The sequence below is a fragment of the Plutella xylostella genome, chromosome 10 (genome assembly GCF_932276165.1).
Source record: "Plutella xylostella chromosome 10, ilPluXylo3.1, whole genome shotgun sequence".
Taxonomy (NCBI): domain Eukaryota; kingdom Metazoa; phylum Arthropoda; class Insecta; order Lepidoptera; family Plutellidae; genus Plutella; species Plutella xylostella.
The window spans coordinates 11,994,602-12,138,780 of NC_063990.1; the positions used below are offsets into that span (position 1 = coordinate 11,994,602).

At 43.7% G+C, this 144,179-nt stretch overlaps 2 protein-coding genes across 7 annotated transcripts in view; one reads left to right on the forward strand and one right to left on the reverse strand.

The window, feature by feature from the left end:
• Window positions 1-18,217: 18,217 nt before the first annotated feature.
• On the forward strand, window positions 18,218-95,427 carry LOC105384833 (ecdysone-inducible protein E75). 6 transcript variants are annotated; one of them, XM_038118208.2, is made up of 5 exons: window positions 18,218-18,800; window positions 84,665-84,753; window positions 89,940-90,084; window positions 93,225-93,460; window positions 93,566-95,427. In XM_038118208.2, exons 1-5 carry the CDS (start codon window positions 18,533-18,535, stop codon window positions 95,066-95,068), a joined length of 2,241 nt encoding a protein of 746 aa, XP_037974136.2. In that variant the 5' UTR covers window positions 18,218-18,532; the 3' UTR covers window positions 95,069-95,427. The 6 variants fall into 6 exon arrangements, with proteins under 6 accessions (XP_037974136.2, XP_037974137.2, XP_037974139.2 ...); XM_038118209.2 differs by lacking the exon at window positions 18,218-18,800 and adding an exon at window positions 56,390-56,516; XM_038118211.2 differs by lacking the exon at window positions 18,218-18,800 and adding an exon at window positions 62,716-62,826.
• A 48,320-nt stretch (window positions 95,428-143,747) lies between these two features.
• LOC119693756 (pre-rRNA 2'-O-ribose RNA methyltransferase FTSJ3) overlaps window positions 143,748-144,179 on the reverse strand; it is a 10,646-nt gene continuing 10,214 nt past the window's right edge. Inside the window, exon 11 of the mRNA XM_038118206.2 lies at window positions 143,748-144,142. Within this exon, the coding sequence (XP_037974134.2) occupies window positions 143,845-144,142 (298 nt within the window). The 3' untranslated portion in view covers window positions 143,748-143,844. The remainder of the gene's footprint in view (window positions 144,143-144,179) is intronic.

Genomic DNA, 144,179 nt, shown 5'->3' on the forward strand with positions numbered 1-144,179 from the left:
CAATTTATTTTTAATATTTTTTTTATTGTTTTGTGAGTCGTATATAATTTTTTAAGCACTGATGTTTTACAGCAAGAGTTTTTTTATTATTCAAAAAACTCTTGCAGATGTCACACACAGCCATCCGACCCCAAACTAGGCAGGACCTGTGTTAATATGGGTATCGGATTACTGATGTATATTATGTATCATCACAAATACATAGATATTATGTAGATACTTACAAATCATACATATACATAGTTATCAACGATTTCAGTCCTCATATTAGGCCACTGCTGCTGCTGGTTTATCCGATCATAAACTGAGTTTCCACAACTCATTCCTATAAATTCTTACATCACACGAAAATTCACTAGAAAATCATGAAGAAGTAGCAAATCCAATAGCTGTAAGTGATTTCACTCGCACTTGTGCGTTTTTTTTATGCGTGGAACCATGAAACATACGGTGGACTAGAGTGGAGGCTTCTCATGAACTTTATCCTCATCGAGTACTCGTATAATCAAATCACCCCGCGGGGTGAAACCCGCGGGTTTTCAGTTCTTCACATAAAAGCTATGTAGCTGGTTATACAGGGTCCTGGTTTATTTGTGGAAATCCTGTCGGAAGATGAATGTACTCGTCATACTGAATAACTTTAATTATGGGACCAACTCTGAAATCGGGAAAAACAAAACAGCTGTTTCATAGTAAAGTTAAATACCAACTCAATCAGAATTATTCAGAATGTATGGAACAGCTATTTTATTTTTTCCGATTTCAGAGTTGGTCCCATAATGAAAGTTATTTATTACAGTATGATGAGTAAGTACATTCACCTGTCAAAAATAATCACTTACTTTTTCAAAATCAACTTTGGTTCGAGTGAAAATACGCAGACTGCTAGACCGTACAGCTGTATACCTAATCTTCGGTAGACAGAAACTAGGTGGGTATAGCAAAACTGTTGGCTTGCAAACCTTGCAGTACGAGCGTGCAGTGGGGGCGGGGGCGGCTGGGGGGTGAGGCCAGACGGCGAATGAACTGCAAAAAGGGTTAATGCTCGCAACCCCTGCACCGCCGCCGCCGCCGCCGCCGCCGCCCACTGCGGACCAGAGACAAGTCTAGCCAATTATTAGTAGCTAAATAAATATGTACTTAATACTTTTGTAAATAGACTAAATATGTATAAGAACTTATCTAGATTTTAAAATGTTTCCTGAAAATAGTTAGAAGCGTTGCTTCCGTTGCTTGTAAGGTATGGTACTGTACTATAATGACGTTATGTACTATTGTATACATAACTGCAAGTTTCGGTATCGTTCAAGCTTAGTTTCTATTCTATACCTACATAGTTAACAAATCGATATGATACGATATACTATCAAATAGCAAATAGCAATTTTGTTCTGTCAAAATTGGAGCTACCTACTATATAACAATCGGATCCGTAGCACTATTTATTAAAAAAATACATACCTAACTACATTTCCTTTTTTTGAAGTCGGTTACACCCAAAAGCACACCTCAAGCGAGGCCCTACTGTACATACTTAGGAAAATCTGTTGTGCCAGCAAACGTGTTTTGCTATTGGTGCTATTAGTGCCACCTCATGTTTTGCTAATGATAAAGGAACCAAACAACTATGTAATGTGCGAATATATGTGGATACTTAACTAGGTACTGTAGTTTAATGCAAAGCTCGGCTCTCAGCTCAAACTTCTGGAAAATATAGTTAAGTATACAAGTTAAGTTATGTACCTATAGGTAGTCATTTTTACGATATTTGGAAAAGTCGTATGTAAGTAGTTCGAAAGCAGTTTAGAAAGACCCTCTGAGTCACTACCTTCCTTCTTGTACTATAATACCTACCCGTTTTTTAAAACTCTGTAACCTACTTATAGCATATTTTTTAAAAAAAATTCACCTAAAATCTTAAGGTAAGTACAGAACAGCAGAACCGATTTTAATGAAATTTTGGTATAGAGTTAGCTAACACCCTGTATTAACAGATAGGCTACCTTTTATCGCGGAATTCCCATGGGAAAACTTTTTAAGGCGAAGCGAGTCTCGCGGGTACCTACACCTAGTTTATAATAAAACCAACTGAAGCACACTGAACTATGAACTTTTATCTCACTACTTATAAGTACAGTTGTTTCAGAATGTTGAGGCTCGAGGTAGAGCCGAGCTTTTACATCACACGTAGCACGCAGGTACATGTAGTTCCACCGCGATCACCCAGATGGCGCCACCTTCACAAATCCTGGAAAATATTTATTATACTTACCCATTGTAACAGACATAGCTCTTTGTGATAAACTAGCCCTCAAATTTATAGACAGTATTGTAAATTTACAACAAGGTTAAAATTCACTTTGAACCACACGAGTTTCGACTCTATGTCAATCAAAAAGTTGAAATTCGTATATCAATACGTCAATTTTAAGGGATCACCCAAAAATTCCGAAAAACTTTCTACCGAATTTCAAAATACCGAATGTGTAATTGACGAAATATTGCAATACCGATTTTTTAAAATACCGAATTATAAAAATCACGTAAATTATAATTTCGAATATTATAACCACGAAGATTTGTTATTACGATTGTCAAATACACGAACGTTAAAAAATACGATTACTTAGGTATACGAAAAATAAAATGCCGATTTGTTATACGAATCATGAATAATCACGAAAAATTCTAATCCCGATCGAAAATTTGATAATTCGTGATTTTGACAAAAAAAAACCATAATCGTCTTAAAAACCTTAGAACCAAAACCTAAAGATAGCGGAGCGGAGCAGAGCCGTTCAAGTATAGAGTAAAACAATTGCTCTGATTTTTATGGTGTTTAACCTTAAAAACCTTAACGTCAATGGCGAATATATCTCTCATCTACGATTTGCTGATGACATAGTTATTATGGCGGAAACGCTGGAGGAGTTAGGCGAAATGCTCACAGACCTCAATGATGCCTCTAAACAAGTTGGGCTGAAAATGAACATGGACAAGACAAAGGTCATGTCGAACGAACATGTTTCATCATCGCCCGTAACTGTAGGAGGTGTCACCATCGAAGTTGTCGATCAGTATCCCTACCTAGGACAAGTGATCCGATTAGGTAAATCCAACTTCGATAAAGAGGTAGCTCGTAGAATCCAACTCGGATGGGCAGCGTTCGGGAAATTACGACACATCTTCACTGAAAACATACCTCAGTGTCTGAAAACAAAAGTTTTCAATCAGTGCGTGTTGCCAGTGATGACTTACGGAGCCGAGACGTGGTGCTTCACCAAAGGGCTTATCCACAAGCTCAGAGTTGCTCAGCGTGCTATGGAAAGGGCTATGTTAGGCGTGTCCCTGCGAGATAGGATTCGTAATGAAGAAATCCGCAGGAGAACTAAAGTTACCGACATAGCCAAAAGGATTAGCACGCTGAAGTGGCAATGGGCTGGCCACGTAGCCGGCAGAGCCGACGACCGCTGGAGTAGAAAGGTTCTGGAGTGGAGACCCCGTGTCGGCAAACGGCGTGTCGGTCGCCCCCCAACCCGTTGGTCTGATGATCTGCGGAAGGTAGCGGGAAGCCGCTGGATGCAGATGGCGGGTGACCGTTTGGGGTGGCGATCGTTAGGAGAGGCCTATGTCCAACAGTGGACTACAGAAGGCTGAGAGAGAGAACCTTAAAAACCTTAGGACCTAAACCTAAAGATGCACATACTTAGATATCGAAAAACAAAGCGGAGCGTTTCACATAATATAGCTCATAAAATATTGTTAAATTGTATACTAATTAGGCTGTTAATAAACACACTATTTCTAATAGATAACTATTTCTTGTTAACTAAGATACATTCGGGAATTTGTATTTTCAGAATATTAAAACTTCGGGATTCGTAATTCAATTCGATAAAATAAAAAATCGTACTTTTGAAACATCGAAATAATAATTTTCGGAAAATTGTCTTTCGTCATTTTAACAAATCGGTTGTTTGAAATTTCGTTTATACTATTCGTGATTTTCGTTATTCGGAACTATAAAATACGTAATTTTAAAAATCGTTATTTTCATATTCGTAAAAAAGTAATTCGGATTTATGTAGTGTACCCACGTACTACAATAAACTTAATGTCCTCCTAGCCGAATTTCGACCACGGCGGCCAATCTCAATTGAGATCAGCCATCTACGCAGGAGTAGATTATAGTGCCCAAGTGTGTGCGCAGTACACAGGAGCACTCTCTGTTCCATCACTGTCATAGCCCAATGGGACGGATTGACCGACACGACTGGAGAGAGCTAGGCGCAGGACCGACTGCTTTACATGCCCATCCAACAGCATGGATCGTTTCACTGTTTCGGACATCAGGTGATCAGCCTTCCAATCCTAACCAAACTTAGAACCACAATTTAGAAACACAAATTGATGGTCTCACCCGGGAATCGAACCCGGGACCTCTGGGTCATGAAGCGAAGCTTCTACCACTAGACCACAGAGGCAGTACTACAATACCTAGTTACATAAAGTACCTAAATATAATTACTATGTATATAAAATAAGCACGGAGCTTTTCGTGGAACGGCACTCTTCTTCCGTCGAAGTGCGCGATACGATATTCACGATGATAGGCATTGTCGAAAAGTTCACTGATACAACACCAACCTGTATCTGATACAATACAAAGTCACATCTGATACAATACCATCCTGTACCAGCCTATAAATGCCCACCTCAAATATACAGAAAAATATGCAGCAGGTACTTACAATTTAATCTGAAGTGTACCTATACAAGGTACCTATATCCGTCCTGAAAATTACACGTGTTCGCAATAACCATTGGGAGTACGAAATTGTTATTTTCCTAACATCATCGTTAGCCCTGAAAGCTTAAATAAAGAACAAAGTAAATAAAAGCTATATGTAAGTATCTCTAGGTACCTTCTGAAACTTAATAAAAGCTAAAGTTGTTGCCCCCAAGATCCCGGAACTCGTGTTTTCCTATTTGCTGGTGAGAGCGGGGTGGCCATGGCGTCCCGGCGCAGGGAGACTGTGTAGGTTGTACCTGTGGCTACCACGTAGAAACCTGGCGACCCTAGGGCCTCCTCTGATGCTTATAAGACTAACGGCAGTGAGTTAAGTTCATAAGTGTATTTACACGTAACTACACTCACGTGCAAAGAAAAAGTTTTACCATCCATTGACTTTCTATGTCACTGGAACTTTTTAATTGCTCGTGATTGTATTATAAAGATGTAGGCGCCCCGTGAGGTATTTATTTATATTTATTTTTGTAACGACTTCACTGAACAGACTAGCTCCCTTATTCATAAAAAAGTTACTGGACGGATTAGCTATTGAACTGTTTTGTCACTCTCTGTCAAAGAACAAATTGTTCTCTGTCAGAGAGGGACAGAACAGTTTAATAGTTAATCCGTTCAGTAACTTTTTTTATGAATAAGGGGGTAGCTTTATAAATATTGAATGAATCACACACAGATAATTTATCAATACGAAGATATGGTTATGGAATAAAAATTACGTTGAACTTTGCTGAAAACTGTTTCTAAACTCCTGAAGGTTTCATTAAGAAAGTAGTAGGGTTGTTAGGGTAGAAGAGCTTTCACAAACGACAAAGGATTACCATTTCAAGGACCGTCCCGAAATTGAAGTAAACAAGATGGTGACCCTGTAGGCGTATATTTATTTGGTTATAGCGCGAAGACGCTTTGGTATCAGGGTCAGGGTACTGGGTGAGCGGGCCGGCGCAGGCGCGCGGAGGTCAAGGTCAGCCCTGCGGAAGGTTCCTCGAGGTGTCATTGACCAGCTGAAGGTACTGAGCATCGATCCTAGCGGCACGTGTAGGCTCCTGGCGACGCCGCCCTACGCCGCCCTACGCCAGGGCGGGGCTGCGAGCTGGGAGCCTCCAGGCTCATTATTCCAGCTCTCGGGACTCTCGGGAGGTTCAGTCAGACCCTGAATATCCTTTACTTTGCTAAGTATTAATTTTGTGTCAGTTAAAGGAGGTGACAGATAAATTTTGGGTCACAAGTCACATAAAAAGTATCTTAGAATAAGCTATAGTTGCAGGTGCAGAGGTCACGTGTGGCTTCAGGTAGGTGAATATGCCTGATCAGCGGATCTAGATTAGGTCTAGGTTTAAATGTAGAAATCTGTTAATTTCAGTGAGAGCTTTTGAGACTCAATACCTTCATAGAAATAAGATGAATAAATAATGCAACGGTACATTAGATTAGGCACTGCGAAGTAGCGGAGCTTTTTTCCCCATTCTCATTCTTACATTGTAAGCGTGGTGTATATAAAGTAGGTCTGTCATTATAACAACGTTTATGAAATATAATTCGATAGCTAATAACCAATCAATATGTAGGTACAGTTCAAGGGTAATAGGAATACCTAATACATTACACGTGAATCCAATAACTCCCTTGTGATTGACCGGTGACCGGTGACCCCCTCCGGTTAATGAGAGCTATTCAGTGAAAATTACTATATTACCTACGTGTTCCTTAATGCTTACCTATTATAATTAGATATTAATTTAGTGTACGTACCACCTGAATTTTATATTACCTATACGTTGTATACCGTACTGTACATAATTATTTGGTAAAAAAGACGACCTTCTTTTACCGGTTGGCTACGAGTACCTATCTTAATACGTAATGGTAGCTATTTTGGGCTTGTGTCGCCCTGGCCAGCCCTGTAAATGGTTGGAGGCAGGTAATCCCGTGACATTAGTCAATTAGAGAGAGCCGCGGCCGAGGTCGCGGCCGTGACCGCAGCCTCCGACGCCCCGCACCCCCGCCCCCGCTTCCATTACTTCCATAACACCTTGGAAAAAATAGGTTTTTTGGTGGTTGAAAGATGTGAGGACAAAATATTGCCAAGATGGAAAATAAATTTGGTAAGTAAATACTTTAATTACATTAAATCTTAAATATTGTATTTATTGAACCGAAGGAAAAGGAAAAAGGAAAATAAAAACTCCCGAGGGTGACGACGACGAAAAACAAATTTTCACTCTCAATCAACAAAGTTAATCTGCTTTGCTGATGTAGCTACAGCTGGGTACTAACCAAAGGTTACGAGGTGTAATGTAACATGTTCGCTGAAAAGATTTTATAACACCGTTGCGTAACATGCTCGCATGGAATGTCACAATACAGTCTGTAAATTTGGTCAGTACCCACCTTAAAACGATTGTATTTACTATAACATTCAAAACACAAGCAAAAATGCGCACAACGCGGCATGACTAGCTTTTTTAGAAAGTCGTCGAACTAAACTAGTTCAGAATTACCCCCTGCACCACCCACCCTCTTGGCTTACTTATAGGCTTGCCTGTACCATTTTAACACCCTGTACAACATAGCTAGTTACCTGTAAGAATTTCGTTGGCTCATCGAAATATACTCATCTAAGTGTTCGTGTAATGGCCTAGCCATGCAGATAACCACTGATTAATTACACTCACGGGCAATGAATCAGTTCCACTTGCAAAATTTCAACACCAAAAAACCAATTTTTTTAAAACTTTTAATTTAAAAATTAACAAAATATTATTGTTTTTAGTTGGTAATATCCAAATGCTCTGTTAAATGTACTTCAATGTAGCAGAAGCGTCACGATTTCCGTTTACGAGTAATTTGGTGCTTTTCTCAGTGGAACCTTTTCATTGCCCGTGAGTGCATTATAGATCATTTGCAAGGACTTTCCTTATTATGATGAATCTAGCCTGGTGATTGATATCACATACAATAATTCGCGGCTGACTTTAGACTCAACATCGCACAGAGGCTAACGGATTTGCCAAAATTAGAATGCTGTTGAAAACTGAACCTTTAATGTTACTAAAGAAATACATACTTTTGATTTGAAAAATAGAGCTTTACTAAATTGTAAGATTATCGCTGGCGAGCTTTCCATCTGAAACATAGTAAAAAACGTTATTATTCCAGTGTAGTGCAGAGTTGTGTTGTAGACCTTACTTAATCATTATTGCTAATTAAAAAAAATAAAAAATCGACTTCAAAAATTACTAAAAAGTAAGAAATAATAATAATAGCAGGAATTGTTCTTTTTTATGTCGGTGCGGTGACAAAGGAATCTGAAGAAATATGACACCAACTTCAAAAAAGAACAGTTCCTGCTATTATTATGAAATAAATTATTATTTATTTATTCTACTTCAATATGTGTAAAAGTACTTATACTAAACTATCTATATATTTTACAAATAAAAAAGATAATAATATAAAATACTTATAATAACATCCTGGCCTGGAAATATTCTACCCTTAATAAACAGGAGTTATTATTATTATTTCTTACTTTTTAGTAATTTTTGAAGTCGGTTTTTTATTTTTTTAAATTATTATTTTATTTTATTGTTTTTAGTTATTTGCAATTATAAATTGTCACTCAAAAGTAAGATGCAAATGATACCATTACGTCCTACTAGTCAATACAAATCATTCAAGCCTAAGCACGAGGTAGTTGCTATATACTGTTGAGGAGTTCCCTTGACTTGACTGCCTTCCGTTTCCATCATCAGATCAGGTCAAGGTCACCATCATATTTTTTAATTATAAGAACTATATTTACGTTCTAAATTTCATTAGAATCGGTTAATAGATGCCCAAAATGGAAATTCATACCCTGTTTTTACCCCTTTACCCACCCTTGGGGGTGAAAGAAAATTCTAAAAAAAATGGGACCATCTGGGAGCTCAACCCAATACATCAAAAAAAGAATTTTCAAAATCGGTCCATAAACGGCGGAGTAATCGGTGAACATACATAAAAAATATATTAAAAAAAAACCGGCCAAGTGCGAGTCGGGCTCGCGCACAAAGGGTTCCGTAGCAGCAAATATAATAAACTTATTATGTCACCTATCTCAAAAACTATAAGAGATACTTTGATCAAACCAAAAATCGTTGAAAGAGTTAATTAGCATGCATCACCTCAATTTTTTTTAGAATTTTATACCCCGTAGTTATAAAAATAGAGGGGGGGGGACATACTTTTTACGACTTTGAGAGCTGATATCTCAAAAACCGTTCACTTTAAGAAAAATGTTTTTTAGAAAACTTTATATCATTTTAAAAGACCTTTCCATTGATACCCCACACGGGTATGTACATCGAAAAAAAAAATTTCATCCCTCAGTTACATGTATGGGGGGCCCCACCCCCAATTCTTTTTTTTACTATTTAGTGTCATATTTTTGTAGCGGTTCATACAACACATATTCCCATCAAATTTCATCACTGTAGTACTTATAGTTTCCGAGTAAATCGGCTGTGACAGACGGACAGACGGACAGACGGACAGACGGACATGACGAAACTATAAGGGTTCCGTTTTTGCCATTTTGGCTACGGAACCCTAAAAAGATCCCGACGAATTGAGAACCTCCTCCTTTTTTTGAAGTCGGTTAAAAGCAACCGAAGTAAATAAAGAGTATCATTGTAGTGTAGATACAAATATACACTCACGATCACGAGCAATGAAAAACTTCCAGTGACATAAGCTCCAAATTACTCCAAACAGTATCAGCGCTTCAGAATATTACGAACTAAAAACGTAAAGTAGGTAAGTACTCATATTTCCAATTTTAAATAAATTTTTAAATTAGAAAGAAACACTTTATTTAACACAGACAGCAACTTAAACTAAGTATAGGTAACTTAAAACGATATAAAATTGTATAAGTACCTATAATAAAAGTTGCTGTAGTCGTCAAAAAAGGGTCCACTCAGCTAATGCAGCGCCTTTGGCTAGCTCAAAAGACACTACGCTGGTTTTTCAGTGGAAGCCTTTTTAATGAGGCACTACGTGTAGGTAGTTATGAAAATCACATTAAAAACCAACAAAGTAACTGTGGAGACAAAGTGATTAAAATTGGAACTTTTTTGTGGAGACAAAGTATTTCAAGATCAAAACAAAATGATTTTTGGAAACATACTTACACAAATTCCTACAGACGAATTGAGAACCTTAAAAAAGTTGATGCTTCTTTTTTTGAAGTGGATTAAAAATAATAATGAAATAATAATATATTTTGATTTGTTTCGCTGTCGATACCTCAGTTAGTTAGTATAGTAGCAAGGTAAATGGTGAAAATAGCATTCTTCATTCACCATTTTTCATTTTATACAGCTAAGTAGAAGTTAGAAGAGATAAGTTTAGCCGAAGCTAGTAAACCTCCCAACATTAACATTGCATGGCACTGGTGGCACCACATGGCATTCACCAACACAATAACTGCAATACCCAGTCGCACACATTATTTCCCCACCACTCTATGAAGGAGCGGAAAAATATCCATGCGACTTTGACTCCACCTCGAGTGTGTGTCGGTTTCAGTTTAACTTGAGAGCTTTGTGAGAATTAGGCGTTGCGACGGCGGCGGCGGCGGCGGCGGCGGTGGAGGATGGCAAAAACATAGAAGTGTAGTGCAGTGGTGTGTGCGCTCCGGATTAGGGCATGCAATACCGGAACTATTTTCAATACCGGTATTGAGTTCCGGTATTGCAACTCAATACCGGGATCCCGGTATTAATACCGGTATTAGATTTCCTTGTAATAAATGGCATATATTGTGATTAAAGGTTGTATTCGTCAAAATAAAACGAGAAAAAGCAATGAAATACAGTTTTTTGTAATAGATTTTTACGAGAATTGAGTATTAAAGTTTAAATTTTACAAAAAAATATTATTTTTACATCCAGTGTCCGTTTACGCATGGTCAACAGTAGATATCAAACGGCTTAAAACTGCATCAAACGGTTGGAAACAAGTGCGCTTTCACAGTACTTAGGAATACTATATCTTAATCGCTTTATTATAGCCTAAAAAAGTCCGATTCCGGTATTACTTCAATACCGGTATTAACTTTCAATACCGGTATTGAAAAAAGCGTGAATTTTGTCCCTAATACCGGTATTACGAATACCGGTATTGCGGTATTGCATGCCCTACTCCGGATACAGGGGCGCGGGGGGGCACGGGGGGGGCAGGGACGTTGACTGTCTGGCTCGGGCGCGGTGCCCGCGTTATCTGCAGTTGCCCCGGCGTCCGATGCACCGTGACCCCCGCCCCCCCCCCCTGCCACCCCCACGCCGGCTTCCCGCCGCTACAACCCCCTTCCAGACTTTCAGAAATAAGCTGGAATTTCTGTTGACCTGAAATCTGATATTAACAAGCTTACTGAGAGCGATGAACTTTTCAAATTTCAATCATCACAGCAGACATCAATTTAGAGAAGTACCATTAATATGAGCTTTTTAGTTCTGAATGTTCTATGGATTCCGTTCTGTTTATTTAAGCTATAGCATATAACATAGACTATGCAGATGGACAACGTACAGCACAATTTGGGGGACCAGTCGCGTTGGGAAGGCCACTAAGCAATCTAAGCATGCGCCATCAGTTCCTGATCCATCGTCAGCGAGGGTGTTTCATCCGATGTCGAAGGCGCTCGCCAGTCGCAATTGATTCCATATTCCCGTTCAACGTCTCAAATGAAATCGATGAACAGGGGATATCACATGTACCCTATCTCAGGTCCTGTTTTGTGTTCTTGTTAGTCATAGAGTCATACTGTCGTACTCAGAGTCATTAAAAAAATAAAATAACACCTCTGTAAAATAAAGCCAATCAGTAATTTTTTATTCATATCTAAACGTCTCTGAGTACATACGACAGAGAGTCAAAGGAACATTACTAAGTACTTTTGACCAGCCGATTCGTATTGACAGCAGAACCCATAAGAACTGATTCACGTATGGGCCTACACGTTCTTTAGGTGGGTTTCAGCATCATTATTGAAGAAAAATACCACAACTAATTTTGTTATTATTAATTATGTAATAACTTACTATTAATAATTATTCGTTTTAATACGGTAGTTATTTTCCTGCGGACGTGTGGTGGTGATACCGTCGGCGCGCATCCTTGAACCTGCCTGCGTCCGCGCAGCCCGACTGTTGCATTGTCACAATAATGCACTTATTGATCGCCGATCACAACACGAGTGGCCATCGCTAGCTCGATGTTATCTGTATCAACTGTAATTTATTGGCTTTTATTGCCTTTATCATTTAAGTTTCCATGAAAGCTCAGACAAAGAAGTTATATTACTGTCTATATTTATTTACGTAAGTTTCTCGATCATCATCATCCAGCAATGCCTTGCTAGACATAGATCTCGAAAAACTAGATGCTTTTGTTTAACCAACGTTGATCAACTGATCATCTGATCTGATGATGAGAACAGAGGAACTCCACAGTTACCACTGCAACAACATACTTAATTATAGTTCGAGCTTTATTGTAATTAAGTATGTATGGTATTAAAAATAATGCAAAGGGAAAAGTTCAATCGTTAATAGTTTAGTTTCGGGCTAAGTAGGTACATAAAACCTTTTATTTATGAATCCTCTTGAATGTAACCTCGAGTAACTGTTTTAGTTAATTGCCAAGTATCTTCTATAACAGGCCCTATAAACTCAATTGTGTCGTAAAATGCCTATAACATGTTGGATTCACGGAAGGGCCCGAAGGCCGCAGTTTGCCCTTTGGGCTCCAAGGATGGAGCTTGACCTTGGGCGCTCGTCCTCGCGGTGTCAACGCCTCAAGGCCTACCTCCCCGCGCCCCTCGCACGCCCCGCGCCCGCCCTGCCAGCCACCACCTCGTATGATACTTTTCTAATTTAAAATAAGTACGTTTGGCGTGGATTATGTAGGTATTATTTCTTTGAGTTATCAAGGTCCATTGTTAAAAAAAGGCTCTATTTTTACATAAGTACTCAAAGCTATGATTTATGGAAAAAGCTCCCTGACTTACATATTTCCGTCTCTGTCTCATTGGTAAGAACAGAGTCTTGCTGAGGGAGAAATATTACCTTACCTATACTATATCTCATTAGTATACAAATACAAATACACGTATAAAATGACGAGTTGTGTTGTCCCATTTGGATTTCAATGTAATTTTAGCCACACTCTGAGTATTAACTGAACGCTTTGTCTGAAAACCTCATTAGTGCCCTAATGATTCCATGAAAGTGTTTCATGTTCATGGAAACTGAAATCTATGAGGTCGTGTGAACGCGAGCTAGCGGCCGCAGAATTGAGCTTTGTTTATTTACATTGCAGCTATTCTAGGGCTTGAATGTATGAACTGTATGTAACAATGAGGCGAGGAGGGCGCGGGCGCGGCGGGGGCGGGGGCGGGGGCGGGGGCGGGGGCGGGGGCGACGACTGGCACCTGAAGGCCGACATTCAAATACCCTTGCAAGGGCATTCACTGCAGCCTTCACCGCGCAGGGTTGGGAAACTCCGCCTAAATTCCTGGCCCGAGGCGGGACTTTCAATTCTCAAATTACAAACGCTTATGAATTTTAATAACTTTGAAACAAAGCTCAAGTTTCAAGAATTCGTTGTAGGTATATATTTCTATTTTGTTTTTTTTAATAATTAAGTGAATCTAATGAAAATACTTACACAGTGTTAGAAATGAAGCAGAAAATCAAGCAGAGCTTTTAGGAACAAAAGCTCTGATCACCACCACCGTAGTGGTTATTAAAACGGTGATTTATAACAAATAGGAGTTACAAAACCTATCAGCTACAATTCAAATTTATTGATTCCTGTAAGTACATAAAGTTTAGAATAGAATTTGTAAAAGGACATAACTGGAATTGGTCTTCAATTATTCAGAACAGAAAGGACGCGCACATTCGGTATACATCGATCGAGGCTTCGAGACGGAACGATTGTACTGTCCCGAGTACAGTCGGCGCACAGTATGTGAGCAAGCTTCTTACCGCGTCACCTGGGCCAGCTCCAGGATTTGTCACCGTGGTGAAAGGATTATGCAGTCAGAATAGCGTCAGTCACCTGACTGATCAGGGTGCACCGGACGCATTAAATGTTGATAAGTCACTAAGGTGGCTCATTCATTTCGTGCACCTCACATAGCAGTAATTTTAATTTCAGTTTCAGTTTACAGTAGTCAGGAAACTATCCGTAAGCGTCAGCACTTGTTCGATGACAAGAGCTTTTCCCTTTCTTTGGAAATTCTAGGACACAAAATATAGCATGGAGGGCATGGAGTCTACTGGAGTCTACTGACTTGCGACGTGAAAAAAACAAAGAACATTATCGAAAACATATATTATAATAATCGACCAATGACCATGCACATTACACAGCCAGTAGCGAGCATTTGAGCAAAGAATTATGGTTAGTTGTGGGAATGCACTGTCCTCCCCCACTGTGCATTGGGCTACTGTGTCGGGAGGATATGGCTGTAGTGTAGCTGCATATCGATCGTGTCTGGAACCGAGACGCACTGTGTTGCCATGTGCAATACTAAATTTTAATTAAAAGATATTACTTGATGCGCTTTTTAAACTATTACCCGAAATAATGCGTTTTAGTTGTTTGAGCTTGATCAGCAATGTAACATTCTTAAAAATATGCGCCAATTTTGTCATCAGGCCTTCAACTCATCAGTCATCCATTACATGACTCATCTTCGCGTCACTTATCCTCCTTAAAATATGAATTTTACGTTTCTTTGTTATTAGATTTGAACTTGACGCTGAATTTCTTATAGAAGCAACCAACCAAGCCGGAGGGCATATATACCATCTGTAACCTGCGATTACAGATGGATATTAGGTAGGCTTCCGTCAGTGAACAGTCATGGTGATCTGCATCGCAGGATTCTATTACTCATATCAAAAATGAACTTTCATACATTATTTATTGTTTTTTTTTATGAGCATGGAAGTGCATCTGGCAGCATTGCATCAAGCACAGCGGGCGCAGGCGCGGCGGCCGTGCCCCGGTGCCCTCAGACTTTCACTCGCCGCGGAGTGCTCGCCATTCCCGCGCCCCCCGCGCCCCCCGAGCCCCCCGCGGCGGGGGCGCTCCCGGGGGGCACTGCTTCCTGCCTCCCTGTCTGGACTCCGAGAGTTACTCTATACTGACGAATAACTAACGAAGGAGAGCTGTCGTGCAATCGGCACGTGTAATACAAAGAGATAGAGTCGTGGCTCGCGCAGCAGCGCACCGAAACTTAGTTTTTGGTTATATAGAGTGACCCCCCTGGACATGCCGCATGCCACGAAGAGACTTGACTATGAGTATTACTTATGACTTGAGGTGGGGTTTTATGTAGCTGTACTGCAAATTTGAAATTATACGTATTTGATAAAGAACGAAAAGGAAAAAAGGATTTTTCCTCTTCAAATAAATTATTAACGTAAACATCAATAGTTAATTACACATGCAAGGTGCATAGTTTGCCTTGCCAGCAATATATTTAATTGAAAATGAGATAGGTAAAATACATTAGTAATAGTAACTAACGAATTAACGATAGCTAATTAATTAATCTTATAAACGCTTTGATTTTATCGTAATTATAAATCAAATATTGTAAAGCTTAATTCCAGTTAATAAGTAATGAAAAGATCTGAAAAGCGAATTATTTCTACTTATACCGAGAAAGATTAGAAGCTTATTCCTTTCTTAGTCAGTATTAATTTCTATCTAATATCGCAACGTGTTGTCTGGGGATTATTGACGCAGTTCGCACGGAGCTGTGTAGTTATATGTGTAGTGCAGCGATCCCCTTTGAACTTGTCGGCGGCGGCGGGGCCGGGGGCGCGGGGGACGGGGCGGTGGCAGTGACCTCGAGCCCCCCCCCGCGCCGGCTGCACCTCCCGCACCCCCGCGCGCGCCCACGCACACCCCCACACCCCTGCAACTGTCTCAAAAATACGCCAACTCTAACAATATGTTAAAGTATGCAAGTCTGAGTGTGTGCCAGCAACATGAGCTCCAGGTCTGGAAGAAGTTGCCACTACCGCCAGCAGTGCCGTCTAGAGTACGAGTAAACAAACATTTTTCATGCACCTTTTATAAAGTTTTACTCTAATACTTTCTTAAGTATTCACCTACCTAGCTTTTGTCCTGAAATTTCAGAGAGCAGTGTGTATTCGTCCTTAGTATAGTTTTCCAGAAACACTATAGCTATGGCACATGGCCATATGGAAGGGCAGAAGATATCCTGGTTGACTATCTGAAGGATATCATTTAACAATTATCATCATATATGGTGGGTATTTCGTAATTAAATAATCTGCTAGCTGAAATGGCGGCCCCGTGTGCCGAAGTACCAAACACATGGGTCATAGACCTAATATTGTGAAGGTATACAGGATGTTGCAATGCAAAGATCCTGTACCTCGAGATCGCGTGGAGACATCGAGTTGAAATTTTAAACGTAATATGGTATTCAAGTCTATGGTAATTTGGCAATAAGTTGAAAAACCAACCCGTAAATAGAAATTACTTATTAGATATACATACATACAAATATTGATAAAAACAATAAATGTAATTTGCAGATAATGGTACGGAAACGGAACCCTTTGTATGCAAGTAAAATCCACACTTGTCGTTCCAAAAGTCGTAGTACAAAATATTTTTCGAATGAGACCCTGAGTCACGCCCCGGTCTGTCAACTTACTATATTTTGTATATCACTTCTCAACATTCTGTATTGTAAAATTGTTTTAGTTTTCATAGAAAAATCAACATAGATTTTCCGCTTTTTCCTTTTATATTATAAAATTTGTTACTGTTAAATACATACAACTTTATTAAAATAGGATTAAGGCAAGATATGTTAGTTAACTAGATTAGATTTAACTTAAGGCTGTTATACGTATTAATTAGGTATCATGGGGCTGACATGTTCTCTAAAATAAATAAAGAGTAAAAAAAAACAAGTCTATATCCGCTGCATGATGGGAAATTCTGCTACGACAGTGCGTAGCGAGAGCCGCTACGAAAACGCGGCGTAGCGCAGAGCGCCGACTGTGAGCCGCACCCGCGTGCTCTATCGGCCGCTGTCGCAGTCGCTCGCAGGCAAAATGCCACTCCACAGAATCCTAATCTAAGTATTAGATGGTTATCGAGAACATCACACACGGTCACTCGCGTCCGTGCCGCCGCATCGATCCAGTTCACGCGCTATCAGTGTACATCTCGCGGAAGAGATAACAGAGCCATGTTATTGAATAGCGATGTTATGTGGCGTGCTCTAACTGTACATAATCAGTTGACCGAGTTAAATGGTGTTACTTGTTATTTGTTAAGGGAAATTACTTACAGCCCGTTCACACTAGTCGTAACGTAAGTCGCATATGACTAAAAGTAGAATGCTCTGGTCACCACACACTTTCGAAAAAATCGCGTCTCATCCAATGTGAACAGCTCCATATAAAGTTTATGGTGACCAGAGCATTCGACTTTTAGTCTTATGCGACTTACGACTAGTGTGAACGGGGGGTTACTAGTGGATGAGGAGTATTAGAAGAATCAATGCAGTAGTGGCAGTTGGCAGTGCCTTTATAGAGCCAGAAGACCTGCTTTGTTTATTTATTTATTTATTTATTCATCATCACACTACATAGCATTACAGTTTAAAAGAAAAACCTTAGCGCTACATAGAGGCACAATAATAATAATACTTAGTTAATAATAATATTCTAATAATAATAATACTTAGTTAATAATATTTATCCATCAGACTCACAAAAACTTATGATATTTGATGTGAAGAGTTTGTAGAATTTGTTGCAGATGCAGGTAGATGTGTTTACACACACGCGTTGAACTTTGATATTGTTCCATCGGGTTTCTTTCTGAGTACCTATTTATAACAATGTGTATATTTATAAGACGGAAGCGCTCACTGTGTGAAGGTCAACAGTATCGTATTATAAATAACATCAATGGGTGAAGGAGCCAAAATGATGAATATGCAACTCAAGTCACGCCAACTTGTGTTTACCTGCAAATAAATAAAAAAGTAAGTGGGTATGTTACAAGAATTTTACCGTTGACAAATATTAAACTTGTGCATGAATTTGGGTAGTTGGAACTTTATAAGATTTCGGTTTCGCCAGTTGATTATAATGAATATTTAGGATCAATAAATAGGAAAGGTGAATGGTCTAACGAGGTGTATCGTCCCAAAGTGCAGTGCACTTGCCGAAAGGTCAGAGTTAAGGTTAGAGTTGGTGTCTCGGCGGCGGGGCAGGGCGGGCGGGGCGCGGTGCACCTGGGCGGGCGGCACCCTCGCTCGCTGCAGATTCACTTTCGTCGCGCGAGCCCGAGCCGCGCCGCGGCCGCCTCAGTGAGAGAAAGTCCCCCGCCCCGTGCGGACCTGCCGCGCACGCGACCGCGCCGAGCGAGCGACATGTGCAAGTTCGCGCAAACATTCCCCACTGTTTAATAAATAAAACCTGGAGATTATTGCGTATGAAGTGCTGGATTTTTTAAGTAACAGTGGAAAAATATTCTGAACAATAATAAATAATTTTATAGTGCCGATCGTACTTTGTTTGTTGTGTTTTGTAAACTGTTTGAAACTTTTGGTGAACTCTGACCGGTGGACGGACTAAGTGAGCAGCCCTGGAGCACTCGGTGATCTCGATGCAGTGCTACCGGGTGTCGCCCAAGCTGGAGCCGCCGGAGAGCCCGGGGGTCGCGGGGGGCGGCGCGGGGGGCGCGGGAGCGCGGCGCCTGGAGCTGCCGGCGCCCCCGGGCCGCGAGTACCGCGCGCCGCTGCCGCAGCCCGGCCTGTCCGTGATCCAGTGCATGCGCCCCCCGCCCCCGCCCCCGCCGCCGCCCCCGCACCTGCAGCACCGCCACCTGAAGCCCCCCGTGTTCGAGGAGCCCTCCAGCTCCATCCCCGACCTCGGTGAGTCCTCCGCTAGAGACACAATGCCATATAGGTTAAATAACAATGTAAAATGCTAATTAATACAGTGACGTGATCCTTGTTTACATTTCCTTGACTTTAGGTTCTATTTTCTTGCAATTCTAGGAGTAGGATTTTTCGTTGTTTATGTAACAGTAGGTATCTGCTAATGTTATTGTAAGCGTGGTGTGACCGTGGCCATGCGTCGGTGTTGATCATAAACTGTTGGGCGGGAGCTCGCGGCAGATCGAGGGTATCTCTCATGTATAGATGACTGGAAACTACACTTGCACTTTCAGTGGATACACGAGACGACTCCTCGGGAGAGCCCACGATAATCTCACCAATGATTGATTATTTATTAAGTCAACAAGAATTACATGAAAACTCGTAAAATCTATCAAATTCAAGATCATCTATTGATCTATCTCCTAAACCCATTTTTCTGTGGCTGTAAATACAACGTTGAAATTCCATATAAGTAAGTAATATGTAGTTGCGAACTAATAATGCTCTATACATGGAAGTAGAACATCCATGTCTCTATAGCTTATTTTTTTAAACTAGAAAACGGCTTTTTTGTAGGTGAAAGGGCTTTTCCTCGTTTCTGAATGAATCCGAAGTTACCAAAGTAATTATCGCGTTTTAGGATAATGTCTACAATATATAGATCTATTCGGCAACATATTTCATTCTGGTACTTATAAAAATCGCGGTAGAATTGAATTTGAAAGTACCTAACTTAAAACTCTCATTACTTACCTTATTTATACGTAAAAAATAAAAATAAAGAAAATGACGTAGCCTATAATAAACATATATTTTAAAAGATAGTGTCAGATCTGCTCATGTTTTGTTAAGTGCACGTGCACTCAACATCATTTGCCACAGAGCAGTCCACACAACAAGTAGGCACAAGTAGGTAAGTTGACTGTAATGAGTATGAACACAGCGATCCACTCAAACAACCATATCACGAGCACATAATGATTGCGTATAATTTTACTTTACCTTGACTGTGGATTTATTTATATTTCCTGCTTCGGAAAATTGTTACAAGCGTTTACTCGAGAGCGCTTCCGGGTCGCCAAGGCCGGGTTTATTAATCTAGCACTTTGTAGCATCAATTAGAAATACATACTTATAGTATCAGTACACAAGTACACATACTTACATCTTACAGTATTTTATAACCCCTATCCTCCTTTTATGAAAAGTACGGTAAACTGAAACGCAATTTTCTTTCTTCGGTTACTTATACACTGTTTTAATAATTAGACAAAATCTGAAGTTTTCAGCTTAAAAAAATACTGATAAAAAATGCTTATTACATTTTCTGTCCATTGTATTTAAGTACATGAAAAATTCATAAATCATGAGGATATTAAAACCTATGAGTTTTCTCCAATGCAATTTTTTGTTATAAGTACCCTTTCAGGTTCATAATATGGTTGGCAACTCAGAGCCTCATAGTGAGGAGATACACCCTGGGACCGGGAGCGCCTCGCCAGTGGGCTGCGCCGGCACCTCCCGGCTCCTTATCCTACATTATCATAATAACACAACAATGTCACAGCGCAATTTGGAAGCGTCCTACAAGTGGACTGATAAGCGATCTATCGCTCGACCTCTTCCTCGAGCACACACACACACACACACACACACAGGCGGCTGATTTTTGCAAACATTGTGATTACTGATTAGATAAACACGGCAAGGTCACTGTCGGTGTCGTCATGAGTCAGCAAGGTCAGCGCGACATTGCCGATAGCTCCCTAAATAATAGTGGTATCTTATCTGACAATGTCAGTGGCGCGGGCGCAGGTGAGCGCGACCCCTGATGCACCCTTTGTTTGTCACCATTATCGCGTGTCCCTCAAGTTTATTCTGTACTTCAAAGATTTGTTTTTTGTTTTGGGTGTAAACTTGAAAAGATAGGACGCGAGATTATTTACATTGCTTAATTGCTTACGTAATACCTATTTTTTTTAAATAGCTATAAATACTTTTACGTGAGAGTAACTCTACGAGTATCATTGACTGAGCTTTCCTCAGTTCAGATTCACAAATTGACCTATATCTTCCATCCGAGTTATATCAGATGGCCATATTGTGCGCGCGGGCTAGTAGCGCCCGTACAGAGGTACTCTCGGAGCGAATTACGCGTTATCACTGACCTTCTGCCGAGCAAATTACTTCCTGATCATACCCGCGACATCTACAGCCACACATACTACACACGTCATGTTTGCGCTGATAACACCGCGCTAATAATATGCTAAAACATTTGGGACTATCAGTTATTTTTGACATTGAAACCCCAATGGAATTTAGATAGATATGGAGGAAAACCGTAATTAAGTATAAATAGAATAATACTAATGTTGTTACACATGAATATTAAAATAATTACGAGTATGATGAAATATGCATTTGTTGACCATCATTTTGCGTCTGTAATGCAAGTTGTTATATGGGTAATTGATGTCCTGGCTATATGCAGTCACCCCGGAAGAGTGGCGTCCACTGGCCTGCACACTGGTCACACTGCACACATGTGCACAGTTGCACACTGCGTCAGTGTGAGCGCAGGGAAGAGCCTTGACGAGGCCGCGTCACTCCGCTCATACACTACTCATACTCGACATTATAAATTGTTTCATAACATTATCACGAGCCTGCTGCGGTCGTGTGGCGGGTCCTCGTCAAGGTTAATTTGTATGGAGCTGCTCATGTCAATCTAAAGTCCAATTCCTTGCATGAGGTACTTTTTAACGACCGATGAGAACCAGAATTTTATTGTCAACAATGTTTTTGTAACGTAAGTTTACCCAGTCATCGTGAATTCATACAAATCAGTTTCAAGCATTAGTAGGATTTTTTGTAGCGTATTTTGAATAATTTTGATGCTTACGTAAGCTTTGTAGGCAAGTACTCGTACATACGTACATAGTATGTATATACGGAAAACAATAACAAGTAGGTTCTATTCAGAAATTCTATGTTTTGTTTGCTAATATTACGAAACTGAATTACTTTTGTAGCACTGAAACTTCATTCGTTTAGTAACTGAAATAGCGGGAATAAAACAGCCTTTTCAGGATCAGAACTGGCTTGGGAACAAGTGAACGATCTATTTATTGGCTGAAAGCTGAAAGGCGCCCCCCCCCCCCCGCCTCACCCCGCCTGTGACCGCGCACAGGGTCACGGCCAGGGCTAATAGCTTAGGAATTATATTATAGGTTATTTCACTAAGTATTTTGGTAACACGAGCACGCAAACGAAGTTCATTTACGAAAAACATAATTGCTTTTTCGACCATAATTATTAAGTTCCTAACAAAGATCGTTTTTTTCATCAAGTTACTAATATTACTTACGAGTATATTTTCGATGTTTATATTTGGATGAGGTAACGTTAAATTAAAACAAATAGAATCAATCCCATGAAATCAGAATACTTAATAATCAGATTTTATGTCACGAAAATCATCTCTCCGACAGACATGGACTTATTATATGGAATACTTACCGGAATTATATGAAAATTCCGATTAAAAAAAAGAACGTATGGAAAAACTAACATTGAAAAGATAAATTGAGAAAATAGAAGCCTGATTCATCCACGTGCGCTGATTGCGAGAGCGCTATCTGAAGGCCGCTGATAAGAAACTAATACATTTCAAACTAGGTTTACAACTGTGTGGACTGAGGATTACGTCCTTCACACCACTTTACTAAAATTGCAAACCATAAAACTTTTGGACAGTAAAAAAGTGCCTATCTTAGTGCAGATTTCAATTAAAAATAGTAAATTCAGTTATAGGAATTAAATAAGTATTGATATAAGTAGCCATAGCAGGTAGCATGACTAGAGCTTGGCAGCAATCTGACTAGGCTGCAGATAGTTTATGATGATGAGTCAGGCGACCGAATTACCCTTGTAAAAAAAATCTCAGATACATGCACTAGCGTTTTCCATATTGTTAAGTTCTCTTCTCCCGGCCCCACTTGTAAACAGACCAAGTTCCTAAAAGCCTTAATAAGGTGTTGTTATGCAAATGCAACGCGACATGCGTAGAAGATGCGTCCTTGCAGCGTCCCGCCCGCCCACGGTCAGGGGCGATCGATGCAGCCTCCCCGCCCGCCCCAGTGCCGCCGCTGCTAACTCACTTTACTCCGAACTGGGATCTAATCTTGTTGCAACTGAGTATCTGTATCTGTGCGGGCGACGGTTGCCAGTCGCGCTGTTCCGTCGTTTCCTACTTTGAAATGTAAATGCATACAGTGTAGACTTTACACTAGATTTTCACCGTCTGTAATTCCGGAAAGGGTAGGTAGAGGGAAATTTTCGGAGTACATCGTGTGTACATGTGATATATATAGATCGCAAGCTGTATTGATATTTTTGAATGAGAACAATCCACTTTGTGGATCTAAAATCTAGACGTGCAGGCTTCCTATAGAGGTTTGACTTCACCGTAGGAGTATTGGAATCATATTAATTGAAATGTTGGATTTCATTTCATAACCCAATAAGAGGAATCTATTTAAAGATGTCCACAGATTCTATCTCACAGTAAAAGTTTTTAAATGTAATGAAATCTCCCCAATTCCGGACCCGGGCACCGGTCCCGCTTCCGGGTAAACACGAGGTGGAGTGTCCTTGCCCTTGCACTCGGCGATCGATGCGCGCACCTCGCGCACGCCGCCGACTGTACCCGGCCCCGCTGGCGAGGCACGGCGCCGACTGTACCGCAGCTGGTGATGGTGATACACGGTAGTTGAAGCTAGGACATTGTAACACATGTTATCTGACACTGCCACGTCGTCATACCTTACGAACCTTAAGAACATAGCAAGGAATGAATGGTTTATGTCCAGCAGTGGACAACTGGACGTTTGCTGATTATGAGGATGATAAAAGCATAGGGGAAGTGGTCCGTATTTTACAACAAAGGAGCGTTGTAAAACTTATAAATGATGGTTTTATCTCGAAGTAGCGGAAAATATGTCAGTTGCAGCAGCTCGAGTTTATCTCTATCTGCATATCTTAACATAGTGTAATAATGCAGATATGTATATTGCGTGTGCATAGCTGATATGGCACGGAGTGGTGTAGATGTGACAGCCACGGCCAGGGTCGATCGACCCCCCCGCGGATCACCGCCGCCCTGGTCGGCGCTCTGGGAGCAGGAGTAGCCATCCCGGAAAATCACTAGCTGTCACTCATTCATATTTCATAACTAAATTCTCTAAAGTGCTATTTTGGACTTTAGATTATATTAGATTAGAATGGCAAAATCTTTCCTGACGAAATTCATCACTGATTCTGTTAATACGGGTTCATGGTAACAATATACGTATATGTAGCATAGGTAATAAGAGAGTTAGTTATACCATTTAGTGTATTGTAGTGGTGTATTATAAGGCTAGCACACGCCTGGCCCGGGCGGGGGCGGCGCTGGTCACGGCCAAGGCCGCAGTCTCTCGGCGCTCGGGCTGACATTGCCATGGCCACTGACATCTACTTTATATTGAGCTGTTTTCAGGCTTCAGTTATCTAGTCCGTCGCTTGTATTGTACATTATTTATTAAATTTAGCCAACCATAAGTTTGACACATTTAAAGGACCGACCGAGTCTTAAATTATGAGCCAGTATATCAATAAAAGATAGGTGTTATCCGAGTTACAGGCTCTTACAGCCGCAGTAAAAGTCATAGCTGCTCGTTATATTACGTAATTTCGTAATGTTATGGGCTCGAAGGCCGTGAAATAAGAATGACACTTTGAGCTTTGGTAGTGGTTTACCACTACTTATACTTTTTATATTTATCTTGTTTCGCTATTTCCAAAATTTCAGGATTGTTACAGGTGATGTTTCGTAATATACAGAATTCCTTCAGCGTAATATTTTGTGCAGGGTTCATAATTTCAGTTCCGCAGCTATTCTTCAGCTGTTATGATAATTGAGTTCCCAACGAGTGAAATAGGCCGTCTTCAGACTTCCCTCATCTTGAAAATCCAGCATAAGTACTTATTTAAAGTCATGCTTGGAAGTCTTGAAAATTTCGGGAATATAAACCGTAGTAGGAGCTCCCGGGCTAAATTGACTCAGCATTAATTAAATATGTGGGGACACTACAATGGTTTTAGATTATATAAAGTCTTACTGAGATTGAAAAGCCAATCAATTTGAGCATGTCGATCAGTATTGCTCGCTCTTAAGCCTCGGCGAATTCCCAGAAGCACTCAGTACCTCCGCCTGTCTGGTCCAGCGGAGCCCATTAGCACCTGGAGTTGTGCAACCAGCGGGCGCTGCCGGTGCCCGTGACCCTGCTGTCCGTGCGACCCCCCCGTGCCCCGTGTGACCCCCCCGGGCCCATGTGCCCCGCGTTGCCATGGTCACGGCCGATCGATCCGCCGTGGCCTACAGATGCACTTGAAACGCTAACTCTGTTCTAGACATATAACTCTACATTATGTACAAGGTTCAAGGAGATTTTATTGAAGGTATGGTTGAGACTGTAGCTACACTTAATTCCTCATGGAAGTAGGATACCATGATTTATAAATAGTTCGTTATAGGCATACGTCAACATCCTAGACCCCTGAAATACCGAAAAAGCCAAGTCGGTGCGTTTAGAGCTATAAATTATTACATAATTCAGCGGAAAATCATTTTTCAAAGTACAAATGCTTTTCGTCCAAAGCTGCTTATTTAGGTCAGCTTCCACTACGTAAGACTTCACAAGTTGCTTGTAGTTTGAATAGCGAGTGAGTTAGTTGACTAGCCTACAGTAAAGCCGTGAGACGGGGTCATTGCCCTTCGTTCAAAAATAAGTTCTCCCCTAATTGCTCAGAGTCGGGTGAGTCGCCGCGTGATGAGACTGGTGGAGCCACCTGGAGGCGACGGGGGCCGCCGGCCGGGGGCTGCAGTCTAGACATCATCGCTATCGATCCAGCTACATGTCTGCAATAGTCTGCATCACACACAGATTTTAGATTTATGCTTACTTAGCTTGTTAAAAGTGCGTTGTTATAGTAAAGTCTCAATAGTTGAGCGATCAAAATATGAGTTTACTACCGCCAATTAATTCAAGAAACAATCATTAAGTACTTAGTTCAAAAATACTCTAGCAACTTATAAAATCAACAAAAACTTATGTAAGAAAAAATACAAATGAATCATTTTACAATAAATTAACATGCTAATTATTATTATGAGTTGAGACAAATACGAGTAAATCGATTTATAGTGTTGATCTTGATCAATATTGTTTTTTATTATTTTTATGATTGTGTTTATTGGTTTAAATATTTAACAAAAAACAGTTTAAAGTATTATTTAGTTACTTAACGTCTATTCTATCATATTTTAACATAATTTGTTGGTGTGGTCCATAAACATAGAACGATTTAAAAAGAATTTCAAATGAATGTTTTAATGTGAGACCCTTTAACAAATTAAAAAAACAGCTAATAAAAGCAGTTTACTTTGATCTCTTTTTTCTTTGGGAATCTTTGTTGTCATAAAAAACGACAACTTGAAACAAATTGACCGTGAACTCTGCTGTTTATACGCGAACAAGACGCAACATAATCACGCAGCCAGCGCGCTGCAAATTAAAAACATGGCTGTTTTATGTAGCAAGTCTTGTTTTGTACGCTTCTCAGCCAGTCTCACTGCACTCGTCATTTGCAAACAATGAGCCTTTTTTTAAAAGGGACTTTTTTAAGTTGGAGCCGTTTTAGTTAAAGGGTTGAGTGGGAAGCGAACCTTCGTGACCAGGAGCGCAGCGGTAGCGAGGAGGTTCGCACGACCGGCCGAGCGATGTCCTTGCTGCGTGCGTCAGAAGTCACACTCGACGACCGCCGCCGCCGCCGCCGCCTGCACTCGCTGCAATCATCGCACGACGCAGTACCGCGGCCATGGAGCCTGCACCTACCTGCCACCTCTATCTGCCTCTACGCTTCAATGCATTTGTTTATCGCCATACGTCATTCAATGCGTCTATAGAGCTAGAAACTGGGTTCACTTTGTGTGTTGATGTTGCGTGACGCAAGTGAAAACAGTTTTCAATTATAAATAGAAATATCTCTTCTCTACTGAAAACTGAAATAATTAAGATCAATATAAATTGCCGCCAGCCAATTTACAATTCAGACTCCCATAACTTTTTTTGGATGGTAACATGCGTGTTTTATGTGTTATTCTGAAATGTTGATAGAAAACACAAGACAGTTTTCTGAAAATTTCAAGTCCGAATAGACTGTCTGACCGATCAGTCCGGCTGCAGCTTATAATAAATAGCGTCCCATGAGACTCTTTGAGTACGGAACCCTTAAATAAGTCTTAAATTATTAAATGTATTCCTTTGCCAAAGGAATACTTGTGAAACACACACTTGCAGTCTCGCCAATACCTACGTGCAATCGCAAATACATGCATAAAGTATTACCTGTCTCTTTCCCACTCGCTTGCAAATATAGCTCCTTTCAACTGCATTCAAATGCATCACGATATTTTCTTGGCGCGAGCAATCTTCTTGGTAAGTCTGGTGCCCTGGTGAAATGTAGTGAAACTAACAGTTCATGACTCCATTGCATTAGTTCAAGTACATCGGCTCTGTACTTTGCGTCGGAAACATTGCATTCATTGCATTGGAGCAAAACAGGATTTGCTTGGATCGCTCCAACATCACCAGTCATGTTGATTTTAGTTCGTTTTATGATACCTACACCCGCAGATAGCGATCAAACAAAGCAAATTAGGGGGTCACCTTGCGGGTGACATTCTTTTTGTGATATTAGATAATGAAATAAAAGTAAAAACGTGTTGTGTTGTTGGTTATGTCCGAGCTGTGTGCATTGTGCAGCGATGAGTCGGCGCGTGAATGCAGCGGCGAGTGCGGCGAGGTACCAGGGCCGCAGCGCCGCGCGGAGCTGGCCATGCACTTTCATGTAAACGCTTGCATATCGCATGTGCACGCAATACACACAGTATCGCGCATGTCAACGACTCGCTCTGCTCTAATGACCAATATTTATAGTAGCTGTTATTTAAGCTTACGCTTACACGTGTTACGTTTAACTGCAATTTGCAAGGCATTATTTATATTTGAGATAACAATTTATTATATATTCTAACATTATTTACTGTCGCTATTTGTTATTTCTGGCTCTGTAGCACTGGTCGCTATTAAGACGTGACAAGAGTTCTCCGTCGCGCTCGCTCTTGGGGCTGCGCGATGTGAGTGAGCGCGATGCAAAACTCTTGTCACGTCTTAAATGCGCCCCGTACTAGCCCTTCTGAAGCACCCCACCGTCTCACCGTCATCAAATTAACTGAATCACCTTATTCACAATCATTGCTCAAAATCCTCTGTTGCACTAAATCGATGAACAATACAAACCAAAATAAATACTCTGTTCAAATATTATGTCCAATTGTTACCCATTCATTACCTGCACTCTGCAGCACACAAAAATGTAGCATAATATATCACATCACATGTACTCATTGACATCGTAGATCTATGCGGCTGCGGCGTGGGAGTACTTTCGCTCACAATAGCCAAGATTTCTGTTTATGGAATGTATAATACTAATACATCATATAACTCTTCATATAGTGGCTGACGGGGTAGGCAGAGTGGGAATGCTATACAGCTGGCTTTATTCTCACCCCTTTGAGAAGTAAATCGATTGGAGGTAATAAAATAATTTTCGTAAAACGTCCTATTCTATGATCGTCCTCTACATGCAATTTTCATCCTTTAATTCTTTGTGAAATAAATAGTTTTTAAGTACGTTACTACTTTACTATACAAATACAATACAGAACACAATATTACGTTTTACACCAAATCAAAAATTGCATTGCAAAACAAAGTACTCACCCGACTCAATGTTAAAGATAAAGATATTCCTATGATGTTATTCATTAATTCCAAACCTGAAAATTTAATTCAAGGGTTTTAATTAAATCTACTACTTCATCAACATCATAGGAAAAGTTATGAAATGTGCAATGTAATATTCCGTGCAGAAAGTAAATTGCTTGGGCTCAGCGGGCGCGGCGGCGGCGGCGGCGGCGGCAGACGTTGACTTTCTATGTGAAGGTGAACCGAGTGCAGCCAGGTTCAAGTGCAGCTCCACTGTGCCGCAGGACTGTGGCCCTTAGCGACCCCCGCGAGCTGCGAGCTGTCTCCCGGACCAGGAGCTCAGAGCATGGGGCTGGTGGCTCCGCAGCAGCGAGGGTCCGGGGGCTGCACGTCGGGGTACAGGGCCCGCGTGCAGCGCCGCTAATTGTCGGGAGCGATGGCCGCGCCGGGGCAGCGACCGCGGCAGCTGCGCCGGGAAATAGATCCGCCGCCTATTTCAGACGCGGGCCCGCTCCGCGCCGCCGCCGCCGCCGCTTGTATGGGATAACGACACGGGGAACGACTCTAGTTACAGACATATGTTTGCAACAAAACCGGTAATAGGTGCTCTCATAAACTATGATAAGTTATGAAATCGCCGGGATGACTCCTGGCTGTTACAATGTTGCTAAGCTTGACAGAGCTTTGCAAAAGCTTTCCGTCATGGGTAGGATGAGTACAACACAAATCTATACAAAACTGCAAAAGTGTTGAGTGACATTGATAGGGCGGCGATTCGGTGATCGGGTGAGTGTCGGCAGTATATAGCGCGAAGTTCAGCGGGTCATTGTCCTGTGCGCGGGCGCAGCGCGCTGCAGTCGTCACTCGTATCCCATTCACCGAGTCGCCCCACTCGGCCACGCTGAATGGACGTGACGGGTCGGATTTTGGGCGCCTCCTCGATCCTAGCGCGCTGGGGAAAGGCTGACGGAGCATCGCAGTGCGGTAGGTCAGGAACAGAGGGCGTGGCTTGTTTACTTACCATTATCATTACGTTTCATGAGCTCTTTCATTTTACGAGTAATGAAATATCCATTCATATAAGTAATGTAGAATTTTTATTTTAAACTTTAAATTAGATTGATAAGTTTACGTTGGATAACTAGACCATTGTTGATTTGTTGCCTATAAACATAGTTTATTTCAGTTTTCACTTTCAATTTAGTTAAGTGCTAAATAGGTATACATGCTGTTATGCCTGGGTATGTGTATTATAATGTTATTCTAGATCTAAAAGTCACGCAGGCAGATAATTGATCAAACGCCATTAGAAAATAGCTCAGCGATCGTTGTTTCCAAGAAAAACACCTCCAGCATTACAAAACAAAAAGCGAGCAAAAACGCCTCACACAATTATCTATTTGCAGCCAGTCAGCAACATCTAACGCCGAGCGCGACCAGTGCCCCCAGCTCGCCTATAGCTAGCCTAGGTATACGTATAAAAAACAGGTCTAACGCTAAGCGAAGAATGCTGGTTAGAAAAAAAAGCGCATAAGAGTTAGAATCTAAGTGAGCCGGGTGCAGCGGCCTCATGCCAGTGACCTGGAGCAGCGACCACGCCGCCGCCGCCGCCGCCGCCGCACGGCATCGCTTGCACGACACTACAAGTTTAGTTGTGGGGTAGGTTAGTATTTTATATTGTGTTTAAAAGTTTGAAGTTTTTCTCGGTAAAAGAGGAAAGCGTGGCTAACTTCTTGAGCCTGAAATAGTTTACAAAGAAACAAAACTTAAGTGACTAGGTTTTGCGAGCTTTTATCGCGCTTATTTTGTTTACGACACGGTAGCTTGGGGTGGCTTGGGTTAGAACGGCTTCTAGTATTTAATAAATTGGTTGCCATAAATGTCAAATTCCGAATTAAATAATTCCGGCAAAAAAGGATGAAAATTATAGTAAACGTTACAGTGGAAAATTGTGTAGGTAGAAGCTTACATGAAAAGTTTCATACAATAGCACAGACATTCGGGCGCCTTTTGGTGTGTCATCTTGTTTCCCCGCGCCCCCCCGCCCAGCCCCCTCGTTGTTCGAGGGTCGATAGCGCCGGGAAGTCCATGTGCACCCTCCGTGACTCACACTAAGGACCTGTGTGTTTCACTCATTGGGAAAAGCGATTTTCTTACTGTGAGTCACATCGCTGATGGAATTAGGTAGCTAGAGGATTTGAGTTGTCTCTGTATTTAGATCATGAGATCATCCGGTAACACAGAAGTACACAATATATTTACTTAGTTATTATATACCAACCAAAGTTTTTCTGTTATTGGATAGTGTCAAAAAACGCATGTCCTAAATGATAAGTGTCTGCACAAAGATGCCCTTCGCACTGAATAATTCAGTACCTCCGTCCATGTGATGACCTGCGATCGTTGACTCTGAGCGGCCAAGTGCATTCAGGAATAGTGCAGGCGTACCCTGCGGCGGCGGCGGCGGCGGCGGAGAGCGTTTCTAAGTTCACTGCTCGATGGAAAGTGCGAGTGAAACGCGCAGTGAAACTGCAGCGTGCGCCGGCGCAGCGCGCCACGCTCACTGACCACCGGTAACCCTGCATTAGCCAAACACCCCACATTACTGCTCCACCTTCGTGGAACTGGCCATGACAGGAGGAAGTCGAGACACTAGTTGCTTGATCTGCTAATTGCTCGGTGGTTAAATGGTACCGCTTATTTATGACTTGAGATTTTATAATGTGTAGTATTATGATAAGTATAACCTATAGGTTGTGTACTTAGGCAAGTACTACGATCACGTTATGATTGTGTCTGAGTTGAGTACCGGTTGCACAGCGCAGCGGATAACTTACCTATCCGAATGATCCCAAAACTACAGTTTTCCATTCACAATTTCCAACATTTTATTTACATTTAATGAATTCACAATCTATAGCTTCTTGCCTGTTCGCAAGTAGCTATATACTTTTGTCACTAGCAGCTAGTAACAAAGACGAGTAGCATGTTGGCTGAAGCATCTGTCTGATGAACGTTATGCCCTCGTCGGCCATCGATCTAGCAAAGAAATCGTCTAAATGCTCGCCACAGCCAACCTGCAAACTGCAAGGCCTGTGTCACGGCTGCAAGCTGCGGGCGACGACCCCGCGCGGGGCGAGGCGGGTGCAGGTCTCACAACACTTATTTAGGTTACGTGATGATTAGTTTGGCAAAAATCATTTGCCTATAAATTTTCATATTTATATGAGTGAAAATTTTCATAATGCTGAGAGCGGCGGACGAAGCCTCGTCGCCTTCTGATTATTCCCCTGGCATGCAAATCAAGGCACAAAAGATGACACCACAAGAGATTTTTATCGTGAAATTTTCCGGAAAATTTTCAGTCCTTTTGTAGAGAACTTCTTGCATAAAGTTCATTGTCACACACAGAGCCGATAGTGCGCTCCAATGAGAGCTATTATTCAATATATTTATAACATGTCGATGCTGAGTGCAGCGGGGGCGGGGGCGCGGGGGGCGGGCGGGGGGCAGGGACCGCGGTCAGGGACGCGCTATCTCCGCGCGCCTGTTGCCCGCCTCATCGCACTGTGCAGAGATGCCGAGTCACAACAGTAGGGTTACTCTGACTTTACGACCACGAATCGGAAGATCGCTGCTGTGCTTTCCACAGCTCTGTTTTAGCTTTAATCGTAGCGATGGCATTGCAGTTCTTTAAAATATCGTAGTCGTAAAGCCAGAGTGCCCCTCCAGGGCGCGCCACGGCGGCGGTACATGCGTGCCTAGTTCACTGCACGTACATACAGGACTCTACATTGTGGACCAGGAACAATTGCTCCTCACATCACACAGTTATCTCGTCAATTGCAACTGCAGTCGAGATGCTCTTGGATTTGATTGAGAGTATTTGCCGCCTGGAATAACACCGTAGATAATAGACATGTTGTCTTATATCCCTACAGCCAGTCCTACCTACACTAGATACCAGTTATTCTCATGATATCATTGGAGGCGTATATTATGAAGCTTTCGGGCTAAGATGATTTTGCAAGTCCGATACCTAATATGGACGTTATACTCTTCTTACTTAAACTACATCACTTATGTTATGTCCTTTTATGTTGATGTAGAAGTGGACTGACAACCCTCAAGGCATCAATAATGTATACGATAGGTATTATGTACTAACCTACACCCAACGTACATTATTTAAAGGATTGTTTTTGGGGCATTGCTTATAATAATACCTACAGTGTTGGTTAGAAGTGTAATATATCTATACGTCTTCATATTTAACTCATAGTTTTCTATATCACAGTCGACAAAGCATTATGTAGACTTGTAAAAATGCTTGCATTCACACGACAAGCAGTGCAACATTTCCTGCAGGAATCCACCCCACTTACAGCGTTGCTGGCTTATTTCAATAAAACAATACGCAGTACTTCCCGCGCCGGAACGAGCCTTTGAAACATTCAGCGGCGACTGTAAGTTACAGCGTGCAGTGGTGTGGGTGCGTCTGCAGCGCGCCCCCGTCTGCCCCCGCCCCCGCCAGTGGGGCGAGTGGGGTAGACGGGGCTACCCCACTCGCCCCCCGTGCAGTTTACTCTCACTAACCCACTGCAGCGGAGTCGATCATGCACATCGCCCAATCTACCTAATTCCCGCTGTCTGCCGCTGCGCCCTGCACCCCACAGGTTGTCAGATATGATTTACCTGCGTGCAGATAGCGTGCATAGCTTATTGCTTGGGGAACGCATTTTAAAGCGTGCTAGGAAGCTATTTCTCCACCCTTCTCATTGTCGTGGCTGCAATCTACGGGATTGTGTTTGGGGTAGTGCAATCAATAGTTCCGGGAAGTACTTAAATATACTCGTAGCAGTAGTATTTCGTCGTATTTCTTTACATACATCCGTTATGATAAATCCACATTTTCATCTATTAGGGAGTCTCCTGGCCGGCTATTGTATTCTGAATAGTAGGTGGAATGTTTTCCGTTTAGTTAAAAGAATGTCCTGTGTGTATACCTACCCGGTGCAGACGTCGTACCCCCGCAGACCTCGGTCGTCTGCTCTTAAAAATGAAACCTGAGAGCTCCCCTTCATCTCAAAGGCACTCACATCAGTGTACACTATGAAAAGAGCTCTTAATTTTCAGTCTCCGTTTCCCCTTTTTTGTTTTCATGTCTTACACCGACGACGCCGCACTCGACGCGTCGCGACGCTCACAATGCAGCCCCATGCGGGGGTGCGGGGGGCGCGGGGGGCGGGGACGGGGGCCCCCCTGTCTAGACTGGGTCGGTAGTTTTCCGGGATTCAGCGGCTTTGCCTGCAGTCGGTTATTTGCCACATGTATGTAGCTATCGCTATAGCGCGCGCCGTCTGAGGACCCTCCTCAATACACTTTTTTTGTATTTTCCTCGCAAGTAGGTGCTGTGTCTGCGGCGGAGCGGAGCGGGGCGGCGGCGGCGGCGGCGGCGGCGGTGGTGTTGTGTCAGTGGGGAAGTTGTTATATTAGTTCCGAGATCGATACTGGTACGCATCGCGGTATCTATATTGTTTTGTACATGGCCCTGACTTTATTTGATAGATTCAGGGCTATTTGTAATGATAGCGTATCAATGTCAGTTATGATTATGATTACGATTATAGGTATACTATAGGAGTCTAGGGTAAACATAATTATTCAATGTTTAAGTGATTGGATTCTACTAACCTGAATAGAATGACATTGTTTGAGGCTTCTATGAATTGATGGAACTCGACACCATCCGGTCGAGACCCATAGATTGCCTCGCCTAGCCTAGTGCCTAGTACCTAGGCTCCAGTTCCGAGCATCAGTGCTAAGTAATAATGACAATAGACAGTTTTCTAACTAACTAGCCATTGTGTCGCGCACATACAGGCGTAGAGAAAACACATCACGTACCTAAAGTGATATTTAAAAATTCATTTAAATTTTAATATCTGGTTCACCGTAAATAGTATTTTCATGTATTATGTAGTCGAAACAAGTTTCACGTAGATACGTGGATGAGAACCTGATCTTTTTTAGATTTAGATTTTGTACCACAACAAAGTGAAATAAACTAGTTGGGTTAGTATTTTTAACATCGCTACGTACCTACATAGATAAACTGAAAATAAACTATACCGGAAGATAAAATTAGATCACCGTAACACCATTAAGTATGGCATGCGATTAAAAAGGGAATGGTACAAACGGGGCTAGTCGAATAGTTAAATTAGTTGTAACCGCGGGGCGGGCGACGCGAGGGCGGGCGGGGGGCGCGGGGCGCGGGCGGGCGGCGCAGGGCGATGACCGTGAACAGGGCGGCATCGATCGACCATGCCCTCGCGCAACGGAAATGCGCCTCTACTGCACTCACACTACGGCAGCACTATTATTGCCCAATTGGGGTAATTAAACGGTTCATGAAATATTTCGTACTTTATGAATCTTGGTTCCATGGAAGTTTGGTTTATTTTTATTTGTTGGTGCTATTTTTATCCCAGGTATTGAAATACTATATTTTTACAGGGTTTATCAGTAATCACCCTAGTATTTATTATGTTGTTGTTCCTATGGCACCCCAGAGGTGCAGAGGGTCTCCACTAACGTCCGCCACTTCCGCCTATCTTCGGCTGTACTTTTGGCCTCGCTCCAGCTTAGTCCAGCGGCTCGCAGCTCGTTTTCGACGCTTCGGCGCCATGTCTGGACAGGGCGTCCACGGGAGCGCTTGCCATTTGGTGGCCTCCAGTCAAAAGCTACGTTTGCGGCATTCGTAGCTCCTCTTCGTACAGTGTGCCCAATCCATCTCCACTTTCGCTTCGCAATTTCCTTGCCGATGGGAGATTGTCGGCACAGCTTCCACAGATCTTCGTTACGTATTTATTATACTTAACTAAAATTTTAAGTAGAAGAAGCATCCCACATGTACATTTATACATACGTCTAGATTCACTATTCTGCTTACCTACTGCAAAAGCCAGCAGTCTCTTCGTATACCAATCTCAGGGCATAAAGCAAAATAAAACCTGCATCCTTTTGATTTTCTTTTCCTAACATCCAAAAGGCACCCAAAAAGTATCGATTTAATACAACACGCATACCGACACAGTGCGTCGGGCGAGGAGCTTGCAACATTAATAACATCTTAAGGAGCGAGGGTCGAGGGTTGTTGGGGTAGGCCCGCGCCCTCAGCACCCTCCGCGCGGGCGACAGACAGCTACGGGTTTGGACGGAATATTACTTCGTATGATTAGGATTGGGTTTTTGTTCAAGAAATCACAAATATTAAAGCAGTGTGCGTAAGAGCTGTTAAAATGTAATGGGGATAAAATCGACGCGAAAATGTATTGCCGGTGATTAAATTTCATATTTCAGTTTTGGTTTATGTCTTCAAATTCAATATCATTGAATACCTATAAGTAATATCGTTTGGGAACCGGTGAATCAAATTAATATTTAACTACTTAATTATAATAATTTATTATTATAGCTACTTATTATCTCTTAAATGGAATAACATCAACATCCTTTAGAAATACATAATTATGATGAGAATATGCAACTCTACAAATCCATCTTTGCCTTAGAATGGTGTATAGAGAAATGATCCTGGCTCCTGGCCCTGCCAACACGGCTTGTATTTCAGCCTCAATTCTGCGGGAAAGCTATAAAAGGAACAACATTTTCTTCCCTTATCCCAGTTATTGACATGTAGATAGATATATACATATAGATAGGTGTAGCTACGTAGGAGTGAGGGAGCGGCCCTTCTTACCCTTATTCTGCCCTTATTCTAATAAAAGAATAAAGTTAGTAGGGTAGGGTCGAATCAAACTACTTTATACATCCCCAAGATTATAGTGGAATACGATGTTAGATTAAGAATTCTCATTGGTATTTCTTCATTCATGGAAATATTCATATTATAATCTAGGCTAGTACATCTATATGAAAATAGCCTAGATCTAGGTTCATAGATATTATGATAATGAGCCTAATTATTTGACCCACAATTTCACTGATATCTTATATGAGTATATAGTACATACGTAGATAGCTAGGTAGGCACAAATTTCAGTCAATAATATGTAATTTTTCCGATGATAACGTATACCAACTTCATTTCAAATATGCAAGCTCGCTCTAGGGTTGTAAGGACTCACGATTTTACCCGATCGAGCAAAGTATATTAAAATCAACGGCCGTACAACTAAAATAAATACGATCTAAACTTATATAAAATAGCTGATGCTGGTAATACAGCAAGAGACTTGACTGTGGCTGTCTACGCGTGTACTTTTGCTCTAACTTGTACCGACAAAGCCATATCAACGCAAAGCTTTGTAAGCTTCACATCTCCGACTGCTCTTCACAAGCACATTGTGAATTCCTGAAGTGAAGTGTGGCTGGAGTGGCGGTTGCACAATGCGGCGGCGGCGGCGGCGGTGCAGCGAATATCGGGCAAGGGCGGCTGAGTCACGGCCACCCCGCACCCCCGCCGCCGCCCCCGCCCCCCGGATCGATACTGCAGCAGGAAGCGCGTGCCCCCGCAGGATAACGCTACAAATATAGGTCTGTCGGAGGAGCTGTGTCTGTGTGCCGCGTCTAGACTGCCCGTAATGAAATTTTCCAGTTGGTCGCCCGTTTACGTCGATTACCTTTAATTTGAGTCTGAGCGCTTTAAATATGTTACCTGTAACATGTGTTTTTCGGGAATTGTTCCGATGAAACTACCTAAGTAATTCGGATTTTACCGCTTTTTAGTAACAATTAATTAATAATCATTGGTGTTTACATCTTTATAATATAGTGAAATCATTATCAATAATCGTAGGTATATTGATATGCAAAATAATGTTAGATCAAATCAAAATATTTATCGAATAGATAAACAATAATTGAATTTAATTGCAGACATAAAGCTCCATTGACCACCTTATTACGATGAACTGAAGAGGCAATGACAGAATAGAGAGATGCTAAAATTGTAGCCACTTTTCCCCTCCCAATGGGTTTGGTTTAGTGACATTATTTTATGCACTTGGACTTGTCTCCCTGCAGATAGTTTCAGGATAGTGAAAAAAAAACCCTAAAATTTCTTACTGTAACACGGGCATAGCACCACAACTTTAAACAAATATTTCTTTGTGTAGAGGTATCTAAATATCTAGAGGTAGATGGTGGATAGCAATCATAATAGTAAATGTTGGCCCGGTGCCACGACGGGGTTTATTGCCAAAAATTAAAACGTTGCTGGCGTAATTTATCAAAACCGATAAACTTAGCGCAACACCACAGGCTGTGCCTCATCCATCACTTTACTTATACATAGATATAAAAATATCGAATTAATATAGAAGACATACAAATATTTCATCTATAATGAGACGGTGTAGGCAAAGGTGCATAGGTGTTGAACTCAGACAAAACTTTACTTCGACATTTTTATAATTATTACTATAATAATAATTAATTAATTTTATAATAATAATTTTTATAAGCCTATTACACTGTCAATGGTGGTGTTTGTTAAGATAAATAAATGAATAAATATTTGAGCACGCTTAAAAACCGGTTATGTATGTAGTGTAGGTATCACATAATTATAAAATCAGTCGAAACCCGTTACTCAATCGTAACTATAGTATAGCTCCTACAGTATCATAATCCAAAACAAAAATCCATTCAAGAATCGGTAAGAAAATTATCATGCATTTATACTGTGGGTTCACCATAATATCTATACTTATGCATGTAAATCTGTGGTCATAGATTAATGATGTATGTACATATCTGCTGGAGTATGTAAATACCGTCGACCTTCAGACGCAATGACGGACGGCAGTGAGGCAGGTCGCGTCCGTGGCAATAACACACTGCATTGTGGAAAAATACTCTCATTGTATGTACAATGCACATACACAGATAGTGCTGAATACACTTGTTAACTCGTCACTGTGCTGTGTCCAGAGGCCAACTAAGGTTGGAAGGAAAAAAATACTGTTGGATTAATAAATAATATAAGACTTTTTGTGAAAATTTATTCAGAGTTTTAATATTCATTTTCCAATTCAGGACGAGTATAGATAGTATAGATCCCTGAAGCATCATTATTATTACTTAAGAGTCGGCAACTCGTCATTCGTCACTCGTCATCCAGGGTGTAAATGCTGAGCGTCCCTGATACCCAGTGCCAGTGTGTAGACCTGCATTGTGCCTGCACATATCGTTGGGTACTAGCTGGTGCACCGCGGAGTCACCTCGCTGGTGCAGCCCGGAGTCCCCTCGCCGGTGCAGCGCGGCGGCACGTGACCGAGAGCCGCTGAAATCATAATCTGGTGTATTTAGCGCGCGCGCACTGTGTCATCGCACGTTCGGAAAGTCCGCGATAACCTTCCTGCCGTCCCGACAGCGGCGTCCTTCCAGTTAGACCCGCTGAATCACTCAAAAACAACCAAAACTCGAATTAACATTACTTACATAATTGTTCTTGATGGGAATAAATTGTATTGTATTGTTTTGTATATTATATTTATAATTAATGATGACGCTGATGCGGTACATCAGCTAATGCAAGGGCGAAAAGTCCTGTCACCGAGGTAAAGGATTAGCACGTCAGATTAGCGCCTAACGAGTAGCGTTGACTTCCCAGCAGGGTGTGTCGAACGTACGGTCAATATCACTTGGGGACGCTCCTTTCGAGCACACCATTAGTTATAAAATAAGTATCTGTTATCATCATCGCAGTTCACGTAGTGAAGTCTAGTCAGCTAAACAGATAACAGCCTATAAATACGGAAGTCAGTATCTAAAACTACGTAACTACTGAAGTTAGCCAAAATATCTGTTCGGCGAGTCTCGTATCGTGATCCTGTTGACATAACCTTGTCGCTTTGTCTCAGTGAACTCAAACATTATGTTTAAATGGCTGCATTCCAAGAAAATAACTCGTTGAGCAGATTTTCCGCCATCACTGCCCACCGCCGTGCGCTTACGTATGCGAGTGGCATTGAGCACTAATAATAGGTGAACTTGACATTGAGAGCGGAGGCTCGTCATCCTATCAGCGCGCTGCGTCCCGCTCGGCGCGGTGCGGGCCGCGGGTGCGACAGGGACGGAGCGACGCGGCGCGCGCGATCGTTTGTAGGTCAGTCGTGATATTCCGGACGACAGTCAGAAAGTCGGCTGGAGGTTACATTACGTAGTTGGGTTCGCATCCAGCTGGAACTCACCAAACCTTCACAATTCATGAACATAACCACGGAACCCGCGTCCCGCACCCGGGCGCGCGGGACGGATGAGCTGCGCCAATATTTGCCGATCACGACTCACGTCGCTAAAGCCAATTAGTTTTTCAGCCACTCTGTAAACTCAAGCAGTTCAGTGTGTGTTCACCTGCTGCCTCTTGTTACCATCTCAAGCTGTTTATTATGTTTGCTCAAACTTAACACTATCGCAGAGAGTAAACATGCAAAAACTGTAAAATTATGAATAGTTCTGATATTAAAATAATTATGAATATATAAGTTATGCATAATGCATAATATAGAGAGTGATAGATAACTGCAGTTTTCTCTACACATGTGAATACGTCTTTTCAGATATTCTCTTAATAAAGGTCTGATAACAACTATCATTAAATAACTATATGTACCTATAAAGGTAAATTCATACATATTATTTTATCCATTTTATAATAACATGATATTTTCAGGGAAAACCATGTCAGCGATATCTAGTAGCAGGTTGTCGACTTTCTTACAGCGAATGTCGGTGTTCGCCTGCTGCTAGTTGAGGAAAACTCCGTAAGATGGCACTCACTACCTTCAGTTTAATTTCAGCCGTTCTCTCATAGGTGGCGCTAGCAGTTCTGCAAGTTTCACAAGACTTTTCAGTCGCTACCCTGTAGAACCTTCTAAAGATTATAGTGAGAGAAAACATATAATTTAGTTTTAAAGTTGTAACTTGGTAATAATTTAAGGGTATCAAAATAATTATAATAATATCATCCTATTGTGACGTACATCATAAAATCAAGAAACATACCTAACTATAATTAAACATTATAAAATTTACATTGCAATTATGTTTCTGTGTTGTTATAATTATTAATTGAGTAATCGGTCAACGGCAGATAAAATATGTCCTAATTTGTGATGTTTCCTGCTGAGCACATGGCAGTTAAGATTCGATTAGTCCAGTAACTCAGTAACACATTTCAGAGAGAAGCGTGTGGTTGATGCGAGCGTGACGCGCGCGGTCACTGTTCCCTTTACCGAAATACATCACTGACATGCCTCTGACTCATTTTGTTTATTCGACGCATCGATGCATTGTATTTTTACACAGCGAGCGCTGGCATTTGCGTCATCCAATTATAAATACATAAGTAGAAGCTTTTATCTTATTTATTAATTTAACAGTTATTTAAAATATTAAGTACATAGAATCGTTCTACTCTACATGAAATAATAAAATACACCTCTACATCCACATTCATAATTCGGGCCATCACGCTACGACTCTACATTTTCGTAGTAACTTCGTAGCAAGTTTAGTTTCGCTACTCGGCAACAGATGGCGCTAGCTGTTCCACTGAAAAATAAATCTACTTTGTTACGTGGTGGGCATCAACAAAACGTGATTTATTCAGATACTATGTATATGCAACTATTCATTCACCAAAAAAAATACTACAAAAAGTACTGAACTCCTGTAAATAGGTATGTTTAGCGACGTTATCGGGATTATCATGTGAATGTTACCAAATGATTCGGGCGGAGTGACCTGATTGGGATCGACCCAGATACAGTCTGGAGAGTGGAGTGGTGCTGCGACACCCGGCGACACTCGCCGACACCCGGCGACACTCAGCGACACTCAGCGACAGTATCTGTGGTTATTTACTGGCTATTTGCATACACTGGACACTTCACGCGCTCCTGGTCCGGACAGTTCGCTGGTTCGCTTCAACAACTGGTCCCTTAGTTGAATTCCTAGTTTGTGATCCCTCAGATTTTTCAAACAAATAGAAAAGACAAATAAATGATTATGATTAATTCGTCGAGTATGCGTTCGTGCGTGTAGTTCTTCAATTGGGGTAGGTCTTGGTAGATAGTGCAACATTCTGCTTAATTAAACTAACAAAACCTTCCTTTCAATTCTTACAAATAGTAACGGTATTATAAAACATATCATTTTTGCATTTCGATCACAGTTATTGGTAAACAGTTGATAACTATATCTTTGTAATCCAACAGAAGAACAATAAAAATGTCAGTTGAATGATCATCGGCCGCGTGATTAGTTTCAGGGAGGTCGTAACACATTTATCTCATTTAACATTCCAATACTTATAAAGCGAGTGCTAAAACGAAGGGTGTCCGTACACTCCGCACTACACTAGAGAAGGGCGATGGAAACGTCCTACACGAGCGGTGATGCACTTCAGAGGAACCTTATGCCTGTACTGAGAAGTGTTATTTTCGCGTGGCTGAGATGTATCAAAGTGTGTAGTCAGCGGTCCGATAGCAAAGTCGGTCGCGGGGCAACCTTGCAGAGTTTGTTGCCCGCGCGGGGGGGCGGCGGGGCGCGGGGCGCGGGCGGTAACCTCCAGTGACACGATCTAGCTTATACTCGCTGCGAGTCTCGAAGCCCTGTCCTCATTTGCAAACTGGCCCCGTCTTTGTGGAACGCATTCGTAATCGGTTTTGAAAAATGTGACGCAACTCGATTTCGTAAGCAGATAGCCAGGTTCATTGGCCTTCTTGATGATTTTTCTGTGCAGGCTGCGTTAGCCTTCAGATGCAAATTGATTTAAGCCACTTAACTGCTAATATACCGATACATATTCTACAATGTTATATGTTTGCACAGGATATAGAGAACTATCTGTTTCATGTGTCTGTAGTTCAATTTTAAACAGAACCAAAGTAAAATAGAAATTTAGAAAGGTATATTTTTAGTTGGCGCCGAGCGCATGTAGTCAGCTTCACTCACATTATCATCATCATCATCGGTATTTCTCTCAATATTCGCCATCAGTATGGTCCCTCCCCCAGCCCAGGGGGGGGAGTATGAGGCGAATGAGGGCAAGTCTAGAATATTCCAGTGTGTAACAATACGCGGCCAGCTCGTAGGTTTCAGCGACAGAGGACGCCGGGTCATGGGTTTATTCCGTTCCCTTCGCGGCGGCGTGTTGTTTACGAGCGCCCGTTCGACCTATATACGATACAACAATTATTCATAAACCCAGATTATACTTACTATCTCGAACGTACCTACATCATTCTTATTCAACAAGCTTTTAATAATACATTTACAGACCATTTTACCTTACTTTGCTATTAAAAAATAATTAAGGTGTAAATACGATTTAAATAGAAGTTAGCTTAATAGTTAGCTAACGCGATAGATGTGGCCTTTGTTTTAATTAAATCTGAGTGAAGCGAGAGTCCTCCGGAGGGTATTGCTCTGGCCCGGATCCGCGGGTCACACACTGAGTGCTGCTCCGGCGGCGGCGGCGGCGGCGGCGGCGGTGGTGCTGAAGGTCGCAGCTGGATCGGCGTCATACAGTTCTCCTCAACACGATATTAATAGTAAGGTGCTTCGTGTAACGATATACCTACACTGAGCTCGAGTGCGCGCGAAAATGAGTCGTGGCGCGGTGGAGCGAAGGAGGGATTTAGATTGTACGGCGCAACGGTCGGTGGCCTTACCTCGTTTGAGTTCATGCACCCGCCGCGAAACTGGGCCACGTACCTCCCGCCCCGCGCCGCGCCGCCCCTCCCCCTCCGCCTCCCGTTACTAGCTTTTGAATATAATGTTTTCACCATTTCAGTAATTCGACACTCGGGAGCTTGGCCTATGAAACCATTGAGTGCCGTTAGCAAACAAGGTCAAACGAAATATCAATTAATTGACACTAATTAACTCATTAAGATTGTCTTTGTTTACATGAATGGTTACGTTGCTAAGCCAACTGCCGTACTTGTTAACTTTATAATTGTAGCTGTATTAAATTATTGGTAGGTGGTTGTAGCAAGTACCTTATAATTTTAACTGTATAAGTGTTTACCAAGGTACATAACATTTCATGGGTGTTATTAAGTAAACAACGGCTAATCACAGCAAGGGACCGTCAATAAAGTCATAATAGAGACTGTCTCAATTAAAATGTTTGTTTACAAGCAGTTTTATGTAAGAGTGGTATCTATTTGGCTACAGTAGGTGTGTGCGTGAGGAGAAAGGCTGTCTCCGCGGGGTCGCTGCGCTGGTTGCGCAAGCGCACGAGAAAGTGCGAGTAAAAGTTGACGCAACGACGTCACCGCCGCCGCCGCCTGCAGGCCGGGCTACAGTACTCCACCATAACAACAAGTGACATACATTGTGTCATCATCATCACGACCCATCACGTCCCCATTTCTGCGGAGCGGGTCTCCTTCCAATGAAGGAAGGGTTTAGGCCTAGTCCACCACGCTGGCCGAGTGCATTAATGTATACATTGTGTACAAAACAGTAACTTCTAATAGGTACATCATTTATGTATAAGTCGATTAAACATAAAATCGTTATTGATTCAAAAACATCGACGACATCTTTGTTAACCAAACAGATTACTTTACCAGCAAGTATTATTAAACTGAACGAATTCAAATATGGTTAGCCTAGCTTACTTATTTAAATCTATGTCGACCTACCTAGCTGGGTATCTAGGTGTACAAAAAGACATGACTTATCCATTTTCGCAAATTAATTCACAATACATTGCGTATCGGCGCCTGACGCAAGACATACATTACGCATATGTTTTTTGTATAATCAGAATAACATTTGAATGTTAGAGACACATACACCGAGTGTTTACCAATAACAAGTCTCAAGTCACTAACAGTAACTAACAAACATACCTTTGTATGGAAGCTAAATTAAATGAAAGCAATTTGCTTTTCTTCTTTACTTGAAATGATTGATTCAAAGTAGAGAAGCATAAGTGCAGCGTATTACTAATTACCTTGGTTAGCTAGATACTGTATTTGTAACAAAGATACTTATTTTGAAATTATAACATTAAAGTACGTCCTACATTTTTATGTTCCTATGACAAGATTGCGAATACGAAACAAAGGAGATTGCTTTTGAATACTTAAGTAAGTTTCTGTTTGCAAAATAACAAATATTCTATCTCATAGATATGAAGGCCATTTTGATACCGACTATTACCGACTTAACATTTTGCAAATAATAATACCATGTGCTATGTCCAATGAATGAAATATACATCATTATAGAGCCAAAATCGCTAATTTTATTAATTTTGCCATTCAACAATATACACCTAAAACAATTTTGAAAACATGAAGATTGAAATTGCAGGAATATGAATTATAAACCTGAAAAAGGCGTTACAGACGTAAAACCGTGGTTTTTTATTTAATAGTCGCGTGCGGCGGTGGATATTCGGCAGAAATAGGTCGGCTGGAGGACGTCCCCCCCTGCCCCCCGAGCCCCCCACGCCCCCCGGGCCCCCCGTGCGGGCCGCCGACCTGCAGCCTGCACCAGCCCTGCTCATTACGGGCCCGCCTAATTACACTCCAGACCTGAAGGGGTTCGTTGAGTTGAGAGTTCTTGTTGACGGTGAAAAAATTAGAGTTAGGTTGATGCTGGTAGATTTGGTTTTCTACAGCGTTGGATGCAGGCATCGATAGTAGATGCTCGGCGCGGCCATTTGTAATCAACATGGTTGATTTTGATTTTAGAATTGAAAACTAATTTTATAATTTGAATAAGCGTGTGTGCATAATCAAGAACCATGAATCAGATCCACGTTTAAAACATTTTTTAATATTTTTCCTGTTACTGCACCGCACGCCACCTGGCGCCGCGCGGTGGCACTAGCCCCCCCGCCCGCGCCCGCCGCCGCCGCGATAAGGGCACGAGTTCGTCGCCCTCGCGCTGGCTGACCTCAAAAACGAGGACACTGCAAAATTAGGACGATGACAACGTAACGACTCGAGCGCCTTCGTGCTGCGACCGATATTGTGCTCTACACGCTACGATACAAGACTTATTTTGACATGCTATTCCCCCGTGAACTATATTTGATCAATTAGGTAAATACACCAACTCGGCTAGCGAGCGGCGGAGTGTTCGCTCTCTGATAGCGAGATATATTCTACAAACATGCTCTCTGAGGATTTTATACTAATATTTGTTTATCCCTTTACAGTCAAACATGTTTAGCATGCTTACAATGTTACCTAAGCTATAGCGAATGTGTCAACAAGAAACTCATATGAAATCTTTTGTTTTCAGGTAAGTTTCAAAATCGTGCTGAAAATGTAGAGTTTTACAGTGGGTAAGTCACAGCAGGCATCTTGAGCCACGTAAGTTGTACTTTTTACACGAGCTTTTACTAAGCTGGCCGTCTGGCCTCATCCCGCCTCGTCTCGCCTCACCCCGCCTCGGTCCGCCGCCGCCGCCGGCAGTGCAGAGTCCTGTCGTGATGAATGCACTGCGAGTAGGTGCCGCGGCAGGTAGGTCCCGCCCGGGAGGCCCGATATAGCGCGGTCACCAACCCCCAACTAGGTCGCTCCCGGCCGCACACACACACACACACACGCACACACACACAATACGCAGCTACAGTCATTGTGTAGCGCAGATGAAAAAACCGTTTATGCAATTATTTAATGCAAGTCTTGCTGCAAATTGGTTTAGATTGAGAGCTAGGTGTGGGTACTTTGCACTAGCACTGTCGGGTTGAGTTGAGCCTTGTGGATTATTTGTTCTCGTTGGATTAGTTCGGAGCTTTCGACGCCAATCCGCAAGTACCTCCGTCACATTACATAACACCACCTGAATTAATGGTGTTTTTATCCTCATGTGATCCATATGTACGTAACGTATATTACTTATGTAATTTATTACGTGTCAGTAAACAGAAGATAAATAACATTTAATATATCCTTTAGATAGAGAAAACATACTTAATTTATGTAACATTCTTTAAACTTTTTATTATACATAATAAACTACAAATATAAACTGACGAAATTGTAAAAAAAAAATTATTTAATAAAGAAAAAAACCCATACACATAAAAAATACACTAAAAGCATGAAATATTTTCATTACTTAAATCGCAATAGTTTCATGAAAGTTCTGAACTGTACATAAAGTGTGCAGTATTACGGCGCGAGTCGGCGGCAGCTTTCAGCGATAACATTTGCATCGCGACCCACTTACACTCCGCAGTCTCCGCACTGATCAACCGTACCAGTAATAATAATACATACACAACTATAGTATTGATACATGGACATGGATACAAAATACGAGGTCTTATTTATATGTACAATAACGCTGACGTTAAAAGTCAAGAATAAACAGATTGTACTACTCCCAAGGCGGTCAGCAACTAACGCTAATCTGACCGGCATATCCTTCTACCACGGTGACAGACCCTGGTGTGACACAAGAGTGTTTGTCACCGAAGATACGATACAATGAGAAGAATAAGTAGACCCTCCGCTGTCCTGAGCCTGGCTCGCTCCCGGGACGCCGCGGCCATAGAGCCAAGAGCGATGCACTCATAAAGATAATTATGTACTATTTATTAACTAATTACTTGAGAAATAATATTATACACGTTTGCTAGTTGTTTTATTATGTAGTTACTGCAAGTGGAGAGGTTATCGCGAGGGTGTTTAATTATTAGAAATTTAACCAGAAAATCTATAGTTTATTGCTAACTGAGTATAAAGAGATTCTCATTGAATTTTATTGGTCATAATTTAATGACTAATAGTAAAACAGCGCCATGATCCTCAACGTCATATTGTACAGCCAAAAATAATAATTTACGGTTATAATTTACAGTTTACATTCTCATAAAATAGGATCAACTCTTCTTAAACCACCCGAAATTCGTTGCCCCTAAAACGTTATAGCTTTACGCGTCGGTGCAATAAAATAGAATAGTTTAAGTGCTAGTACATATCACATATTATGTCTGTACATAGCGGTACAGGCATGTCATTTAGTAACGTAATGGGATGATGTGGTTCCCCGGGGCAGGCTGTGGGGCGCGGGGCGCGGGGCGGGGCGGGAGGGGCGCGGGGCGCGGGCGGTGGCGCAAGCCGGGGCACGGCCGGGCGTCGGCCCCGCCGCGACCCTGACTCACTTATCTCGCGACGTGCTCGGCAAATTCGCATTCTAATGTTGGCGGAGCGAGCAACTTGCAGCGCCGCGCCACGCCACGCCACGCACGCACGCATGCCACGCCACGCCACGCATCGCTGTCACAACCACCACACTACTTGCTTTACCAGTATATGCGATACTGTTTGCATGTTCTACAGTTTATTGCCTCCTATCTAACAAGGCTGACTAGATTATTATGTAGAAAGGGACTATTACTTGGGCACTTTATGACTGGCTTGTAAAAGCTGATGTGAGAGTCTACCTGCCATAAAGATTATCATTTACTTGCACTTTACGTATAAGTGCAGTCATGCAACTGCATTGTACCTACTGTATTTATGATAGGTTGGTAATGGTAGGTATATAGCTAGGCAGTGGAGCTGATTGTTTCACCTTGATGTCTCGTGGCACTAGGCGGCATGCAGTAAGAGGCAGCGACTCCGGGCAGGGAGCGGCCTGTAGACCCGCCGCCGCGCCGAGCGACTGTACCCCCTATCACACAGGAATAAGAGCGGGGTTCCCTGCAGGTACCTTCTGCTCCGAGTAGTACGGTCTGTAGTGGGTCCCGGCGGTCGTCGCCCCGCCGCCGCCGCGGCCGCCGAGGACGCCCGACCAGCGCCGGATATTGCCGATTAACAATTGGTGCGGAAAATAAATGAGGATCCCTGTTAGGAAACGCAGTGAAAAATTATAAATTAGAGCAAATACGATGATACGCCATTAAAATCTTGCACTTTATACACGATTTTACGTATCATTATTGACAACAAAATTCATAATGTTCTACGGATTTAGCTTACATACTTTAAAAAATATAATAAGTACTTATATGTTTATAACATCAATAAAAACAGTACCAATACGTATGATATGCGTAATTATTATAGCTCGTAGGCTGTCGTAGCAGGGCTACGGGCTACTGCTACGAGCTACGGAGCTACGAGCGTAGCGGTGTAGCATTTCGTAGCATCGCGTAGCAAACTTGTAATGTGGAGGAAAGCTGCGGGCGGTTACGCAAGCGCCGCGTCACACGCTCATCAGTATGAGCCGCGTCTCCACTTTCACTCTCGCCGCTACGAGTGTTGCGCAAGCGCCACTCTCTACCCGCCGCACCACTATCTCCTACTATATAGTTACTAGTTCAACTAGCGAGACCAAGTTAGCAAATACATTAGAAAGACGTTTAAGAACTGTTTGAGAAAACAGTTTTGTAGCGAGGTGATGAAACGGATGCATCATCGAGCTTAAGCGAGGCGCTCGCAAAAATGAAAGTGAAATAATGTTTCGGTGAGGGCAGAGTGGGTCAGCGGAGCAGGGCGCGGGGTCGCTGGCCGCGCAGCCTCGCGGGAGAGTGCGCGCGCGCCGCCCCGCCCCCCGCGCCGCCCGCGGCCCCCGCGCCGCCCGCGGCCCCCGCGCGCCCCCCGCGCGCCCCGCGTGGCGCAACCTGGCCATGGAACCTATAACGATCAATGCGAAATAGCTCTCAACTGCAAATGTAACTGTGCATGGCCTCTAGCCGCCGCCGCCGCCGCCGCCGCCGCCGCCGCCGCCGCCACCGCTGCCGCTCGCGGTAGCCAGCTGTGAGCTGCGAGTCGCTGTTGGCGTAGGTTATGGAATGCAACGCTCAATTGCACCGCTAATTGCGTTCGCATGTAAACTTAGGTATAAAGTTGTAATAAGCTAAATTAAATATAGGTACGGAATTGCACGCGCTACATAAGTACCTCGATATCTTCTCTATGTCCCCAATTGCCTCATACATTCTTATACATAGGTACCTGGATAACTCAGTGTACTTAAGTATATAAAAATTATCAGTTGGTACGTTGGTTTATGTAACTGGTGTTTGTATTCAGTCATGACTGAATCACTGCTTCGATACTGTTACATAAAGCTGCCTCGCGAACAATACCGTACCGCAGCCAGCAGCCGTGGCCAGATACTTTACTTACCTTACCTACCTAAAATACCGTATTTGATAAAATTTCACACAAGTTTAACAGATAATAAAAAGTTACAATAATAATACTTACGTCAAAATCGTATTAAAATAAGTGTGTTTGCAGTAATGTTTGCTATAAATAATTATTGAAAAAAATTATAGTACATCTTATCAATTACAGTTATTGATTGACAGTTTTAATTATACCTAATAAAATAATGATCATCATTTAAAAAATAAAGCACTTAAAAACTAATATTCTTACAACATGTTAATAACTACGTTATAAAAGTATTTCAATGCCAGCAGTTAGAGCAAGATTAACTTACAAACTGTTATTTACAAGTAAACAACTTACTGAAAGTATATTTAAAATTTTACAGTTGCTAAAAGTATGTACAAAGCCGTAAGGGGGTGACTGTAGAAGTCATTCGGAACTACTTTTGTTCAGCGACTTTCAGAAATTCGCACCCCTTTTCGGCTTAGTATAAGCTTTTGCAACACTTTGTAAAGTATTGAAGTTGTACGTATACAATAAAATAAAATAAAACTGAATTTAATTTCGAATAGACTGAGTTTCAAATGGCATGATCATAGAGAAACTAAATGAACATCAGCGGGTTTATGGTGTTATACACTTTACAGTGTTCTGAGGCGCAAGCATAGGATTCGATACTATTTTCGAATCTACACGAAGGGTCGCTTTTACCAAACGCGAAACGTATTTAAATCAAATTTTAAATACATTTTGTACCAACTGACAGACGTATGACGGGCTACTAAATACGTTTAGCGTTTGGTGAAATTCCACCTAACATGGAAAAAACAAATGCCACTTTTGGAACTAACAAATTTGCCTTACATTTTGACAGTGACATTTGACGATACGCAACGAAAACGGAGGTTTCGAATCCTGTGCTCGGGCAACTGCTCATATTATAGACACTGTATTCATGTGAAGGCCAATCAAGCTCTTAGACCGAGGATGTTCCATTTACAAAAAACTGTTGATCCACTTTCTCGAGCAATGGTACAGTGATGTGCCGCGAGTGGAATAATGGAGTGTGTTGCGACACCGCGGGGAACAAAGAAAGCCCCTCGCGCGCTGGCGGGGCGGGCGCGGGCGGGCGGGGGGCGCGGGGCGGCGGCGGCGGCGGCGGCGGCGGCGGCCTTGCGGAGTTCGTCGGCCGAGTTCTGCGGGTCGCAAGGTTTCGCCAATCGAGCTTCTCGCTCCACTCCAGGATATTGCCAATCCCGCGATCAAGGCTGAGCCGAGCCAGAGCCTCTTACTTTTGTACTGTTTTCATAACGCGACCACGACGTGAGCGGCGATACCGCCTCATTGTCATGATATGGTGGTGTCGCTAAGCGCTTTATTTTTACTACAACTCTATCATTATATGTTTATATTTGATAGTATTTATTGCCTAGACAAAGACAATAAAACAATTTGTAAAAATATCGTGTCTAATTGCAGTTTAAAATGCCAACGAATGAACTATGTGGTGTTGGAAAGTAGTAATAAACCACTTGCACTTTCTCCACGGCGCTCTCGGTGGAGACTCGTAACATTTTATTGACCTCATCGAATGCTCAGTTTTTTTGCTTCCAGTTCGAAGAATTCCGTCTGCAGGCTGGAGCCGCTCCATTGTATTCAATTAATATGCGTCTGTTTGTCCTGATTACATAGATACGTAGCCTCTATGTGTACGGAACAATGTGTGTGTGGGCGTAGTATGTAATTGAACCACTAAACTATGTACAGATGTAAAAGTTATTGAGTACATAATATGTACATGAGTACAGCGCGTATTGCTGCGAGACCACATCCTGGACACACGGCCATTCGACACGAAGGGAGATATCGTCATTCCTCATTTAAATATCGATCATTGCATTTGAGTAGAGCTGCCAATAATAGATTTAAATATAGACACAACTATATTATTATGACGATACTACATTAAAATGCAATAAGTAATTACTTCGTTATAGCATGATCTTAATTATAGATTTGATTACTTTGCCTTTGTTTCTATGCGAGTGTTCAATACATCTATTATGAAGAGTTACGAGTTCTATTTCTGAAACTGAAGCGCATCACACGCCGCCCGGCGTGACGCGCATCGCCTTCGAACTGACATCAATAACGTTTTACGACGAACCATGAAAATATAGTTGTTCTGACCCTGACTGCAGCCAGCGCTGCTGAGCGACTGAACTATATCTTTCAGTTTGAAGTTGTTTCCTCTGACACAGAAACCTCGTTGCATATGCAGAAGGGAAGGCATTACCGTAGCACTAAACATGTAGACCCGCTGACCCGTGCCTGGAGCCGGGCTCGTGGACACTCGGCTGTATGCAGATGAGCTACTGCTCGTGTTACGACAGCTGACCGCTGAACCCGCAGTTACTTTACAATTTCATTCATTAGGTTTCGACAAAACGCATTCATGTCACTTAATTTGATACAGTTTATTCAACTTCATTACAAATACTTAGGTGCATTTGGTCTGTGTGGGCCTGAGTTTCACAAACATGGGTCTTGAGCTGAAACTTTAATCAATAACGTAGTTTTCATAACAATTCTGCCTTTGTGGTGCTTTCCCAAAGAAAAGTGAAGTGGTAATAAAAAAGAAATATTTGCTGATGCCAAGTTTCGTAACATTTCACGTAATAGAATAGTTTTAAATGTTCATCACCTTTTGTTTAAAGATGGCGGGTTCGTGTTTTAATAAATAATGAATGAAAGTTACGTAACAGGTAGACACGTGGCTGCGCCCGCGCAGCCCCGCGCACGCCCCTGCGCCGCCCCGCGATATATCCGCCGCCCTGTTCCCGTTGCCTTAATTGTTTTATAATGAATTGACAATAAGTCACTGACCTCAGACCAGTTTCATAACAACTAATTTAATCAAAAATATACGCTAATCGATTGTATCATTGTGCACACATCGGAGGCAATTGACAAACGTAATAATAATGGAGCTATCATTTGAACCCAATATGCATCCTCAATTAAAAACACGTTTAAGGCAACTCTGATCTACAGAATCTCTCAGGTGTTGAAAAGAAAGTCGATGAATAACGACAAGAGTGCACGAAGTAGATCAGTGTCGAGGCACATAATGAATGATCTGCAGAATTAATAGCGTGGAAAGTGAGAGCGTGGCGCACTGATCGCGCAGCACTGTGCCAGCAGCGCGGATCTGTGCCGCGATCACAATAACATTAGAAAGTGAATTGAAGAACCGAGTGACACGCTCGTCAGCTGCGGCCTGAAGAAAGTGCGTCCGATGTAAGAAAGTCACTCCGGGGGCGCGGGGGGCGCGCGGGGGACGGAGGGGGGGCGGTGCGCGCACGCAGCCACAAAAGTGGTACACTTTCGATCTCGACGCGCGGTGAGAGTTGCGCGAAAATGAAAGTGGTGTTGCCATTTGGTCTACTTTCCTCGCGAGGGTCAAGCACCTCCCGCAGCCGGAGGTAATGAGCAGCGGAACTGGTCGCGAGCAGCTGCAGGACAGGCCTCGCTTGCAGTCGGTGCAGGGGACAACAGCCAGCCACCTCACTATGTATAGTGGTCTCATTGCGAGTGCCGTGTGTCACTGTGGGCCGGTGATGAGGGCACCAGCACTGCGCATAACAAACATCACCTACTGACATACAACCGCACACATGACTCACTACATTACTCATTTGCAAAGAGGATGTATCTTGAATCTGTGTGTCTTGAAAATATTTGCTTATCTCTCTTTGTGTCTGAAACCTGAAGATGTTATTCATTCAGCAGCCCTGAAGCGAATTTTACTGATTCATACAGCGAGATGTACCTATACAATATTGAATCATTGTTTCCACAATAGAACGTAGTTTTTTTTCAATTCCACCGTCACCGCTATAAGTGAGTTAGAATGTTATTAAAAACTCTCTCATCTGCAGCCGGCTTGAGACATGAAAACAATTACTTAGCGCTTTCGCCGCGGAAAGTTCTAGATTGCACTACGTATAGGTACATACCTCTGCACTGAGTTGGCTGCACATGCATGCACAATGAGGGGTGGTTGGGGTGCGGGGTGCGGGGAGGGTCGTCGGCCGCTGACGTCAGCGCGGCCCGGCGGCTCCTGACCTGCACACTGGACCCTGCATGCGGATCCCTGCACCCCGCATCTCACCCCCGCAATTAACATATCAATTATTGCAAACTCTCAGGCATTCCCGTTATTAAAATCGAACAGCTTCTAATGAGAAAATCTGCATGAGATGCGCCCTAAGTGGTGGGTGGTGGGCCATGGTATAGCCACTTCAATCTACATAATTATCATCTCTATATTTAGTTTAACTCAAATTACTTATAATAAAATACAAATAATAGTCAAAGGAAAGCCAACGAGCCTATTCTAGACTAAATTAAGAGTAGAGTTAGAAATTCCGCTAATGGTTTTGCTCGCTGGGATGGAAAGTGGGCGACATCATGATGTGAGTGCGGCCGCGGCTCGCTATCATTACCACATTTGAGACAAATAAATTACATGCTTCTGGAATTACGAACAAATTGTGGCAATGTTAACTGTTCATTGCTATTAAGGTATCGCACCTTAGATGGGACGTGCGACAGCCGAAATGAAAATATTAATAGTTTTTTTTCAGTTTTTACTACTTTTATAAATAAATATTACAATTAAATTGGTAGAGTTCATAGTTTGAAATGTCTACAATATACTATAGTAGTCCCAGTGAGGGTGGTCTGATACTGAATAAAAGCGATATAAAACGGATCAGACGATGCCGGGAGCAGGTGCTGCAGTCAAATTCGGATGATCACATCACAATCTAATCGACTAACCTTTATCCATCAGTATGTTTTATCTGTTACATGGTCAGATGAGTATTAAAAACTGTTCATGGTAGCACATCAATGACAAATCATTTCCGCTATGCGTTAAAAATACTCGGCGTCTACACAGCAACACAAGTAGTGCAAACGATAACAAAATTAAGTCAAGGGCGAACAAATTGATTTAATCTCAAAAATACTTGAAGCTGATGGACTTTATGGAGCTGCTGGAGAAACACACAAACACACACACACGCACACACATACACACACACTCTGGAGGCACATAGAGGCATGATTGCTCGCCTTGGCCTAAAAACGAATTGTGCTCGCTCAGTCAGTTACTAATTTGCCAATTTCAGATTTAGGTTTTCAGTTCAGTGGGTTGTGCTTCGCTCGGCTAGCGCTCAGCTTAGGTAACCTAGGTGGAGAGCTAGAGCCGTGGAAGTAGCACAGCGAGGTATACAGCGTACATCTGTATCGGCGGCGCTGACGTCACGACTCGCGGCAACAAAGAAGCGGGAAAACATTCAGGCGGCTTCAGGAAATATTGTAGCGCGAGAAAATTCCGTAAACTTAATGGAAGCCGACATAGAAAACAAATCACTCATAACTATTTCAATAAAATATTTTTGACTTCTAGGATTTTATATTTTCTTTCAGTAAAGTACTAATGCTCGTAATAAATAAATAATAAATAAAATAAATAAATAGTCATTTATTTCGGGTGTATAAAGCCCATATCAGATGGCAAATTAGTAATGTCTTGAATGCATCTTTTTTATCATTTTTGGCTGGATGCACATGCACAATTGTACAGATTCATGTGAGCGAGCTCTATGTAGTGAGTAGCGTGTGCCGCGGCTGCCAGGCTGCCACGGCTCGCCTCGGATGATCACGTCATTTGATGGTAAAGGCCGAGCTAAATAAATTTGTTTTAAGCCAACATTAACTTAGACATATTGTTCAGGTAGTAGGTCAAGTTTATTTCGTTATAGTAAACGGTGGTAATAATTTTTATGATATTATTATTGTGAAAATGAGCGGTGACATCATGTTTAAATCATTGACTACCTATACAAGTGAACCGATTTTGAGCAGCGTTATTGTCGCGACAGATATAGGTATCTGAAATCTGATGAATCTTAGTTATTACTAATAAAAAGTTAATAAATAAGCATATTCTCAGGATATGCTTTTCTTATGGAGTTTGATAAGACAACGACTACAGGGCAAATTATAAATTTAAACTTTGCTTGGGCGTTTAGATTGTTTTTATGAGATACAATAATGATTTGTTGAGAAAATTTATTCAGACTCATAATGTAACAATTTCTGTATTATAGCTTCCTTGTACCAATGATCTCGGCAATCCGCCATGTATTAAAACATTAGACTCTCTAGGGAATGGTAGGTGAGGGTATAGAATGCATACAGTACATCGCACACCTTAAAAAAATCCTATTCTAACCCTAATTTCCATAAGTTAAGCTCTAGTTTTTTTATCTAGTAAGTAAACGTAATTACACTCTTGTAGCCATAAAAGTCTGCGCTACTGCTAAGTTTATCCAAAGAAGGTCCCATAACATTTCAAAGGAGTCCAAAAGAAGGATCGCGCCCAAAGTGAGTTAGCGGGAAACAAACAGGTTGAGCCTATGAGGCCTCGAGTAGCGCGCGCGTGTTGTGGCGGCGCGGCGGCGGCGGCGGCGGCATTCGCGCCCATGCCGCCGCCGGCCGCACGCGCCCCATGCGAGCCCCGCTGCCCGGCATGACGGTCACCGAGCCCGCGCCCCCCGCGCCCCCGGCGCCCCCCGCCGCCCCCGCCGACAGCGACCAGCTCCTCGGCAGAGTCCTCGCCGGTAAGCCCCGCTGTTCCTGCACCGTGCTGTGTGTGATGATGACGAGTGCCTGGCGAGAGCGTCTGCTCATCATTAGCTTGTGTGACTGTGTTTTTTGACAGACCTGCATTTTTTTTTGCTCCATTCTTTATTTTTTATAACCTTGTTAACTTTGGTTATACCTTATAAGTTGTGTCACAAACTTAGGGTACCTAATTCATAATTTTGTCACCCATCAGCATAATAACTTAATAACAATAAACGTGTTTTGTAAACAAAATACAGTCATCTACTCATCGATATTCGATTCTTGTAACTTTTTTGTATAATTTGTTGAATAATAGCTAGCATCGAAAAGTTCCTTTTCACTTTCTTGTTTTTTGCGAGTGCGGGCGAGTGAGGGGGCGGCGCGCGGTGCGCGGGGAGGGGCGCGGATCTGGGTCAAGCAGAGTTCGTTGCCCCCGGCCTTCCCGGCTATATTCGACGCCGCTAATCACCGCGCCGCCCGCGCCCCGCGCCGCCCCCGCGCTCGCCCGCCGCTAGCAGGGACGGACTAATGAGAGGACATCTTCCTTCGCATGCATTCATTTATATCAGCTTCACTTGCTCCCTTTGTCTTTGTAATTTGATCTCACCGATTATCAATTGGCAATCAAATGCTATCAGAACAATATGGCAATTAATCAGACAATTGCGATAAGTACCTTCTTAAACGAGTATCAAAAAATATGAGGCCAATCAAATACCATGTAGGTACATAGTTTCACTTTCAAAGTAATTTATGAAAGGGCATAGGTACGTTTTTTACAATACATAAATATGGAATATTGATATTACTCCTATCCTAGTAGTAATAGTATGATGGCATTATCCCCCCGGTCCGGGGTGCTGGCTGGCTGTGGCTGGCTCACCAGCTAGCTCTCTAGCTGGCTAATGCTGCTGGCGGGAGCGCCACGGCCGCGTGTCGCAAGTGGAGCCCATCGCAGTTCGCTGAATGCCATTTGTTTGGAGGCCGCGCGAGCGCGAGGGCCCGCGGTCATCGGCCCCAACAGATATCTAGGTCGCCTCAGAATAACCTAGCGCCGATACTCTAATAATAATCCGTACGAAACCTTGCAACATACTGTCATCTCACTCTTACTCGCACAACTGTGACACCGCTCCTTTTGCAATGTACCGATTGCGCCGTCTCTTTTGCTCTCGCAGAGCAGACTACGGCGGAGAGAGCGTGCAACAGAAGTTTCTAGACTTCAACTTAGGTTCATTGTATGTACCACTGTCTATACATATAGGTTTACATAACACCTGACTTTGTAAATTTACCATTTGGACCATAAACATTTCTGAAACTATGCCAAGTATACAGAGACACTACCATTACTTATACTTACATTTAGGACAAAGAGGTTTTATTATTTAACTAGGATTAAGGAATAATATTCCATAAGTATAGGTAAGTAGTTATAAAATTAATTAAATCTTCAATTATTTACTACATTCAGGCAAAATATACAGTTCTTCAAACTTAATAACGAAATCCTTAGATGAGAGATAGGTACTTATAATTAATAGTACTTACCCAAATACACAAATACATTGTTCCAAATCTACATAAAACTTATCCGTATTACCCAATCACGTGCATCACAAAGAAGCTCCTCGTTATAAAACGTTCAATTAATCCCGTACGCGCGACGTTTTTCAATAATCGTAAAACAATGTACGTCGGGTGTGACGTAAGCGGGCGCGGCGGGCGCGGGCGCGGGGCGCGGGCGGGGGGGCGCAGTATTGCGATCAAGGCCCCGCGGTCGTTCACCGCCCCACAATTGGGTCACGCGGCGCACTCCGGCCCTGGCGCTGCCGCACATCTCCTAGCTTATGTTACTAGATACCTACTATTTTACAATGATTCTGACGAAAACAAGTTATGGTTGCAGATTACAAGTTCATTTCTTAACGATATATATCCATTATTACAAACACCTATATAATAACCTAGCTCTACTTCGATGCCTAGCTGTATGTTTTTTGTGCATTACAGACTTATTACAGATTTAATTTTAAACAGTTGAGTGTGCATAGGGAGTAATCATGTCTCGTGTTACCCACTGTCGCAAACGTCATCAAAGATAACATAACTTGTTATTCAAAACAAGTTGCTGTGACATGGGTTAATATTAATAATTACTTTAGGTGCATAGCATACATCAACGCAGTTTAATCACGAACCACTATGTTGTCCTTCATAATATTTATTCAGACTTTTAAATTTACTTTTACATAGCATATAATTATATACTTACCTGTAGTATCGAAGAATACCTACTACTCCATGTACTGAAGTTATACAGTCTATTTAGTTGCAAAAAGAACAAGATGATACGTAACGCAGTCATAGACAACGTAACTCGTAGAACAATAGCTGGAGGAAGGGGGGCATCGCATGTCATCCGGAGCGACTAACGACGATACTTTCATCTGTTGAACAATTCAACTAGTGCTTTAATATGGCATAAAACGGTCGACGACATCAGCAGCGAAAGTTGTGAGGAAAAATATTCGAATAGGTAACCAGTGGTAGAGCTGGTGGGGGGGCGGAGCGGTGGAGGGGCCCCGGGTCGACGGCCGCGCCGCCCTGACCCCAATGCGCCGGCGCGCGCCGCACACTCAGCGGAAAATACCCATTGCACACCAAAAACACAGTTTCAACACTATTTTGATTTCAGAAATTTCATTGTTACAGAAATATTGTAGACATAGACATATGGGGCACTAAAGTAGAGCAGGCTGTAAACATGGTCTTGTTCTGCCTATACAGCTAGTCTGATCGTTTAAAGTCTAGTTTTGGTACAAGAATCATATAGATCAAAACTGTAAACTTGGCCAGTTGGCCATCCCTCGAGTCCTCGACTCAGCCTCGCACAACAGCCTGGCTGTGACGTTCCGTGCCCCGCTGGCCCGCGCTGACCCGCCGACAACTGAACACGCTGTACTCTGTACTCATTACCTCATTTTTTACACAAATTGGAGGAAGTATGTCGGTGATCGACTCAGTTTTGGCTCTCTGTGTCACAATCTCTATCTACCAATATTTATTTCTTGTTGGTTTACGCATATTCCAGGTCACTTGCAAATTGTGTTTCGGTGCCAATATACCCACTTTATTTCATACGATCTATATTTACTTTGGTACCTAACTTATATTGTAGGTAATATATTTTAACTGTACTTAATTGGAAACCTTTCTTGGTTGAAAGCTACTAGCCCAATAACCGTGATTCGAAATTAGACATCAATTCACTATGGGGCGGCGCAGGTACTAGACAGCGGGTACACAAACTGTACAAACAATTGGTTCATTGTAACGATTATTTGCAGTAATTAGTTGATTGTTTGTATTAAGTAAGCCACGGCTCTTCATCATCGGTTATATAACCCGCGCTGAAAGATAGAAAGAAAGAAAGATAAAACCGCTGCATGCCGAAACAACCAACCACCCCAATGTATAATTTTACTTGTAAGTAGGTACCTACCTAAACAAACCGTAATGCTTTCGTTCCAAAAAAATATCATCAAAACAAACAAGTCACGTTTTTATTTTATTTACAAATGCGTGATGTTCGCGAAAAATGGGGAAATGTAACATCAGCAAAGACATCGCGTTTTTTCCATTCATAAAAATGTCGAATGCAGCGACTCAAATTTCAATGCATTTCGTGGTAGGCAAACACAATTTGCAAACATATTTGGCCGACTTTGTGAAAAGTGAACCGGATGAGTGAAAAGTAAACAATGTGTAATAGTAGCAGGTACGTAACGATTACGTTATCCGTGCGAGTATCGAGTGTTGATTAGGGCATGCAATACCGGAACTATTTTCAATACCGGTATTGAGTTCCGGTATTGCAACTCAATACCGGGATCCCGGTATTAATACCGGTATTAGATTTCCTTGTAATAAATGGCATATATTGTGATTAAAGGTCGTATACGTCAAAATAAAACGAGAAAAAGCAATGAAATTCAGTTTTTTGTAATAGATTTTTACGAGAATTGAGTATTAGAGTTTAAATTTTACAAAAAAATATTATTTTTACATCCAGTGGCCGTTTACGCATGGTCAACAGTAGATATCAAACGACCGAAAACTGCACCAAACGGTTGGAAACAAGTGCGCTTTCACAGTATTATAACCTAAAAAATTATTATAGCCTAAAAAAGTCCGATTCCGGTATTACTTCAATACCGGTATTAACTTTCAATACCGGTATTGAAAAAGCGTGAATTTTGTCCCTAATACCGGTATTACGAATACCGGTATTGCGGTATTGCATGCCCTAGTGTTGATGATGGCCGTGTTGCCTGCGCCCCTTGCCGCCCCCCGCGCGTCCCTTGCCGCCCCCATCGGCCCGACGAGGACTCCGACCTGCTCCAAATACGCACTAGGTTAGGGAGAGAGGTGAACGACCTCAGCTCGACCTACCCCGAACAGGTCGACGGAATTCTGATATTGCTAGCCCAATTAAATTAACATTTCAGCTCTAAAGTTAAAATGGCAATCGTTTTATATGAACAAATTATTTTGTAGGCTGTACTTTATTAAACCTTTTGTAGCTTTACAGAATCATTAGTAAATTTCAAATAAAATACTTAGGTAGGTAATTAATATTATGGAAAATATTTGTCATTTTACACAAAAATCATACTTGAATATATATTGTTATAGTCTTTCCCCCTTATTCATAGAGAAGTTACAAAACGTTTTAACTAATAAACTGTTTTGTCCCTCTCCGACAAAGAACAATTTGTTCTTTGACAGAGAGGGACAAAACAGTTTATTAGTTAAAACGTTTTGTAACTTTTCTATGAATAAGGGGGTTAATCTGTTGTAAAAGAACAACGGATGAAACTAAAATACTTTGAATAGAACTTACTCGCTCTCTGCTGCCATCTAGCGCCGAGTAGCTGTGGAGCGCAACGCTCAACAGATGGCGCTGCAGGTTTCTGTGAACTGTATAAATCGAGTGTTATCATATCAGTTATATAATATATGGCATTGTTTGGTATAATCACTTTTTTATATAAAATATTATGCTTTCGATATAAATTTTATTAAGAACAGAATAATCATTATAAAGTACTCTTCATAATATTCTTATTAGTAATCATAACGCCGTAATGGAGCGCTAGTATCGACCTCACTGAAAACAACAATAACAATATAGGTATATCGAAACTGTAAAAGATCATATAAAAACATATTATCATATATATCATCTTTGATCGTAGCATTCTAACAAATATGAATAATCCAGTTACAAACCCTTGAAAATAATTTGTATCTGTGCAAAATAAGACTGCGAACTAAAAAATAACAACAATAAGACCACTGCAAAAATTACATTGAGTACATTATTTTGTCATAGATTTCAAGCGTAGCGTAGAAACTAATGAAACTAACAAGAATAATCTAGTAAGCACTGAAAATAATTAGAATCTGTGCAATTAATGGACTGCGAACTGGGGACTATAAATAGTGACATAACGAGCGGACGTTGCCGGCGGGTGGCGCGGTGACCGTGAACTGCGGCGACCCCGCGCCCCCGCCCCCCGCCCGCCCAGCGCCCCCCGCCCCCCGCCCGCCCAGCGCCTCCGACACCCCTCGCCCACGCAGGGGGAAGTCTTCCACGAACTCCATGATCTTTTAAGGAGATACATACATTTATGAATCTCTTTAGGATTGATCTGATTTCATAATCGTTATATGAATTGTGTTTATGTAATAGAATAGTGTTGATTTCATTCCCACTGAGAACAGAATCCATATTTGTTTTTCCAATCCCAGGGAATCATCTTAATCTTATGGTATATAATAAATGGATAGATAGAAAAAAAAACTTCGAAACGGAGTTCTTAGATAATGCTTTTACATTCACAAATGAGACCACTTTGTTTCCTTTTTGCCCTTTTCAGTCTGTGCCTATTTCAAATGGTCTGAAGAAATACTTTTAAATAAATTATTCAGCCGTAGTTGAACTTTAAGTCGCAACTGAAATATCACAACAGCGAGGTTAAGGGGTGGTAGTCGGAGGGAGGGTGCATTGACGTCACGGGGTGCAGGGGGCGGGGGGCGGGGGGTGCGGGGCGCATGCGCCAGCTCGCCCACGCGGTCGCGCGGTTCCCGAGCCGCTTTTCGCGCCAAACCGTCGTCAGTGGCGCGCCCCTCGCAACCGCGGAAAACTCGGGAACTCGCGAAATAATACTAAATTCTTTGACCGCAAGATGGCACAACCTAGCTCAGACCACGATGCGCCGCCCCCACAGTTGGCAGGTGAGCTGTCTCACTACTTCTCTAGAAAACTTACCTAGTTGACATTTGAATTTCGAAATTGGAAGACTTGATCTGTAAAGGTCGACGACCCTTCGCCTCCGGCTCGACTTGAGTCAGTGTTGGGGTTATGAGTTGGCTACGAGTTGAAGTCGTTTGATATGTTTAGGTTGAGCGGATTTTGTAATAATGACTCCGGTTGCTTTTATTATTATTGTTATTATTGATTTCTCTTTTAAATATCACTATAAGTTTTATAGTCTTTTAACTATATTGAACAGTTATTACTTATTACTCAATTAAGTCATAACACTCATAACATCATAAAGTCTAGCCAAACTTTCATACACTGAAGTTTTACTACAGGCAGTTTAATTAGCCACGTAGCTTAGGTACTTACTCGCAAAGTGTATGTAGTGAAGCCTTCTGTCACTATGAGTCATGAATACTATGCGATGGTGAGGTAGGGGCGGTAAACCCCGCGCCCCGCCGGCCCTGGCGGTGACGTCACGCGGTGCATTGCACTGCAGCCTGCGCCCGCGCACTAGTTTATTGCCATTCGTTTCCGTTCGGGAATTGCATTCGTACGGGACGTTCTCGAAGAATAGGCACAGTGATGAATGGTTTATGAGACGGGTGATGGATGCATGATGAGTAATATAAGTATACATTCCTAGTTGGTTTATGACAGAAATAACCTTTGTTGGACAAACAGATTGATACCAAGCAGGAAACAAATATTCTGTAACTGTAAGTCCAGTTTCAGTCACCAAGCTCTTGTACGTGATGAGGCCAGCATGCCACAAGTTACATGGAAAATGTATGTTAATGTAGATTCCGTTCTAATATGAAGGCCCAAACAGATGTTCCCTCCTTCTATCCTAGAGTCTGTTGAATCCTCACTATTTATTTTAGGGTCCGCGTGTGTTTAAACGAAAATGTTCACCCTACTGCTTATTCATTTCGCCTGCAGCACCTTCTTATCATAACAATGTCACCCCCTCACATTACCTCAGTATTTATTTAGTCTTCCTGGTTAAATGAGTCCGCAATTTTTACATTCACCGGAGCCTACTTTAAGAGGAGTCCTCGTAATACGAGGCTCTTGTTCAGGCGCGTATGTGCTCAGCACATAATAGTGGAACAGTTTCTATGCGGCGGGGTCGTTCATCCCTGCAGTAGCGTGCGGGAAGCGAACCTCTTTGATGACAACCTTTTTTAAGACTAGTCGGCGCCCTACACACACACACACACACACACACGCGCGTGCACGCTAGCTGCATGTGAGCGGATAGTACGCGCCACTATGCAGCGAGTGCATCGCTCCCGGCCGAGTCGTCGCACTGCATATAGGCCAGTGCACGCGAATGCCCCGCCCCGCGCCCCGCGCCCCCGCCGCGGTCGTCGCTCGGTGTCGTAACAAGGAGAAATTTGTGGCCTTTCTCCTCCGGGCGAGAGTTCGCGCCGCCGCCGCCGCCGCCGCCGCCGCACTCTCGATTGAATGCTGGTCCCCGAGGAACCTCCTCCACCAGCAGTCCACACGCGGCCAGCCCCGGGGTTATTGACATTGAGCCGTGTAAATGTCATAAACAAAATTACCTCCACTCTTACGGTACATTGTGTTACACCGATACCTCGCGTTGGCATTAGCGATAAAACGTACACTACACTTACTTATCACGAAGTTTTTGCTTTATTGCACCTAACAATGTTTGTAAATAAAACTTATGTAACACGAGCACAACCCACGTTTTTGTACTCCTAAACATAATTAAAGCTGATGCATTTACTTACTTAGTTCACCGACTTCGTTATTTCTGTCATTTACGAGCGGTTGGTTACATGTAACTCTATCCGCTACTCCCCTCGCTGAATACAGATAGTACGTGGTCTAAGTTTAGCGCGGATTCTTGACGAGGAATCTCTACATTATGCTTCAGCCCCGAGGCACGGCGAGCTAGATCTAGTGCGCTAGGCCGAGGCTAGGTGGCCTAGGCAGGCAGGTCGTTGTGCGGAGCCCTCGCGATGTGTTACAAGTTCTGTCGGTCGTCGCCCGCCGCCACACACACACACACACATACAAGTGCAACTATTCATTACTATTTGTACACACTTACTTAACCAGATCTTTATAATAGGTTTCGGGAGCTCGTCTCTTTGCTTTGTCTCAGTTTACACAGCAGCTGACACTTTCTTACGTGACTCTTACAGAGAATCCGGAATCTTATAAACAGAATAAGAATATTCTCGATTAAATTTTCATTGGAAACCTGCTCCATCAGTCGGAGCGGCTTGATTACGCAACGCGGTGTGGTAGAGGCAATGAATGACGCCCCACAGCCCGCGCAGGGGCATCGGCCAGCCATCGTGGAATCTCAATGGCACAATAGAAATAGTTGAAAATGTAATAGCAAATGATATGCGATGCTACGACGAATGCGCGGTCGAGGAAGCGGGCGAGTGCCGTTAGCTAACTGTAGCCGGCGCTCCCGGTCCCGACGCCCCCGGCATCATTAACAGCTGCGCCGGCGACACCAGGGTGCAGCCTGGCAGACCTGGTGCTTCAGCTAGCCGCGTGTGTTGCATGTAGAAGGTGACTGCTGAATGGCGCGAGGGTGCAGGGGGAGTGCGGGGCGGGGGCGCGGGGGTGGGGGCGCGGGGTCGGCGACCGCGCTATAGTCGTCCTCACGCGACACTCCACCATGCACTCCACTATACTAGCTGTGAGCTTGAGACAACGATCTTAGATACACGGTGTAGCCCCTAGTCGTAGCTCACGCAACGACGATGCCATCTTTACAAACTCGTCACTCCAAGTCGGGCCAGTGAGGATTGTAAATTCTAGTTGTTTCTGGTATAAATGTAATACGACTTAATCCTTATCATTTGAGCATTCATACTAGTGATATAACTATCTGCAGATGTGAGTGCGATAGCCGCGGGCGCCGCGTCCTTGGGCCGCCACTAACACAATTGTACAAATACCCACACTCAGTGGGTCACTCACCCCGCCGCTTCATCGCCTAAACCCTATTAATACCCTCGAGCAGGCGAGTGGGTGACTATGAGCTACCCGCTTTGCGCAATAATTATGATCATCAATAAACGTAACACGTATTACATTTGTTTGCATAACGATGTTACCTATCTGTCATATTTATGAATAATGAGATAAAAGCTTGAAGGTGGATTGTGTTTGTGTAGTTTGACTTTGTGTTGTTTGACGGTGTGTATGGGGTGTCAGTTGTCGGCACATCACGTGCCACGTGCACTCTATTTGTGGAGACAGCCGCTGATATGTTTAAAACACCTTTGGGGCTAGTAGTTTTTTTTAATTTCTACAGTAGCTGGAGTTACTAGTTACTCTAGATAACAGCTGAAGTATAACAATCACCGTGACCCGACAGCCGTGTGTATGTAGCGAGTGTCGAACAAACAGCCGCGGTATCAGTGACACACATAGCGGCCTCGGGCTGATAGCGCGCCGAGGTACATTGACCCACAATTACATTTATAAAAATGTCCCGATCGTGATAACGCGCTGACAATGACATTCCTTTAACAACACACTCGACAATACAGCTTTCCATGTGATAACAATAGTTCGTAGGTACTTCGTTTTGTGTTATTAATGCCACACCAACACCATGATACCATAACTTCGTGAACGTACGATTCTGACCCTTAGACCTGGTTTCTCATGATTCTGTTAGTTACAGTCTCAATAACGGATTTGCTGACGACGCGTTTAAGGATTATTACCCTTGTTAACTGGATGAGTCCCACGACGAAAATCTAACAGACCATTCATAAATCCAGCATTATGTGTATCATTCACTCATTTCCCTCACACTTCACTCAATATTCTGTCATATTCATTGAAATTTGTTGTCTATGTCTCTGTGATTTCAAACAACCTCAAACAACCAAACTTTTTGGTTTTAAGGTTTCCATGGTTACTATTTCTACCGAGGTTGTTTTTTGACATCCGTCATTGAAAATAATATTATTACGCCATGCCCTTTGAAAAACAATACAACGAACAAGATGGAGTGTCAGTGCAAAAGAAACTTCTCGGGAAATAACATATCAATTTCTAAGTAAGGTCTTATTTTAAAATATTTTGATAGAAGATTTTTCACTTAATTCAATAGTTCTCATTAAGTCATTAGGTTTAACTTCTTGAATCTACCTCTGTGGTCTAGTGGTAGAAGCTCAGCTTCATCACCCAGGGATCCCGGGTTCGATTTCCAGGTAGGGCCATCAATTTGTGTTTCTATATTGCGGTTCCAAGTTAGGTTAGGACATTAAATTTAAACTTTTATCTCGGTTTGACATTATATAAAACCCAGACAGTATTTCGCTTCATTTTTTATGTCACACAACATCTAGTTCGTATATTGTTTATGAAAGGCTCTGTTCATTTTTCCATCTTGAATCTTGACAGAATGAGTGACAAGTAAACAACCCGTTGCCTGGTTACCGGTCTTAACCAAGTCTTAGCGGAACCCCACAGCAGCAATCAAGTTTATCACCCGATCAAGGGAGTTAACCCCGTGATTTAGCATGGTGGGACACTCACTAACCTTAACGGTCCAAAATGTAACCAAACCGAGGTATTTTTAACCTAACCGAATGGTGTGAAATTAGGCCTTAAGCTTACAGTTTAATAGTTATAAGACTTTTATTGACAGTCTGTTTACATCATCATTATTATGAAGAGTCACAAATAAGTATCACAATAGGTGATTGTGCCGCGGCGCACGGCGCGTCCTGCGCAGGGCCTCCCACGCCACGCGCTGAAGTTACAAAGAGCTGAAGTTCAAGGGTGTGAGTAGTGAGTTTGGCGCAGTGGGTCGCGTGGGTGGCGCGCTCCACTGCTGGGCGTGCTCGACCGTCGTCGCGCGGTCGCAGCGCCCAGCCCGCAGTGGACGCGCGGCTCGGCGGGCACTACTTTCCCGTGGTTGCGCAACCCGACGCACTAGAACTTTCGGAGTCATCGACCAGCGCCGCCGCGGCCGCGCCGTTACGACACACGCTCGCACCCGGACGCTCCGGCACGGTGGGACATTGGATTAAATAGTTAGTTATCCCGGGCTATCAGAACCTTCACTTTAGGCAACAATGATAAGGCGATGTAAATCATGTTTAAAAAACGATACACTTTTCCACTAATTATTTAGGTAAATGGCCACAAAAATGTCATGAAAACTAATTAAAAACAGAAATTTTCATAAGTTTTTCCACGCAACAGAAATTTTATCCACTTGCCCTAATAACAGAAGCCAGTGGCCTCGCCACTGGACCAGTGGTCACCACCGACTCACCACCTGATGTAAATAAACCATTAAAGCCACATTTATGACTTCAATTAAATCTGCAAACTAATTGGCGTCGTAAAACGTAGAGACTGCTGCCACAAAACTCGATTTTGTATTTGCATACCCATTTCTCTACATTTCACTGGCGTTATGTCATATGTTCGCATCTCTTCACTCATCATAACATTTTACGTATTTTATTAGCTTTCTAATAACTTGTATAATATTACTTTGTTGAGTGTTACTAAATGCCTACTATAGGTTGGTTTATTCTGTTGTTTTGTGATTATAAGCAGAGTTTTTATGAATAGTTTGCCGCGTCGTGTTCCGCGCAGTCAGTGAGTGTCAGCGGCTGTCAACAACATGGCGTCGCGTCGTCATGTAAATAACTTTTGGGGGACGCTTCCGTAATGTTATCATTGTATTCAGGTCAATATCAAAACAAAGTTGTTATTCGTTCGGAACAATACATTATTTATTGTCACGCATTGTTGACTTTCTTCCTTATCAGCATTGTGGGTCATTGTAGGTCAGTAGTCAGTAGTCAGTAGACACCAGCTCCTACTGCACCCGGTCCTGCCGAAACGTGTTATCAACATGGACGAAGAGAATGTCAACAGAGCAGCTAATGCGAGCATAGAATAGCGTAATAAGTGATGGTGATCCGACGAGGTGTAGAGGGCGGGGCGGGGGGGACGCTCGTGACACTGCCGCGGCGCGTTGAACCCGGCTTGTTGCGAAACAAACGGAAACTAGCGCCCCCCGCGCCCCCCGGGGCCCCCTCTCTACACACCTGCTGCGAATTTTGAACCACCTAGATTACGGTAGCCACTGGTGGTGACTGACAGCTAGGCTGTGTATGGCCTGCCCGAGCACTAGCGGTTGCATCACCGGGTCATCGCCTGCACCTCAATACACTTTTATTACCATCGGATTCTAAGGTAGAATTAAATGCTAATGGAATCTAATAGAGAGGTAGATCTAATCGAACTCACAGTCGTAAATCCTTATTCGATATCCCGCCTCCATTACTCTAGATGGGCCAGAGGACAGGTGAAAAACTTCCAGCGGCGCTCTCATAAACACTAACTAAAATAAACGAGTGGCCCCGAGCTGAGCAGTCTTAGAAGTTGCGCCATTTGCGCCGCTTAGACTCGACCTATAAAGATACCGGCGGGACAACGACCCGCGCCTCATTCGCAGGTAGGCTATGGGGTTAAAGAACTCGCTGCACTATATAGCATGCAGTGCAGTGTCGCCGTCCCGCTCGCACCCGCAGCACCGTGCGAACCCGCCGGTTACGTGGCGCGACTGCGTAACGCGCTCCGAGCGAGCTGCGTGCCATGTGCACTGGTACACTGGGCCCTGTGCATGTGCACTAGGCACTGGCTCTATGTGCTGCCGAGGCACATAGCACACGCAGTGAACAGTCCCTGGGCGAGCATCGTGACACCCAACTGTTGAACGGCGGCGACTAATCATCACGCGCCAGTGACTTCTAATTAGACTGCAAGGAATGCGCCTGAAATCTAATAGCGTTGCGTAATGCCGTGACGTGGCGTGGCGACGTGGACGTGTAGGGGCAGGGCTTCCTGCCGGCGCCCTTTGACTAGTGTCTGGCTCACTGAGCCTGGACCCTGGCCGCGGGAAGACCTGCCGGAGCTCGGGTGACACAGGGACCGAAGATCACTGCACACATTACTTACAATGTCTGAATAATTGCACACTTGGCTTCTCATTTAATCCAGTTGCCTCTTCTCCTAACTGAGAATACATTTGAAATACAGAGTGGTTTATCTCGCGGCGGATCACGCCGGGGCGACGTGAACAAAGCTGTTTTGTTACTCCGAGGCGGAGATTCGATAAAGTGTCATTGAACTTGATAAAATGAAATTCGATTGTGCGAAGTATGTAAAAGCGGATCAGGTATCTACTGATAAATACATTTATGACATTTAAGCATACCTATGCACTATACTCGACTTTCATATCAGATTATACAAGGTGATTCTATAAAGCCTTATATCTACACAAATAAGAGCATATTAAAATATCCAATATGAATGAACAAGAATGAGCTTCGTTTAATAGCAAAGGTACAGGACAGGCGATTCTGATAGAATGTAGATGGAGAGCAGAAGTGTGCTAGAAGGCCAGTCGGCGCTCGCCTGACCAAATGACCGCTGCCTAAATATCTTACATCTCGCCCAAATTGCTACGTCGTAGCGCCGTAGCCGCGTAGCCTCGTAGCGTTTCGTAGCAATCTCTACAATCAGCTATTTTCTATTTTGTTGATTTGTTCATTGTTGATTTTCAAATGAGAATTTCTAATAAATTTTGTAATGATCATTAGCACTACTACACTTATCAGATTTTTAAACAAAGTGCGATATTCGTTGAGCCTGCTAAAAGTACGGTCAATAACATTATACATTCTGAAAATCAGAACTGATCCGCTGGCATTGTTTTGTCAAATGTTTCCATGTTTAAAACATGCTCGGCCTTATTTACAAGTGGTATCGAACTTTCAATACATGGCTCTGCTTCAAGGATCGCCATTTACATTAATTGCGACTGTTCTACGCATTCCGGCACCAACTCCTTCCTACATTTTTTAAGAGTACCTATACTTTGATTGCTCAGATATTTTTACATGGCAGCCAGTAATAATAAGAATAAGAAGAAGACAAAAATAGTAGTCGCCATTATGATGATAAACATTTGAGTAGGCACTGGCGGCGGCGGCGGCGGCGGCGGAGATCTGCGCGCTCTACAAGTGTAATAACCTCGGCGCTGTTTGTCAGTTCACTTGCGCGATATCGCGGACCTTGAGATTCGGCAGCGGTCAGTGACCCCCCCGCCCCGCGCGCCCCCCGCCCGCCCCCGCGCCGCCCCGCGCCCCGCTCCGCTCACCTTCGCACACAGATAATGTAATTTTTGTTATTCGCCAATTGCCAAATTGTGAGCCGGAAACGATATGTGTGTTAGGTACTGGACCGAGTCACGTTTTTCAATATCAAAGGCTAATTCCACGCTTTTATAACCTTCCGTTGGAAAATTTAAGACAAATAATAATATTTTCTCCTTCTCTATTGCATAACTCAAAGATTTTCAGTTGAAATGTTTTTATAGCGAACGGTTGCTAAAATTAGTATTCAAGGTCTCGCTTTGTTTCCCAATCGCATTTAATTGCATCGGACTATCATTTTTGTTATTATACTCCGCCACTGAAGAGCAGCGCTTTCAATTCCAATGTGTCTTTGAGAAGATGATGCTCCCGTGGAGTGGCAATGGCATGTATAGCTGTATAATACATAAATGTAGTATTTATACTTATACATACTGCGATTTACGTAACTTGTCGAAAATAATCAGATTGCCACAATAAATATTGTATAAAATAATGATCATTTCCGTCGTCGTCTTAAACCTAGGGTAGGAGTCTGTATTGAACATGGCAAAATATAAAAATGTTACAGGAAAATTAGGCAAGTTACGTGGCGCAGCTCAAAGCGCATCATGTGACGTGGCGCGGGCGCTGTAACGTGTTTACCTACAACAAGCGGAGTCGGTTACTCATCTTACGTCGAATAAGGAATCCGGAGCAAGCTTTTATGAGTTTAATTATATTTTGGCCATTAGTGTTTGTGTGAGCCATGACTGGTTGGTCTGGTCATGAGTGTGTATGCGTGAGATCTGGTGTGCTCCATTGCTCTGTGTGTGTGTGTGTGTGGTGGTCGCTAATTCGGCGGCTCCAAGGACGCCGCCGCCGCCGCCGCTGGCTGTGAATGACACCATTTCGAGCGTTGACCCTCCGCTTCCTGCGCAGAGCCACTCCATCTATAATCAATATTTAAATTCCTACCTATTTTTACGTGTTGGTAGACTGTATAATCGACTTTGACTTAGAGACAATACATGCATTTGCATATAAAGTGTCCACCGGAGGGGCTCGTGTGAACGGCCTCATTGATTTATTGATTAGACACGATTCCACGAAACATACTTTCTACCCTATTCGTTCCTGGTCTTCAATTACAAAGACCTACATTCTTTTATACTCAACTATTTGTAATCACAGATTGTATACTACAAGTCGATTGTATTAACATGGTTTATATTTGTTTCAGGTGAGTACGATGTGACACGAGTGTGAGTCTGGGCGGCTGCGGTGAGTACTAAGTGCGAGGGCCCCTTGCAGCGCGGAGCAGCGCACGCTGTCACTCCCCCCGCACTCGCTGTCGTGCGCATGCGCAGCGAGCTGCTGCCACGCACGCTACACACCACACACCACATACCACACACCATGCACCACACACCACTAGTGCTGTGACTCATTATTACGCACCAAGTACAATGCAAATCAATACCAAAGCCCACTTTAATGAGGTCCGAGAGCCCCGCTGCGCCTTTTACGCAAAATGGACCGCAGAAAACCAATACATCAGCATGAATAGAGCCGTAAATGTGACAATCACGAATACATTTCACACTAACGACCCAAATTTTGGACCCAGTGACTTTCTTGCACGGCATTGTCCGAGCTCTTTGTAGCTTTGTAGCAACAGATTTCTATTCTTTAAGTAAAAAAGTTTACCGAGTCGTTAAATTGCTAAATATTTAAAAAATACTGAAAACTAAACGGGAAGTAAGATAAATTGATGACTATTCATCATGTATGTAAACTTCAAGTTTATGTCTAATATGTAGAATTATGAGAATGCGATATGATAGAACGTAGTGATATGTGCCGGAGCCCCCGCTGGCTGCTGTCATTAGGAGGGCGGCGCGCACAATGCCGCGACCTGGGAACGTCGGTTACGAACTCATCCGACAAAAGGATACTAAAAACTTTTCTTAAAAAACTTCAATCCGCATTTTTTGTCGCCAAAAATAGTTTTGATTAAACATAAATTCGACCTTTTTTCGCATCCTTTAAGAAGAGTTGGATATTGCGAAAGCGAACAAAGATACTCGCACGGCAAAAAATATACTTTACCTGTTCGTGAAATCCGAGATCTAAAGAAAGGGTAGGTCGGATCGCAGCGATGTTTTTATCAATGGCTAGATTTTAATCTCAGCTGCATTCTTTTTTGCTAAAAAGGTAAAATACGAAATCCTTAAAAATGAAATTAAAGGAGTGCACAAGGGTTAGCGGATGTGTGTGTGTGTGTGTGTGCCGCCTGCGCCGAATGATCCCCGCACAATGTGGGTCACGACCGGAGCAGCACTTAACCCACATCAATCTCACCAACTGCATCTCAGACTCACTAACTCATTGTTACACTTCTGTTGTCACAAGTTGTGGCGAGGCTGGCGTGAACAGCGGCGACCAGCCAGGCTCGGATGCAAAAAATAAGGGCCATTAGAAAGCAGATAATGAAACAAAAGCTTCGAATGATGTCCTTTCTGGGAACTTTTCTTTACGCATAATCACAAATGATTCCCGCCATAAATCTTGTCCCGGAACGTTACACGGGCATTGTGGGCTTACCGGTCATTATTAGATATTTAAACAATCGGATTTTGTTATTGTCGTGCAAATATTATGTGTTAGTTGCTCGAGTGTGGTGTAGTGCGAGGTGCGCACCGTTACCCGCGGGTTGATGCACGCGCGGTCGCCGCCCCGTGACCCGCCTGCACCACCACATTATGTAACTCACTCGCGCTGCAGCCATCATCTGCTCCTATAGACCCGACTCCCGACGCGTGCCTCCCTCTTCCTCGTAAAAAAACCAACATAAAAGACTTCAGCTATGTAAATGCAGCACTTTTTACTAATGACAAGGTGCGTGGGCCAGCTGGCCGTGGCAGCAGCCACCACACAACAGACACAAATTGCCGATTGCCAAAATTTAATTGCAGTGTTCGATTCGTCGCGAGAAAGTTTTTTATTATTATTATTATGAAGACGTAATTTAACTACAGTTTATTGTTGTACGTTTTTTGCCGTAACGAGCCAACTGTTGTCGACGCCGGCCCACGCGCCCGTATCTCGAGTGTTCATTTGACTGTGCGCGTTGCGGATAGAAACTAATCCTGAAAATGAATGATTATAGTAATTTGGGCTGATATGCAAATGGCGTCCCACGCTCGGCAGGTTAATCTGTTTGATGAACCTGAAGAGGTCTGGTCGGGTTGGGGCCTCCCACGGCCGGGGCGGCGTGCAGTGGTACATCCCACCCACCAAATTTACAATTAATTAAAAATAGGAATATTTTATGTGACCTTTCTATTAACTTACAGCGTTGGACAAGCCCGCGAGCTTGCTTCGGCCTGAAATATTTTTGTTTACTTTAATTGCCCTGCCCGGTAATATTGTACAGACACACAGGATCCGTCGGTTTCATGATCTCATGGTCTATTACATAGAATTATATTTTGAAAAAAAACATGTAGGTAAGGACAAGTATACATTAAATTTGTTGTTTGTTGAGTGAGGTGTACTGTCTGTCTCTCTCTCTCTCTCTCTCTCTCTCTCCGCACGTCGCCTGCGCCCGCGCACTACTGATTTACTAACACAATGTTAGGAATTTACAGTTTCATAATTTATTTCATGATCTAATTTTTGCTAGAAATGAAATTAAATTAAATAATAATCTAAATGTAAATTTTGGCCCCAAATGAATGTTAGAGCGTAATAAAATAGTAAATCCCGTACACTATGCACTTGCTCATACATGTAACCATCTCGCGAGTCTGCCAGTACACACACACACACACACACACACACACCTGCTGACATGGAACCTTGTCTCCGCAAGCGGGAGCCGTCGTTCAGCCGGAACACTAGGAACATTTGTCAGACTAATTTGAATAAAGTCAAGGGGATAATTTGGTCGGAAACTTGAACAACACGGGGTCAGTATACTTGCTCGGTGCCGAAATGATCGCGGCTACACGCGCCGCGTCAACGAACGCGCCAAGGCTGCCCCGCGCCCCCCGGCCCCCGCCCCCCCTCAGCCTCACTTCCCTGTAAAGCTCTATCTACACCTGGCGCTGCTCCACATAGCACCACCATACTTCAGGTATCTGGGTTCCGTCACGAAACACGGTTTTTCTTTTAGACTCACCAGACCTCTTTATTCCTGAAATGCTCCATAATTATGATAAGTGATTTATTTATCAGTAACACCATGAATATGAACTTAAAAAAATACTTACTCTCAACATTTACTACATGTAAGTAAGTATTCATAAAAGTAATAATCTGTAGATAACACACCATTTCTGATACCAATAAAATATGATTTGTTTTGTTTCAACGCAGTCTGTTGTGGTTAAACTAAACAGACATACTTTATTTAGACTTATAGTAGGTAATTAGACGCAAATATGAACCTGATGTGAACACGGCTTTAGGCCAAAAAACAACACGTAACAACCTAGCAAACGAATTTAGCGAACCTATTTCCTCGCGGTTAACTAAGGTCACGAGCCGCTTCTCATGAGTCGCTCAGCTCAGGAGACCAACTATGTAGCTAGTACCTACCCACCTACCTACGACGACATAATTACAATGTTTGTCATAAACAATGGGTTGTTGATTATTATTATTTTTGCTTTGGCCTTTCCTTTGTAGAGATGTAAATTGTATATTTTGGTGCCTACCTAAATGTATAACTGGGACTAAGAATAATATAAATAGAGGTCATTAATCTAGTTCGCCATATCGCGAGTACGTCGTGGGCGCGAACAGAAGAGGCGCGGGGGTGGGGTAGCGGGGCGCGGGGCGGGGGGGCGTCAACGCGCGGCCGTGAACTTTCTTCGGGCACGTTTTCAGCCGAATGCTGCGCAATAACCGCCGCCCCGGCCATTTCCTCCTCGGCTAACGATACTAAGTTCTTCACTCCAACATGTTATTCTTTTGGGAAAATCATGAGTTTGTGGCCACTTAAAGGAATCGTGATTCGCAAAAATATGTTAAAACATCCAGAACTCAACCTGTTTACATAAATACGTTTCTGTTGTATTCCTTGATTATATTTCCTAGTAATTAGCATATTACATGGTTGTTTTCGTTCTATCCGACGCGATACGTGATAGGTAGCTGATCAAAATGTATTGAGTTCGAGTTCAAGACGCCCCGTATCGAATATGGATGGAGGAGCGACCGGCGCAGATTTGGAACAAACGTCGATAATGCGGCAGAGACAATAACATACTCGAACCTTCCGGAGTTTCGGGGACCTTCTGCGAATGGTGAATTGTGACTACTCCATGACGCGATGCAAAAACTGCGCCGCCAGCAGCGAGCGCGGCGAGCGGTGCAGTAATGGCTGCCGTGACGATGTGATCATCGCCCGTTACCTGACACTAATGACGGGACTCCAAAGCCTAGAATAATGCGTGTATTCTCGGAAACGTATATAGAATGCACTTCCTCATTCCTGCGCTCGCGCATTGTGTCGGTGGCGGCGGCGGCGGCGGCGGCGGCGGCGGCGGCGGCGGCGGCGGCGGTTACACAACGCGCCGCGCCGCTCTGGTTGCTGCGCATGTGGCGCACGCCTGCGATGCCGCACTTCACTTGTTTCTGATGGCTGGGCAGCCCCTCGTGCAGACCGACAAAGCTCGAGATGATCCGTGGCCGATTTCAATGCTCCAGTTGGCACCTGGCGGGGTGCGGGGCGCGGGGGGCGGGCCCAGGTCTCGCGGAAGCCCCAGTGCCTCCGCAGTTGTCCTCAGACGGAGCAGGAAGTCTCTGCATGTAAATATCAAGGCGACCGCAACCGAAAGTAGAAAGGCTGCATGCAGTTCCTTGTTTGCATCAGCATCGACAGCTCCACTATACTAGCGTCGTCACAGTAATGTGGAAATGTGAATGAAGTGGTATTTCCTCGTGCCCTTTTATGAACATAAACATGAGTGGTTTAAGTATAGCTCAGTCGGTATGCATCGTATGATTTGCTCTTTTTATTTCACAGTTAATGCCACTGTTGTGTTTAATCATACTGGGTTAATAAAGTATTTTATGTAACCAGCCGCGATGCAGTTTTGTATCGTTTAAATGCACAGTCGGTACGAGCCGAGCGGCTCGGTACAGTTAGTCAGTGTCTAGGCTTCCTGGTATTGAGTGTGAGGTCGCGGGGGGACAGGGGGCAGGGGGGACGTCACCTTGGTGCTGACATTGCGGCTAAATTCGGCGCTGGCATTGGCATGTTCCGATATTTGAAAAGAGGAAGTGAACAGATTCACTCGCAGTAGACGACGAGCGCCACTCCCCGCACCCACACCGGACTGGGTTAGTGTGGAGCTTTGTGTTATTGTATAACTTTTATAACACAGTACACTAATGAAAAGCTTCAATTATACGCCTGAATGAGGATGGTGCATAAATTACTGATGCTGTGTTGAACCAGATATTTGAATTCTTGTCTTGTCTTCTTGTAATGTCAGTATGAGCGTTCTATTGAGCGGTGTCTGTGGCCATACATTATTTAGTTACGTCAGAGGCTCCGACAGCCTTGCTCTTGGCCGCGAGGTGAGGGCCGCAGGAAGCTCGTCAGCAGCAGAACGCGGAATTCAAGTTTTTGTGGCTCTAAACGCCAAATCACGTTGAGGTCATCGTATGGCAAAATAATATTTAGCATGTTTAATAATATTACTTTGAACGAGCGTCCAAGGCCGCTTACGTCAGCGTTGTGTTGTCTGTTGAACGTCGTAAATATAGCACTCATCACGTCCATGTCAGTGGAACTGAAATATCACGGCCGAATCCAAGCGAAATAGTTTGCTAGTTGCTACCAATGTAGAGTCAAATGATCGAATAATAGATCGCACGACAGTACAGGCGGGCTAGCGGAGCCCCCGGGAGCCCCCGGGCGGCGGCGGCGGCGGCCTTGGCCTTGGCCCCGGCCAGCGAGGTCGTCCCACCACCTCCCAGTACCATCATCCTTTATGGCATAGCAACAGGTTCAATTAGATTAGATAATTACTTATAGCTCTGGAAATTATTCGATCAGGATTATCAAATTCATGAGCTTTTTCGATATGAATTGCATCACATAGTCACCAGGAGAAGATGTTACATGGACAAATAGCATCGCACGTTTCATTGACTACTCTATCCACCTGTATTAGGACCAGGCTCTGCAAAGTGCTGCCACGCGGGATTTTCTGCTCACAAGGAAAATTGCTTTTATTTTCCCGGTTACGTCAGCATGGAACTGCTTGTGCCAATTATTCGCCAATTTTGTATGAGAAATGATTTGATACATCATCATCTATTGATATCGTAATATGTACCTATATTTTTAGGTTATGCTTTGTATAGGTTTTGCTCATGCTAGAATGTAGAGTGTAGATGAGTAGCGTGGATGTGCGCGGGCGCAGGCGGGGTAATTGACTCGCGGTGACCTCGCCGAGCGTCGCTTCGGAAAAACTCGGCACGACTCGGCCGCACTCGCGCCGCCATTACTGCTGCCAACCGACCAACAACGCTTTTGGAAATTGTCATAATTGCAGCAAATTTTGCGATGTTACATAACCTCACATAATGGACAACAAACCGCTGGAACTCCTTTGAATTAAATTACAACCATAGCTAAATTTTATTATCGATACTAAAAGCATGTTTGCCGACACCAACACGTGATAGAGTCATAATGTGGCACACAAGAAGCTTCACGTTACATGCGCCGGCGCTGCATCAGCAAGGCCTTGACCCGGCGAGCGCCGCCTCAGCACTCCGCAGAGTCTCCACTTGCACCCACTTACATTTCACACGTCCACCGCCATTGTTTATGAACATGGACCCATATATACTCATACTCCACGAGGGTACGGAGTCAGCTCCTAGCGACAGCTTCTGGGAAGGCCTCCCGCGCTCATGTCTCATCTCCAGTTACGGTAGCCTTTTGCGTCGTCTTTTGTTTGTTGTTGCCGCGAACTCCTTATTTGGGTTTGCGAAATACGACAAGTTTTATAATATTCAGAGGGTCTTGCTCAAGTGACATGGATCTCTACCTACACAGGTGACTCATTAAATGTGCCAGTGGGGGAACTAATAAAGTATGATACCGTAAGAAATACGTTTCAAGGAACCATGATTTCTATTTTAGAATTCTTATAAAACAGTAAAAAATGGTTACCTATCCTTGGATTTACTTTTATAAGTTGCCCTAATTATTTATTGTAAAGTTATGCGAAGGATGCGGGGCATTTGGGCAGAGGACATAAATAAAGGTTGCGGGCGCTGGGAGTCCCGTTGTGTGCCCGCGACCTCCGGACTGGAGGGCGACCGGCGACCTTCACTCAAACTTGCAGGGCACACGGTCACTCACATTCAATGTCAGCTTTAAACTAAAACTACCAAAAGATAAAATAAACTCGGGTTCGTCAACAGAAGCCCCTGCGGCAAAATCCGGAAGCGCAAAACGTCGAAGCCCATAAATTGCTAACAATATGGCATTCGGACTTTTTTACGATTAGGTAAAAACATGATCCGATCAGTGGAGATCATCAGCAGCGGCGGTCACGGGAACAATGCTGCATGTGGCTCCGGCGACACCCGCCCTGCCGCCCCAGGGAAAGTAAACCACAACATAACTAAGTTAAAGCTCATTTTTGTACACAAAAATTAAAGTGGGTTCAAACGTGCGTGTAATTTGATCCTCGCACCCTGCCATTAAAAGTGAGGACAACGGAAGGAAATAAAAAGTTGGCCAGCTCATTCACTTTCTAGCTGCAGTCGACACACACATGTTGTAACATTTGGTGAATAATAGTGTAGCAAATATACACTATAAAAAATATAAGTATCGTAGCCTAAACTAGCTGATAGATTATTTGAAACAAGTTGTATTAAACTACCCATTACCAACCATAGCCGGGAGCCGGGTAGACAAAATTACAACACAATGTTGGTTTGCTCATAGCCATAATATCATAGATCAATCTATACGTAACAATCTTCGTGTTAGAAAATGGCAATAAAAAAAGTCCGAAGCAACTCTATATTTTTTGATAAAATACTTTTTATCGCAAAAACCCTTTGTAGTAGAAGGTGGAAGGATGTTTGCGAAGCCGAAGCCATCCAAGACTCTTCCTCAAACAAAAAAGGGAAAGTGCAGCAGCGAGAGCGGCGGAGCGGCGGAGCGGCGGCGGCATCTGTCGCTCGAGCACACACGCGGCGCAAAAAACTTTCCTTTACCAACAAATTCGAACCCTTTACATCGAAATGATGCAATTTTTAATAATACATAATAATGTAGAGTTCTCACAAAGGGAATAATCAAACATCTGCTTATTGTAAAAAATCTGCTTGTGGCGTGGGCGGACCCGCGCCGCTCGTGTTCACTTCACATGTTCCGGGTTTTCAGCCGGTATTACTGAAATTATTAGGAATTGTTACCCTTTCTCTACAATAAAGATATCTAGTCCATTCTGTCACTGGTCGACTTTGAATTAATGTAAGCTTTGTTCATTGAATAAAGACAACAAATTTTAATCCTTAATCCCAATAACAGTTAGTAAATTTTAACTTCGTACCTGCTTAAAGCGATTAAAGTAACAGAACAAATAAACAATGTTATTTTTGGAAATCATTAAGTGAGGATTATAAATTAAATGACAAGCAAGTATGAAACAGTAGAGCAGCTTAGGTCCGGTCTGCGGTGATAGCAGCAGATAATATCTAGATAGTACACGAATTAAGTTTGTATTATGAGCTTTTTCTGGCGGATCACCAACGAAACACCTAGGCTACTACAGTTAGGCAATATACATAAATACCGACCAAAGCGACGAACGAAAAACGGCTACTACTACGACAGATGACTACAAATACACTTTAATATAGTAATAATATTAACTATAATACATTTTGGTGGTTAAATAGAGTAGAACACTCAGTGGTGTAGATGTGAGCCCGGGCGGCGGCGGCGGCGGCGGCCTTGACCGGCCTGCGCCAAATTTTCCCGGTCATTCACCCGCGCCTTATCTCGCTATCACGCACGAAAACAACTCTCTCTCAATGCGATAAGACTCATTTTATAACACTCTGGCGTCGTACATATTTTGTAATATTGTTCACGTATTGAATGTTTATCGTTGTCGCTGAAGTTTTATGTAGGTAGGTACTAGGTAGGTATGTATGACCACTTGTTCGCTTGTTCTCTACCTACATTGATTAAAATCGCTCTACCTCATAAATTACAATGGCGAGTCGAGGCTCGAGACATGTAGAGGTCGTCCACTGCACAGTCGATATGTAGAGTCAATAAACCCATTTTAGCTAAAGACCCTGAATGTGAATTTCATTTACATGGGACAATTTAATTAAACGAAAAATGATTATAAGCAAAGGAGACAATGAGTGAGATCCAGGAAGTGCGTGGCGGCGGCGGCGGCGGCAGTGGGGAAGCAGGCAAGGGGGCCGAGGGTCACTCCGCGACCTAAAGCGCGAGCGATCCATTAGCTCGGTCCCACTTCACTCCTGTTCCATCACCAAAAATATTTTGGTTGTGTGACGCAATCTGGTGTCCCTCCGTCCCGCTCTGGCGCGGGCGCCGCGCTCGCGCCGCCTCGCTCGCGCGCGACCTTGGCCGCCGAGCGCCGCAAGGTTCGGGTCTTCGAACTCTGGGTGAGCGGGCGGCGGGGGCGCGGGGCTGCCGCGCGACCAATCGGCAGCCTCGCACGTCCGCGGGCCCTCGTGATTGGTCCGCGCGACGGCGACGCGGCAATGACCTCGGCGCTCGGAGCGCAGCGAGCCTCGCTCAGGCTTCTCGGGCTCACAGAGGCGAGATTCGCTCGACGCGGAGCGATCACTCGCCGAAGTGATCGTATCGAGTCGACCGTCGATCTTTTTGCAGACTTTCACTCTTAGGGGAAACTGTGCGGTCGGCGGGCGCGAGCGGTCGCGCGGAGTCGTTCAGTCGGTCGCTGGAGCCCGAGCGAGACGCACGCGTGTGGCAGCACTCAGTGACGACCTTCATCCCGCCGCCCGCTGCCCCATATCCGCGCGTGCATGCGGAGTGACGTGCCCCTGGATGTGGCTAGTGTGGTGAAGTGTGAACAGAGGAACAAATGGCATTAGTGATGTCCCCGGACAGCAGCTACGGGCACTACGCGGCGCCGGCGAGCCCCGCGGCCGAGCCCGACCTGCACATAGGTGAGCACTTGTTGCACCGACCACCGCCCGCCCGTGGCCCGGCCGCCCGCGGCACACCCCGGCTCCCTGACCCTACTGCAGCGCAGAACAAACTATAGTTCCTAAATATATCAATCAAGTTCAAAAACTATATTTATTAGCCACATAAATAATTATACTTACCATTTTTTCCAATTTATTTTCAATAAGAGTGATAGGTATCAGATCATACTAAATAATATTTATAAGCATGCTCAGACATGTAGTCTGCTTACCTAGAAACTCTGAACATTCAGCAGCCTTGGTAGAGTAGGGAACGGACTCTACATCTCTTATGTAGAGAGCGTAGAGTCCCAGACCTAAGACAATCAGTACCTAATGCATAGGTAACCCTACCTTCTCGTAATGTAGACAGACGTTTATCGAAATTATTAATAATAGTCATAGGTACCTACCAGTTGAAAAATAAATATTACATCTTTTTTTACAAAAACTTTAATGTATTGTTGAAAAATAATTAATTTTACTTAAAATAATTTTGATAAATGATTCCAATGAAAGGGGTTAAAGCTAATAGTGTTAGCAATGTCAAAGCCGTTCGCAGAACGAATGCTGATGGATTGTCCCGGCTGGGCCAAAACAATTAAAAGAGCTTTGTGCAAAAATATACCAATACGGCCCTTGAGAGAAGAATAGCTCTACACGAGTGCAGACCGAGGGGGTTCGCGCCGGCGGCTTTCATCGATCGGCTTCGATCGCTAATGATCTTATCGATTATTCCGACTCCCATGAAATTTGAGAATTGATAAAATACAAAGAGTTAACCGTTACATTAATAGCAGTAGAAATCACCAGCAGTGAGCCGCCCGTGTGACAGCAGTGTGAGTGAAATGCGCCCGCGCCGCCACTACTCCACACTTTTACTTTTCTCTCAGCGCGATGCAACACTCACACGCCCGCGCTGTGGCACACGCCGCACACACGCTCACTGTGACGATGTAGGTGCACCTACCAGCCTGATCAGCAGGTACGCTGAAGGTCACCTAATTCTCTGCTTCTTCGCGGCTGCAGTCAGTACGTGTAGGAAGCTGGAAACAAACACTGAAACGTGCCTTTCAGCGTTTCAGTTAATTGATTATTTACAAACATCGCCGTGACACAGTTGCGGCGGTGCGGCAGGTTCTCGCACGTATTACGTGGAGGAGACTTTCTCGCGCTTTCCTCGCGCTAATTGACGTAACGCTGCGCACGCGCCGCAAAAACTGCAACGTTGCATCACTAGAGGAGCACCGTGGCACGCGAGCTGCACCGCGCCGCCCCTGCACCGGCACTTTCCCCGCAACGAAAGTGCTCCTAGAGATGAGAGCCGAATCATCTCGTCAGATCGAGAGCCATCGTACGCTTAAAAAAGAAAGTAACACCATAGAAAGCGCGCGCGGGGCGACGGCCGCCAGAAATAGAAAGTTCCTGCTCCCTCCGGACTCCGGACTCCGGACAAATAAACAAACGTCGGGAGGAAAGTGAGAGCGCCGGGACCAGTCCCCCCCCCCCCCCGCACGCATTCCTGACCTACTTCACGCGCAGCTAGCCACTTACACATTATCCTAAATCATCCATTCGGTACATCTTCAGAAGTAACTATTCAGTATCAAAAATGTAATCTGTAGGAGCTCTAGGACGGCAACAAAGTTGTTGTGAAGCGAGTGGTGTGCGGTGGGTGATGTTTATGAAGTGGTATTGAGGAGGTCAGTGACTCCGCGCGCCTCGGAGAGACAACGCTTTCTAAAATAACTACACAGTCGGTGTCACCTTGACGCACGCAACTCTACCACCAGGCGTTGCATCAGAAATATTATTAAACTCTGGTAAAGATAATACATATTAATCATTTAAATTAAGAAAATATATAATAATATTCGTTGATATTCACGCAGACTTGCCATAAGAATAACCGGTTTGTGAGAAGAAATTCGCTCAGTGAAAGTAATTATATGCAAGTTCGTAGAGCCTCGTAGCTCGCTCGTAGCGAACTCGTAGCCGCCGCGTAGCAGCCACGTGGCGGGAACTATTTACTAACGAACATTACACATTACCTTAAATTTTCTTGCAAATGTTTCACCTGAAACTGGATCATTTGCGGAAGCACCTTCGAACATATGAAATGTACACACAGGTAGCCTTGTGCCCGCGTCCACGGCTGTGACCAATCGATCCGGCACACACTAGAGCAGTGGGTAATTTCCGCAGAAAAACTGTAGCCAATTATAAATGGCAGTTTGTGATCGCTTCACATTCGGCAAGGTCGCCTGTTATCGCGGTGCTCACGTGTCGTCCCGCGGTACAGTAGGGCACACTGGTGCTGGTGGTACAGTGGCGCACACTGGTGGTGGTAGCTAGAGAGTCATGAGGTTGATGGTGTTGTTTGTTGCAGAGTTCGACGGCACGACGGTGCTGTGCCGCGTGTGCGGCGACAAGGCCAGCGGCTTCCACTACGGAGTACATTCCTGCGAGGGGTGCAAGGTAAATATCTCTTCTATACTCTACTGTCTCTGTATATTTTTATATTATACTGAAATATCTTAAATTCATGGATGACCCTTCAGGTCATATTGTTGTGTGTAATTCATTTATTCCAGGTCTCCAGCATTCTGACCAGCATTTATAACGCACGGAAATTTGTACTATACGCTGCACTGTACTCGACGTAATCTATTAACGCATCTTACAAGTAGGCAGGCACTGACGTCCGAGGCACCTTGTGCGACACAGATTGTTTATTTGTATGCAGGTGCTAGTTTGCATCAACTGTAAGGTCACTCTAGGCGGAAGACAATCTCTGTGCATTCAGCAGACAAAAGTAGACGACCTTATTATAATTGTCAGTGAAGCAAATGTTGAATGCGTCGGCCAGCGAGGGACGGGTACCTGTGGCCTCGGGGCCGCCCCGTGCGCCCCAATTCTTTTTTTGTCCAAACCTGTCCCGGAATAATCACACGGGAACGAGCCGACTTTCTTAAGGATCCCGGGCATTCAGCCGAGCGTCCGCGCACAATGCAACGGTCGGAAAGGTCAGCCGAAATGCAACAAGGTTAAACTGCAGACCCGGCGCATTGTGAATGTCAAGAGTTTGTTTACCCGCGCCCTGTCCGCACACACACACGCACACACACACACACACACACACACACACACACACACACACACACACACACGCACACACGCGCGCGCCGGACCGGGCCCCGCACCCGCATGCGGCTTCCTGCTCCACTCCCGACAGTTTTTGTTACAATACTTTAAATTCTTCGAAGACGGAAATATCACTTGAGACCACGTCCCCTAGCCGCAGACGTCACGTCCATTACAAAGTTCAGTTGTTCTTGAAACCTTGAAAATGCAAAGTTGTTAATAAAACAAAACAAACAAGGTCGAGCGACGATGTTGCAAATAAAGAGTTTAGCTCCCGGCTCCGTCCTGCTAATAATATCACGACGGTTTGTGTTGGTCCCTCTTTGTGCCGCCAGACATTCTAACAGCTTTAAATAGGTCAAAACCACGCGGCATTGTCCCGCGGAACCCTAAAGCAGAGGATCGAAGGTCGCAGCGCCTGCCCCGGCCAGCCTCGTGCTGCTCTTGTTGTCTAGTTGACTCCACAAGTCCACACTAGACAGCGTTGCCTTCAAAATAACAATAATTAAACGGCGCCGAAGTACACTCGTTTAGAAAGCAACAAATCGCGCGGTCTGCGGGCATTCAAGAGCAGTGGACTTGCAGCTAATTGCTTCCTGTTACGTGCGTCAACTTACTATGTAATAAATAACTCATTACTCCTCTAATTAACTTCCTAGTATTCGCAATAATTCATTAGGAGAAGCGGAGTAGTGTATGCAAAGTATGATTATAAGTAAATCAGTAGTATTGAGTGTTGACCCGTGGTGAGTGCTGTGAGTGTGAGCGGGTGCAGACAGCGCAGAGACACCCGCCGGGGGCGCGGCGCGGGCCCGAGAGCCGCACGATAAAAATATAATTATAATTATAATGCACTTCTCTAGTCTTACATAATTGTATTACGTGTATGCTACGAACAACACTTATTGATACATATTGTTTAACTGAAACTTATAGGAATAACCGACTAGACGCAGATATCAATTAATAATTATCATCAAATTAGAATACATTTCAACTGCAAAACTAAAATTCTCATAATAGAATCGTATCAGAAGCGCCAACTGGTGGCTCATATAAGAAAGCAACTTGTTTAGTGTAGCTACTCGCCGATAGATGGCGGCGTGGTCGCGCGCGACAGTGCTGCCGCAGCTCACCTGCGGTCGTAAGCGCGAACTCGCATGAATGGCTGGAGGTGATTGCCCGTCGTAGCCCGTAGCTCGTAGCGCGTAGCTCGTAGCACGTTACCGGAGTCAACGACCTCGTGACTTATACAACGATATTTTATATACAGTTATGAAGCGAAAAAGGCATTTGTGGTTTTGTTCTTGAGCTAACTTTGTTTTTTGACACATTGAACTCAGATTGTCTTCGTAGTAACTGTTTCGGAATAATAATGTTGGTACCTACCTGATATACGGTATCATATTGTATTTATGCCATATGTGTATCAGAAACGAACAAGAATTCTGCCATATATTATACATTATTTGGCATTCAAAGATCAACATAGCCTTTGAAACTTTGTACAATTTTCGATAAGGAACAAATGAAACTTAATTAACATATTAGATTTGAATACTGTAGGTGTAGAAGATCGATTAGAATTTACCGAAAATTTTACGAATTCGAAGTGGGTCAGAAGAAACCACACATTTAGCACAAACTGTATATTTTCATCGCGCGCTCTACCAGCGCTCAACGGTACAAGAATATTCTGATTCGATTGACCAATAATATCCAATGTGGTGTCTCCTACAATAGCGTCCCACAGTGTCGGCGGTCCCCGGCCGTCCCCCGTGTCCCGCGGTCCCGGCGCGATGTGGGTCACGCGGCGGCCAGCGACCCCGCACTAGCGCCCGCGCGCGGCGCCGCTCCTCATTCACTCGCCTCTCTTCAGCGTAAACAAGTCGAGGCTTCGTGAGCGTAACCCACATTATTTAGAACTGTCAGCCCCAGGTCGATGCCCTCCGCCGCTGCGCTTCCTGTTTACTGCGCTCAGCGAACTCGCTACATATTTTTGGCACAATTAAACAAACGCGTTGAACTCTACAGTATGACGCTTGTGGTGTTATTCAATGTATTTGCTAAGTTTAGCTCCTTTGAAGCGTACATTGGCGAGTGTTCGTCGAACGTACACGCATTGAATACATAACATGATACATAGCTGTGAGGTAAAATGAGTCACGTTAGGCCGATGTGTCAGTATGGTGACTAGCGAGCTTATCGTGTAAACATCAGCGCGCAACGCGCAGGCACGTGCGGTGCAGCGCCCCCGCCCCCCGCGCGTCCCCCGCCCGCGCCCCCCGAGGGATCTTGAACTGCAATTGGGTCAACGTGGCCGCTCACTACTGTTTCCGTATAGCTGTATAACACCTTCTATCTTTCAAATTACGTGTTAACTTCACAGTATCGTAGAAAGAAACGTTCCAAATCTCATCTACAATCTAGGAGTGAATCACTGGCGGAAAATAATGTGGGTTAGGTGTTTAAGTGGAATGGTGGCTTTAGGAAACTGGTCGTGGATGCGTCAGCGGAGCGCCGGGAGCGCCGCGGTGACGCCACACCACGGACCCACGGACCACGTTGGCAAATATCTATTACAATATACCGACGCTCGAGCTGCTTGCGAAATGAAGGCACGACCTTCAACCACCCAAAAATAAGCACTTATGTAATGAAGCTAAAACTATGTGTTTCATAAAAGATAATACGTTATGTAGGTCATATACATAGTTACATAGATTCCGTTTAACACATTGAAACTGTTCTGTCCATTTGAGCGCCCATCCTTGGTAGTTGAGAGGTTTAATTAACGGACTAAGCTGTGTCGAAAAATCTCGAACGTCGTCGAGTGACCCACATGTCGACATCGCGCACCGCGGCCACACTCCTCGCCACCGCCAGCGCCACATCGCATAGCCACTCGATACTTTTTATCTCGGTAGATCTTAAACAGTTTTATTTAATTTGCCAAATCAAAAGAATAAATATAAATATGATCGTATTCCGCCTGGCAGGTGGATTACCTGGAATACGTAATGTTCTAAAGATGATGGGTGATAAGAACACAATGACACAAATATCATCCATCAGTCTCGATTAAGATCTAGGTTCGCCTCAGAGCTGAGTACGCAATTGACACGAATCTTTATTGACATGACCCAAAACTTCACCACGAGGATTTGTAACAAATAAATAAAAATAGTTACGTTATTCGTGACCCGAATAGGAGTCGTCGTTCTAATTACTCAACGCCTGTCGCGCGAGGGCCGCGCAGGCTGCGGCGGCGGCGCGATTAGAGAATAGCGAAGATTTACGAGATCGTACGGTATGTGCGGGCCCGGGTGCGGGGGCCGGGGGCGCGGGGGCGGAGGTTTTGTTTTCGCGGTGCGGGGTCGTCGACCGCGCGGCCGGTCACTGCTCGCGACCAATTATGGGCCACTCGCGCCGCACAATGGATCGATGGTGACGCGGAATTGGGCCAGCGCCCCCCGCGCCCCGCGCCCCGCAGCCTCCGACACACTACCGAAAGCCTACTGACTTTTATGTTCTTTGTCAGTTGTTGCATATTAGGTATAATGTATGAAAATGCCCGTAAATAAACAAATTCCATATCGAGATAATCGCGGTATCATAAGACGGCGATCATAATGCGACGCATAGCGTCTTTGTAATAAATAAAATTTATAATCAACAATAATCAACATAAAGGTAATTATACACAAAATTTAAAAGCTAGTCATCACAGTGTCACAGTCGCAACTGTCGCAAGCAACCAACGACGGTCAATTTATGGGATATGTGTTACGTAAATAAATACGTAAGGATTTAAACTGAAACTGTAGATGTAAACATGTAGAGAGCTTATAAAATTGCGTTTATTATAATTTCGCGTACCGAGGGGAAATGAACGATTGGGGATACATAGATAGGGGTAGTGTAGACGGGGTATGTGCAGGCGGGTGACGTAACAGCGGAGCGCAGCGGGAGCGGGAGCGGCGCGTGCGCGCGTTGGGGCAGGTCGCGCGACGTCAGCGGGCGACGACCCGCGCCCTGCAGCAGGGCGGGCGGGGCCGGGTCAGCGGGGCGGGGGCGGGCGTTGTGCAACCGCGCGGTCGTCGACCCGGGGTGAACGGCCGCGCCGCGGGATGCGCCCGGCCTATATCCGGCGCGCGGTGCAGCGGCGGCGGCGCATTCTAGAGCGGTGCGGACCGTTAGGGCGGGGCGCGGGGAGCGGGGCGCGGGGCGCGCGGGACACACTCTCACTTTCTCGGCTGGGTCGGCGGCCGGCAAGTAGGTCGCGGCTAACTGTGCGGGCGCGGCGCGGGAGGCGGCACTCCGCGCGCAGCCGTCGACCCGGACGGACTCGAGTGCAGTGCAGGCAGACAGTGTACAGTGCAGTGATGTGCGACGCGCTGCGAGCGCGCCACGCCGTGCTGGTCAGCATGCTGGAGACGCGGCCCGCCTCGCCCGACTCGGGCTGCTCCAGCGACGACAGCGCCGACGAGCCCTCCGCTCACTGCCAGTGTGATTCGCAGGGCTTCTTCCGCCGCTCCATACAACAGAAGATCCAGTACCGGCCCTGCACCAAGAACCAGCAGTGCTCCATCCTGCGGATCAACCGCAATAGGTGCCAATATTGCCGCCTCAAGAAATGCATCGCCGTGGGCATGAGCAGAGATGGTGAGTTCTCTTTGTGTTTATTTACTTTACTACACAAGGGAAAATATTAAAATTTAAGACAAAAAAAATATATTTATATGTATTATTAAAATAAATTAATGTAAATATGTATATTAAAATGCAGTAAAAAATATATGTAGAATACTCTACATATTTTACAAATATTTTCCCTTGATCAGCTGTTCATTTATTTACTTTCAATTAAAAACGCTTTTAAATTGAAGTATATGCAAAAAACAATATAACCTTATTTTACAGTTTAAAAATGCAATGGCAATATTCCCCTTTATTATCTAACAGTCATTATCATAATATTCATAACATAATGCAAGTAATGCACCGCTCGGGTGCTATGGCGCGGCGCAGGCGCGCGGCTCGCTCGGATCCTATTTCGCGACTCAGCCCCCCCCCCCGGGCGTGGGGGGCGCGGAGTGGGGGGCGTTATGCAAGCGGGTGAGCGCTCGCTAACCGGGGCGACGGCCGCTCTCTTGCGACACCGCGGCTGAGGTGAAAGCGGAGAAAGGCGTTTCGTAAGCGTGAGAGTGAAATTCGTATTTTCACTTTCGTAACGCAGTTCATCGCCCCCGGGCCTCGAGCTGTGAACTATCAACATGTCATCATCAAATGCAGTGATGCACATCTTCGATCTCTAAGCGAACCTATGTGGTTTGATGTTATACGTGGCGTATTAGTAACTCTTATTTGTAATCAAATATGTCTTCATCCTAACCTTATAATTATAAAGCCTTACATTTGTACAATAAGTAGAAGAACACCAACAATTTACAAAAAGAAAAATTTTGCAGAGATGTAGAGTCGTTATTCAGAGACACATAAGTTTCATAGCAAAATATGGACATAAAAAATTCAACTTTAATGAAAGTTCAAAAAAGAATATTTTTATATTACTATCAAAAAGGTTGACTAAAACAATATTTAATGTGTGTCAAAGATTATGGCAGCACAAGTTGCGAAAATTAGTTTCGCTACTCACCGCTAGATGGCACGCTGTGATACAGCGCCACCATCAGAGCGCGGCAAACCTCTGAACTTATAACGTAGAGGATAGAGCTAGATACAAGTTAACTTTCAACTGCCAGTTTCTATATCTCTTCTGTCAAAATCGTATGAAAGTAAATACCAGTTATAGATAGATAGAGTTATAGAAACTGGCAGTAAATAATTATGATTGGAAAAAATCGATTTTGGTAAATATAGCAATACAAATAAGATGATATTAAATAAAAATAGAATATTTTATATTAATTATGTAAATTTTGATAGCTTAAAGTAAAACTAAGAAAAACATAATTTATCTATACGAAAGCAAGTACTAAATTAAAATCTCTTCATTAATAGGCGTTCCTTATGTAAAAGTCAAACAATAAAATTGTTATTTTAAACAAATAACCTTGAATCGAAAACAAGTCAATCAAAATAGCTAAAACCAGAATTCGCTATAAACACGCAATGGATGATGAAATATTATGATGCAGAATATAATAGGCTTCGTAGCGCGATAAGTGGCGCTAGTGTAGCGGTGGAGTGAGGCGGGTGGGGCGGCGGTGAGGCGGCGGGGGGGAGGGGGGGAGAGTTTATTGACGGCTCCCCCCCCCGCTCAAGTTCAAGGTTGTCGGGCGCGGCGCGGGCGGCGGGGCCCGTCAGTCGCGCGCGCGCCGCGGACCTGTTCGCTATGCTCGCCGCCGCCCCGCGCACTGTCGCCACGCTCGCTCTCCGACACACTACTGGATTTCAGTGTTAGTGCATCGTCTGCTATGTGACAATACAAGGATTCAGTGAACCTCTACTAGTGAATGCGTGATAGACAACAGTTACCAATACGAAGTTATCTGTGGCCAACGGCTGTGATTTAGTTATTGTTTATTAGTTCAAAAAACTTAAAATGGTGTCTGAAATGGGAGAAGATTTACCGATCCTGAAGGGGATCCTCAATGGAGTTGTGAAATATCACAATGCTCGTACGTATTCTTTATTAAATTATATATTTTTTAAAATAAATAAAAAACAAGACTTTCCAAACTTTTTGTGGCCTCGTAGCGCTACGCGGGTGCTACGCCGAGCTACGACGTCTAGGCTTTCCTTTAACTTTCTTTCATATTTTACTTATTTAACGGTTTTATAACAAAAAGGCACAGAATCAATTCTTATCAGTATGTTTAATAATTACTAATGACATACGAACAAATTAGGAGACCGATTGTAATGACGGGCTCTGTAGTGATTGTAGATTCGTATACTATAAATATAATTTCCATATTTACTAATTTAATGCAAGTTGGTACTTACTACTTACAACATTAATTAGGTTTATAGAAATTTGATACTACACATGTGTTTGTTGTGCATGTTTAGTTTGAATAAAAGTTATTGTGTAAATTAATTAATCAATTGCTTTTAGTTCAATTTCACAAAGTTTTGGAGACAACATATTTGTTAAAATATTCTTGAGATTAATTATGAATTCCTATATCCAAGGAAATGAATAGTATCTACCTATACACAAATATTATACAGTTTAAATATTCATGTACTTATACAAAAATAAAAGGAATAAGAATAAACAATAAAATTTAAATAAAAAGATACTTAAATGAATCGGAGTGAATCGGAAATAATAAAAAATTCTCATAGCAAATATCCAGACTACTTATTTCCAATTCAAAAAAATCTTTTTGGCCTGTAACTTATCAATATCAATTGTAGCCGACAACATTGTAGATGTCCGCGATACAGCACAACTCGAGTAGGCGCGCGCGTGGAACAATGGCTGGCCTGGATCCGCGCAGCGAAAGTCGAGAGAAATGGCGGCGCCTCGCTTTCGTTTTCATCGCGCGAACACTTTCACCGCCGGCGCTGCGAGCGCGCGCGAGAAAGTCGTAACACTTTTTAGTTTGACCTCGGGGCTTCTCCCCTCTGCGGGCCATGCCGCCCCCTCGCGCGGGCCGCCCCGGGGCGCTGACCCCGTCAGCTGCGCCCGCGCACCCGGTCACAGCTGCCCCGTGTTTATTCGCGACCTTGCCCAACATTCTTTGCTCAAATTGCCATTGCACATTTAAACCGGTTTAGTAGTGTTCTGTGTTCCCCTCGCCTGTGTGCTCAATCTAGTGTGGTTGTTGCAGCGGTGCGGTTCGGGCGCGTGCCGAAGCGCGAGAAGGCGCGCATCCTGGCGGCCATGCAGCAGTCGTCGTCGTCGCGCGCGCACGAGCAGGCGGCCGCGGCCGAGCTGGACGACGCGCCGCGCCTGCTGGCCCGCGTGCTGCGCGCGCACCGCGACACCTGCGAGTTCACGCGCGACACCGTGCGCGCCATGCGGGCGCGCGCGCAGGACTGCCCCACCTACTCGCAGCCCACCCTGGTAAGCATCTCCACCTGTTACCCCGTACTCTATACTCTGTCTCGTTAGTGTGGATCGCTCGATCCGTGCCCGTCCGGCGGTGACTGACGCTGTTCTCTGTCGCAGGCGTGCCCGCTGAACCCCGCGCCGGAGCTGCAGTCGGAGAAGGAGTTCTCGCAGCGGTTCGCGCACGTGATCCGCGGCGTCATCGACTTCGCCGGCCTCATCCCCGGCTTCCAGCTGCTCACGCAGGACGACAAGTTCACGCTGCTCAAGAGCGGGCTGTTCGACGCGCTGTTCGTGCGCCTCATCTGCATGTTCGACGCGCCGCTCAACTCCATCATCTGCCTCAACGGGCAGCTCATGCGCCGCGACTCCATCCAGAGCGGCGCCAACGCGCGCTTCCTCGTCGACTCCACGTTCAAGTTCGCGGAGCGCATCAACTCCATGAACCTCACGGACGCTGAGATCGGGCTGTTCTGCGCCATCGTGCTGATCACGCCCGACCGGCCCGGCCTGCGCAACACGGAGCTGGTGGCGCGCATGCACCAGCGCCTGCGCGCCTGCCTGCAGACCGTGGTGGCGCAGAACCGCCCCGAGCGGCCCGGCTTCCTGCGCGAGCTCATGGACACGCTGCCCGACCTGCGCACGCTCAGCACGCTGCACACGGAGAAGCTGGTGGTGTTCCGCACCGAGCACAAGGAGCTGCTGCGCCAGCAGATGTGGGGCGAGGACGAGGCGGGCGCGTGGGCGGGCGAGGCGGAGGACGCGCGCAGCCCGCTCGGCTCCGTGTCGTCCAGCGAGTCGGGCGAGGCGGGCGCGGAGTGCGGCGCGCCGCTGCTGGCCGCCACGCTGTGCGGCCGCCTGCGCGCGCGCGCCTCCGTGGACGACGACGCGCTGGGCGCCGCGCGCCTGGCGCACGCCGGGCTCACGGCGCCGCCCCGCGCCGCGCCGCCGCGCTACCGCAAGCTGGACTCGCCCACCGACTCCGGCATCGAGTCCGGCAACGAGAAGCACGAGCGCGCGGCCGGGCCCGGCTCCGGCTGCTCCTCCCCGCGCTCCTCGCTGGAGGAGCCCGCGCCCGCGCCCGCCGACGACATGCCGGTGCTCAAGCGCGTGCTGCAGGCGCCGCCGCTGTACGACGCCTCCTCGCTCATGGACGCCGCCTACAAGCCGCACAAGAAGTTCCGCGCGATGCGGCGCGACACCGGCGAGGCGGAGGCGCGCCCCGCCCCCCCTGCCGCCTGCCCGCACCCCGCCAGCCCGCACCCCGCGCACCCGGCGCACCCCGCGCACCCCGCGCTGTCCCCGCGCCCGCGCTCGCTGTCGTCCACGCACTCCGTGCTCGCCAAGAGCCTCATGGAGGGCCCGCGCATGACGCCGGAGCAGCTGAAGCGCACGGACATGATCCAGCAGTACATGCGGCGCGGGGAGGCGCTGGAGGCGCGCCTGGCCCCGCCCTGCTACCGCTCGCCGTCGCCCGCGGCGTCCCCCGCCCCCGCCCCGGCCCCCGCCCCCGCGCCCGCGCTGCTCACGCACCTGCAGGTGGCGGTGGCGGAGTCGCAGCCGCTGAACCTCAGCAAGAAGTCCCCGTCGCCGCCGCGCGCGCCGCCGCCCGTGGAGGCGTGAGGCCGGCGCGCGGAGCCAGCCTCCGCCGAGCGAGCGAGGGAGGACCTACTGTAAATTTAATTAGTTAAAAGTAATCGTTCGCAGATCGTTTTAATATATTATATGTGATAATTCGTGTAGGACGGTGTGTGTTTGCGCGGCCGGCGCCGGTCGAGGAGAGCGCAAATAGACTGAGATATTATTTAAGACTATAAGTTTAATTAATTTATATGAAAATGCAGCGTCGGTCGCGGTGTGTCTGTGTGTAGTATGTGGAGCTGCTCAGTCAGTATGTGCGTATGTGAGCGTGCTCAGTCATTTGTTTGTTAATATAATGACAGGTTGTCGAATTAAAATAAAACAGTCTTATGAAAAAATTATATCTGATTTTCTTTCCTAAACCTTCCCTACTAAATTACCTATAAGTCACATGAAAAGTCTTAAGCAGGTCTCAATATGAATAGCAACAAATTGCCAACATTAAAATTTAGTCAGATCCATTGAATGAATGAAAAACTAAGACAGGTCAAATATAAACAAGTACTGAATAAGGTAATATGTTCGGATAATGAGCTATCTCGTCCTATAAACAAACATTTTTTTATTTACCTAAATACTATAGCTCACTATAAGGCCACATTACCTTACAGACTAACACCTATTAAAATATTTATAATAGGAAGACTAATTTTGAACTAGCTACTGAAGAATTAATGAACACTTATTAGCATATCTATTGTTGGGACAAAATGAGAAGAGTAAGGTTGTGCCGGCCTCGCGCGGAGGAAGGAAGTGTCCGGGCGGGGGGCGGGGGGGAGGCCGCGGGGGACGGGGGGGGGAGGTCGCGGCCGCCGGCGCTTCCGCAGCCGTCGCACCAGTCGATGCCCCGCCGAATATACTGATCACTAAGTATCTCAACCAGAAATACCTACATTTATTTCCATGAAGACACTCAAAAATCATATCATACTTACGAATTAGTTACGAATATATCTAAAGATAAGGTTTAGTTTTGAAAACTTTTTCTACAACTCAAAATGGTAGCCATAATAATAGTTTCTATCGCTTGGTAACCATCTGCCTCAAAACAAAATTATCACCATCTCAACACATACATCTATCTAAACCATAGAACAAAGCTGACTCATGATCTAAACCGGTAGAGGTGTAAACACTTGAAACAGTATTGCCCAAATAGTATAGTAATCCGGAAGCAGCTAAACTCCGCGCCACTCGCTCGACGAGCCAGGAGACAACACGCACACTCTTCATCATCAAGGTCTACAGGGTGTTGCAAAAAGGGTATACAAAGCCGAAACCTACATGGTATATCTAAAAAAAAACATTTTCCATAGAAACTTTGTTGGTCACGTGACTTTTTTACTATGGGGAATGTTTTTTTTTTCGCGAATTTAGAAATTCTAATTTCAGTTTCGGGCTTAGATGTCCATGCTGCACATGTAGGTTTCGGCTTAGTATACCCTTATTGCAACACCATGTATTGCGGAACCTGAAAATGTTTGCTATCAACTTGAAATGGAGCTCTGAAGTACCGTAAGTGTGTGGGACTAGAGTAAGTATCTTACCTCTGCACTAAAGAGAATCATTCTTATTGATAAATGATCGACAGTGGCTGATGAGTGTTCCCGTGCGCCTGCGCATGTGTCAGGTCTCAGATATGTATTGTACTAGTTGTACTTGAATGACGGTAGCCTACTCCATACTGTATTCATTCTTATTTGGCACAAAAGGTAAACAATCTATGTGTGTTTTGCAATCAAAATACCATTAAACAAATAAACTACAGCCAAAATAAATGGTTTGATTACGAAATCAATTTTTTTTTGCTTTTAAGTATTTAATTTCTTATTAAGATGTTTTATTTTATTAAAAAGACACTCCAAGACTGCTCAAAATCTGTTCCAAGTAAGAAAAAATGCATGTATACTAGATCCGTAGAGTTTATTTAAATTAGCATAAGACAAAAGGTCTACTGAGGTATGAAACTCTTGCTCTCGGGTAGGCCTATCTCAATTGGCCGATAAAATATTGACACGATTGGTCTAGACCTCTAGAATCTACGTATTCACTAATAAAATATTAAATATACACTGATATAATTTCACCCTGTACAGGAAATCAGGAAAAAGAAGCGTTGTAATAAAACCAAGCAGCTGAAAAAAACGAATTTTTGAGATTTTGCTACGAAATGCTACGAGCCGGCTACGAAAGCCTACGCGCTACAAGTAGGCGTAGGCGAGACTATAAGATCTGTGATATCAAAAAAAAACCTTTTCATACTCACTGTCTGAAAGTATGGAAGTATTTGCAAGATCACGGATGAAAATTGCTATTTGCTTTCTTGGTGAAATTTCTGCTCAAAAATTAGTTTCTTTAAATGCAAATTAATGAATATTAGTACGAAATCATCATTTATGTTTTTTTAACGTCACTTGTATTCTTATACCTATTAAAGAGGATAGTGTGTACCTTGGGTGAACCCCTTATTTAGTCCCTCGAGCTATTAGTGTCCCTGCTAGCTCGCTACGCTCACGTACCTAACTCTGCCTCGGATACTAAATGCGGATTTCACCCCTAGGGCAACAATGTCACTAGTTACTGTTATAATACTGTTCAGTATGATGTTACTAGTTTCATGTCTCTCGTCAGCGTCACAGGCGCGGGCGCAGGCTGTGCTGCCTGTTTTGGTTTGAACTATGGGCAGGTAGCCCATGTAAAAACTATAAACTTAACGACGGAGGCAGCTTACAGCTTAAAGCCTGCCCTCCGGCTTACTAAGAAAACAGCCTTGTTATTCCCCGATGGTAGATTTGTAAGTATTATATTGGGGCGCGTTGTATTTGCGTCGTAGGCCATTTCGCAGGCGCCGGGCCGATGAGGGCCGAAGGCGGTGTTCTCTCTCAGGGTGGTTTACTTCAAATTTCATCTCATTGTAATATATTTTCAGTACCTATGGGATAATTTGTTGTATAGTCATTAAGGATTACTAATATTGTTGGTAGAAGTGGCTGGCACGGCTCGGCTCGGTGGAGAGCGGTTATTGACCGGCGCCTCGCTCCGGCGCAGTGCGGCCCTGCACTTGACTCCTGCATGTGCACCCGCCCCCGCCGTCTCCCCCGCCCCCTGCAACCCCCAGCCCCCGCCCACACCCTCACTCTACCCACCTCTCACAAATCACATTTTCTAGGTAAATATCCGATAGGGCAGGAAATTGACATTTAAAACGCACCGTCCATACAGATTACGTAAGCGTGTGCGCTCCACCTCACTCCGCACATTTAGTTTATGGCGCATTGTCGGAAGCTCATAAAACTGTAACGTTGATTTATGTTCGTAATCTTTTATCCAGTTACGAATAAAGAGTTTATGACCTTTTTGTAGCGTAAAGTTCCAGAGGCGCAGTTTCATGGCAATTCCTGTTTGTTCCTGCCTCGATACTACTCACGTCATCCGTTTACTCCGTCGTTATCCTCCAAGGTCGGGCCTTGACCTTGACCTGAGCCGTCACTCTGCGCCTGTCCCCAGCAGCGTGCTATATTCGTATCTACAATACAATTTCCATGAATATTGATAATGATAAAATTGCTTTACTTAAGCATTAGAACATTATTGTGTGACTATTTTGAATATATATCCCAGAACGGTATCATAAATCATAATAGGTAACAGTAATAGAAAACGGTATAAAAAACTTAAGCTGTAAGCGCTGCGCCGCCGGGCCGCCTTTCCCGGAGGGCCAAAGTTCTCTACCACTCGCCTTTGCAGGCGTGTGTTAAAATTCATTACAAAATTATCTTTATTCTTTTTGCATTATTACATGCCACTGAAGGACGGGTGATAAAGAATCGGGGCTCACGAGGCGGAAATTGTAGCCATATTCCTTACATTTACATAGTCCGGCCTTTCACGGAGCCGGGCGCGCCATTGTCAAGTAAATAGATTTACTATTTCAGTCGCTTCTTTCGAGGTTCTTACCTTAGAGTTCGGTCTACGGAACTTGAGCCTAGAAAACTTTATTTATCACTTAGCTGTAATGCTTCTTTCAGCCATCAGCAGATCCATTATTAAACGCAACGTGGAGTGGACAGCTAATTCCCTTTCTTTATGTCTTACGAGCTGATGGAAATTTTGTCAAATTTGTGGTCATAATTTAATTTCAGAGTTTGTCTTGAACGATTAGCTAGTTTATTAAAACGATTGTTTGAATTAAAATTTATCTGGTTTGCTAGTGTGTGTCCAGCTGCCCGGGCCAGCGCGGTGCGGGCTCGGTGATGGCTAATCAAGGCGTCTATTATATTCCGTGCCCTTACACGGGCCTTCAGCGGGGGGTTTCAATTTTGCAGGAGCGTGGGCGGCCGGGGCGGAGGCTGCGGGGCGCGGGGGCGGGCGGCGCGGGGGGCGCAAGGTCGGCGAGTCACCGCCGGGCAAGGTCGCCCCCCGCGCCCCCGCCCACCTGCCTCACCCCGCCGGCTCCCTATTTTCGCGTGGGATGTGACCTTTATCCGAGCTCGAGGGAAATAATTGTGAAAATAATGATTCCACTTCTTTACGTAATACTTTATGTGTGGAAAGGGCACCCTGAAATTCGAATGTGTTACTTTTGCTAGGTACAAGGGAGTGGAATTTTCTGTAACTGCTTAGCAACATTTTCGGGATATTCCTTATGGTTTCAAGACTTTTAGGTTATTTAAGTATAAGGTAAGATAACAAGGCTTAATGCTGATTTATTTATTATAGATAGTTACACCAACAGCATACATATTATTACAGTTTCATGATAATTTCTATTACCCAGCAGTCCAACATTAGGAAGTTTCCCGTGTGTGGCGTTGGGTCGGACCGACAGTGACCCCGCGTGACGTCACTCACTCGTGTGACCTCTGAGGGCACGCGCTCGGGAGGGCCCCGAGTCCTGGCTCATGCCGGCGTGGGACGCCCCCTGCCGGCGTGGGTCGCCTCCTGCCTTGCTGTGCGTGTAATGGTACATAAACAATATACATGTATTACTCTGACTCTGTGTAGTGTAGACACACACACTTCAGGGTGTGTGTTTTCCGAACATTACATGCACAGCCATACCCTTTACATATCCAAATATCCAGAATGTCTTATAAAAAAATCATTTGTTTATTCTTCAGTTAAAGTAACTAAACAAAGTATGATATTCAAAATAAAATAACCATGAAGATACGAAAGGCCAAACTGAACCTCCGCCTAACTATGTCGGCCGTAATGACTTTGACAAGGTCCCGGCATACAAAGGAGTTGTCCTATTTAGTGTTCAATTAACCTTGATGTTAGGCATCCAAGTGGATATTTAGGTCACCCCGAGAGAAGGGATTTAGGTCGAGAATAATGTAGACTTATACCTACTTGTACAGCCTACACCACTAGCCACGGCGCGCGGCGCCGCCCGCGCCCTCAACTAAGGATTTAGAAATCATACACTTTCTTCTATATTTATATACAAACCTATAACATTAGCAACTGATTCAGGAAAACGTTGCATACCCGTAAAACACAGGAAAAAAATGGCCGATTAACCAACTCACTCTAAAACTATTAATAACATCGAATGGAGAACTTATTAAGTACTATTTACGTACATGTATTATTACGTACATATTATTATTTCCATATACCGGGCGCAGGTCCCCGACTCCCCGCGCCAGGTGGCGGTGGCGGGCCAGCGTGAGTGCAGCGTGGGTGCAGCGTGAGTGCAGCGGGGTATACTTACGCAAGCAAACTTTAATTTAACTCTTAAAGCTTGTTTCGTATAAAACAACGAGTAACAATAACCAAGATCCCCCGAGGAGATTTTAATGTCAAGTATGAATTTTAAGGTTACAGCTACAGCTAAGGTTAATCTGAAATTCAAATTTTCAGGAGGCTTCCTAAGTGTTTCAAGGTAACTTGGAATTTAATACGTAGTGTCCTGGGGGGGTGTAGGGCGCGGGGCGGGCGGGCAAGGTCGCCACAAGGTCGCCCCGGGGTCGCGGCGTCGTCTGCAGGCGTGCTCTGCCCCCGCGGCGCCCGCTACCTGCCGCGGGTCTATTCAGGACTACAATTCCCTGTAGAACAGGGGCCACCGACATCTGAACAAACATCACTCACATCGCTGTGAGCCGTACTTCGGGTGACTTCACTAAATTGGGCGTAAAGAGACACTTTTGTTCCGCTCAGACAAGGTGACACTACTGCTAGGTTAATTAATTCTTTGATTGTTTGGCATGATAACTAAACACCACTGTGAAATGGTGTTTATCCGACGATGTTTTTCAACATAGCGATACATGACAGCAATTTTTGTCGGACAAAATGTCATGCGGTCAATATGACTTTGGTTAAAGTTATATATCTGTTGTGATATGTGATGGATGCCCACTGGAGCCAGGCGAGTGGTCATGTAGGGCGGCCGGGCGGTGGGTCGGCGCGGCGCCCTTGACCGAGGGCGCGCCGCCCTCCGACACTCGCTAACTAGCTCTAGCTAGACAAAAGGTGACATATTTATTATTATTTGACGGACAAAGCCATCGGTGCCACGAGCTCTGGAAAACTTACGTATTTATATTTCTTCCAGTTAAGGAAATATTTGCTTCAGTATTTTTTATTTGGCGACAATCAGCCAACCTTCGCATGAACTTAGATAAGATCTGAAGGCTTAGAAATACTTAATGCACAGTCTTGAATCTTCCTAAGACAAACTAGATTTTCCTTCTAATTGATAAGAGCAGACAGGAAGAGCAGTAGTATAGATGAAGTACACTAGTGATTAATAGCTCAGTCCGTGATGCAAGCGGCGGCGGCGGCGGCGGCGGCGGCGAGGAAGGCGCCTGTCACCTTGACTTTGCCGTGACCTCCCTCACAGCTCACAGCGACATTGTCGTTATCGAGACACGCTCGCGAAAATATCATAATAATATACGTGTATTATTTCGGGAAGTGAAGATAGAGGCAAGTGCTGGTTGGCTGATTAAATTTATATCGCGTAGAGCACACACACACACACACACAGGCGCCGTATCTCGTACACGAGTGATAAGTGCGCGTGTGTGTGCGTGACATTGAACTTCACACTTCACGTGGCGATGGCGCTCGTTGCGTAACTACCCCGCCCCGCACCGCCGCCCCCGCCCGCGCTGCCGCTCACTCATCCTTACTCAATAACTAATATAAGTATCATCTGGATCAATTTCCTCTATGTACCTATACTTACCTATAATAAGGTAGGTACCATACCGTTACCATATTGATGCTGTTGTTTATACCGCAAAGACACTCGAAGTAAGTACTTCATAGAGGCAGTAGAGTTCAGATAGGTATCGGAGCCAATCAGATATGCAAATAAGTTGGTGTATTGTAACGCGATCAATCATTAATATCGAGTCCGGAATAACGGTTACGGCATCGTAAACAGTGCGGAGAGCAGTTTCGTCGGTGGCATTGACACTGACACTGCGGGCGGGGTGGCGGGGGGCGCGGGGGCGGCGGTGCGCGCGCGCAGCCTCCGTGGCTACTGTGTGTCGTGCTTGGTGACTTGGTGACAGTAGGCTACCTTCCACTACTATATTCTTACTCCAAAAATAAATATGTCTTGCTAGGTTGCATTAATAGTAAGAATGTATGCTCTAAAAATAGAATGCTCTACTACCTGAAACTGAAAAAAGAACAAGGAACTTACCCGCATTTCCACCTATCAACGCCTTATCCTCATTGGAGTATTCAGCTACGGGGAAGATATTACGTCATAATTTACGTCAAGTTTCAGCTCTCCGCTTACTCCGCTACCCAGTGCTGGACCACGTGCCCAGGGCGTGGTAACCTCACCACCAGTAGACACTGGATGGACACTGGACAGGCTCTACCATTAGCAACCTTATGCTTGCTTGTAAATACATACCTATACATACGTACTGAGACTAAATTAATCCAGACTTCTATTTTGTTTTTTATTTCACAGATTAACTATTATAATAAAGTAATCTAATCTCACATTCAGATACAGAAGAGCAGGCAATGTGTGTTCCTGAAACTACTAGTTAGTTCTGGTCTGTCTGTGGGTCTGCGATGGCCTTGACTCGTCTAGCGGTCACCGCGCGGCCCGCGAACTGCTTCCGCGCCCGCCGAGGTCGCCCGCTCCCACCACGCACGCCACGCCACGCCGCCACGCGCCGTCGTCACATATTATTATATTTTATTGTCGCAAAAACACTACAAATAAACATGTTTTCGGAAAACCCCATGGAAATTACCATATGGTGCGGAAAATAGATCTGTTTTGTTTCCTGTAATTTGCGGTAGGTACTTAGTTGTTTTTAATATGATATTTTCCGTCACGATTGATTGGGCTGAGACCATCTGAAGCGGTTACAACAAGCACCTACTTACATAATGCTTGTTTACATACCCCCTTTTCCCGACTGATTCGCATCGCCTGAAAAGGTTTCCGCGATGATGTGTGTACCTACTCTTGTCATCTTGTGTAGAGTCAAAATCATTAGATGAAGGCGGGCTCGGATGTCGACCGCGGACATCATCAGCCATTAAATACTTAGGCCTTGGACGACAATTTCCGCGAATTACAATAAGTGATTAGTGTCCACTGCGGCGTCGGCGAGCACCACATGAGAGCACATGGCCATTAATGCCCAGTACGCCGCCTGCTACGAATGTAGTCTTCAAAATCAATAATAAGCAGCAAGATAGACGTTCACTAAAAATTCAATACATATTTGCAAGAACTGAAACTCCTGAAACAAACAAAACTTATAAGTATTTTACTTAAATATACTTGATAAAGTCTTTTGTAATAAATTGGATTGATTAAAATTAATACTGAATTAATATGAGGTCTGATTTGAATTGCTTATCATAAGGTGGCAAAATATCAATGTCACTTCACCATTTCCGCATATATTGGTTGTTGTTGGTCGTTGCTAGTTGCTACAGCGTGGTGGCAAGTTGCTAGCACGTTCTGCGCTACACCGCGGTGGGAGGTGAGTCACATCTTTATTGGTGAGTTAGGTAAGAGTCAAATTCATGGTGGGTTCCTATTTAAAGAGCGAGGAGTCAAGTCCGCGGCCTCCGCAAATATAATAGCAATAAACGCGGGGGGCGGGCGGAGCGCGGGGCGGGCAGCGGCGGCGCGGGGCGGGCGGGGCGCGGTTGCCTATCTGACTGTACAAATAGCGGCGACCTTGAGATTCGGCGCGCGGCAAGGTCAGTGCGCGAATCGTTATCAGTGTGACGTCACGCGCATGACCGCCGCGCGACCTTCGCACGCGCGGGTAGCGACAGCTACCAAAGTACCAACCATTATAAATAAAATACTTTTAATTTAACTGCCTTATAAAAACTAAAAATATTATGAGTTAATGCCGTTTTTTTCAAATTAACCTAACATACTGCCGTGCAGTGCAATGACGGAAAATAATCGTCACAGTAAATCAACGGCGTAGAAGCACATACATGTATTCATGTTAGTATTGGAATAAAGCCAGGGGATAAAACGTCAATCACAATCACTTTCAGCTTATCGCGTCGGTGACCTTGCGACGACTACACTCGCTCTCGGCCACAGGGCGCCTCCCGGCACCTCGTACCAGTACGACAAGTACTGGGCGCCTGAAACTGAAACCGTAAAGGCCACCCACACCGTGAGACCATTCAGTACAGTCAGCATAAGAACAATGCGTCCAGACCAGACGATGAAATTAATACAACACCTTCAAACTCCAATTACTTACCTCAATATTGGGCACCAAATTATTTATTCAGGAACCTTGAATATACGTGAGATTTCAGCACAGACTATTATAGTGTTGGAAAGTACTTACATACTAGGAAGCAGCCGTCCGTATCTCGCCCGTATGTTGCTTCGATTAGCGGCAGGCGGCCGGCGGCAGTAGCCAGTCCTCGAGACTTAATATGTATAGCTCAAAATTTTCTAAAAATTATTTTTGTACAGTAAGTACGGCCCATTATTGCCAAGAAAAAAGTTATCATTATTTTGAAAATTTCAGGAAGAGCACTCATATTCATTCTGGTTTCTCGACGTACTGCATTACCACACAATTTCAGAGAGAGAAAAAAAGCAAGATAACTATCACTTGTTTTTTCTAAAAAAATAAATTTATTTTAGCGTTTATGAAATGAAATATGAAAATGGATGTGGTTTTCAAGGTAACGGTAAAAAACAGCAAAGGAATCAAATCAAACCTACTTATAGAATTTCTTTAGATGTTTAAATGGTAGTTTGACCCTTATTTTGTTACACAATATACTTCTACTTAGATCAAGTATAGGTACCTACTCGGTGGGGGCTATAATTATCTCCGACCTAAATGACTTATTCAAATAACAAATTAAATATGTATCTGTGTTGAATGTTAAAGCAAACAACAGGGACCAAAGAAAGAGCACATGGAATATTTAAGCAGACCTCCAAACTCGTAATGGTTCTTTTGAACTCGCGTTTACCATGTTTTGTTAATCAATTATATTAAACGACAAAAAAATAGTCAATTCCGACAAAACAGGCGATACCGGCGAACTTCCGTGACCTTCGCAGAGGAGTTGCCACCGCCGACTAGTGACGGTGACCAAGTTCACGTAAACACAGTATACCAACATACACATAATGCGGCACTCTTAATTGATGAGACCAATTAAAAACAAAATGTGGAACAAATATACTAAACTAACAGAAGTATAGGTTCGATCCGACAATGAGTAGCGAAATCCGTCGATTTCACAGCAAAATGTAACATAAGTTGTGTTGTTCAAAATATTGAGGTAAGTAAACCAGAGTGCATTTGGCGGGCGCGGGCGGCGGCGCGGGGGGCGCAGGGGGGGGCGCGGTGCCCTGAATCACGCGAGAGAAAACTTGCGCTCCTTTCGCGCCACATCGCAATGAGAGTAGAAAGGAACACTTACGTCCTTTGTTGGGCCACATTGTACTCCATTTAGCGATAATGTATGGACACAGATCACCGTTTAGATATCTGGAGTTGTGGCCGTCCAAGTAATTGGAGTGACTTTCCCATTCCCAGCTAGTTTCTGTTTTGCATGTGGTATGGTAAAGTGATGATGATTCATGGGAGAACATGAACTTGTTCTTATTTATTCCATTTCTCATTATTATATCCGTGTTCCGAAGTACTTATGTACTTATATATAATATTTTTGGTATACTTACTACCGACCTAAATATTGTCAGCTGCCAACAGATAAGTTTGGTTCGATTTCACCGAGACGGAGTGGCCACGCGACAGCCGGCGGCGGCGACAACAATGAGCGACGAGCGGCGACAATAGGCGACGATGGGCGGGACACGGGCGCGTTCTGTCGTCCCGGCGCGCTGCATCAAGACTTATAAATAAATAAATAAATAAAAAGAAATTTTATTGCACAAAAAACAGTTTAGGTACATACATATTCCGTTAGGTACACTAATATTACACTATAATTTGCACATGTCTTATTTAAGTTATAATCTTAGTTAATAAAGTGGTCCCCAAACTAGGCTTTGCCCGTATCTTGGGGTACCGTAATGTAATCAAAAACAGTTTAAAATAAGAAATTTCAAATAAAAATGAACAGTTTAAACTAAAAAATTTTTTTTTTTTTTTTTTTTTTTTTTTTTTTTAACAAAATTAAAAATAAATTATGTCTCTTTTGCTCAAACAACAACATAACAATATCTTAATCTAAAATACTTTCTGTGGTGAAGTAATCTAACTGTAGAAGACAATCTTTTAATTTAATTTTAGCCTCACGAACAGACATATCTTTCCTATTGCAGTAGTGTAACATACCATTATATATATGTGATCTTATATAAGCTCCAAACCTTTGACCAAAGGAAGTGTTAACGTAAAGAGATGGCATTTTGAACACACGTTTTTTGCATAATTGATCGTAGAGATCAGAAGTTAGTACTTTTTTGTGGGTGGAGAGACAGAGCCTAAGAATGAATAGTTGACGGATGGTTAGGACTTTAGCTTCTTTGTAAAGAGTTTGGGTAGGGAATCTGAAATTTTTCTTGTGCATAACTTTTAAAACACATCTTTGAGCTCTTTCTGGAATAATTAGGGTAGTTTTTGCTGCACTGCCCCAAACTGGAATACAGTACGAGGCAATGGATTGGCATATGGCAAGGTAGACCCTTGTAAGAAGAAATGGTTCGGCTGAATTACGGAGTTTTTTTAGTATAGCTGCAGTTTTTCTTATTCGATTTGCCAGACTGAGCGTATGCTCTTTGAAATTAAGATTTTGATCTAATATCACGCCGAGGTACTTAATAGAATTAGTTCTATCAATAGACTGACAGTTACAATCTAGGATTTGTGTGAGTTTGCACGTATGAATTTTTATATGATTAGGAATATTAGGTTGTGATGCGGCAGTTTTATGGAAGCATAAGTATTTGGTTTTTTTGTGGTTTATAGTTAGTAAGTTGTTTGCTAGATAATCGTTAATAGCCACCATTCCCATTTCGGTACTGTTATATGTATCTTCCCAATTTCGGCCCTTGAAAATGATAGCGGTATCGTCGGCATAACATATTATCTCTGCATTAATCATATTATTATTAAGGTCATGGATGTCATTCATATACAAGAGAAAGAGAGTGGGGCCAAGTATACTTCCCTGAGGGACGCCGTAATTGACAGGCAGGGTTGCACTTTTTACTGTTTCAATTTTTATGACTTACAGAATCTACATACAATCACCCTCGCAAGAGGCGGGCTGAAGTGGGTCAGGGCAGTGGGCCACGCGCCATGTGCCTCCACATCTGCCGCATTTCGACAGCTCGGCGAGCGACTCCCGCGCAGCCCCGCGCCGCCGCCGTCGCCGCCAGCTGCCGCTCACGGCCTGCCCCCGTGAGCGGCAGCTTAACTTGTCTTCTCCTTCTTCTATGTGGATCTGAGCGGATTTGTGGATTATATTGTCAATGATCTCTAGTTATTCTCGTTAGACGAAATAAAATAATGGAAGTGAGAGTGCCCCCCCGGAGCGCAGCGAGGTGCGAGTGCGCCCCCGGAGCCTGCACGGACTGCGAGGGGCGCGTCCGGGCGCTGACCTCATCGTGCTCTAACTCTGAAACTCTAACTTTTTGTTCCTTTTTAAAATCCTTCTCAATCCGTCTCGGCTTACTTTAATTTTTTTGGTTTATTTTAGTGGAGACAGCGGCCGACGCCCGCGCATAAAGCACGGAGTACATAATTATCTGCACTACTCGTTTATATATCAACAGCAAATTTATCAGGTGTCCCAGTGCACAAATTACAAAATAAATTACTAAATACCCGAATAGATGTTGTTGAAAACTTAAACGAAAATAAAATCCTAACCACAAAAATACAATAATCAACGATTCATGTGTGTTTTGTTTTCGGAGCCAAAATGCTCGTCGTCTTAAATTAGTGGTGTCAGCGCCGAATGCACGCTGCTGCGTGGACAATTAAGATTTCACTCACATAAATACCTTATAAAGTCAGGATAAAACCAAAAAACTGAAGATTCTTACTAAAAAAACTACTTAGCTCTTGGAGTTAAATTCCAGAATGATATTCTCGATCTACGTATGATTTAATTGGCTAAGAAGAAGTCTTATGATAATCATGAGACTTCTGTGCAGAAATATGTCAAATTGGAGTGTGTCCAAATAAATTGCTCACAATTTAACGGTACATTTGCCTCTAATATCATATTTTCTGCCATCACCACTTTTAATTGCTAAAATTAAAAGTACCTACTGAATTTAAAAAATAATATATTAGGCCGTAGGTACTAAATTGATATTCCGTGTTTTATTTTCCTACTATCATGCAAAGCAGCTCTTTCTGACCCCGTAGGATTATTATTATTACCCAACCCCTGTCTGTCTGTACCATTCCTCACTCCTCCAAACTCAAAGTTCCGGGTCTAGCTCCAGCCAGCAGTATTCCTGAAACCCCACTCCCAGCCTGGGGCCAGCCACTCCCAGCGCCGAGCCAGCCTGAGCCAGCCTGAGCCAGCCTACAGCCGGGTCATTGCGAAGGTCACTGCACTACGCGTGTTTCCATCAAAGTCACCGAGGCGTCCTTTATCTAGTAATTATAAGGAAATCTAGATAATTATATGTATTAATGAAAATAACAAGTGGCGCGATGACGCTATAGCTCTGTTTCAAGATCAAGGAGGACGAATTAGTCGCCATATCTACTCACTATTGTTACCTTGAAGGCCAAGCCAATGTGACAATTTATTAATTTATACCGTCTAAAGAAATATTTATTGATGATTGTACTCGGCATGGTGATATATGATACCTCCATATCCTGTAATGTAGCCGTATAACCGACGCATATTTTTTGAGCTGAAATAATAACGGTTTCATATTCTTCAACATGACATGTGTGTATTGAATCTGAAATGTGGATAGAAAGTGGTGGATAGATAAGTACAGTCTCGTCACTAGCCGGTGTCCTTGCGGGATCGATGCGACCTCGCGGCCACGTGGCGGCGCATGGCGGAAAAAACCGACCACTTCTAACTAACTGCGCCGCTCACTGACGCCTGGGTCTAGGTCTAGCTGCTAGACCACCGAGTGCACTGTAGCTAATCACCGGAGATGTTACATGCATCTTATATTTCTTCTGGGTATGATAAAATTACTTTTTCGCTTTTTGGTATGGGTCTGCACGAGTTGCCCGAAGTTCAACGGACCAAACCTGCGATGTCGAAGTTCACATCACTGGTAATGCTGTCGAAACCGCGCCAATAGTTAGTAATGTGATGATGGTGAATGGATGGTTAGTAGTGTAACTAATGATTAGTGAATGATTTTCAATGTTTTTTTATTTGTATTTTTTTTCTGTCTGAATTATTTTTTCAAGTTTCAGGTAGAGCTGTAGAAGAGCGCGGTGCCACGCACGAGTGATCGGCGTGCACGGTCGTAGGGAGGCAAGGTAAGGAGCAAGCGAGTGCGCAGTGCGCAAACATGTTTACCCGCGCTAGCAAAGTTCAAGGCCCGAGCGAACAACGTACTCCAGGGGACCTTCCGAGGAGCTTACAGACTTACTTACAGACTTGATATGAATTTCATGAAAAAGTATAAAGTTTCAGAATCAAAACCACTCCTGATATTGCCGCCGCCGCTGCTGGCAAAAAATACCAATCACCGAGCTCGTAAATAAATTGCAGGACATGCACGCCGATGCAAGCGCAACACAAGGGATTTACGAGTTAAGTTATGAAGGGCCTCGACTCGATAAAAAGCCATTAAAGTTTTTGTGGAAGTTCCTTGAACTGTCAGCGGGAGTGCGCCAGGTGCCGCCGCCCCCCGCGCCCCCGGCCCCCCACCCCCGCTCCCCGCGCCCCCGGCAGCCTCACGCCCGCGCCCCTAGCACCTGCGCCTGCGTCTCCACGCAGCACGGTACCCCTGAAAAAATACTAAACCAGTGAAATAAATATTTTATCATTTGTTTTTTGCGACAATTGTCGTTATAATTACAGACAATGGCAGTGTTTGTATTAACTTATGGTTATCATTACAGTTCATGTGAATCATTAAATTCCTGTTGAATAGTATATCACTAACGCCATGATTCATTGGCGGAGGCAATCTAATCTCCGGCGGCGGCGGCGGCGGCTCGGGAGCAGGAAAACGCGCGCAGCACGAAGAAGGACCAGCAAGGTGCCTTTCATTGTCCACAAATAATTACAAAGTTCAAAAAAGAAAATTCTGAAGGTCACCCGTTTAATGTAGGCAGTCGCCTTGAATTCGTTCCCGAGTCTAGAGGTGATCTCAGACACGACTTACATATGACTTATTTATTTAAATTACAATGGTTTTGTGATGCAAAGCTCAGTTTTACGAAGCGGCATGAAAAAAAATATGAACAAGGTGAAAATATGCGAATGCGGCGTGTCCTGGCATTGAGCTGGTGCTTCCTGGCTAGAGGCGGCGGCGGCGGCGGCGCGGAGGCACCGCTACACTTCACTCGGGTAAATTAATAGTAACAATAATAAAAAGGTCATGACCGTGTTCGCTTCATAGAGTTACTAGGACTACTAGGACCCTTAGCTTGGCCTAACCTCTCATTAGGTATATCTGCTGGTTTGTTGAATAGAGAAGATTGATGACTGAAGTCTTCTCAAAAAGTAGTGTTCAGCTGTTCAGCATTCACTGAACACTATTATTTGAGTAAAGAAGATGCACCTTGTATGAGTTGTAATTCTGCTTATATACTTATCTATTTTTATTAAAACAACTGCGATGCGAATCACATGGCATCAATCAGTCACATGGCATGGGGATAAACTAGTGCATGACGTGACCAATGTCGAGATGAGTGGAAGTGGATGCAGCCGGGAGTGTCAGTAGTGGCTGCGTGTGAAGGGTCACCAGTGGCTCGGGTTACCGCTACCCGCCACGTCACGGCGCGGCGGCCACGTCACGGCGCCGCGGCCGGCGCGGGGGGGCGCGGGGGGGGGACGAGGCCTTGACTCTTGAAATAGTCTTCCGCGTTTAAACGCCGCAAAAATACCGAATGACGCGGCGCACAAGGTCGCCGCCGCTGCATCCACTTCTACACTACATATTATTATACTAGTTAGCTAACTATATACCTGCTCATAAAACTTCTAGGTTCTCGCGGGGTTATGTGTTTCGATTTCATATCATAACTTATTTCTACTTACAGCAGTAGTAAAACTGGCGACAATGTAGCCACCTAGCCACCTATTGCTTTATGGCAGGCCTTATAGTCTTAGTAGCTCTTAATAGTCATTCAAGACCATTTTAAACTAAGAACCTAAAATAAATTTTACTCTTCCGTGTTATTGAGACTGATCTAGACTGACTGGACTGAACTGAACTGACAACATGCAAATTAGAAAAAAACTAGTGTTATTTTATCTATGTTGAGTTCTTGCTGCATATTATAAAATAATATGATGCGACATCGCATCGCAGTAATCTGCGACAGTAATTAACCATTTGTATGGGAAAACTTCCAAAACAGTCGCAGTTTTGTGTACAAGCCCTTAGACTGATTTGTGATTAATGATTGTTAACGATGACGGTAATAGTAACAAAGCAAATCAGTGGTAATAATCTTAACAGGTGCACTAAGAAACGGAAAGTTTTTGGCACATACACACGCAAAAAAACTAACTCATCGTAGATAAAATGTTTGGCAGCTCTCAATTTCCTGGGTTTTTCAATAACCTCGTTGAAAAATTCAACATCCATCCGTGTTTATGAAGATAAACCTCGTCGGGTGACCTAGAGGAGGTCTGGCGACCTCGGGCGACCTCGGGCGAGCCCGGAACATGCAGGACGCGGCCGCCGCGCCGGCGACCTGCGGGAGGCTGCGGCGCGAGATATTGTCTGCTCGAGGCCGTCGCGCGCTAATTGCAACGACTGCGCGTGGACATTCTTTGTTCCAATAATGATGAATGCGGCCGAGTGTCGAGTGTCGAGGAGCGGACACCAGGAAGCGCCGCGCAATGCCAGCGCCGAGGCCGCGCCCGTGTCGTGCCGTGTCGTGCCGTGCCGTGCCGTGTCGTGCCGTGGGGATGCTCTGTAAAGTTCTCCAGAACTTATCCTATCGATACCAGTATGACGACACGACACGGAACATTGTGTTAATCCAATGTTGATAAATATCCTCCTGTTTAAGTGTTTCACATAGGTGTGACGCGCGATGGGTACCTACGAAAAAAATCGCAATATTGAATACTTAGGTATAGGTACACCTTGAAACACTAGCTCACGTTTGAATCATGTTATCTACACATATATACCTCATGTCTAGGTAAGTACTATCTGTAACCTTGAACAAGTATAACAAAATATAAGCAATAGAAAAGTTATTGTTTTTTATTAAAAGTGTGTAGTTGGATATTGTTCTTTGATGTTTAGCTGATAGGTGCGATATTGGTCCGCAAGAGTCGTGATCGTTATCGACAGTCGGTAGTCCTAATCAGTAAGCTACAACCTTGAGCCTGACCCTGGTTATTTTTGTGCGAATAATTCGCGTGTTGCGCGGCCGCGGCAGTAGCGTCGCTCACTAGCACCACCGTCCATTATTTGTATGTCATACTTAATTAAGTATTATAATCACTAAGTACTTACATATTTTATAAAAAGTCCTCGTGTATTTATATACTTAATCAACGACGGGTCAGTCCTCATAGCACAGGGAATCCTAGTTTGAGGACCAAGGTTTTAACAATTTGTATGTTGTGTCTTTGTTGGTTATTCAAATAAACGATTTTTTTTATTTAAAATTAAATACAGCTTTAAATACGTTTAGCGTTTGGTTAAAGTCACCATATTGTAACGTTCACGATCATGACTTTTATCGAATCTTTATATAAGTACTTTAAGTGCTAAAATGTAGATAAGTAACAAAATTCATTTTTTTCATAAACTAACTGATATTATTTCTATGGAGCACATTGACATGTTTGTCATACACAAAGATATAAATTATGCTTGAAAACATCTGACAGTCGGGCTGCAAACTTGTCGACAACTCTCTCAGCACAAGCTTCCTTGTGTGCTTGTATTGAGGGTCGGGGTCCACCAACCCGCACTAGGCCAGCTTGGTGGACTAGGCCTAAAACCCTTCCTTCATTGGAAGGAGACCCGTGCCCGTGCCCCAGCCGTGGGGACGTGATGGGTCGTGATCGTGATGATAGGAAAGAATACATAATCTTAATTAGGTTAACCAAATAGTATTTTATTTGCAAAACACCTAATGAACATAGATAAGTTCTTCCTATAACTATAAAATATAATTGATAATTATTGAATGAGTCAGAATATCGTCATGTCACCATGGTGGATATTGTGCCTGTACTGGTGCTCACACGAGGCGCGCCGCCGCCGCCGCCGCCGCCGGGAGGAAGTCAAGCGGTCCGACCTCGACCTTGTGTCTGTGCGAAAAAATGTTCGGCGAATTAGACCCCCCCCCTCGCTCCCGCCCCGCCCCCGCGGCTCCCCTGAGCCCGGCCCAGCTTCCTACTTGGATACACGCTGCTAACGGACCGTACCTACTCGTAGACCTCGTAGTAATAATACATTAATTGTGCCCTCATAATGTATTATACCTTAGGGTTTCTTTGCCTAAAACACGAAACAAGTAACAATGTTTTGTGGTTAATGTAGTTTTTCAATTTCATAAACTTTTCCGAAGCCGTAGTATGAAGGTAATTTTCCAAACCCTTTCAAAGGTTGTTTCAAGAGAAACTTTCCTTTTCAGGTCAAACAAACTGTAGACTTTTTCAAGGCTTTTGTTCAGAACGAGACAAAGCCAATAGATTTGCTTAATTAAGTAAACTTAAGTATAATTTACTTGCAAAAATTAACAATATTGTATTACAGTTAGTTAGCTAGCTTTCATACGTATGAGGCGGAGGTCCGATCTATGGGCTTGTCAAATCTAACGTAACCTGTATGGATCTGACAGACATTTGACAGGCGACTGAGGTTGCTTATGGATTGTTAATTGCTAACTATTGCTAATGTTCGGAGGTGGTAGGTACGGTTGCTAGACCCAAAAAAAATACAGTAGATCTTGAGTTCTTAAGAAGCAAAAAGCAAGTGTTAAGTACTTAAATTTGCATATTATTTTCGGCGCACTCCTTAGAAAAGCTATAGCATATGAATTACGAACCTAGCCAAATGATTATATTAGAGAAGGAGAGCATCTCGAGGTATGTACCTATACAGGGAGTGGTGTGAGTGCAGCCGCACTGCATGTTATCGCGGATGTTGTGGCAGCACCCCGCCCCCCGCGCCCCCCGTCCCCCGCGCCCCCGCCAGCGCCCCCGGCCCATTGTTCCCGCGTGTTGTGCAACCGTGTTTAACAACACTTGCACCGACTCTGTGTCAACTATGTCACTACCGCGGTGCCAACGCACACATGGAAATACTTATGTACATACTTCTCCACCAATCGTGAAAACTCGGCAGGAATTTAAACGATTTTACTGTTCAGTTTCTCACTGTCAGTAAAAGAGAGTTAAAGGGGATAGCAAGAAGAAGCGTCAAGCTTAACCACATCCCACACAGCTCACACGACATGCAGGTTGGTCTGTCTAGTATCTTGAATCTTGACCGATACGCACCTAGCTACGTGAGACAAGGCACTCCACGTGAACATCCAGAGATGATGAGATGAACTGCAGAGCAGCTGGCTCTCTACAGTCTCCGTTGCGTAGTGTGACTGCACTCAGCGGAGACTGTAGAGTTGTAGTTGTAGAGAGTCAGGTTTATTCATTTGTTTGCTAATGACTATGATTCACTATATTTTGAGTATTATCACAGAATAATAACTAGTACCAGTTATTATGACCATATATAGGAAGTTCATCATCATCAGCCTATAGCAGTCCACTGCTCGACGTAGGCCTCTCCCAAAGCACGCCACTGGATGCGACCTTTGCAAGCCACATTTTGCATTTTCCTCACCCCATCTAGCCGAAGGGCGTCCCACACTACGTTTGCCTAGTCGCGGCCTCCACTCCAGAACACGTTTACCCCGTCGGTCATCGGTCGACAGATGCCTAACTCGGTGAGCTATGTCGGTGACTTTAGTTCTCTGTCGGATTACTTCGTTCCGGATGCGATTTTTCAGAGAGACTCCAAGCATAGCTCTTTTCATAGCTCGCTGAGTGACCTTCAGTTTGTGAAGCAGTCCCACTGTAAGTGTCCACGTTTCAGTCCCATAGGTAGATAAGCAATTTTCTTTCAGGAAGGGTTGTTCAAATGTTTCCATTCGAAAATATCAACAAAATATCAGTCTTAATAAATATAAGACTTAGCAACGTTACGTACAAGGAACTGACAAATCATCGCATAATTTTGCGCAATTAGATATAGAGAAGGAAGGCCTTGGTGATAACACTTGGTTACATTAAACTGAGACTCAGAGCGATGTTTGCGCCGACGAGGAAGCGGCTCTCAGCAGTACGAGATATTATTGTCTCGTGTGTACAAGTACTTATGTACATATTGTACATACATACGGTACAGTTACGTAAGGTGCGGGTGTTATCTGGGCGCGGGGAGTGATGTTGTATGTACATGTTGAAGTGACCTTACTCTTGAACGATACGGCGCGGCGACGGCGAGGCGTAATGAGTTGTTGATGTTCTCTAGCTATGTATCTAGCTGTGGCTATTTATGTCAACCACTTGCTGAGACAAACGCGTAATTTATGTTCCATTTTTCTGAAAATATGTTTATTTGAAGTAGGGTCGAATTTATTGTGCATAATATAACTTAAACGTTCATGTTGTAAGTATTTTATAATTTATTTTGATGAACTTTTAGTTTGAAACGGAATCTATTTCCATGAAACAATATCGTATCCGTTTTGGTAAGCTTCGACCGACTGTATACAAATAATGTTTAATATGACTACTTACATTGTGTTTCAATGTTTGACGTTATCAGTTTAAAGAATTCTACAGTATTGTGCAGGATTCATACATTTCCCTGAAATGTCCCGCACAGGGCGGCATTGTCCGGCCGGGAACGGCGGCCGGGGCGGCGGGTGGCGCCGCGACGTATGCTGTTCCCGGAACACTCATGCTACACTCTGTTCCGGAAATTACATATTTGTATCTACCGCACACGTCATAACCACTCGTTTATCAGAATTCGATAAAAGGCTTAACGAGCAAACCTCTACCTACGTTTGAAAAAAATATGGTATCTGTATTACGTCCTTATGTTTAGCCTCCTGACACATTCAGCAGCCTCGGACGCAGGTTCAAGTACTCGGCAAATAATCGTTGCATTGAAGCGGCATGGTTTATCAACAAGCCTTGTGCTACTTACGGTGGACATTGGATATATTGTATTGTATTATCAATGATTATTCAGACCAAATGGGTCTGCAACTATACCTACCGTGCACATAATACAGTGTACTGATAGTATTCAAGATAATTATTGCATTTTATCTTAAACTTTACTTGGTATCAATGTAGGAAGATTGAGTATTGGGCGGGGTGGCTCTGCGATGACTGAAGCACACGCGGCTAATCTGCGCGGCCTCGGCGGCGGTTCCTAGAATTCCGCTAAAGATAACACCAGTACAAGTAATTGTAATAACAAATAGCATCGCTTCCTGATACTGAGCTCGACGTCGCAGATCTGAGCCTGCTCTTACGCAGATCTATGGAGCGACCTTCGCGCCACCGTTCTGCTAAACTAGGCGTTGTCCCGTGATGTGCCGGTTTACATCATAAACTGTCCTCAGTTTTAGTATGTATTGTACAAAAATTACAATACATGTATGTAATTGAGCGAATCCCATGTCTGTTATAATGAGAGTAATAACTTTAAGTTTTTTTTAGTTCTTAGTGTACTTAAGTATTTTTGTCGACTTAAATATATAAACAGAGCTTTTACCAGAAGCCGGCAACTCAGACTAGTTCACATACGCACTCGCCTCCACTTCCTTGTTTGTCTTCATACTTTTATTTTGCAAAATAATGCAAATACAGGTATATGTATAGAGTAGTGAAGGCCGCGGCCTCGCCAGCACGTGCGGACTGCGGATACTCACGCAGTGACATTGGCATTTTTTCTCATCTGCTAATTTGTAATTGCTATAAATAAATCTATCTGTACTATAAGCCTTTGATTGGTAGTTTAACACGTTGTGTCTCAGGTCACGTTCAATAAGGTAGGCCGACTACGACTGCTATACCGATGTACCGTTGCCCCACGCACGTTGCGTCGTGTGCGTTGCCGTTGCGTCGCCGCTGCGTCGACTGAGCGGTGACGTCGTTCAACGACAAGCCGCGTGCCACCCTCCACTCCTGGGGGAGAACCATGTCCTGTGCACATTGCATAGGGCTGTGTGTTGGTTCGTTTGCAGCGAGGACTGGATGTCCGGACCACTCCGGGATGAGACTCAATGATCTGTGCTGCACCCACTTTTGAAAATACTTTTATTTTAACATACTTCTTATTTTATCGGAGTTGAAAGTAATGTTTGTGGATCATAATATTCATAATTCATTAGTTAACATTCACGTAACGTGGAGTTTTAACTATCAATGTGTGAAAACGTAGTTTGAGCGGTCTCGAAAACGCCGGCTGACTTGAGGAATCGGATCTTGAGCGCAGTAAGTCCGAGCATACTCTATCGTGTAGCCCCGCGTCAGCGCCACACGGCTGCGCCGCCGCCGCCGCCCCGGGGCGTATCGGTCACACGTCGGTGTCAAGATTAAACAAACAAAGCTTCAGAGTTTACAGTTTACAGCTCGTAAATAGCGATGTGTGTCAAGTGTGATGTGTCCGCGGCCAGGGCCGACATCGCTTCTGCACTTCCCAGCGGATCACTGCTGGATCACGCACCACAGTCGACCGTGCCTGCTCCATTTCTAGCTCACATTTATGTGTTCGACAGTAGTTGATAAGTTTTGGAAAAAAACTATTTGTAACTTTCCAAAAAGCTCCCAGTCGGATATTGTATGGAAAACAATATCTTCTGTGAAGTTAACAAACAAAAGATTTGTGTGTCAGTAATAATGAATTATTTAACAAATAACAAATAAAATTGAATCATTTTTTTTTATTACTATCTATATGATAGGCATTTTCTACTAGATTTTGCTCAAGCCAGCATATTTTGTCTGATAAATATGAATAATAGCTCCATAGGGATGCATAGGACAAACAAAAGGAGCTTTCTAAATCGGTGAGAAACAAAATTGCGGTCCGACTCTTTGTTTCGGTCATAAGCACAAATAAATAGTTTGTGAGGCTTTTTTAAACTGACACTTTTTATCAACTTATAATTATATGACGATTCATCCATGGCGGAAAATTTACCAATGTATGCCTCTAAATATGAGTGCTCGTGGTGGCCGAGCACGTGGGCCGCATGATAACCTCAAACCTCCGGCGGTCGTCGTCCAACAGTCTGCTTCACTGTTTCGACAACTAAATAATCAGTTGGGACGGTGAAAAGTAAATTGGCGCGGCCTAGCTCACGATAGCGAGTAGAGTTGTAGGTGAAAAGCGCGAAGATCTGTGAAGTGAGGAGGCGCAATGAGGTCAAGTGTAATGGCGCGCCCCACTGCCCTCATTCCGCGCACTCACACACACACACACACACACACATGGACACAACAAGCAAACTAAATAATAACAAGAGTAGGTGTGCCATTACTTAGCGTAGCCTTGCTTATTGTGAGTAACTTTTGTGTCCAGTTGGAAGGACGAGCCCAGGGATACGCGGAATAATATGTTTTCCTTGCTTAGGAAAATGAAAAACATAATTATTCTGAACTAAGAGATTGGGGTATGAATATAATTATGTCAGTCAGTGTCGTCCCATTTGTGTAGTGATTTATTTACTATCCGTCTTTATTACTTATACGTATACAAGGAACACATTCAGTATTGTGTAGATATGTTATGAACTTACATACTCACGAGTATACTTAAATCGTACAAAAGAAATGCTTGGCCTCGAACGACGACTGCAAGGTAGCCAAACAGAAAGACTCACATAAATTCGCTAAAATATCGATACACGTAAATAGGTTACAAAAGCAGTTCATTGTCTCTTTTGTTCACAAACCTTCAGTTGTCCGTTCTGCCAGCTGCAGGCGCGCTGTCCGCCGCCGCTGCCGCTGCTCCATCACTCACGGGGCCTTGGCCCGAATGCTCCACGAGGAATCTGCCGAACCCAAAAACCGTCAATCACCCTGAAATGTGAAAGTGTATCGGAGGAGAACGAAAAAATGGGGTAACCTACATTTCGCCGGCGGAGGGGGGCGGCTGGCGGGGAGGGGAGACAGCTTTCGTTTTTGGGCACAAACTAAGTAGGTAGGTACTTACCGACATTATTTTCTTGTGCGCAAATAATCAAGTTTGTGAAATAAAAGACGCATCTGAAAGTCGAGCGCCACTTTCATTCTCGTTTCGATCTGCTCTGATTGCGGCGCACGGCCACCGAGTGCCATCAAACATCCGATAACATGTGAAAATATTTAACCATTACAGCCCGATATAAAAGTGCACAATATAAAATGACTGTTTATAGAAATTGAAAATTTCTTTTTTACCCTAGCTTAAATAATTATACTTATTTTATTTAGTTTCCATTTCCATGCCCGATTCTTACTTGTTACTGTATTAAGAATAGGTTAATAAGATTATATAATTAAAGGTTATTAAGTTATTATAAGAAGATTGTGGTTCGTATGTGTAAGCGTTCATCCCTGACCTCCCTCGGCCCGTGTGCACGGGGCATCCCCTGGCGAGCGCGGGCGTCACGGGGCGTCGCGGGGCGTCACGGGGCGTCACGGGGGCGCCGGCAGCAGGACCCGGAGCTGCGGCCGACACGATCATGAACCGACGCGTTTGGAGATGACCTCATCGTGGACTCTCCGGCCGCTTCCTTCATCCCACGCATACCTATTTAGCTAAACTTATGCAAAATTGGTCAGTTTTATACCTACTTCCTACTTAGGTAGGTAATTTGCTATATTTTAGAATTAAACTAAACCATATACCTATAAGCGTCCGTAGTCGAGCTGGCTTCAGTGATCGTAACTGATCACTGAGGTTAAGCAACAACTGACACGGTTAGCCATTGGATGGGTGACCGATTTCCAGTGGTTCTTTTCTGGACGCTTCCGTACTTCAGACGGCACGAGATTTTTCAGAGCTTTATCCGAATTTTTTACGTCATTGTCCATTATAAGCAGTTCTCTGCTGTTCCATGAAGTAAGGTATTTCTCTGAAGCAGGTACTAGTTATTATTCTGTGTCTGAAGCTCCTAAATATTCAAATCAAATAGCCTATGTGATCAATGATCATGTACATCTTGATATGTAGGTAAACCATAAAATTTATGCCACGGTTAAATTAAAGTATCGCCTTGACTTCTTCCATAAAATATGATGTAAAGCCTGTATAGAGTATAGGTATTAGATACGACTAAACGCCGAGACAGAATACAAGGCCGCCTCGCTACAAGAACCTAATAAAATATTATTTTATTGCAACCCATAAAGACTTCATGCTTCATAAAGTGTGTGACAGTATCCACTTTCGCAGCGCGAGTGGCACTCGCTCGGGCGAGGCTCGGACGCGGCTCGGATGCGGCTCGGACGCGGGCAGGTGACCGCGCGACCGCCAGCAGCTATCAGCCGGACTCACGTTACTTCAAGGTCCATGTGTCGGGTGACCTCGGCGTATCGGTTGCGGCGGAGGACAGACGGCGCAAATATTTGCGAGCGCCGAGCGGGGGGCGGGGGCGCGGGCGCGGGGGGCGCTGACCTTGCCCGTGTCTGCGCGGGGCCTTGATCTTGAGACGACCGCCGCGCATCTCCAGCGATCGTTCTACCACTTATCATTAACTGACTCACGCGCGCTTCATGATTATATCAACAGGATGGCCAAGTCACTTCATTGAGTGCTGAGCTGACTCTTGTGATGAATTTCAGGGTTCAAATCCAGGAAAATATTAAATTTACTCTCGGGCCCAGCTCGGATGATTCATAGTAACGACGATGTAGTTTTTTTAATCCGAGTGTTTTTCATATTAGATATTAGATACGAGCATATTTTTGATGACTTTGTAGAATAGTGTTTTTGTGTGTTTCATATACGAGTACTTACATAGGTACTACCCGTTTACGTGTACAAAGTAAAGTTATAGGTGGGTAAGTAAGTACTGCGTATGCGTCGGTCAGCGCCACGTGCACGGCGACCTTGCGATAAGCGACGTCCGGCGATAGCTGCGCGCGCGCATTTCTCCCGCAGCCCCCGTCCCCGCGCCCCCCGCCCTCGCCCCCGCCGCAGCGCCCCCCGCCCCCGCGCTGCAAGGCTGCGCGTGCACCCCGCCGCTATAAATCATACACGTGCACCATAAATACTACGATGTAAACTAGTGAGAAGTAAGTACCTATGTAAGTTGGTAGGTACGCGATTACATGTTATGTATGTAACTTTGCTTTGTTACTATGAAATTACTTTTATACATACAAGTTAACTCATTTACAAACGAGTCATCTCTAACTCTACATATCTCTCCTGTACCTAAATCATACTTTTCTTAGGCATAAAAAATCACAGGTCTGCATCGAATCTTATTGAAACAACAAAGTTATACAAGACATAACCAGATTGACATTATAATGATTCGAATCAAACTTAATGCAAAAGTGTACAGTCTGACTGAACATAACCTGCGCTTCGCATAACTTCCTCAATGAGCCAGTCCGCGCATACTGACTAACTAATTACAATGACAGCGACACATGAATGATCTCGAGTGGAGTCGCGCCGAGCCGCGTCTGTGAGACGAGGGGTGACCAGTTACAAAGGAGTTTTTTCAGTGTCTAGACTTCCTGTCCTGTTGCACATGCACGGTGGCCGGCGAGGTCGTGGCGAGGTCGCGCTGGGCGGATCGGCCCGGTGCGGCATCGGCGGGTGACACGCGCGCCGGTCACCGAGCCACCGCAGCACCGACCGACCGACCTGCAGGCTGGAGTGGAGATCCTCAAAGGAATTGGGTAACTCCTGACGAATCGCTGATACTATATGCACAATGCACATGCAGGTATTTATTTGAAGCTATTTTAAGTAAACGTAGCGTAGGTCTTGCTTAAAATAGCAAGTTTTAAAGAGTGGTATGGGAACTAACAGCTTTATGAAACTTCGTATTTCCTCAAGCTAAAGTACCTAGTAGTTATAGCTAACCCCGGCAATAACTGCTTAGTATAGTACTACAAATCGCTCATTATAATTACAAATAGGTACCTATTGATAACGTCATATTAATATAATAATTATTATTGCTACTAGGTAGAGCTAGGGCCCGCTAGCTGCCGCACCGCCGCCGCCGCCGCTGCTGACGCAACCAACTCAACTGCACCCGAGGTCACCGAGGCGTGCCTACTGGACTCTACTTGCACAAACATATTTACTCGCTTGCGGCTTCAAATAACAATCGCAGTCGAATAGCATATTAAGTACTTACCTATTTGCTTCAACTAATAATGTCGTGGCTTGAAAAGTACCTACCTACAATGAACAATCGAAGGCCAACGTCGCAAGTGCCTATGACTTCCCATAAGGAGTAAGTGATGAATGAACGCTGGTGCAGCATTGGCATGCGCGCAGCTCGCGCTGGTCCCGCCAGCGCCGGCCGCGGCCGCGGGCACTCACAATGGCTGATTCACGGAACTCCGAGTGGAGCCGGTTTGCGTCAATAAAAGCAAACAAAGACATATCAGGAAAACTCATAACATTGTCATGATTATGAGCAAGGCCGTTTACTTTACGTATTCAGCGCTGAACAACAACCGCACACACACGCAAACAGGCACACACACACACATTCACAAACCTAGCGATTCGATACATTTCTGGCTTCTTTTCATACAAAATGAATCAGAAGCTAGGAATATACTTAATGGCCTTGTTCATAATTTTGAGGTTTGTCATGTGATAACGTGTGGTAGGGTAGGTGGTAGGCTGGTAGGCATTATGGGTATACCTAGTACCTACATCGCCTGAAGCGATATTTTCCATGAAGTATACTTATAATATTATTACTGCGCAAAAAAGATACATACACAACAGGAAATGTTAACACTATAAAATTTTACAAATGGATTATTGTTCTACTTATGTTTCTTTGGAAAGGGACCTATTTTATTGTGATGGAAAGCTCGCGCGTATAAGCTAGTTTTGTTTTATTTATAAAAATAAGTTCAATACTTAAAATTTTGCCAATTTTATTTGTGGTTGAGAATGGTCAAATAAATTAACTAAGTAGGTACTTACCTAAAAATATCTACGATATTTCCCAATGCCAAAAACGTTTCTGTATAGTCGAAAAGCTCAGTCCACCCAATACAAAAGTTAAAACGCTGGTTTTCAGCTGAAATCAGGGAATAGTCTTACTCATACTCATCAAATGCACTACTTTATAATAATGGAATTTGTATTACAGAAAGCGTTTTACATCTGAGTGGTATTTTTTTTCGTTTTCATCCGTTGCAAAAAGCTATAAGGGGGAAAACGACCAGTAGGACCTTCTAATACAGCCTATTCGGTTCACAATCCACTATTGCAACATCCTGTATGCGCAGATAATAAATCGTAGGTACATTTCGTTAGTTTTGTTATTGATTCAAAATAAATTTAAATAGGTATTGATGGTTGTTTTTGTACAATATTGTGCAAACCACCGGGCACCGACTATCATGACGATCGCGATGTCTGTACTTTTGTAGCTACCAGGGCAGCTGAAACTTTCAGGAATAGCACAAAATGCCTATCACGGCACGGACGCTAAGGTTCTTATTATAATGTTCCTATAAGGATCGTTATGTCAGTGTGCAGTGTCTGACCGCCTCCTGGCTATCATTCTTCCCTTGTCACGACAATGGGACGTGCTCAAGTGGAGTGATTGCTCAATCAGCCGGTCCCACCGCCACCAGGAGCCGCAAGTGGATCATTGAGCACGTTAACTACTCCAGACGAGATGCTATGTTATATGTAATGTAAGTGCTGAACTATTTGTCGGTGTAGCTACCTGATTGATGTGTTAGGAATGAACAGTATGTTATCTGTTTATCTTTATACAGATAGCGGTCAATGTTCTAAATTAGAACAATGTAACAATGAGCGTTATGTGTAGTTGCGTAGAGTGGAGCCGCGCCCGTCCCGTCGGCCGCGGCGGGCGCCCCCGGCTCGCCCAGCAGCAGCGCCAGGCACCAGCTCATCATCACGTGGTCGCAGCAGCAGCAGCAGCGCCAGGCACCAGCTCATCATCACATAGTTGGGACATACTCTGCCTCACGCAGCACGGGTGATCCTTAGAGCAATTACTTACATAGTTTTTAGCAAGAGACTGACGAATGCTTGAATGAAGTAAATAATCTGTAAGATTTGTATTTAAACGTAGAAAGAGACTGATTAGGAATCAACGCATAGCTCGGTAGCACGGCTCAAGCTACAATCATGAAACTTGGCACATATTTAGGTTCCTTAGGTAGTGTAAGTTAGCAATAAGAAAGGTTTTTCAGAAACTCCACACCTAAAGGGGTTAAACAGGGGATGAAAGTTTGTATGAAAGTGCTTCAGTTTAACACGGAATTCCCCCGGGAAAACTTTTTAAGGCGAAGCGAAGCTCGCGGGAACAGCTAATTATTAATATTGCAAGTTAACCTACCGTCATTAATTTTCAAAAAACAAATTGTTTTATTTAATGAGAGGCTCATCAGTGCTCGAACTGTAAATTTTTGTCAACCTCATCATTCTTCTTCATTCACCGGCGACAGTACCGCGCGGCGGCAGCGGCGGCGGCGGCGGCGGGTACCGTATCAGAAGTGGCCATTATGATCGTCCACGAGGAGTTCACGGCCCGCGCCGCGGGGTTCAGTACCCCGGACATGTCTACTCTGTATAGCTAACAAAAGACCTGCACCTACAACTAGCGTTCAAAATAGACCGATTACTTACATTCAAATGCATTTGGCAGCAGCCGGTGCACAATTAATTATAATTAGCGATACACAAACGATGTGCCTTCAGAGGAATTGGGTCGGCGGGTGTGAGGCTTGCGTGAGCGGCGCGGGGAGGGAGGAATTTGCAACGTTACGTCAGCGGGGCGATGGCCGCGCGCGGTCGCTGACCCGCGTCTATCTCTAGCTGCGCGCGCATCACGCACGGGCACGCGCCGCGCGCACGTGCAGGCGGCGTGCAGGCGGCGGCGGCGTGCGGCGCGGCCACCTGGCCCACCTGCACGGAGCTGCATCCCGCACTCTTCTCGCCCGCACCACTCGGGGACCGAGCACGCAGCACGCTCCCAGAAACTGTTAAGTACCCACTGTTATTGTGTGGTGATGTGATGAACTGCAATGAACTTTCAATAAACACAACAATACAAATTAAACAACAAAAATACTAAACTTATTTGTTACTTGAAAATAAATGTTGTTAAATTGAAAGCACATCGGACGTACCGTTGGCTGCGACCTCAATGTCGATAACCTCTAAATGGGGAAAACGGAAAATGGTGCGGCTTGTTGCTTTCATAACCTTGCCTCCAATGTTGTGTTGTAGGTACCACTACTTATACATATAAATGTTCTGAATTAAAATATAAATACCATCCCATGCGTAACTTATAACGAGTTAATGGGGTATGCAGACGAGAGGTGCATTGTTGCGAAGATGACCGATGAAAACAGCTTGTTTTAATATAATAATATGACAAGGCAAAATCGGTTTAACTACACTCACGGGCAATGAAAAGGTTCTCCTGAGAAAAACAGCAAATTACTCTTTAACGGAAACGGCTAGTTTAATTAATTATGCCTTCTACAACATTGAAGTCCATTTAACAGAGCATCAGGATATTACCAACAAGAAACAGTAATGTTTTGTAGAATTTTCAATTGAATGTTTGAAAAAATTGGGGTCGTTTGGTGTCGGCATATTGTGAGTGGAACTATTTCATTGCCCGTGACTGTATTTAGTTAGAAGGATTTTATCACAATTTTAAAACCTTAAAATCATACCAAAAGACTGTGTTACGAAGTGAGTGGATGAATATCAAACTGCCATATGTCCACCTACCCGAAAAATTGACTTTTTGATTTGGTCGTGTTCTCCGTTAAAATTTCAGTTTGCCTATGCCCTTCAAGTTCCAATAAGTGCAAGGCATCCATGAGAAAAAGGCCGTTAAAAAAGTAAGTTTTTTTCAAATCCTTTTAAGTCTAACCGTTTCGCATTACAAATTTTCACAAGTCCATTCCGGCCAATCACAGAGTGTAATTTTTTCAACATGGCGTCAGTCTTGGTGAGAATTTCGAGCCTGTGGTGTGTGCTCCCAGTGTTTTATAACGAATATGAATGAAAATGTTGAGGAAATTGTGATTGTGGACCCTGATAAAGCTCGGAAAAGGAACAGATTGAAGAGTGTAGCAAAAAAACGACAGAAATCTATGGCGAAGTAAGTTTAAAACCCCTTTTTTCCAACCCACGTGTCAATCACAAAGCATTTTCGTAGTAAACACAGGGCCGTATCGGGTTGAATATAATACGGTAGTTAGGTACTTTTCTACCGATAAATTTTGGTTGATTAACTTCATTGTATTTAATAGAACATAGACTATATTAGTATTACTGAGTCCGGCCCATGATATTAGTATTTTTCAAACAACTTTAAGTCCTTATGACTCATATCAAAACTGCATAAGTCTTGTATGGGCATATCAAACTGCTATAAGTCCAAACTGTTTATTAACTTTTACGCCTTTCTATGAGTGTTATAATGGATTTGTTTATTAAAATACATTCTTAAGGTCACAAGTCAACTGATTAAATCACGGGGCAAGTTCTATGACCATTAAATAATAGAGAAAACAAAAACCTCCATTTCCCAAATTTTGCGTGGACGTGACATATGGCAGTTTGATATTCATCCACTCAAGTGTAAAGAACCAAATTTCGGAGCTTCTGCTGTACCTGTTCAAACATTGTAATAAGTAAATAAGCTTTCATCAATGATTTCAAAATAATATATATGTCAATGGCTTTCATAAGCTCTGTAAAAACATTCACCCGTACCTATGTTGTTTTGAAGCTGCTGACGGAGTATCCAAGCTCTCCTATACCGGCGGCGTGTGTGGGACGTCGTCAGGAGACTAGTGGCGTGTCGGTGCAGCTCTGGGATCTGTGAGCTGAGTCGGACTGCTACGCGTGCATACCATAAAGTTGTCCGTAAAAACCCACTACTTAGGCATGAACTTCCGGCTCAGGGGCAACCATTTTTGACTTCCAACAACATTCTATTCTATTCCTAGAATTCCAACAACAACAACATCAGTCTTTAATTTTGTCAGATGGCTTCTCCCAAGCTGCTGAACAAATACTTGTGATCCCCTATTTGGGTCAATAGCTGCATGTATACAGATACAGTTATTGTATTGGAGCGAGGGATGTGTCTTGGCAGCAGCTTCTTTATGAGCTTGTTGAGAGTCCGTCTGCGGATGCCGCGTCTCGTCTTCACAAGCTGGAGACGAATATCTTTAGTTTTGACTCTTTGGCTTTTGGCGAAGGTAATCACAAAAACAAAACACAAAAACAGGCTGGCTCTTGAATGCAAACACTTTAATTCCACTGCCTCCCTTACATATTATGTACTTATACAAATATGGATGTAAATTGTTAACAATATGTATATGTATATCGCTCGTGCTCTGCGTGTACGTGACCGACATCGCCGCTGACGTTGCATGTACTTTCATTCGTTATTGTACATTTATTGAGTCCGTCAACAGCCGAGGCACCTCGAGGTCATCCATCATCAGTCACGTCATTTCGGAGATAGTCGCTCGACTTTCTAGCTCGAGTCGTGTCTAATGGTACAGTCGTCGCCACTATTCATATTATGAAGGGAAAAGTGCTATTCCAAAGTATACTTAATCGGAGAATTATAGGGTTTTCTTATTTAATTATAAAGGAGTTGCTGTCAATGCAATAGGCCAGTGTTTTTCAACCTGTGGGTCGCGACCCCCTGGGGGGTCGCGAAGCTTCTGTATGGTATCATCGGTCGCCAGAGGTCGAAAAAACTGGGTACTTTAGTGAAAAAAACCATAAAGATAATTATTTAATTAATATTTCTTTATTGGATAGATCAGCGATCATAAGCATTTTACACCATCCTTGCGAGCATGGATTTTTATATCAAACTACTACTAAATCTGGCCAAATTCTGTAGTTTTCCCGGGATTTTTTTTGTTGATAGTTTGATACCTACATACAGAAAAAGAATGAGCTCGAGTCTACTTTTACTTCATCTTGCCTCCCACCGTAAATTATTAAATTAGAGAAGGTTTTCTGATAAATTCAGGTCATGTTTGCTTCCAATGTGTGCAGAAAATAATAAGAAATAATACCTACAAACTTTATTAAAATATAATGGTTTTCAAAATTACGTCTAAATTAACAACACTTTTCATAAATTTCAAAGTGAATCCAGAGGCTGTTATTAATAACAGAATTGAATTATACAGAATGTTGAGGTATTTTTTTCGCGAGTTTTGAAATTCTGATTTCATTTTTGGGCTTAAATATACCATGATGCACATATAGGTTTCCGCTAAGTATACCCTTTTTGCAACAGCCTGTATTTAACATAACTAATAAGATACTTTGACTATTTTTAGGACCTTTTAAATGGTAGCCAATAAAACAAAACCCAATTTTTTTTTGGCCCTTTAGTACTTTTTACTACATGTTTAAAAAATCTAAGGGTCAAGGGGGTCGCGGATTTTTTTTTAATACTAGGGGGGTCGCGTCATGAAAAAGGTTGAAAAACACTGCAATAGGCTAATGGAATACAGAGTGTTTGCACTAAGTATGCAGTGCGACCAGCATTATGCATGCAAGTGTACCGTGGAGCTGCCGCGCCACCTACGGAGGTCTACGGAGTGCTTTCTATCCGCAGCCTCCGCGCCGCCGCCGCCGCCGCCGCTCGCTGCTGCCAACTGGCGAGAAAGCGCTGGGGGGGGGGGACACACAAGTAGGTCACTTTCATTTTCATTTCTTTTTGGTGCAATACTTTCTGCGTTTGTACACGGCTTTAATTTTTATCGGTGTTAGGTGTCGGATGTAAGAGTGGTAGCAAGTGGAACGATAGAAACTAATCGCTAGTGGCGGCGATTTCGCACGATTTCGGGTTTATTGAGTGAGCTCAAGCACGCTGGTCACATAGTCACACGCGTGGAGGCTTATTCTCTTGAAGAGAAGGGACTTTATTAAAGCTAAAAATAGCATCCATCTAGCTCTTCTTGCAAATAAGTAGGGCGCATGACTAAACGAGCACACTGTCTTAACTGAATAGGCCTTTGTCCCTTTGTATCTAGTTACCTATATGTAGTTTAATGTTTACCTAGGTATGTAAGTATATTAAAAGAAACAATAGAATATATTTTAAGTATATTTAGCTGAAAACCAGCGCTTTGGCCTACCATAGCATCGCATCAAGCTGAGCTAGAACAAATGCAAATTTTTCCTTATGTACTTTTAAAGATAGTAATTCTATGCACATATATGTCAATGCTCTTTAAGCTTTTCATCATTTGTTTTAAACTTATTTTATTAGTGATGTTTCTGTGTGTGTTCGAAATAAATCTATTTCTATATTTTAAGCACACTTATTTATATTGGAATATAATTTCGCACTTAGTTCATCTTAAGTAATTTTGGTGTATCAATATGGAATACTATGTATAAGTACAAGGAGCTTTGTCTCGATCCTGCGTGCTGTACCGAAGTGGTTCGGTGGCTGTCTGCAGCGCGAGTACTGCTTGGTGGACGAAATTAGTGCATTTACTTTCATAAATGCATTGCATACTTTTCTTTCGAATAGGTCTACGAATTTTAACCTTGGCTGTTGCTTTTAGAAATTATCATAACAAAGCAGCTGTCAACAAAACAAGAATAACAATGCTCATTAAAATAATTACTTATCAAAAGAAAGCAGAACGGATTGTTATAATTCAAGAGTTTGACGGCCGCAACAATGCCCACTTTACAATATGTAAACCGGATTTTGGCCACATTTCGTACCGAAATGATGCCTCGAGCTGCGCGGGCGCAGGCCGATGAAAGTCGCCGCTTTCCAGGTCATTGCCTTCACGTGCAGGGCGGCGGCAGCGGCGGGGCGGGGGCGGGGGTGGCCGCCGGGGGCGCGTCCTGCCTGCCCCCGTGAGGGCGGAGCGGGGGCTGGCCTGGGAATCACAATTTAGCACATCTAAATGATCTAGATATGTGAACCCATGAACACGCACTGGACCGTATCAGCATGGTGGGAAAATGAACAAGCTTAGGAAGGCAGTTTAGACTTAAGGGTTATGCCAGCAGCTGCCAGGTGCAGGCATTAACCAAAAGTGGTGATAGGACCGAAGATCCTGCTAAACACCTTATTCCCGAGACACGTTAAAATGCGAAATGATTCCCTATTAGATAGTTAGCACTTACTTACAGTAGCGAAGTGTGAAATTTATTAATCGTATAACATCTATTATCCAGCTCCCAGTGGCACGAAGCGTTTTCTAACAATTCGCAGGTCAAAATGCATGTGGTGATGAGCTTTATGGTAGCGACAGCGACCGCAGGCCCTACACCACGGGGCGCGGGCGGGGTAGGCGCGGGGCGGGGCGGGGCGGGGGAGCAGGGAAACTGAAAGTAATGGCGCCTGCAGCACACTTTCACTGCGCAGCCGCACCACGCTCCTCCCATCTCTAGCTAGACTGTAGCGTGGCGCACACGAGTCGAGATGTACCTGAGAAAAACAACTTCAACAAAGTCACGTGAGTAGCATCGGTTTGTGGGTCATCTTGATCCTGGCACTTGAATCTGAAATGATAAAATGACTATTTAAAAGATGTGTTGGTAATGAAATAGGACAAGCAACCCGCTATTTCTGAACTACGTGATAAATTTATAAATTTTATAATGACCTGCAGCTCTCGACAACTCGGTCATAAACTACAGGCACTATATCATCAGCCGGACATAAGTCTGACATCAGGGATCCATGGAGCAGTGGATCTAACCCTGAAGCTAATGAAATGCCGCAGTACTTTAGGAGAGTGGCCTCGGGGTGGTGAGGGTGAGACCCTCCCTGATGTCCTGACAGGTGCCGAAGATGTTGAAAGAAACCATTTACCAGATCTCTCTCGTACCGGAGCTGTAATGCGCGCTCACCTCTCGACATGCATAACGTATCTATCGAGCCTACACAGCTGGGTCGGCTTGCGCATGCTATCTTCACATTCTATCACATTTTACAAGAAAAAGTGCTCCTCATACCTAGGTGAAACTACAAACAAACAGTAGTGGAAAATAAACGAGTCATATTTTAATCTGAAAAGTGCCCTCATTTCAACAACTGGGGCTGCTTTAAAATGCAAGCTGCGGGTAAGTAGGTGGTTGTGGTTATGCAAACTGTAAACGACGCGAGTGTCGGGTGTTCCCTGCAGCCCGGGGCGCCGCCGCCGCCGCCGCCGGTGCCGTTACTTGCTGACACAATTTGCAAGCAAACACCTTTACATGACTCATCAGATTATCAGGTTATCACACACACCGTATGGGGTATTTATTGTGTCGATGGCCGCATACTTAACTTCAAATCTTACACCTAGATAATAAAATAATGCGAGGATGGTAAAGTGATGTAGGTGGATGGTGCGATCATATCTTTGCTTCCTCGTATGATCATAAATGCGAAAGTGCTATTGAATACGTTGGTTGAAAGCGGCGTATGGTTCCAATACCTACCTAACGTAAGAACCTACTTTTTTAACGTACTTTTTCGGTAGGTACCTTCAGGAAAATACTGCCTTTATCTGCTTTTAATTAGACACATTGGATTTGGAAACAGCATTAATTAAGGAACATAAAATGTATGGTCTCACCCACTCATCAGACCCAGACCTTTAAAAACGTAAAGAAAACATGTAAGACGGTACTGTGAGAAGAGTTTCCCGTGTCTATTCTACGCCTTCTCCTTACCGCGATGGTGATCTTGTCTATTGAATTAGCAGCTTGTGAGTACAAAACTGTATATTTAAATACTTATGTGAAGCTGACTGTACAAGTGTCAGTGTTCGCGCGGCTATGGACTATAGCGTAGCTCACTTATCGGAGTCGACGACCGCCTCTGAACCCGGGACCTTGAAGTAGCGAGTGCAAAAAACAGCCGTTGTTGTAGAAACCTTAGCATGATAAAGTAACTCGTTGTTAGCTAATACCGCAGAATAGATAATTATACTGGCGTGGTTCGCGAGTTTGAACCAATGAACCGTGGAAATAGGACTTCGCATTCAAGCTGAAAATTGTATCAGTAAGGTTTATGGAAACTTGGGTAAGTATATACCTTACTTCAGCTTCTTTTAATAACTTACGCTAACCAACAACATTAATTTAAATTTAATATTACTGCAAAAGAACATATAAACGAAGCTAGAGGCTCCGCAACGTTTTGAGGTGAGAAGAGACAGAGAGAGAGTCGTTTAAGTTTTTTTAAACTGTAATAGGTAGGTACCTTGTCCTCGTGCGGCTCAGCCTGCCCTCAGCCTCAGCAACTGAGGCTAATCTGACTAACTAATCTCTCCACCGTGGTTAAAAGATCTAGTCCAGCAGATATGGTGTTTATCTCCATTACGCGCTCCTTGGGAGAGGCTCATGTCCAGCAATGGACGTTTACGAGCTAATGATTAACAAAATGACATAAGTAGGTATATTTTTTTTACACCACCAGTACAGCAGCCAGCATGCACCTGCACCAGATACGGCGTCAGTTGGCGGCGCGGCGGGGGCGGGCGGCGGGGCGGGGGCGGCAACGCGGAGTCACCGGGAGTCGCTGAACCGCCGCGAGTCAAGGGCCGCGCGGTGAACGACCGCCCCCCCGCGCCCCGCACAGTACAGTAACACGGCCATTTACGATATGGTTACGTTTGCGTACGTAATTACCTGTTAAAAACAAGATGGGTAGTCCAATCAGGTTATGGGTAGCCTTAGAATTTAAGGATATACATTTTATTATACTTTATTCTTTTACTTAAGTACCTACATACTTACTACAGTTGGGCAAAAGTCTATCTCTATACTGATTGATAAAAAAATCAACCAATAATGTCCATCACCGCGGTGTGTAAATAAGTTGTTTGTTTGTTTATAAGCGCAGAGTTATCGGTCAAGCGGCGGCGGCGGCGGCGGGCGCGTGCAGTAACGCGAAACGCGACATCTATTATAGTTTCGACATAACTAATCTCTAATCTTTTATCTCACGGAATTCTGACAGTTATCAATTTTTGACATGTCAGAGATCACAAACCTTTTTTGGCTGGGTACTATTTTCAATACGAGTCTGAATATCAGTTGTATCCGGACAATTTTCTATATTATATTTTTAAATATTTAGAATGATGGTCTTTACGTTAGGCGCTTAAGAACCACGAGGACGCTTCTTACTGGGAGAGAGAAAGTCTGACTCTTGTCCTCTGTCAGATGGAGCCGCTTCCTGGGAAGGGCCAGGTTGTGGCTCCATAACGTTTATAAAAATCAACAAACTACCACAACGCGAAAGGTCAACGATAAGAAACCGGCCAAGTGCCAGTTGGACTCGCGCACTGAGGGTTCCATACAAGTCTACTTACCTGAGATATTTTTCCTTTTAATTTCATCATTATGTACATCTATATGAAATATTAGCTTGATATCTTTAACCGTTTCTGAGAAAAAGGGTGGTGACAGACAGACGGACAACAATAAGGGTTCCCTTTTTCCTTTTCAGGTACGGAACTCTAAAAAAGAATAGTAACAATCGGATCAATCGTTTCCGAGATATTCGTGGACAAACATACATACCAACAAACATATAAACATACTTATACAATAAAAAAAAACATATTTGTTTATTAGGCTTAATGGATTGTCATATGTTAATATGGTGCAGTTCCAATAATCTTACATAGGTACCTATATACCGAACATATTATGTACTTACCGAATTGAGAATCTTTTATTTGAAATCGATTAAAAAGGTTTGTTATCCCTGAATTTAGTAGCAAGTGATGCCATGCTAAAGAATAAAATAAAGTAATTAAAATTAATTCGATACAATGGTCGTGAGTCGTGATTTTACTTAATATTATAAATGCGAAAGTTTGTGAGTATGTGTGTATGTATGTATGTGTGTACCTTTGTTACTTCTTCACGTCAAAACAACTGAACCGATTTTAATGAAATTAGGAATGGAGTTAGCTGACACCCTGGATTAACACATAATAGCTTATGGGTTAATCCAGGGAATTCCGCGATAAAAAGTAGCCTTTTTATCGCGGAATTCCCACGGGAAAACTTATTAAGGTGAAGCGAAGCTCGTGGCAACAGCTAGTATTGAAATATTTGTTATTTTTGTATTACCTCCTACTTCACTTGAGCAAGTAAATATTTAGATTTATGTTTTTCTATGAAAACATAAAAAAAAATATTGCCTTTAAATGGATCCAAATTTTACCTTTTTTCGGTGAAGAGCTTTTTTAGTGGTATCACTAATGAAATGTCAGAATTCCGCGGAATTAAAAATTAGAGTGTAGTAGGTATCTAGGTAATACTAAGTAGGTAAGTATACTTATAATAATTTATCTGACGAGAAGTTTAGTGTCGGCCTGTCGGGTCATCGCCTCGCCTACTAGCTGTTTATAGAGCGCTTCAACTGCTCTACTATACTGGGTTAGAGTGATGGGGCAACAACCTGAAGAAAAACACTCTTCGAGACTAAAAACTCGTTCTCCATAGTAAAGTCACGTAACTAACAAACTTTCTATGGAAAAGGATTATTTTTTTTCGTGAATTTTCAAAACTCGTAGAATAAAAGTTTTTCAGAATGACCCCCTGAGTCACCTCCTTTCGGCTTAGTATACCCTTTTTGCAACACCCTGTATATGTATTGTTTCGTAGATGTCTCTTTGTGCATGATGTCGCGATGAGGGTGACTGATGGGCTGTGTGTCGCCACTTGCCGTGGACGCCATGTGGGCAGCGGCACCTCACACGGCCCAGCGCACTCCCACAGGCATCGAATTACACGCTCAAATATATAGGCCATTTTATCCAATTAATACATAACAAATTGGTGTGTAAAATTGTACATATTTAGGAAAAATATTCCACAGTGGCTTAGCGCTTTCACCCTATGTGGAAGAATCTACAGTTCTCGTCCCAGAGATATTTCCTGCTTATGGCCTCTAAGGTGGGGGCCACCTTCTCATGAGTCAGTACTTGTCGGTTATTTTTGAAGTCTATATTATTAGAGGTGTTGTTTGTTTTGGCTTAATTTCTGACACTAATGAAAACAATGCACCGAAAGGATAAAGAGAGCGCAAATAAATACGTTGACAGTCCATCACAGGGTTTATCGGCACCTGTTGACAATACAGTGGAAGCACAGGCACGCACTTAGAGACTGCATTCAATATTAATATGTACCTGTCGTACCTGATACTACATATTATTATAGTGATACATTCAGTATGTACCTACTATGTAGGTCCTCAACAGGGCCTTCAGATTAACAACATGAACCCACGGCCAGCCTAGGGTGCGATTCGGAATGTTATGATAAGTCCTGTGAAGTGAATTCATATAACTTCTTATACATAGAACTTCTTGAGTCAATTAAAGTTTGTAGCCAATTATGGCAGCAGGAATTCAACTGTTGTGATTGAATTTGATAGATAGATACAGCTCGGCCACAGCGCCATTATGACGGTGCCAGCAGCCGGCTCAAGGCTACTCGCGAGCGTTCACTTCTTTCTAGCGTCCAATCTGCTATAGTATGACATGAAGGGGAGCCTCTTAGTAGACCCTATCAACCTTCATATACTTACTTAGCTAGATTTGGAAGTCTGTCTGGATTGTACCTGCTACGACTAGCTCTCCCTGAACTAAAAACCATGCTGTGGCATTGCTCCGGTTAGTATTTGTTCTGTCTTAATTATATCACTTATACATATAGGACAACGGCACAGTCCTCGAGGTCCGTGGCCCGGCAGCGGTGGCCCTGGATGCGCCCCCCGCCCCGGCCCCCGCCCCCGCCCCCGGCCCCCGCGCGGACCCTCGGCGGCTATTTCGGCTAACGACCGCGCCGAGAGGTTAATCGTCTCTCACCTGCGGATAACTGTTCGCCGCGGCTTTGTTCGCGACGGCCTTATCGCAGTGTTGCCAGCTTGCACACACTTAGTTATGCACTGGATGTAGTCGATTCCAAATAAACGTACATTAATGAATAACTACTATCGTGAATGTCCTTTGATGGGTAGCGAGAGTGCAATACCAATAAGTACACGAATACTCATACATCTCGCAGGGGCTAGACAAGGGAACAGGCTGAAAACCTGCCCACTTGCCCAGGGTGTCCACAAAGTACACCGATGTAATATTATGAAGATATTTAAGAACTTACTTCATTTTAAACAAAAAACTATATGTATTAGGTGGAAACCTCGGTGGCGTTAATCATAGTTTAGAATATAAATAGGACCTAGCTAAATTGATAGCATGTGTACATCGCCCCCGCGTCAACGCGTGTACCTTCCGGATCCTGCCGCCCGCAGGCTCCGCGGGGGCGGGGGCGGGGGCTGTTGCGGGGGCGGGGGGCGCTGGGGGGGCGCCGGGATACACGTGCGTGCAATCTGAGTATGTACACGTTGAAGGATACCTGGAAATGTTGTTGTGATGTAACTATGCCTAGAGCAATACAATAGCGAGATTAGCGAGTAAGTTATTGGATTTAAGAAACCTATTGCTACCTTTTTTCACAGCACACAACATAATACCTGTTAAAGTACCTAAAAATAATATAAATAAGGAAATAAGAAAGCTATTAAAAAAAATTAGGTAGGTAATTAAATTACTTAAGTAACTTATTAAAAAAACTGACTTGTAAAATTTGCAGACAGTGCACTTATTACATATTACAAGTCAAATAAATTTCATGATAATCGATTTAAACTTAGTGAGGTTTCTGAGGATGTGGTAGCCAAAGCCATTCTGGGAATGAAATCTAACGCTAAGGGCATGGATGAAATTAGTTTAGACATGATTATGTTAACACTACCTCAAACGCTAACAGTTATAACCAAAATCATAAATAAATCAATACAAACAAAAGTATTTCCTGAAGACTGGAAAACCGCTAAAGTTAAGCCTATTCCAAAAAATTCAAATCCTCAGTCTTTTAACCCACTGACGGACACTGACTGCATATGACGTCCTCCACACTTTTAGAAAAAAATCACAACGTCGAATGCAGTCCCCGCTCTTTTTCTAATTATTTCATCAACGGTCAATGCAGTCCTGTTTTACCTAGAGTTTGTATGAAGACCATCTTGTTGTGCTTTATTTGGAAGGATTTCAAAGTTATATGTGCACCCAGAGTACCTTTTTTTCACACAGCAATAAGTTTTCATACAGAAAAAAGTGTGAACTCACACGCACACAACGGTCACCGACGTCGTGTTTTCTTTACTGCGCCTAGGCAGTGTGCCGGCATGTGCACCAGCTAATCATCACTCAACTCCCATACAAAAATGTTGTGCGTTTTTATGAGTTTCACCGTTAATCTAGTGTCCATCAATGTGTTAAGGAACTTAGGCCGATATCCTTGTTACCTATACTATCAAAGCTTCTAGAAAAAGTAGTATATGATCAACTTATGAAATTTTTAGAAGATAACGACGTTCTTCCTTCTCTTCAGTCGGGTTTCCGTAAAAACCGTGGCACTTCCACAGCACTAATAGATGTTGTCGATAATATACTTGCAGCTCAAGAGGAAGGCAAAGCGACAGCCCTCGTTCTGTTAGACTTTTCACGCGCATTCGATGCTATCAACCTCCCATTACTACTTTCCAAACTTGAATACTACGGAATTGACACAGAATCTATAAATTGGTTCTCCAGCTACCTTGAAAATCGCGCTCAACATGTTGTAATTGATAACACAGATGGTTCTTTTACTATGTCCGAAAGAGAAGCACTAAATCGCGGTGTACCTCAGGGTTCTATTTTAGGGCCCTTACTGTTTATAATCTACTCTGCCGACTTAACTCATACTATAGCTGATTGCAAATATCACATTTATGCAGATGACACTCAGGTTTATATATCATTTGACCCTAAAGATACAAACTCTGCCATTCAAAAACTAAACAAAGATTTGGATAATATTAACGTTTGGGCAAATAAAAATACACTTGTCTTAAATCCTGCTAAGTCAAAATTTCTTATCTTAGGATCGCGAAAACAAATTTCCGCCGTTGAATCTTACGACTTTATTGTAGAAATACAACAGCAACCGCTTGAACGCGTCTGGGAAGCACGCAATCTCGGGGTGATTATGGATGCTGGTTTAAAATTTGAACATCATGTTAGCGAACTGGCTAAGGTTTCTTTATACAAACTAAAGCTTTTATACAGGATACGAGATTGCCTAAGTAAAGAATTGCGCGTAAAACTGTGTGAGTCTCTGGTCTTATCGAATTTAAATTATTGTGATACACTATTCGGACCCTGTTTGCTTGAGAGTTCCAAACGCATATTACAACGAGTACAGAATGCCTGTGCTAGATTCTGTTTCAGCATTCCACCTAGAAAACATATTACTCCGTTCCTGAACGCTGCCAGTATGCTTAGGATGGAGGCTCGCAGACAGCTTCATTTTGCCGTTCTTTTATTCGGAGTAATTAAACAAGAAACCCCTAAATACCTTTTTGACAAACTGGGGCGCTCTCGTGAGCCACCCCTTCACTTTACCCGAGGATCCCTTTACATGATAAAAGTACCCAAGCATAAAACTCAGGCATTCCGCGGAAGTTTTCGATATTTATCATCTAAATGCTGGAACAATTTACCTCCACCAATTAGACGAGCTAAAACCAAAAGTTCTTTTAAATATCTTCTTAAAAACTACCTTCTATCCCTTCAAAAACTTTGTAATACGTCACATTCCGCAACATATGCCAAGTCATATTTATTATTTTGAATTTGCTTGTACCCCGTCTAAAACTGTCGTTTAATAATTTGTAAACTGTATGTCTATTTATTTTTATAGTGTTGTTATGCATTACTATTCTTTTGTTATGTTACTTAACTGTGTGTGTTTACCTAGTTGTGTTGAGCCATCCTGTTTATTCTAAAATATAAATTAAGTATTATAATATTTTTTTACACTGCACCGAGCACGACTCGCGGCCACCTGATGAAAATCAGCGTCACAGGCTTCTGTGACATTATGTTGAGACGGTGACCATTTTGTTTGAGACACTTTGTAACCTAGTGTATTTTTTTTATTTCTTTTATTTATATGTTTTGTGTCTTGGACGAAATAAATGCCTTTTTCTTTCTTTCTTTCTTTCTATTAAAAAGAGTTCAAAGTAAAAAGTCATAATTTCTAACTTCTTCCATATTTTCTTCTTTCTCTAAATACATATAAGTCTGTACTAGTACTGTACCTATTAAATTAAACAATAATAAGTATGTATACATAAAGTGTCCGTACTTCCGTAGCTGGCAACACTGGCCGGGTGGCCGTGAAAATGGTCGCTCACCCGGCGAGGTCGGCGTGAGGAACATAACCCGAGCGCTCACGGCGGGGCGGGGGCGCGGGGGCAGGGGCGGGGGCCGGGGGCACTTCCTCCAGGACGAAATGGTGTGGCCCCCGGGAGTGGTTGAGGGTCGCTGGGCGCGTGTTAGTAAACAACTGCTTGATTGACAAAACTATGTACCATCAAAGGCATCGACCTACCGTATTAAATACGACTGAAACAAGTTTAAGTCAATTGATTGAAAACATTAGACTTACTGCAATCCACGTTACTTAGCAGCTCGTGAAGGTTGCCGTCCACGCCACGTTGCATACATAACTGCAAAGTACTAGAATAAAATAGAAAAATATCACAGGGAAATTAAGATAAAGATAAAATACTCTTTATTGCACACAAAAAGAAACAGTATCACAAACATGAACAGAAAATAAATAGCACAATCGGCGGCCTTATTACTAAAAGTAATCTCTTCCAGACAACCAAATTGAAAGGAAATAGAAATAATGAAAAAGGGTAGGAAATTAATTAAATTAATAGTCAACACAAACCTTAAATTTTACATTCCCAAGACCCGAGTAGGTAAGCTCAAATATCTGTGGCCTTGACCGGGGATCTAACTTAGGACCTTGGTGTAGCAGGCTGGGCCTGGGCCACTAACCGCTTCACCATTCGGTCAGCAATCTCCAAACTAATTTACCTGTACTTACCAACCTTATATTGTATTATTAAACCGGATTCTGCAACCGATCTCCGACAAACTTTTCTCTGCCGAGCGAGGGCCGATTAAAGTCCACAACCAAATTTACTTTTCTAGGTTTCAACAATCACGTTGCAAACAGTCCATAAGAGCCTGCTTCTAAATATAGCTTATATGTTAGAAAAAAATCTATCGATTTAAGGACTCAGTTTTAAACTGCTTACATTAAGTACATCAATTAAAATTTAGCTACCACAGCAGAAAATATTCTTTACAAATTTAGAGGTTCTATGTAGACTGTAGAGGTGTAGAGTATTGAGAGGTGGCCTACGTGCATAGCAACATTAGCAACGCATGGTAGCGCGCGTGCCAATATCAAATCATATTGTAATGTAACAATTCTATTAGTAGGTATCCAGTACCGACTGCCTACGTGTGGTGTGGGGGTGGGGTCGGTCGGCGAAACACGTTCCTTCTTCCTGCATATTCTCTGCAAGTTCCACATAGTTCTATTTTTGAATGAACAAACCATATTGCCTCGTGGATGTTCCGAGGCAGGTAATGTGATTTAAGAGGAAACTGCAGGAGTCGAGTGGAGGCTGCGGGCGCCCCCGGGGTCGGGGCGGGGCAGGGGCGGGGGCGGGGGCGCTACGTGGGAGTTTCCACGGAGGCTCCTGTAGGTCACACATACATAGGTACCTATAATGGACATTATTAAATAATCACCACATCCATGCGTCTTATATAGAAACGCGTCATCTTAGCACCGTTCACGAACGTGAGGGTTTCAGTTGAAAGAGACTTGAGTGCGGAAGTGGAACAATTTGGGTAAGTAAGTACTTACCACGTAAGTACTGACACTCTGTCACACCATTTATCACAATAAAAAATACGGATATATGTACCTAGTAAGAGTACCTACTTGTAAACTGTTGGCCAAGGAACATTATAGTAAGTACTTACTTCTGTTGACTCAACGAACCAAGTGGTGCTTGTACAGCTTATTATTGGAAAATAGATGAAAGCCCTCAATCGGTCTGTATTCAACTCAAATTGTAGGTCTGTACTGATAACGTGATAACCATAACTACTTACCACTACCTGGTCACCACGGGTTAAAATGTAACTGATATTATGATGTTAGCAAAGATTATCATTCGTGTGATTGCTACTCCTTGTTAACAACCATTTCATAGCAATCTGCTATACATTGATAGTCTATCCCCCGGTGACTGTCTTACCTCACCTTATATAAATAACTACTGTCTCCGAACTAACAAGTGGCAGATTCCACACCCTGTATTGTGCCGCCTGTACTCATATATGTATAGACCAGACATAGTGGGTAAGTACAATAAGTATGGGAAGTATTAAGAGTATAACACCATGTACACACTTAGTATGCAATAAATGATTTGAATTTGAAGGAGAAATAGAAGCAGGACCTCGAGCGCACGGGGCCGGCCCGCGCGGATTTGAATGAAATTTGGTATATACCGACATATGGATGGTCTGGACTTCTGGACCCTGAGAAAAAACATAGGCTACTTTTTAACCCGGAATTCCCACGGGAAACTTTTTAAGACGAAGCGAAGCTCGCGGGATCAGCCATTATGTAATATTCACCTAATGTTCCTATTTTGAAACGCTCACCTTGCTATTATACAATAAGCATACATGGTACAGTATTTTTCAGTATTATGGAGGTAAGCATACTATAACTGTCTATAACGATACTAAATTGAAGTCAGAAACTGCGTAGAACATCCTCATATTCCTAACATTGCCATATACCTAGAGCGGTTACATAGAAATGCCTGTGTAGTGTTTATGTGGTAGAGTTCCCTCCACCCTGGCAAATATATAGGGAGGCTGGGGGTGGGGGCGGGCGCGGCCTTGACCATGATCGCTCGCTCGATATAGCGCCCCCGCCCCCGCGCCCCCGCAGCCGCCCGCCGCCACCCTCCACCCGCCCCCACTTCTCTTAACCGGATATTTTTGCTTTTAAGTAGATTCCTCGAACTCCGGCCACGGCCAGGACGGAAAGGTCACTCGACACCCACAGGGCCAGCGACAGAGCAGCAGCCACCAGCAGACACGTAATGCTATTATAATATAGTATCTGCTAATCGCTAATCAAGCACTCACAACAGCCTTAGCAGCCACTTGTCCAAGGAGACCAAAAAAAATAGTTTGGGTCTTCATTTCAGCATTAGTCCCATATAAAAGAAGTACCTGCCACGCCGCGCCGACGACGGGATGTACACTGATAAAATTCCATACTGTCTAGTTATGTAAGTATATTTGTATAGCTCCACCTAATGAGCGACCAGTATAGAACAACAGTAAACTGTCAAGGTCGAAAGTTCCACGTTTTAATGTATGTGTGGGCTCGTCCCTGAACTCGGCGATGACGCAGCAGACTGCCCCCCCCCCCCCCCCACGACCCTGACCTTCGCGTAAAAATACTCCTAATGTCAGCTACTGCGCCTAATTCAATTACCAGAAGTCACGTACGGGCTGCGGCGTGACGTCGGCGGTCTGGACTATCAGCAGAGCGCGATCCACTATCTCGCACTTCTATATTGTCTCGATAGCCTTTATGTAAAAGCTTTGGGGAATTCTGATCACTATTTTATAAGCTTTACCGACTTCTTTACTACCTATTGTATGGTGTTTCCAAATAACTTCACAAACGACATGAAGCAAGGGTGTATTGCATCACATTCATATTATATAGCCTTCTGAAAAACTATTTATTTTGTCGGAAATAACATTTTGTATGGTCAAATACATAATGAATATTAGAAACAGATATAGTTTATAAAGTTATGTATTGAATCTTATACATAATAAAATAAATGTAACATGAACTATTTTACAAATCTGTTTGCTATTACTCGCAGCGGAAGTTATTTAGATTTCCCTTTCTTCCCCTTGTGCTTGGGCATGGGGCGGGGCTTGGCCGGCTTGGTCTTGCCGCCCTTATCCTTGCCGCCCCGGGCGCCCTTGCCGCCCTTGCCCTTGCCGCGGTTCATGGTCTTCTCCTTGGCCTTCTGCGCGCGCATGTCCTTCTTCATGCGCGGGTCCACGACGCGGTAGCGCCCCTTCACGTCGCCGGGCCGCTTCATGCGCTTGGCCGTCGTGTGCTTCTTCGCCACCACGTACGTCACCTTCTTCTTCGTCTCCGTCTGCGCCTTCTTGTACAACCTGCAGGGGAGGAAGGTTATAGATCGCTCAACTGTTT

Bases quoted from the DNA above. Each gene is read 5' to 3' on its own strand.
- LOC105384833 (XM_038118207.2), top strand. From the start codon at position 89,550: ATGCGCCCGGCCTATATCCGGCGCGCGGTGCAGCGGCGGCGGCGCATT. The intron at 90,085-93,224 runs GTGAGTTCTCTT...TGGTTGTTGCAG, and splicing joins CGTGGGCATGAGCAGAGATG to CGGTGCGGTTCGGGCGCGTG. The intron at 93,461-93,565 runs GTAAGCATCTCC...TCTCTGTCGCAG, and splicing joins CCTACTCGCAGCCCACCCTG to GCGTGCCCGCTGAACCCCGC.